Source organism: Aplidium turbinatum, chromosome 4 (genome assembly GCF_918807975.1).
Source record: "Aplidium turbinatum chromosome 4, kaAplTurb1.1, whole genome shotgun sequence".
Classification (NCBI taxonomy): domain Eukaryota; kingdom Metazoa; phylum Chordata; class Ascidiacea; order Aplousobranchia; family Polyclinidae; genus Aplidium; species Aplidium turbinatum.
In genome coordinates, this window is record NC_137475.1 from 6,168,547 (window position 1) to 6,307,457 (window position 138,911).

General features: G+C 36.5%; 8 protein-coding genes and 1 long non-coding RNA gene across 15 annotated transcripts; 7 read left to right on the plus strand and 2 right to left on the minus strand.

Moving 5' to 3' along the window:
• Positions 1–5,849: 5,849 nt before the first annotated feature.
• LOC145769595 (protein Dr1-like) lies at positions 5,850–6,383 on the plus strand. The gene has a single exon (XM_082581257.1). The coding sequence runs from the start codon at positions 5,885–5,887 to the stop codon at positions 6,374–6,376; it is 492 nt and encodes a 163-aa protein (XP_082437383.1). The 5' UTR covers positions 5,850–5,884; the 3' UTR covers positions 6,377–6,383.
• Positions 6,384–7,345: 962 nt separating this feature from the next.
• On the plus strand, positions 7,346–19,445 carry LOC145769590 (uncharacterized). Of its 2 annotated transcripts, XM_082581249.1 has the most exons (11): positions 7,346–7,487; positions 7,737–7,810; positions 9,781–9,858; positions 10,465–11,124; positions 11,358–11,948; positions 12,125–12,277; positions 13,686–13,835; positions 14,268–14,446; positions 15,205–15,401; positions 16,229–16,340; positions 16,557–19,445. In XM_082581249.1, exons 1-11 carry the CDS (start codon positions 7,423–7,425, stop codon positions 16,713–16,715), a joined length of 2,418 nt encoding a protein of 805 aa, XP_082437375.1. In that variant the 5' UTR covers positions 7,346–7,422; the 3' UTR covers positions 16,716–19,445. The 2 variants fall into 2 exon arrangements, with proteins under 2 accessions (XP_082437375.1, XP_082437376.1); XM_082581250.1 differs by lacking the exon at positions 12,125–12,277.
• LOC145769592 (solute carrier family 15 member 2-like) lies at positions 19,281–39,650 on the plus strand. Of its 3 annotated transcripts, XM_082581253.1 has the most exons (21): positions 19,281–19,445; positions 20,334–20,380; positions 25,320–25,395; positions 25,763–25,904; positions 26,722–26,814; positions 27,304–27,403; positions 28,008–28,098; positions 28,465–28,542; positions 28,847–28,929; positions 29,973–30,056; positions 30,250–30,390; positions 30,822–30,943; positions 31,620–31,701; positions 32,509–32,679; positions 33,390–33,554; positions 34,183–34,229; positions 34,629–34,721; positions 35,522–35,639; positions 36,153–36,293; positions 38,236–38,343; positions 38,920–39,650. In XM_082581253.1, the coding sequence occupies exons 1-21, from the start codon at positions 19,424–19,426 to the stop codon at positions 39,124–39,126; spliced, it is 2,211 nt and encodes a 736-aa protein (XP_082437379.1). In that variant the 5' UTR covers positions 19,281–19,423; the 3' UTR covers positions 39,127–39,650. The 3 variants fall into 3 exon arrangements, with proteins under 3 accessions (XP_082437379.1, XP_082437378.1, XP_082437380.1); XM_082581252.1 differs by lacking the exons at positions 19,281–19,445; positions 20,334–20,380 and adding an exon at positions 23,196–23,388; XM_082581254.1 differs by lacking the exons at positions 19,281–19,445; positions 20,334–20,380 and adding an exon at positions 23,335–23,436.
• Positions 39,651–43,225: 3,575 nt separating this feature from the next.
• LOC145768857 (protein CFDP2-like) lies at positions 43,226–43,720 on the plus strand. The gene has a single exon (XM_082580463.1). It carries the CDS (start codon positions 43,226–43,228, stop codon positions 43,718–43,720), a length of 495 nt encoding a protein of 164 aa, XP_082436589.1.
• Positions 43,721–49,749: 6,029 nt separating this feature from the next.
• Positions 49,750–68,169, plus strand: LOC145768858 (solute carrier family 15 member 2-like). The gene is made up of 19 exons (XM_082580464.1): positions 49,750–49,809; positions 50,765–50,840; positions 52,507–52,648; positions 53,048–53,140; positions 53,605–53,704; positions 55,836–55,926; positions 56,346–56,423; positions 57,010–57,092; positions 57,659–57,742; positions 58,380–58,514; positions 59,854–59,975; positions 60,550–60,631; positions 61,289–61,447; positions 61,933–62,097; positions 62,289–62,335; positions 62,702–62,794; positions 63,504–63,738; positions 64,459–64,566; positions 65,506–68,169. The coding sequence occupies exons 1-19, from the start codon at positions 49,750–49,752 to the stop codon at positions 65,659–65,661; spliced, it is 2,109 nt and encodes a 702-aa protein (XP_082436590.1). The 3' UTR covers positions 65,662–68,169.
• Positions 68,170–70,969: 2,800 nt separating this feature from the next.
• LOC145769591 (solute carrier family 15 member 2-like) lies at positions 70,970–81,696 on the plus strand. Its single transcript, XM_082581251.1, has 16 exons — positions 70,970–71,060; positions 73,862–73,932; positions 74,647–74,731; positions 74,816–75,050; positions 75,514–75,613; positions 75,943–76,132; positions 76,373–76,533; positions 76,786–76,920; positions 77,341–77,544; positions 77,721–77,840; positions 78,413–78,568; positions 78,961–79,142; positions 79,604–79,736; positions 80,102–80,218; positions 80,591–80,769; positions 81,191–81,696. The coding sequence occupies exons 1-16, from the start codon at positions 71,012–71,014 to the stop codon at positions 81,393–81,395; spliced, it is 2,322 nt and encodes a 773-aa protein (XP_082437377.1). The 5' UTR covers positions 70,970–71,011; the 3' UTR covers positions 81,396–81,696.
• Positions 74,830–101,945, minus strand: LOC145769594 (uncharacterized). 2 transcript variants are annotated; one of them, XR_014289024.1, is made up of 4 exons: positions 101,822–101,945; positions 90,618–90,743; positions 76,313–76,483; positions 74,830–74,942 (listed from the first exon to the last, which is right to left on the minus strand). It is a non-coding gene; the product is annotated as an uncharacterized LOC145769594 (long non-coding RNA). The 2 variants fall into 2 exon arrangements; XR_014289023.1 differs by lacking the exons at positions 74,830–74,942; positions 76,313–76,483; positions 90,618–90,743 and adding an exon at positions 79,042–79,408 and having other exon boundaries at positions 101,822–101,938.
• On the plus strand, positions 85,857–108,523 carry LOC145769593 (matrix metalloproteinase-19-like). Of its 2 annotated transcripts, none has more exons than XM_082581255.1 (14): positions 85,857–86,027; positions 88,240–88,337; positions 89,491–89,615; positions 94,951–95,064; positions 95,677–95,767; positions 96,233–96,360; positions 100,138–100,224; positions 101,099–101,257; positions 102,213–102,359; positions 103,382–103,555; positions 104,476–104,613; positions 106,150–106,278; positions 106,655–106,801; positions 107,535–108,523. In XM_082581255.1, the coding sequence occupies exons 1-14, from the start codon at positions 85,890–85,892 to the stop codon at positions 107,675–107,677; spliced, it is 1,818 nt and encodes a 605-aa protein (XP_082437381.1). In that variant the 5' UTR covers positions 85,857–85,889; the 3' UTR covers positions 107,678–108,523. The 2 variants fall into 2 exon arrangements, with proteins under 2 accessions (XP_082437381.1, XP_082437382.1); XM_082581256.1 differs by lacking the exon at positions 96,233–96,360 and adding an exon at positions 98,315–98,442.
• Positions 108,524–108,949: 426 nt separating this feature from the next.
• Positions 108,950–119,685, minus strand: LOC145768647 (glial fibrillary acidic protein-like). 2 transcript variants are annotated; one of them, XM_082580199.1, is made up of 10 exons: positions 119,052–119,170; positions 118,770–118,946; positions 118,437–118,550; positions 117,271–117,472; positions 115,499–115,655; positions 114,418–114,579; positions 112,794–112,919; positions 110,479–110,699; positions 110,008–110,094; positions 108,950–109,776 (listed from the first exon to the last, which is right to left on the minus strand). In XM_082580199.1, the coding sequence occupies exons 3-10, from the start codon at positions 118,543–118,545 to the stop codon at positions 109,686–109,688; spliced, it is 1,155 nt and encodes a 384-aa protein (XP_082436325.1). In that variant the 5' UTR covers positions 118,546–118,550; positions 118,770–118,946; positions 119,052–119,170; the 3' UTR covers positions 108,950–109,685. The 2 variants fall into 2 exon arrangements, with proteins under 2 accessions (XP_082436325.1, XP_082436324.1); XM_082580198.1 differs by lacking the exon at positions 118,770–118,946 and having other exon boundaries at positions 119,052–119,685.
• Between the last annotated feature and the right edge of the window lie 19,226 nt (positions 119,686–138,911).

A 138,911-nucleotide genomic window follows, 5' to 3' on the forward strand; every position in this document is an offset into this window, starting at 1 on the left:
TAGATTGTATCAAAGCAAAAGACTATCGTTTGGATTAACAAATGCTGTACCTTGGTTTCAAAGAATTGTTGACAATATCATCGAGAGCAATGATTGTAAAGGCACATTTGCTTATTTGGACAATATTACCGTGTGCGGTAAGACAAAGGAAGAACATGATGAAAACCTTCAGCATTTCCTAACAGTTGCAAACAAGTGCAATCTCACTTTCAATAATGACAAGTGCACCTACTCCACGGACAAGATCAACTTACTGGGGTATGAAATAAGTAATGGCAGTTTAAGCCCTGATCGCGAAAGAGTGAAGTCGTTATTAGAAATGCCGGTTCCAACCTCAGCCAAAGAGCTACGACGAATTATTGGTCTTATGGCATATTATGCTCGATGGATACCGCAATATTCGGACAAAATAAAACCGCTTGTTGATAGTAATAGGTTTCCCCTGAGTGATCAAGCTATCTCGTGTTTTAACGAACTTCGGCAAGTCTTGGCAGAAGCCACTTTGAAGGTAATAGATGAAAACTTGCCCTTTTCAGTCGAAACTGATGCCTCGGATATTGCGTTGTCCGCAATATTACATCAGGCGGGAAGGCCTGTGGCGTTTTTTTCTCGGACCCTGAATTCGAACGAAAAGCGATATTCCAGTATCGAAAAAGAAGCTACTGCCATAATAGAAGCGGTTCGAAAGTGGTCACATTTCCTTTTAGGCAGACATTTTACTTTGATCACTGATCAAAATTCAGTTGCTTTTATGTTCGACCACAGAAGAAGAGGAAAAGTAAAAAACGACAAGATAATGCGTTGGCGAGTCGAATTGGCACAGTATTCGTATGATATCGTGTATCGCGAAGGCAAACTTAACGTGGCATCTGATGCTTTATCTCGTGCGTATTGTGCCAGTACAACTGGGAACACACTGAAAGAAATTCATGAAAATTTGTGTCATCCGGGAGTTGTGAGAATGCAACATTTTGTAAGAACAATGAATTTGCCATACTCGATAGATGATGTGAAAAGATTGGTCACAAATTGCAAAGTTTGTTGTGAAGTGAAGCCAAGGTTTTACAAACCTCCAAAAGCTACATTGATTAAAGCAACGCAACCATTTGAACGCTTGAGTATTGACTTTAAAGGACCATTGCCGTCAAATACTAAAAATCATTTCTTTTTAACTGTTGTTGATGAATTTTCGCGTTTCCCCTTTGTTTTTCCTTGTAGTAACACTACTTCTCATACTGTAATTATTTGTTTGAAATCTTTGTTCAACATGTTTGGTATGCCAGCCGTAGTGCATAGTGATAATGCAAAATGCTTTATATCCAAAGATATAAAACAGTTCTTAAGTGAGAGAGGCATATCCACAACACATTCGTCAGTGTATAATCCGCGTGGCAATTCACAGTGTGAACGTTATAATGGTGTTGTTTGGAATGCAATTAAGTTAGCTCTTCGTACTAAAAATTTAGAAATTTCACAATGGGAATTAGTTGTTCCAGAAGTATTGCATTCACTTCGATCGTTATTGTGCACATCCACAAATGAAACGCCTCACGAAAGACTTTTTAATTTTCCACGACGTTCAACTTTTGGGTTATGTGTACCTTCGTGGTTGACTGAAGAAGACAAGGTACTGGTAAAACGTTTTGTACGTAACAAGTACGATCCACTAGTGGACGAGGTTCAACTTGTGAATGCAAATCCAAACTATGCTGTGGTAAAGTTCCCAAATGGAAGGGAAGCAACTGTATCTGCCAGAGACTTGGCAGCGCCAGGACGAGACTTTGCCGACCCCGTCAACCCTGCTGAAGTGGAGAAATCGAATGAAGTGAACTCCAGAATTAGAAATGTTTCTGATGACGTCGAACGTGAAATTACCTGTGAGAGGAGCTCTGCAGACGATGGTGCGGTTATTAACACGCAACCTATTGAACCTAATGTTGAATTGCAAACACAGAAAAACTGGCGTTCTGTTCGTATAAAAAAACCGCCAAAAAGGCTGAACTACAATTGAGCGTTTGTGTATTTATTGTACTGTAATTTTATGAAGGGGTGAATGTCGTGTAATTTACGTTGTATGCTACAGTAGAAACTCCTGCCGCGTTCCACGCATAATGCCTTTGGCCAACGCAACTGTTCAGTTGGCGCTCCCACTCTGTTTACTTGCTTGTTATGTTGAGGTGCGGTGCAGGTTGATAATCTTATTGTCTGAAGTACTAAGCTTAATTCATTTGTTTATATTTATTTAGATGTTCCATTTAGTTTGTTAAAGCTAATATAAGCTTGCGTAATAAAGTATGTATTAGTTCACGACACTGCTTAAACGTATCAATCGTTTATTTGAATCAAAACCTGAAATCCCAAACCAAATCCAATGTAATGTTAAGTAAAAACATCGATTAAACGTATACCGCTTAAAAGAATAAGTCGGATAAAAGCATCAGGATTTGCTTCACGTTTGCCTACTTCATTCATTTAATCGTATAATTGTACCCGTAAGCAAACAGAGAATGTCTCTTTTGGTCGGCAATTTTCAAAGGCGAAATGAAGCAAAGGTGTGACAGACACAAGCGATCAAAACAAAGACAAGTGTCCGTAATCCCAGGCCATAATCTTATGTGCTAGACATCGCACTGCAAACAACCAATTTTCGCACAGCTGGGTTTCATTAAAACAGAAGAGCAGACAAAAGGAATAATCACACTTCCTAATAAAGAAGTTTAAATGCTTTTGATGTCATCTGTCGGCGACTGGCCTTCCAAGGAATGGACACCGACGAATTATTTCGGCTTGAGAGGGAAACATGTCTAAAAGTTTAAACCAGAAAACTTTGGAGAATTTTTTTAAAATTGCTGAATAAAAGTAGCCTACTGTTGTGAAATGCAGTGCGTAATTTCATTTGTGCAGTTTCGTTCAGTTGAAGAACACTGCAAATTAATTATTTTACCAGACAGCGCAAAAAACTTGAAAAAAAAAACCTTTGTGATTTCAAAACAAACAATAAGTGTGAGCTGTGTTTTTCTACCATACCCTTATTTTTGTAGGCTACAATCCGTTCTCAAAACTGCACAGCTGGTAGGCTAAAAATAGCACGCTTGAATCAAAAACTTCAACGGCCAAAGTTCGCGTTGTGACGTCACAGAGATCGGTGAGATGAAAACAAGTCCGATTGCAGCAGTTTGCAGAAAAATGCTTTGATCGTACAAGCTCTTCCCAGTCAGCAAAGCGGGTCTTTTTTACATTGATTCAACGTCTGCAGACAATAAATCAATGTAAAAAGAACCAGTTTTGCTGGCTGGAACATATCGCATAGTGTTATGTAACAGAAAACTAGTAAACTCTTTAAAGTTTAACCAGAATTGTAAACAGTTGTAGGAAGTATCAGGTTGTAATGTGCGTTGCAGCCTAGTCAGCATAGACGTCTTCTCAACAATTACGCCATTCACCACAAACCTTTTTTTTAGCAAATCGGTTAAACGAATCAATCACATAATCGTATCAAAACGTCTGGCAAATAGGTGATGCGATTAACCAATTTCATCTGTAATCATTTTTTTTGCTGCTCGTTGTGACAGCCTTCCGTACAATTAAAACTGTAACACAGATGGCATCTGGAAGCAGTGAAAAAACTGTCATTAAAGTGCCCCTGACAGGTTGGACCCAAGTATAGTAACTTTTCTAAGCATTTTCTAGCGCAGAATTATGCTTAGCGAACTTTTTAATCTTAACCTCAAAGCTCGACTGGTTAGGGGGAAATTTATACAAACGACAATTCCGCAGCGCCACCACAGGCGAAACTCCATATTTCACTGCTCTGGGACGACTTTGGTGGTGTTACGTCATCCTGGGTGGGCGTCGTTAGCAACGGATGAAACAAATGCTTTCTAGATGTTATTGGTGAATCACAGTTTGGTCGGAGTTGGTACAAGCGGTTGCGTTTTTCAAAGATTTATATATTGTTTTTTGCAGTTTAGTAAAACTGTACTGGATACGTTCCTACAAAACGTTCCTACAAAAAAAAAATATATATATATATGTATACTTGAAGTGAAAAATGAAGAAATTGTACGAATCATCATTTATATTTAATTCATCATCATTTATCACTATTCATAAATGCATAAAAGTTTTCTCTCTCTCTCTCTCATAATGTGCCTTCAGTTGGCCATTGAAATCCGGTGTAACGACCATCTGGACTTGAAAATTGTTTCGGATTCGCCAAACAATGCATGACGGCAGCACAATCCGATTGTTGCTTTCGAGAGCACCACCTTGTAGTATCCACTCCAATACATGCCTGTAAGCGACTAATTAGTACAATAGCCTACTGCCTGCAAGGAAATAAAATCACTTCGTTTAGTGTGCATTTTATAGCGTTTAGGTTTTTTTTAGCCTAATGTAGCATCCTTGCTTTTTTGATAGGTCTCCGTTTTCTCCTTCGGTTTATTGTTTTTTCTCCAGTTCTTCCTGCTTCTCATAAAAAAAGTCCTCAGAACTGCAGGATGTAAGTGTGCCTCAAAATTGGTCAAATTGGTAACACAGCTAGATGCGTCTTTCTTCAAAAGTTCTTTTGTCTGTGGCACTCCATGGCAACATACACATTCATTGGGCTGGAACATAGACTCACACTTGTGGCAAACGCACCACCTACAGTTCCCAGCATGCAACACGTTGCTGAGAAGATCCAAATCGGGTTGGTGGTGTTAACAAAATCATCTCCAGTGAAGTGAAGAGAACATATATATACGACTAGTTTTGTATAGTCCATCTCACTTTCAAACACTTGAAGAAAACTTTTACTATTTTCTTCTCAGCACCTTGTATTGTTTGAAAGCATGAAAAGATAGCACACGTCTTTGTCACTGACTCTGTCACATAAACTGCAATTTCCAGGCATTAGGCTACCTCAACCATAAATTAAGGGTACTGTCTGTGAGATACTGCTGTTACGCTGCAAATGGCTATAGCCAGATTAGGACAAATAAAAAATTATTCAAATTGTAGCTCTACAAGAGTTTAGAAAAACTGCAATTTCAATTGAATTGAGATGTTGTTTGATAAAAATAAACTCAATCTATTTGATCTAAACCTGATAGTAATAATAAGTTGACTTTTTCATTTCAGTACTTCTCATTTTGCACATGCTTTAGACCAATAGAGCCCCACACATTGACGTTTTGGAGTAGTCGTACCATACCTTACCAACTCACCCAGAGAAAGAATGTATCCTTCCCACCCATGGTGACGTCACAGCGAGGTTGCTGTTTTTATTTTCGCAATTGAATGAGTGACAGATTCCTCAAAAGTGAACGAAAGTTCGCAAGCGTGTAACTTAGTAGCCTGTTGATATTTTTTACGATTTGCTGGTCAGGGAAGTTTGTTAGTGTCATCTCTTTGGTATCTTAGGTAAATTTAGCAAATTTATTTTCGTGTCAGAGGCACTTTAAGCGAGTCACTTTAAATTTGAACTTTACCACAAAACGTGCTTCCGAACAGTGTTGAACCCAGATGCTACTGTAGGATGTAGGTACAACTTCTATAGTTCTGTATATAGTATAGAACTTTGCACACAATTGTTTTGTTCATATGCAATATTATATGCATCATACTCAATCAAGAAAATGATGAAGTTACAAAAGGATTGAAACCCTTGGGAATACCTTAGCTTTTTCTCCAATCTTCATTTCAGCAGTTGGGTTTATATACCTATTTCTGATAGGTCTACCTACAAGGCAGTTAATAAAATGTTGTAGCCTAACAGAAGACATAAATTTTGTTTTGTTTCAGATCAGGTTAAGCGTACCGTACTACTTTTTGTCTTATCAAATAGATTAGAATATCAATTTGATTTATTGATTTGAGGTGCATTTCATCACATACCGTAGTTATGGCAGATGAGGATGACTTGAATCTGCCTCGAGCTGCCATAAACAAATTAATTAAAGAAACATTGCCCCAAGTTCGAGTGTCAAATGAAGCAAGAGAACTTATTGTGACGTGTTGTAATGAATTTATTCACTTAGTTTCTTCGGAAGCAAATGAAATCTGCAATAAAAACACGAAAAAAACTATCATGCCAGAACATGTTTTGCAAGCTCTATCCAGTCTTGGATTTGATACATATGTAGAAGAGTGTAAAGAAGTTGTTGCAGAATGTAAACATGTTGCATTGAAAAAACGACGCGGAAGCAGCAGACTAGAAAATCTTGGCATTCCAGAAGAAGAGCTGCTTAGACAGCAGCAAGAATTATTTGCACAAGCTCGACAGCAACAACTTGAGCAGGAGCAGCAAGAATGGTTTCAACATCAAATAGAATTGGCCAAAGAAGGTTCTGCTCCAAATCAAGATATTCCACAAGACGGCTCGACTGAGCAGTGACACTCCCCACTAGAAAGTAAAACAGTGCCAGTAACAGCTTCAAAGAGATTTTACGGAGTTTTGGAATCTTGTAATAGAGTGACAATTTTTGATCATTGCCATTGATAACTTACCACTACTGCAAAATATGAAAATAAAAATTTGAGATATTTTTAAAGCTCATGTTATAGGAATGTTTTTCCAATGCATTAGAAAAGAAAATGCACTCCTTTTATAAGCTTTTTCTGGAATAATGTGGAATTTCAGAATCAATTATAAACCTGCCAGTTTGGTTTATGCCTATTATTTAGTTAACAAAAAGTTGTTGTCATGGTCGGTGAACAAGTGCAACATGAAGACAGTGTGTGACCCAATGGTTTAACTTAATCATTGTCTTACTGTGTAATACTTTTGGTAAACAATGCAGCTATGCTTCTGAAGTACTTTTTGTGAACCATAGTCGTTAGGAAGATAAGATTTGACAACAATTATTGCTGTTAAACCAACTATCCAGGTCGAAAGACAAATTTCTCTTTAGCAAAAAATGGATGTGTAATGTGTATTGTGTATGTTAATTAAATAGGCTACTAATATGAAAATACTTGGTGATGTATGACACAACAAACGAGCTGTGTGCTTATTATTAGATTACACAAAATATATACATGTTTCCGACATAATGCACAATTGCACACTATTTTGATTTGATTTTTATAAGTATCATTGTATGCAGCATTCAAGTTTTGTGACTATCAGTCACTTACTGTGTTTGAAAATAGACTTCATTGCATTGCCTGTGAATTGCTGGTTAGGTTACATGAAGGTTCTATGAGTGAAAACAACTGACTACTGTACTACAAAACTAAGGAAAGCTAAAAGACTGGACATAGCTCACTTTGATTTTTGGGCAATGATAAATAGGCTTGCTAGTCATGACCTTGTCACCATTTGTTTATTGTTTTATTTTTTATTTTAAACTGTAGAATTATCGTTTGATGTGTGGCTTACTTTGACACTGTTTTAATTTCTGTTGCAATTTGTGATTGATGCAGTAACACAGTTCAGAAATGAGTTCTGGGTTTAATTTCGGTAGCAATGGCAACAAACCTGCATCTACAGGAGGTGGATTTAGGTGGGTTGTTTAAAACATTTGCTTTGTGCCAAGAATAGCTATTTTTGTTTATATATTTATCATTAATTTATGAGTTTGTGGTGTGTTTTATTGTATTCTTTTAAGTAACACCATACAGTCATTTACAGTTTTTCCAAGTTCAATATACGTGACACCTGGTAAACATGCTGTTATGTAATAAACTGAACATTTATATATATATTTAACCATTTTTCGAAGCAAATTACTCATACTACATTGTCGTTTCAGTTTCGGAGGTTCTTCGGGTTTTTCTTTTGCCCCCAAGACTACAGCTCAGTCTACCACATCAGGATTTTCATTTGGTAAGGATCATTATTGCTATTGCGGCAACTGCGCTCATATTTAATAATTTGTTTTTATATTATCAGACTTTATATTGAATATATGTTGTAAAGTTTCGATTTTCATCAAAATTGCAGACTTTAAACAATACAAGATCATTAACAGATAATTTACAGCTTTCTACAAATATATTACATTGCTTTTAAATGTTATTTATCGTGAACAGTTTTTATTAAACTTTTCCTTTGCAGCTTTCATTGTGATTTTTGCTCCTCGTATACTGAACATAACTATTTTTAGCTTTTAATGGGCTACCAAGCAGAGGTGAACACTGTACACACAGGAGCCAGAGTCTTGGTTTTTGATAAAAGTGGAGCCAGAGGCTGAAATTCTTGGCAAAAACAGGAGCTGGATTGAAGACGGAGTCTGATTTTTTTGCCTGTTAACACTTTTAACCAGGGCTGTAGAGTTAGAACGTTTTGGCATGCAGGCCTTAAAACTCGTGTTTTTTTCTGGCAGCCATCGTGGCCTACCGAGAGCTCCTTCTCGGCGGCCAAATCTGCGTGCTTGGAGGCCAAAATACAATAACGATAGCACAAGTAAATAGCATTAAACTTGCAACGATGTTAAAATGATCAGTTAGCGTTGTTGAAGTCTGGACGACATCCTGCAATAGAATCGTTGTACCACGCATTAAATGCTTTATCGGGATTGCAATCCGGTATTGCGGGACCATCTAACGACCCTAAATTGTTTTCACTGCTCGCAGCTCAGTAAACTGCTTCAACTGCATACCGCCTTTCATAAAACCTGACCATTTATTCCGTTATGATATCACCACTGACGGTGTGAAGTCACTAACCCACAGCGTTCTCAACTATGAAGACATGTGTTTTACTCACGGATGTCAACTAACCTAGTTCTCCTTTTTAACAACGATTCAATGTCCGACAACATTGAATCGATATAAAAACGACAATATTGCCAGCCGATGTAAATTCGTTGGGAATTGCAAACAAGACTTACAGCGCTGGTGATCGCAGATGGATATATTCAATACAACAGTAGTGACTATGATGCGCTGACCTAATTCTGCGTCACTCTTTGATACTACATATTTTCGACGTTTAATCCACGATCATTCTATTGTGAAATTAAATAATTGGCTAGAAGAAACCGGCGGCCAAACTTGGCCGACGGAGGAGGTAGCACAGGCGGTCATTCAAGCACTACTTAGCGGCCATGGCCGCCGGCTGCTTTAAGGCTTGGCATGTCTGGAGTTGGAGTCTATAAAAAAGGCCGATTCCCACTTTGGCTGGATACAAACCAATAAACAATAAAATTTTGTTGTATTGCTTATTCAAAATAGTATTTCTTGTTTTCTGTACTGAGTTCTACAACTTTACCAAAAAATAAAAGTGTTTCTTTTTGTTAATTATTATGAAAGTTCCTCTTTTTACTTCGATGACAACTTGAAGTGAAACTAATTTTTTCAAATATAAAGAAAGAGAAACATTTAAAAAATCTGGCAACACTGAAGCCGGAGTGGGCCAGTTATAAACCAAGGAGTCGGAGTTATACATTATTCACCTGACTTTACATCTCTGCTTTTAACATGCACATATTTACACTGTATATTTGGCACAGTTGTTATTTTTGTGTACAGTACTTCTATGGTTTTATATTCCAAGCAGTAATTTTTTATTTAAAATATGTTTTCTTTTCATGACAGAGAAGGCAGCCTATATAAGTGTTATACGTCGATGGCTATAAAAATATGGATTGTGGTTTATGTTTTGCATTTGGAGTCAATATTTCCAAAATATTTGAAGCAGTAGTGGATTGGGATTTGGGAGTCACTGACTTCAGAGTGGAGTAGGAGACCAGAAAACCTGACTCTGTGCACCTCTGCTACCAAGCTCTATGCTTAATTGATTTGCTGCATCATGCTTTATTTGTCCTTGCATTATGATTACCCTTTGTATCACAGGTGGTGGATTTGGAGCTTCTACAACATCAACAGCTAGTACGGCTGCTCCTGTAGGTATATTTGGCGGACAGAGTGCAGGTACTTAAACTTGCAGAAAGTTACATTGAATTTTTTTACTGAAATGTTGTGGTCGAAAGCATCACTCTTCAAATTAGCTCACCAACTACTAGTTAATGGGTATACCTAGTCTGGAAGTAAAATCAACTGAATAGTATGGAGTTTTTAAGCTTGGTTTGAGATGTGGAATTTACCTACAATAATACACCACTTTAATTGCTGATGAATTCTAATTGCTAATGTAACCTTTTGTTGTTATACCTTTTCATGGAAATTACATGTATTGTTTGGTCATTACTTCTGAATTGTTTCCCCAGTAAGGTAAGCTGCTGATTGATCTGTCCTGATAATTCTATTTTAGTTTAGATTCCTCTCTTTTTTTCTTTAATTAACTGGTAACAATACAATTGTTGGAAGGCAGTACTGCTGTACCATGTTTGAGACTTGTTTTGAAATTCAGAAAGATTAAAGGTTTTGAAATGCTGCGTCATCACTTCATTTGTGATAACATTCTTGATTATGCATCCTAGACTTTTGCATTAAAAGATATGTTAATGTTAAGAATGTTTATGCCCGTAAGTAGACTTTATGCATTGTAGATTCTGATTTTCTTTTTTTCTTAATTAGGTTCTCAGCCATCTCCGTTTGGAGCGGCGAATACACAGGCAACTGCCCCTGCTTCAGGGTTCTCGTTTAGCAAACCGCCCACTCAAGGGCAAACAGGCTTTGGTTTTGGTGCAACAAAACCTGCCAGTGATTCAGGGAACGCACCCACGACTGCTTCTACTTTAGCCTTTGGCACAAGTACACCCATGACCGCGGGTGAGGGATTTAGTTTTAAAAAACAGACTTCTGCCCAAAGCGTTGGATTTGGCAATGCTTTGGTTTCTAATACTGGATCTAGTGGATTTGGAGGAATGTTAGCTTCGACAGGATCCGCTTCAACAAATGTATCTGCATTCTCCGCTGCTTCCCGACCTGCCAGCTCAGCTGCAGCAAAGCCATTTGGTGCAGTACCTCAATACAGCACAAGTTTTGGGATGTCAAGCGTGTCGTCTTCCCCTGCTCCAACCGTGACCAGCAGTAGTAACAGCTTTGGCAGTCAATTGTTTCCAATGACAAACTCAGCTCCAAGCGCCACTTCCAACCCCAGCAGCTTAACCATGTCAACATCACTGTTTCCTAACGCCCAGTCTGCGCCAAGTTTCGCATCATCTGTTTCTGGTCTGACGGCGCAGAAACCTAAACCGGCATTTTCTTTGATGTCTTCACTTCAAAGTACACAACGTGCGTATTGTCAAGATGTATTTTAAGAAATTGTATCTTAGTAAATATATCTTTATTTTCATGTTTTCCCTGTATTACGGTAATACTGATTGTTACTAGTGTTTCCAACCTCTATTTGAACATTTTACTCCACCTTCTACAAACCATTTGTTCAATCAGAAGTCAATACTGTTGCTGTATACGACTTGTAAGTCTTATAGGCAACTGTCTTCAAGAATACGTTTTCATTTCAGCAACTGTTCTTGGTCCCAGCAGTGGAGTTGGCGGTGAGAAAAATTCGCTGGGGAGTGGATTTGGTTCGACATCCAGTGCATCTGCCACGGGATCAGGTGTTGGTGCTGAACAAGGATCTGGAGCAAAATTGGGTTCCGGAACTGCACCTTGGTCTGCCACAGGTTTTGGCTCTGGTACTGGAATAGGCTCTGGGACAGGGTTGAGTTCTGGTACCGGACCAGGGTCTGGAACAGGTCTGGGTTCTGGTACCGGACTGGGTTCTGGCATCGGACTAGGCTCTGGAACAGGATTGGGTTCTGGTACCGGACTTGGTTCTGGAACTGGTTTTGGGACTTCTAAAGGACTTTCTAGTGGTGGTGGTTTAGGTACTGAAGCTGTGTCCACTTCTGGCACCTCTGCTAATTCGGCCGCTGCCTTTGGATCCTGTAGTGGCCTAACATTTGGAAAGAATCTTGGCCCTAGTTCTACCCAAGGTAGTGCTTTCCAGCTTGGGGGTGCCAAAGTATCAAGTGGAACAGTAGCTTCAACCGGATCTGGATTTCAGCTTCCCAGTTTCATGACTTCCGGTGCAGTAACAGGTTCAAGCAGTGGTAAGCATGAATAAAACTTATAACTGCACTGTTGTCAACTTGATTTAAATTAAAAAATTATTCAAAATCACATTTAGAAATTTAGTACTCACGTGGTGCTGCTTATGTTTACACGTTATTTTCAATTTATGTCGCTAAAAGATTTCTTTTCTATGTTTTTGAATTTTTGTTCGTAGGTACAGGATCATCAGCTACATCGCAGGCGAATTCAAGTGCAACGGCACCTGGAACATTTTCTCTCCATAAACCCGGAGTTGCACCGACTGCCACTTCGACTTCTGCTTTTTCAACAACTCAGTTTAACATACCTAGCTCCAATCCTTTACCTGGTAAGATTACTTGCTTCCAACTGCATTTAATAATCACATAATTTATAACTTATAGCGCCACATATGCTCCTGGGCGCTGTACATGACGATAGTTATGAAATAATACGGTACAGTTTACTTGTCAAGAACAACTACCTAGAAATTCCCACCCACTGTGTTTAATGTTTAAACCGCGAGTATATACGGAAATCGTCTGGGCCCGTCTCTCTACATGTCTGCGTACTGCATTGCAATGTGAACTATGTTTTATTGCTTAGTCCTTTGAATAAGTATTAAGTAACTCTTTATTTTCACGTTTTTAAACGAATCGTTTTAGTGGACGTTCATTCTCAATAGAATTGTAACCCTTTGACCACCAGCACTCATATCTGGGTACAAGTATAAAAAGTACAACATCTCGCAAACGTTGGCTTCATTGATGCTCGTTGACCTTTCAAGTATCCTGCCAAGGACACGGTCGCGTGCTCTTGAGCGGTGTCGAACCGGCGCCCTTTCGAGTGTCGTTCCAAGGCTCTCACCACTTGGCTGTGTACTGTGTAGTTGAAGAACAAGAACTTTTGGCGCTCTTGGCCACTAACGTTTCGATTTCATACTAACACTGCTTTTAAATTTTATAATTTTATAAATTTTATATGTTATTAAATTTTATATTAGTATGTTATGTTTTCTAACATAATGCGGCAATTACATAATTATGGTCGTCTTATCCTGACACGGGCAAAAGCTGCGGTTTGTAGAAGGTCCATTGGTGGCAGTCTTTGCATCTGTTCAATGGTTTTGATTGAGGCAGAGCCAAGATAATTTTTGTTATTGTTTTACTCTGCTCACTGTTATCGGCTTTTCTTCTTCATATTTTTTAACACTTCGAAGATCCTACTTAACGTGAGAAACTTAACGCTTATATGTTAAATTTTATAATTTTATAAATTTTATATGTTACTTAGTTTTACAATCAAACTGATGGGTTATTTTTCTTTGCCATATTATGTCCCCAAACTAACAATTATCTCAGACTTTGTATTTTACTAAACTTTGCAACCAGTTTGTTGAGTTGTGTTTGCCTTTGTCATTTGTGTGCATGCATAGCCTAGCCATAGTCGGCTGCATAGCCGAGTGGTAAGAACACTGGAACGGCAATCGAGAGGGCGCCGGTTCGACACCGCTCAAGAGCATGCGGCTGTGTCTGTGGCAGGACACTTTAAGCCATGCCTGAAGGTGGACACGAAGATTGGCTTCCTTGCCTTCCCGTCTACTTAATCTAAATCTTCAACCACCAGGTGAAAGCCTGGATACGACAAACAAAAAAAAAGTTGTGTGCATGCCGTTCTGGAGCGTACTGCTTTTTCATTAATCGAGCAATATATCAGCCGAGTGCTTGCTTCTCTGTTTAACATCAATTTCCTTTCAGCATCGTCTGCGCAAACACAAACTAGCGGATTCAAGTTGACCTCTTCCCTTTCCATCGGAGCTTCTTCTGCATCATCCACTAGCAAACCATCTGCTCTTTCACTTTCAACCAAGCTTCCATCATCAACTGCCGTGTCTTCTCAAGGTCAAGGTGAGCACGAAATGGTTTGAGCGACACAATTTTTTTTTCGTAATTTTGTATTTTAGCCTCTGATTTCAAGAGTGTCGTCGTTTGTTATTTTTTAGCTTGTGTACGATTATGTCATGCCACTTTAGCAACTAAACATAGCATTGCAAGTAGTGCGCTTATGTTGGTTGTACAAGTAAAAAAAATGCAAATGTATAATAACGTCCAAGAACTTAAAAAGTGTGCGGTCGAAGATACGAAAACTTAATTTCTAGTAAATATGATAAAGTTTAAATTGCGTTTCATAATGGTGAATTATATCACGCCGTCCGTCGTAGACTAAACTTTGCTCGAGTTATTTGTCTGAAAAAAATGTTGTTGATTTGCTTTGATGCTGGAACAAACTATTTCTATTACTCATAAATGCCTTTATCCTTTTTCGGCAAATTCATACAGCTTCCACTTCTGGTTTGCCAACTACAACTGTCAGTGCACCAACTTCCATTAAATACAAGGACCTTGAGACCAAGATAAACAAATGGACAGGAGAGCTGGAGCAACAAGAGCATTTGTTCCTTTCCCAAGCCACTCAAGTTAACGCATGGAACAAATTATTGATTGAAAATTCTGAAAAGGTAAATTGTCGTATCCAGGCTTACACCTGGTGGTTGAAGATTTAGATTAAGTGGACGGGAAGGCAAGGAAGCCAATCTTCGTGTCCACCTTCAGGCATGCCTTTAAGTGTCCTGCCAGAGACACAGCCGCATGCTCTTGAGCGGTGTCGAACCGGCGCTCTTTCGATTGCCGTTCCAAGGCTCTCACCACTCGACTATGCAGCCGACAAAAGGTAAATGAAGTTTTAGTGTGTATGCCCTTTTATTCCGTCGACGTTCTGAAGGTTCTTAGTTCAATTCCCATCATGGGCATGCGTTCTTATTTCGCAAGACATGTAATGACTTACTAAGTTGGAAGCAATTGTCAATGAGTGTACAGATTTTCAAGTCTTTCGACAATCTGGGGTGTAATTTAACTGTACTGTGCATTGCCACAATGTTGACTGCATAGCCGAGTAGTGAGAGCCCTTGGTTCGACGTTCGAAAGGGCGCCGGTTTGATACCGCTCAAGAGTATGTGGCTGTGTTTTTGGCAAGACACTTTAAGGCATGACGTCGATTGCGTAGAGATGCCCCTTCGACTATAGACCTTGATTTATTTCATGACCATGAGCACTAGCAGTACGCTGCTTTAAAGAGAAATGCCTACGGCCCTTAAGGCTAAGACCAAGTAATACAAGTAAACTTCGATAAAAGTAAACTTCGGTAGCTTAGCTTCCAACGTGTTTGCCACAAAGGTTAGGTGACGTCTAGAAAACAATGTACGTCTCGTGCTTTCAGATCACCAGCTTAAACAACGATTTCGAGAAAGTCACGTGCGACCAGGAACGTCTCAATCAAGAGTTGGACTTCATCAAGACGCAGCAGGAGGAGCTGGAAAGCCTTCTTGGACCTCTGGAAGAGTCGGCTCGGCAACAGGTGACGTCGCTTGCGTCATCCGTACACACGCATCACGCTGACGTCGAAAGAGAAAGAACGTAAGTTTGAAAAGTGATTTAGAAACTAGTTTTCTAGATGCATACCACACCCAGAGACGTTTTAATGCATCACACGTTTATAGCCACATAGCCATTGACCAAACTATGTATGTTATCTGTTCCACTAGATCGCCATGGTTCTATATTTTGGACGTTTGCAAGTCAAAAGGTTTATGTGCTTGGCTAATTTTATGCATCTGCAATGACACGTGCATTTTTCTCATTTTCTACTTCTACAAAGGTTTGTCAATGACAAAATTAACCTGTATAAGAAGTAATACAGTAACTATGTAACGGTAATACATGTAACAGTAATAACGTAACTATGTAACAGTAACTACAATAACTTCACTGAAAAAAATAGAAAGTAGAAACAGAAAGAATGCTAAAGCAGTCAATATCTTTATGAAAAATTCTTGGTCGTAGAGATGAAACTTGCATGTCTTCATTAGCTATAGATAAAGACAAGCAAAACAAAGTAACCTTAGCGGGTTTAACATAATGTATTACATACAAAACAAAATATATAACATAATGACTCAAACGTTTTCGACACGTAAGTGTGTACTCATCAGGAATTAAATCTGCAATATACATAAATTGTAACGTAAACTTGACTTTGCACTATAACTATAATTATAAATATAACTATAATATAATATATACTATAATATAAGTTAATATAACTATAATATAACTATATACTATAATATAAGTTACTTCAGTGTCACTCTGATCGCTAGAAAAGTACTGAAGTAACTTCTTTGTTTTCAATGAAATTGAGTGTTTTTTTACACCGTTTAGCCAAGTATTGTTTATTTACAAAGATACAATCTTGCTGAGAACATAGACGGCCAGCTGAAGAGGATGGTGCAGGATTTAAGGGAGGTTATAGACCATGTCAATGCCAGCAACTCGCCGCTAGATGGTTCTAACCCTGTAAGTTAGACTTTTTAAGACTACTAGACAGTGATAAAATATAAACAATCTGTTAAAAGGTATAACATGGTTCTAGGAGAATTTGGTCTCTTCCTAGATACTAGGAAGAAATGTTAGAAACTGTTTTTTATCTTTCAGCTGAGGAATGTTCAAAACAATTGTGTATAAATTGCATCTGATTGTTCCATTTAGTTTTTTCTTTATTTTGTCAAACAGGTCAATCAGATTTCCAAGATTCTATCTGCGCACATGGATTCACTTCAATGGTTGGACACCAACTCTGGTGCACTCCAACACAAGCTGGATCAGTTAACCAAGGAAGTAAACGACCGCAAGATGGAACAAGAGAGTCGATTCCGATTGGCTTTCGACTGAATATCTGAAACAATGCAATTTGCACGGACTATGCTAAAGTGCGCAATCACGTTGTTCAGTCCAACACAGCCGAACAAAGAAGAAACACAAAATTTGTCATGCACAAGCCGTTTTTACTTGATGTTTGCTTGACGCCTTAAACTCTTTGAACTTATTGTTTAACAGGATTGTTTAAAATTCACTAAAGTGCTCCTGCTTTTACTGCTGCAGACTCACTTCAGGCCGGAAAATTCACTACCGATACCATAATTACTTGATTGTAAACCGCTACTTATATATTTTTTGTTAACCTTTGTGCGGTCGACAACATGTAGCGACTTGCAATCGGGAGCGCCTAATATTTTTTTATCAGTAAACAATGTTACAAACATAAGCAATCATATCGTAATATGTTTTGGCAGCTTTGATATTAGCTTACTCTATTGCTGTCTGATAAAATGATAAAGGTCAACGGATGTCCGAGATTCGAATCAAGGCATGAGCAAGTTGAGCATGCTGTAATTATATGACTAAAAGGCAGCTGTGAATAGCAAGTTTAGACATTGCAAGAAAATTGGAATATACTTGAACTCTTTGAATAGACAGTCTTTCCCTTTGCTATTTATCTCCGCTTTGTGCTCTCATGTGCCTATTTGTGAAGTTAACTGCACCAAGGTCTTGCACAGAGAAGTAGGAATTAAGTTTTGAAGCCGTTTTTATAATTAGATATCCAGTAAGCGAAGGCCAGTACTTCCGTTGGACGTGCTGTAATAAACAGTTGTAACTTTACAACACGCAGCTGTCATATGGTGCAGTAATCAGATCAATAATGCGCCTGATCCGCTTTGAACTCGAAAGTTTCATTGGAAACTGTCAATAATTGTTGCCACTAAGACATTATGACGTCGGTAGCGCGTCATGTTTTTATGGCTCAAAATAGACTATACTCACTGCCTCGTTAATTTTGCGGAAGTTTATCTTCTGAACTTGTGATACTTTGGCATTGTATCGCCGTAAAAGGTTTGCAAAACCTGAACTAGTAATAAACGTTTCCTCAAATAACCTTGTTTCAAATCTCGTACACCGTGTTGTGTTATGTTTCCTGTAGCTTCTGCAGCTAAAGCTCCAGTTTTATTTGTTAGTTCTTTCAATGCTTAATTAAACCATATGATTTAGTTTCTGTGAGAAATGGCGCATTGCTTTTTTTTGTGTCAGAGTGTCAGAAACACAAATTCCAGAAGATGACATGTCTCAACGACGTGTAGCCTACACAGCAGTGTTGCCAGATATCTGCGTGTTTATTTCCCCAGCAACACTCCAAACCCAGGTGTCCACCTATTTTAAGCGGTGCATTCTCGTGAGGTTCATTGGCTTCGAAACCCGCTGAGCTTTCTTCAAAACTACTAAATTTCTCTAATCATAGTTAATTTTCCATGGTCCTTGAAAATTTTGCGGATTGAAAAGTTATCTCATCTGGCAGCACTGGCGTGGATTAACAAAATCAATACTGATATTTCACAACTGTTGTACGTCACCATGAAAAAAAATAAACGTTACGTGAATACGACTAACATGCTTCGTCATGAGCCCTCTGTTGACTATTCTTTATTCGTTATGCCAAGTGATTTTAAAGCTGTAGCCTAATTTCTCTGGTCATACCTGCCATATGGACTAAAGTTGAACTGGCAAAAAGATTTGTTTTAAATAATTTTCATCTTTGTGTTCTCGAATTTAAGGGATTTTACAAGAACCTTTTCTGTAGTAAATATCGGTGATGCTTTGGTCTGTTTTGTTTTGAAGCGAGATCTTTTATAACTTGTAAAAATAAGGATTAAAAACAATTTTGTTATTGGTCAAATTTAAAAGCAATGTCTAAGCTTGTACGAGGATCGTACTCGCTTTGCCGTGTTGATCCAGTATATATTCCGAACAAATAGGCCTACTACTTTTATTCTAACATGGTTGTTGGGCCCCGCGGCTCAATGTTGAAAGTTTTGTAAAACAAAGACGTGGTAACAAGCAATAAATTTAAATTCCTGGTTTAAATGCTTTCAGTCAGTACTTCATGAGATGAAGAAAGATTGTAGCCTACTGTAAATAGTTGCATAAATTTGTCCAGTAGCCCAATAATGAAACTTCTCCCTTTTCTTGCAACATGTTGAAGCCTGGATTTATATTTGGTAATTTTTAGTAGGCTAATTGGCTTGCGTTTAATTGATTCAATACGACGAGCAGATATTAAAATTATTTGTCGCAACATTTTCAACTGTAAAACCATTCGATGAATCACTGCAAAATTGGGGTGACAAAGCTTTTGGCGTTAGGCTATAGCCCATGATCCTCTGTTGACTTTTGGTAAACATTCTTACCCAATGGAAAGAGATGCTGCATCGTGGGGTTGCGATTAATACAAGTATTTGGAGATTGCTGCGTCAAGATAAATTTGAACTTTTTCCCAAGTTATTAATTAATGAATATCTTTATGCAAACGCACACCACTCTTGTTATTGAAGTGATGAATTTTTGTTTGCATAATCATTGCCATGTATCTTTTAGACAACTGCAAAAAGCGTCAGTGTCATTTGTAGTTGACGACGTGTAGCCTACACAGCTCCGTCTATTTGAAAGAATCTTTTGCGAAGCTTATATTTCTGACTTTGGATTATTATTAGCAAACCTTCGAAAAAATACACTGTATTTTCGTTTGAGTTTTCTGCATTGTAATCAATATGGGAAAACCGGAAGAAAATGGTAAACCATCTTAAATTTTGCGTTATTAAATACTAATGATAGGCTATAGCCTACAAGCTTTGTAGTATAGCAATTCTTCCAAATTCAAACACTCGTGTGTTTGTGAAATTTGAAAATAAAAAAATCGAAAAAAAACGTCATAATGATTTTGTACATAGTAGCCTGGAATTTAAAATTTCATTATTTCTAAATAAAATATATACTATTATATAGGCTCTGTAACCAGTAGCTTTGACAGGGGGGTAGCTCCTTTTGGACCCGGACCCGTGATAATTATAAGGGCCTGGAAACATGAAGAAACCACAGCATAGTCCATGGATATAGTGCTTTTTCTTATAAGCTTAAATGCGTTGATTTGTGGCCCAAAATTTCATTGGTAGCCTACCGGGCCCAAAGTATCCTCTCAACAGCCTTGTCTGTAGCAAAAGTTCGTAATAGAAAAACCCGTGTTTTTCTTAAAATTAAATTATAAAACCAAAAAATTGTTATAACGAACTAGCGATAATTCTGTTTTAAGCTTGGTTTGGACAGATTCTAGAGCTCTTGACTTTTCCATAGCAGAACAATTATGAAATAAAACTGGTTTTGAACAGTTGCAAATGTGATTATTGAATACGGTACCGTACTGAATGTGGGTTAGCTACTGCTTACTTAAAAATTCAGAAAATCTAACCATAGGCCTGCAACAACGCTTGTCTTCTATTTTGAACGTTGTATTCGATTGTTTTTTAGTTCAGTTTATTATAAGCAGTCAAAACGTTTTAGATTTTAGTTTGAAACTGCTACTTCTCATATGCTATTGTTTGCAACATTGAAACTAATCTTGGAAGCTCAGTTGGATTAAATAAAATTTTAAATTGCTGTTATGAATAACTTTATTTATTTTAGAAAAGAAAGATGGAAACTATTCCGAAATGGAAGAGCTGAAACCGAAGGTAAATTTCTTTATTATTCCGCCCATTTAATGTAGCCCACATCATCAAAAATTATCATAAAGATATGGCGTGCAAAGAAAAACAACAGATGAGATAAAGATAACAAATCAGAGGCGTTGACAAGGGAGCAGCCTACCTTTGGGCCCTGACTCAGTATAATTTTGGGACCTGGGGTGTAGCATAGGCTATTTTCCGTGAATGCAAGACATCCAGTGCATGTCTAAACTCGATAAAAGTTTTTAATTTATAGGCCATTATCCCCGGCTATTATAAAAAAATTATCTTCCCGAAAAGTTAATAAATGAGTTTTTTTTATGTGAAATCAAGTTTTCCTCTTGAGTAGGCTATTTTCCCGCTTTTGTATGAGTTGAGGTTTCATGTCCTTTTTGAAGAAGTGGGTTTAGAAGGAAAACTGTATTTCTGAAAAGGATTTTTTTGTCGGTTTTGATCAGGTTCAGGGTTTTTAAATTTCAATGGTGAAATTGAAACTAGTGTTATTTTTACAATATGTTTGTTATTTACGGAATTCTATGAACAGGGTTTCGTTTTAAAATCCTAAATTTTAACATCTGACGTTTTTTGGGGAACCCCCCGAAAAAAAATCGATCTAGTGGCAATTTTCCCCCCAGCTCAGGCTTGCCAGATTGGCTTTTTTACGGCCAAATTTCACAAATTTGGCCTTTTTTGAAGTCGTTTGGCCACAAAATTTGGGTTTGGCTTTATTTTGGCTTTTTTTCATATTGGTTTGGCCTCAAATTAGTTGTTTGGCTTTTTTTACATTTACTGTATTTTGTAAGATTGAAACAACAATGGCAACACTAGTTTTTTATTCTTTCACTGTGGATTGTAGAATTGCTATTTGTTAATGCGCATGTGCACTGTGCAGAGACTGCAGGGTAGGGTGGCTCGTTTTTGATCTTTTTTTTTTAATTCTCTCGGGGTAGTGGGGAAATGGTGCCAATGAGTGAAAAAACGCTCATGACAAAATTTGAGATTCGTAAAAAATTGTCTTCAGCCTCCTCATGGGGCCCAAAAATCGAAAAATGGGGTCAAAAACGCAATTTTTTTTAAAAATTTTTTTATTTGTGCAGATACAGTATTGTTTAGATATATCTAATTAACCTAAGAAAAAAAATTGGAGTCATTTGAACTATTCCTTCAGCTTCCTCACAGCTTCTGAAAATTTCGCACTTTTGTGGGTGGTTACATGATACACAATTGCGTTAGACATTTTGCCAGCTATAAAACGTCATTGTATTTCTCTTTATAGACCTGCCCTAAGCTGTTGCATCATTTTTTAATGAAATTGGGTTAATTTGGTAGGAAAAAGTGACGTCTTTTATTTGAATTTACGTCACTGACGAAGTTTGTAGTTATGTAACCACAAACAAAAAATGCGAAATTTTCAGCAAAATGAAAATTTTCAGAAGCTGTGAGGAAGCTGAAGGAATATTTCAAATGACTTCAATTTTTTTGTTAGGTTATTTAGATATATCTAAACCATGTTGTATCTACCCAAACTAAAAATGTTTTTGAAAAAAATTGCGTTTTTGACCCCATTTTTCGATTTTTGGGCCCCATGAGGAGGCTGAAGACAATTTTTTACAAATCTCAAATTTTGTCATGATTGTTTTCTCACTCATTGGCACCATTTCCCCACTACCCCGAAAGAATTTTAAAAAAAGTTCAAAAACGAGCCACCCTACTGCAGGGCCAGGGCAGACTGACAGCGTGTGCAAGGATGAAGTCTTGCTCTTTTGGCGATGCTTGTTAATTTTTATAAAGTGACTATTTTGACAGGCTATTATTTAAAGTACCGTATTAATTATTATTATCTGTTCAAAAGTATTGTAGCTGTTGATAATGTCAAAACGAAAGTGGAAGGCAATGTAAGATAGCAGCAGAAAATATCTACCTGAATGGGAAAAGGTGTTTTCTTGGCTTAAAAACGATGAACGCACAGGTGATGCTTTTTGCAAGTTATGCCAAGCAACCATTATCCCAAAGAAAAGTAATTTTAATAACCATGAAATGACAACGAAGCATAAAAGTAAACTTCCAATACAAGGTCAAAATTCTTAATTATTTGATACTCTTGCAGCTAAAATGTAGTAAATGTAAGAAAAATGTAGTACAAGCTGACATGAACGGATGCAACCTAGTTTGTACCTTGAACCATTCGTACAGTCAGTTCGTACCCTAAAAAGATCAAGAAAAAAAATTAAAAAAAGCCAAAAAAATTAAAAATTGCTGATCGCAGTTTAATAGCACAAAGCCGAAGTCGCTGATTGGAGTTTCCCTAAACAATTTGAAACAAACTCGAGGGTTAGGGTTAGCAGAAACTGCAGTTAGCGGAAACTGCGGTAAAATGTTTGCGGAAACTGCGATCAGCAAGAGTTAGGGTTAGAGATTACTCTATGGTTAGAGTAAGGGTAAGGGGAAACTGCGGTTAGCGGAAAAATGTTTAATGAATTACAAACTGTTAGAACGCAGCGTGAGTATATATTACCTATCAAACTTGGTTTTTACAAGTGACTTATTTGGCTAGTTTTTGGCCATTTTTAGTTTAATGTTTGGCTTTTTTTTACAGTTTTATTGGCCTTTTTTGGCTTTTTTTTATGAAGGTTTGGCTTTTTTTCAATTTAAAATCTGGCAACCCTTCCCCAGCTCTGCAGCAATGGCAAGTTGAGATTTCAGATTAGTTTAGTCTAGCATTTCTAATCCTAGTATTTGAAGGTAGATAGTCCACAAAATATTGTTTGGTCTTGTTTAGAAAATTCGGTTTTGATGTAAACCTAGTCAGCTTGTAGTAAAAATGCTTCACCAATGACAAAAAGTGCTATAAAAGGCTTAAAGTTGTTATGGGAGGAAGAAAAAGAGATGTGTCCAATGACGATGTAGAATTAGATCCGCTTCTATCCACTTTAAATAATGATGAAGATATTCATTATACTCTTCAAATTACTCACCATCAAGTGAAAAGGCAAAAGCGTAAAAGGAATGCAAGGGTATGATTGGTGGTCTCACAAGCAACGGTGGTGGCTTTCTGTGCTTGGGTTGGTTTTGTTATATATAGCTTTGATATCTTATATTTTGCTTTGCATTTTGAGATATAATTTGAAAAGCACATCATGTCCTATTTATCAGCTGTTACCGTAACTTCAGTAATAATGCATGAACACCTCTTTAAACGGCATGTTGGTTTTCAACTTGTATTTGATGATAGTGTGATGTCAATGCATATACTTTTTTAACCATTTATATATGCATGACTAACTTTTCCAGCTCTTAGCAATAACTTTACATGTCATTTATCTTTAAGTTTTTTCATCGTACCATGTAAAATTTTAGTGCAATAAATATTTCTTACTATATTATTGCTAAACATGCTTCAGTTAGTTTTAACTTGTGAGTGGTGAGTGTACAAATACATTTTTCAGTGTAATCCCTATATCTGATACATTACATTAATATTAAATGGTTGTATATTATCTCCACTGCAACATTTTAATGCGGATTGACTTTTGCATATTTTTATATAGCCTATCTTATTTGGTTCAAGACGGTTATAAATCTCACTGTTTTAACTTTTTATTATATATATTAATTTTTTCATTTAGAATGTTTTTGTTTTGATACAATTTATATTTTAAGCTGATTTTTATTTGGGAGGAATATAAACTACCGTACTAGGCTTCCGGTAGACCTATTTATTGATTTTTGAAAACACAACGTAAAAGCGTACTTGTTTAAACTTTATTTAAGTTTATAGAACATAAAACTTATGACTGTTTTACGTGAAGCTCTCCATTATCATTTTTTTGTTATCATTCATTCATTCTTTAAAGGCAGTGGCTATTTGACCGGCTCCGGTCTTTGAATCTGAAACACTATTTGACCGGTCATGACGTCACTACATAAGCGCTTTTTTCTTTTTCTCTTTCAAAGCAACAGACGAGAAGCGCCGATATAAGTTCTAACTTCAACACGTATTCTTCAACGCACTCCGTGGTGCGTGCGATACGTCTCCGGCTGCCAATCTAGAGGGGATGAGTTCGATACTATCCGGAAGTATTCTTTTTTTTTTATCTAAATTTTGACCCGAAGCGCATTTTTGTGGTCAATTTTTAATTTGAGTAGCCTACAGCCCATTTTTTATGTCTTTTCAAATGTGAGTAATAATGTTAGAGTTTTTTTAATTTGCTGGAATTTGAGAATTTCTCTTGGTAATTTTCCGATCGTCATAAGTGAACGTGTGTTGCCGAACGACCCTACATTTTTCTCTCAAGTTAGTTATATACAATACTTCTTTAAAAAATGGTTTTACCATTATCATTTCTTTTAAAAGAAGTATTGTATATAACTAACTTGAGAACTATACTTGAGAACTATTTACTAACTTGGACTGTAGGCTACTCAAATTAAAAATTGACCACATAAATGCGCTTCGGGTCAAAATTTAGATAAAAAAAAAAAGGAAAAAAGAATGCTTCCGGATAGTATCGAACTCATCCCCTCTAGATTGGCAGCCGGAGACGTATCGCACGCGCCACGGACTGAGTTGAAGAATACGTGTTGAAGTTAGAACTTATATCGGCGCTTCTCGTCTGTTGCTTTGAAAGAGAAAAAGAAAAAAGCGCTTATGTAGTGACGTCATGACCGGTCAAATAGTGTTTCAGATTCAAAGACCGGAGCCGGTCAAATAGCCACTGCCTTCTTTAAACTGTTTCTTCATGAATTTATATTCATCTAAATATCTTTTTAACATTTTCTTTATATATGTACCTTATTCCTATAGTTGATTGTTCAATGCATGGCCATTTTAAGTCATATTTTTTCTACGTTCAGTCTAATTATTAAAAAGTAATTTTTTGAACTGATTAAAGTGACTTATATTTCAGTTTCTAACTATGTATACTCAAGTAAATGTGCTTTTCAGAAACCATTCCCATTTTGTATTTTCTTTATTCTGGGAAATGAATTTTGTGAGAGGTACTCATACTATGGAATGCGAAGTGAGTGCATGTTTTAAATTTTGACTATTCTTTTAAGGACATTGCTCTCTACTGTGGCAAAGTCTATTATCTTGTCTTTATAGCTACAATAGTGCTGTTGTATTGCAATTTTAAATTATTCTTTATATTGCCAATAACAGATGTTAAAAGTGCAAAATAATGTTATTATATTCACCTAAGTAATTTATTGCTTTTTTGCGTTGTTAATTTTCCTCAATACAAACCCTCTTTTCCTTAAAGAAGTGAGGTTTAATTGCATTTTTATACTTGCTTTTTTGTGACAAAATTTCCGATGTTTTCATGTATTGGCACTTGTTAAAAAAAACTATTTGCTATCAATAAATTAAGCTTTTTATTTAAATTCCAGCCATCTTGGTACTTTATTTAAAGTACTACCTGCTTTGGGATGCCAACACAGCAACCGCCGTCTACCACGCCTTCACTGTGCTTGCGTACTTGTTCCCTTTACTTGGTGCCATGATAGCAGACAGTTGGTGGGGAAAATACAAGTAAGTGTTCACAATCACTTTATTTTGGGTTTGTTTGATGAGGTTCTGTGGCATAGGTTTGGTTTTGTTTTGAATCTTTATCCTTGGACTGACAAAGCCTTGATAGGTTATTCCTGGTAGTTTCACATACTTGTTGTAGAGGTTTTTGATGCAGGGCCGATTACTGAGATTGGCAGAGTGAAGTTAAGTAAGTAAGCAAGTACCGGTATATATTGAATTAAATGCTGAGTGTAGTCTATGTAGTCATATGGGAGGCCACAGCTGATCAAATATGATTAATCTGTTGAAGAAGAAGAAGCCTATAAGATTATTTGTTGGTGTTTTTCATGAACCATTGTACACTTTTTCAAAATTTTATCACTAAGATTTTATCATGCTTTGTTAAAGCAGCAGTCCACCTATCATAACAACTCGTATTTACCTTAAATACTATTCAACTATCGGCTTATGAAAGTGCTAGAAATTTAGCACTGTGTCATGACTTTAACGCTTTTTGTGTATTGTTCAGCTACTGCATAGGACAATAGTTACACTTGCAGGCTGCTAGCTCTAGCAACACGTGCCTTAATTATTATGTAAAAATTGCCTTTGAATAGCTTTGCAACAACATTTGACAATCTGTTTTTATATTGAAATATAATATCTAGTCTATTCTACAAAGCTTCTAGAAGTAGTTTGAAATTATCTTAATTGTGCACAGCACTCACATAAGCAGCACACAACCCACACATGCAACAATATGTAGCGAATAAGTAATAAAAATGCACTGCCATTCCTGCTTAGCAGCTGTATATTTCTATAATCATGCTTTTTGCAGCACAATTCTATGGCTTTCCATTGTGTATGCCATTGGAATGGTCATCAACACTCTGGGTGCCATTGGAGACCTTGGAGATCTGACTGTTCACGCGTGAGTTGTTTTAGTGTTTATTAACTAGTTGAGCAGTAAATCAACGTTTTTAGGCGTTAACTTATTGAAAACATTGAATTTATTTATTTTAAATTCAATAAATAATCGCTTTATATCAGACCTGATGTCATCTGATTGTTTTTATCGTTCTGAATACTTTCAACTCTTCCAACGCTCATTGTATGTAAATTTGTAACAGTAGATATTTAGTGAACTCTTAAACTGACGACATCCAAAGTGGCTCTCTGTTTGTGTATTATTTTGTTGTTTTGTTTTGGATATGGACAGCTTTGTCTCACGTAAATAAATAATAATAATAATCCTCTTATATACCAAGTCATAAAGCACTTCGTCAATCGTCATCTTTCAATCGCTAGATGGCGCTCGTGCATTGTTAAGAGTTCGAAAAGAGTCGAACAACATTTTAAATTAATGAAAAAGTTTTTGTATCACTATTTATGAGATATTAACTTACTCTCCTTTTTGCAGGGTGTTGTCTTCCATCGGCCTGTTGGTAATCGCGTTTGGAACTGGAGGCATCAAGCCGTGTGTGTCGGCTTTTGGAGGGGACCAGTTTGATGTTGATCAGGTGGGTTAGTAACTTTACGTTTACCCTTTTCCAGGTTAATTATTGACTCCGCTGTGCCTGGCGCTTTGTCTGTTGGTCGCGGACGACAGCCAGATTTTCCAAGAACTGTGTATTTATTCATCATCCAATGACGTGCAAAGAGCCCAAGCATAACCCGAATCAAAGCATCAAAATGTCTATCAATAAAATCTGTGTCAGAGGAGAATTGGCTGTTCAATCATCCAATTGAATTGGATTATGGAATTAAGAAAACCCATAAAAGGAATGTTGCGTTTATGTTCGGTGGCTGTGGCTTCCATTAATAGCCAAGTGTGGCTAACAGTTATAATATAACATTTCTTTCGACCCAACTGTAACTCACCTCCTTTTTAAACCCTCAAAAGTGTGGTTAAAGGACGTGTAATATCGTGACTGGTGATTGACGCTTTTTTTTTTATCAATCTTCGGACTGGAATATGCTTTTTGAAGGTGAACGACGCTATTTTAAACTTGGACCGAGAGTCCGAGACATGTCTACTTTTTACATCAATAGCGTTATTATGCAGTACCCTTGCAAACGACAGATCTTGCCGTTATGATTAAACTAACTCTCGTTTCTTTCAAGGATGACTATCGTCGTAGCTTCTTCTCCCTCTTCTATTTCGCGATCAATGCCGGAAGCCTGATATCCACTTTTGTGTCTCCCATCATTCGAGGTAAAGATGGCCATTTGCTTTTGTTCAGGTGTTGTCTTTGCCCAAGTGTGACTTTTGTTTTAGTTTGCATGGCAGCCAGTTTGATTGTGCCAATTAATTAATTTATAACTGATTAGGGATGTTATTGGCCCCAGAATTCATAATGTTTTTGATGAGTGGAGTAATTGAAATAAATTTATCCCTTCATTAAACTAGATATTTTTATACTGATCAAAGATCACATTAGTATACTTTAAGCTTTAGATTCAATGTTTTACTGCGATAACTTACCATTTTTTACTTATTCAACAAATTACGAGCTAAACGCTGTGAATGCTATTCTGGCATCAGTGATCAAGTGTAGTCTGGTGTTATACGTTTTTTTAGAGGACGTTCAGTGCTTCGGTGGAGATTGCTATGCATTGGCTTTTGGTATTCCTGCTGTTCTTATGGTCGTAGCCATCAGTGAGTAACTTTGTTTTCTGTTTACATGCGCATAGCTTCGCAATAGAAAACTCTCCATTCAAAGACTGGTCATTAGGTACTCGAAAAGTAGTGTGAGATTCTGCACTTCAAAATTGCTTTTAACAATTTTTTTTCTGGATTTTCTGATGCAGTTATACATGTTCAACTTACAATAAAAGTCGGTCCCAGCCCAAACAGTAAAATCTGTCTGGGAGCTATGCAAATAACGGTATTAATTTTATGAAGACGTTTTATTAGATGGTTTAAATTTTTTTTAAATTGAACTGTATATTTTGCGTTTCAGTTTCGTTCTTCATCGGAACCCGTTGGTACGTGAAGGTGCCTCCAGCTGGAAACATCTTCATGAAAGTGTCTAAAACTATTTACGTAAGTACCGCTTCTTGATCTGCCCTGCTGAGATCAGTGAACATGATATTCTGTATCATTTATTCTCGTGGCTTCGATTCTTGCGTGCGGAAAATTTATATTTAATGGCATTTGGATTAACAGGCGTCCGATAACTACATAGCGATTGATAATAATAGATTTTCCGTGGGGGCTTTTTGAAACTATTTTTCAACAACCACTTTATTCACACAATGCAACGTCTACAGACGTTGAATCATTGGGAAAAGAATTCATTGCAGCTGGATTCAAATCCGTCGTAAAGTATACAAATTCAGTACAAGCGGTGCTACGTTGCAAGTGTGTCAAACCGTCACCACCGAGATAGCAAGGCCAATTGCGCTATTGTGACGTAAATGTCTACGTCACAGCTAGTACTTAGCATATACTTCAGCAACCTGTATCGACAGTGCATGGCGTCACAATCGGACAATTGACCTTGTTATCTCGGTGGTGACGGTCAAACCGTAGACATTTTTAAAGTTTTGTACCAATCAACTTGTTTATCGATTAATAATTACAACTTTTGATACCTGATTATTTAGGTATATCATGGCGACTTGTATGCACAGGCCATGCCAACACGCAAGTTTTAAATTGGACTAGAGACCTGTTATGCTTCGTAATAGTCAAAATCGCTTGTATAAATTACTCGGCCGAGTAAGAGTTGATTAATATAGTTATCATGCAAATTTTCGACCAACTTTTGCTGAAACTTCAAAGAGGATCTGGCAACATTGGTAACAGGAAAAGAGTTGTCAGTTTTTAAAGTGAAACAAGGAGTGTTGCAGTGATTTGAGATTCAATGATCACACTTTGGTAATTTGGTTTCTAAAAATTAATGTTTCATTTATATATAAAGTAAATTTAGCGTTTAATTCAAAATCCAAATTGCATTAGCTTCCGGTCATTGGCATTTTAGGTTTGCTTGCGCGTTGGTAAGGCTTGTGTAATAATGTGTATATAGTAGATTGCTATGATGTACATTTTTGTTAATCAGATTGCTTCTTTATTTTCTTTCATAGATTGCTGTCAAGACCCGGTGGAACACCCCCTCAAAGAAAAGGACAAAAGATCATTTCATGGAGTACGCCAGTGATGGCACCAGCGTGAGTAGAACTTCATTTAGTAATGAAATGGAATAAAAAAATTAGAGTTGAAAAAAAACCTGCGAGTTTTGCTACGTTTTGGATGCACTCGTTGAAACAAAATATAAGTAAAACTAAAGTAATTTTGAAAATTAACGCTAAAATGCTTTGACAAGCTAAAAAGGCTTTTCATTTTTATTGCTTTCTCTTTAAGGAAATGGACACATTGATTAGAGACATCAAATACGTTTTAAATGTTTTGATTCTCTTCATTCCTCTGCCTTTGTTCTGGGCCTTGTTTGACCAGCAAGGGTCAAGATGGACCTTGCAAGCTGTAAGAATGGACGGTTATGTGGTAAGTAGGGGTAGTACAAGATTTATATGTTGTTAAAGTGGTCTAATCGGTACAACTTTGACTTTACTAAAATATGTTGAATGATCAAGTGAGCTTTGTGGATAGCATAGACTCCCACATGATTTCGTTGTCCATAAGACGTGTTTATTCCGTCCTTTGACATAATGGTATGTTAGTTATTAAAAATAGCACTTTTTTACACTAGGTTATGGCGGAATATTAAGTAGTCATTAAAGTTTGCTGTTTGTATCACACTTGACAGTGGTAAGCATGCACGGGTGACACTGCAGGTTATAAACGGATCAATACTCTTGACCTGGTCCTAGAAAAAAGCAGGAACCTTTCTAGAGTAAAATCTCAATCTGTAGACACAAGTAAAAATGCACTAAAAATACGTGACAGTCATTTTTGTCAACCTTCTCTCCATCCAGGGAACTCTTCATGTCCTCCCGGATCAGATGCAGATTTGCAATCCCCTTATCATCGTCACCTTGATTCCTCTGTTTGAAGTTACTCTCTATCCTCTTCTACGTAATTTCAACATTAATTTCAGGTATTGCAAGACTTAATTAAGTTTTGAACTTCTCAAGAAGGGGTTTTGAAATTTTGTCAAAACTCAAGCCAGACAGCAAAATCTGTCATTTTTCTGCCTGGGTCCAGTTCGTTTATTCCTTCAACTACATAATTTTGCTTTTAATGAAACTTCATGAAATAACTTCATGGTCAATTGGTCGTCGTCAGACCATCAAGTGTGAGGTGATGTAGAAGTAGATGTTATGGCAATTTAAGTTTGATATACACTGTTTTGTACACTTGTGGCGTTTTGACCTGCATTAGGTGAACGCTGTAAATCATTTTGGCTTTACTACTAATTTATTTGAACGTTTCATGTTTGTACCGTATGTTTCTCAATAGGTAGTATTTTTGCTTCTATGCCAGCATTGAAAAAGTGATTGAACAGACTGCATTTCAGTTTTATTACGATGTGAATTCACAGAAATGACACAAAAGCTAAAACAAACTAAAAGTAACTCGTTTGCAGTGCTCGAAACGGCACGCCTAAAGTAAATATATTATTTATAGAACAAAGTCTTGCATGTTGTGGATACACTTTCTCAGTTCATCAACACGCGATGAACGACGTTGCGTAGACGTTCCTTGACGTAGGCCTAGTGTTGGTACTTTTTTAACTTGTCAATTTTCTTTTTTAAATATTTGATCATTTTCAGCCCACTTCGACGCATGACAGCAGGCATGTTGCTGGCATGCCTGTCCTTTATTGTTGCTGCTCTTGTGCAAATGATGATTGACGTAAGTATTTGCTTTCCTCTCAGAACCATTCCATGTCAATCAACAAAAAAAACAACTTAATAACTTTAAAAAAATGGTGTTAATTGAGCACCCTCCCACACAGCAAAATCCGTTATTTTTACATTGATTTAATGTCTGCAGATATTGAATCATTGTAAAAATGAAGGATTTGCTGTCTGAGGATGGGATCTCATTCATCAAATCACTCTTTTTTCAACCACTAATTATTTATAACTTGGAACAAATGCAGATGTGGTTGTTTTATGTTGTCATCTCAACGTTATCATGATGTAGTTTCAATTGAAAATGAGCAAAGCACTAATCGGATTTTTGATTTCACGTTGATAAACAGATTTTTAAATTTTGTAAGTGGGACTCTGTTAGAAACGTCTAATACAGCAAATTGGTCGATTTTTACATTGATTCAACGTCTGCAGGCGTTGAATCAATGCAAGAAACGACTTATTTTCTGCCTTGGCTTGATGTTTTGGGATGAAGACCAGGCTTCTTTGAAGCAAAATGAAGAGTGAGATTCTGTTAGAAATCACAGAACATTTGCTAGTGCAAACCCAACAATAACAATTGTTCAAACTAGAGTGTTCAAATTTAGTTTAAAACTCCTTTTCTTCATAGATTAAATCTGTTTACTTGCTTCTAATTTTAATAACTATCAGTTTTGATAGGTTTGTAATTTTATTTGATGAATTTTGATAAAAAGAACGTAAAAAATTAACGGTGAATTAGCTTATTAAATTTGATATGTTTCTGATTAAGTTTTTAACTTTGAGTTTGGTTTGTTTTGCAAAGGAAAACTTGACTCTCGTACCAGTGAATATGAAGCAAACAAGCTTGCGAGTTATCGACTCCGCTGACTGCCCCCTCGAGATCGATTCCAACATTTACTCCCAGTGGGAATCAAGCCCACAGCCACAGGGGTACAGTGGGGATGGGTCTGGAACAGTCATAACACCGACCAACGTAAGTAGTAAGCCTCTGTTATATTGTTGTCATCTGCTTCGTTTAGTGGAATCACCAAAGAAGCAAAAACAGTAAAATCACCAAGTTAACCAAAAAAAAAGGTTGATGTGCTGTCTGGAATATCACTGATTAGCCGGATCCTTACCATAAATTGCTGTGAGAATTTTTTCATGTTTTACATGCTGCAAGAACGATTGCTGTGAAGAATTTACCGAATATTTTTAATGACACCTTCTTTGTCGAGCTTTGCAACAACATTTTGTCTGAAGCTAAAAACCAAAGTGTTTTTTTTTTCTTAAATTTGCATAAGTTTATTCTTATTCACTTTATTGTAGCTTTGTAGTCGTTGTGTGTTTGCCAAAAGTACGTACTCTTCCTGCAGTCAACGTGTAACCAGCCAATGGCGTGTATAGAAAGCAACTATACACAATTACACATGGTTAAATTTATTTACAAGTTTTGTTCCTTATAAGGAGATAACAAGGCCATTCGACCTTCTCGTTAGTTAGTTTTTATTTGAAAATTTTCTGATCTGCTACGAGCTGGTTTGGTCGATTCTTCTGGTAACAAAACCTCCTTAAAGTCAGAATCGGATAGGGAACCCTGTTTTGCAGAAAAAACTTTAAGGCAAAACATCGCAGTTCATGTTTGACAATATTACCTGGGTCTTTGTATGAAAATAGTCGGTGACCACTTTTTTCAATTTCTAGTCTACCGACACTTTGGAACAATTTATAACTCCTGGCTTCTATTCGATAAGTTACCGTTGTGAAGGTACCAATGCAGGACCTAATGTTCAGGAGTTTACGCTTAACGGAGAACAAGTTTATGATTTCATAATCAGTAATAATGACATTGGGCTGAAAAGTCTTTTGGTGAGTACAAGTTTCTATATTTACTTACTACTCAGCTAGCTAACTTTTTTTTTGTTTTACATTGATCCAACGTCTACAAGTGGATTTCTTCATTTTTCTGATTCAACGTCTGCAGACGTTGAATCGATGTAAAAAACGACAGATTTTGCTGTCTGGGTATTATTTCATTGAGTGTTTTGTTTGGACTGATATAGTTTTCCACAATCTTGTGAGTGGCTCACCCCCAGTATTCACCAGCATCACGATTAACAGCTTATTGGTTGGTGTTGCCTGAGTAGGCCTTGTGGGGTCATTTGAAAGCTGTTTTTTGCTGAAAATTCCTTACTGGGATTAGGAAGTTTTAACTTGATATTTTTGTCAAAAGAGAGCGGGGTAAGAACTTGTTAAACTACTATCCGTCGAAATCAACTTTTGCTGTTGTTTTGCTGCATCTACCTCCCAAGCGGTTTTTCAAGTAATGTCACAAATCACAATCTCAAAGTAACGTTAAATAACGTTGGCAATCGTTGCAGCGATACAAAAGGCACAACTTTTATTACTTGTACGTCGCTTTCTTGGTCTTAAAATTGTTGCTGTGCAACTTGAGTCTTAAAAAAACTGTAACTTAGCAACAGTTATGTATTTGCAGACGACTCATCCGATAGAAAAGTCCGACAGCGGGCGTGCATATTACTCGTAAGTGATTAATTACCTAATTGTAAAGATTCATTCTCTGGTTGTTGAGCCTCTCCGGGCACATTATCCTCCCAGTACTACTTAATATTTATACACAGTATTTTAATCAAATATAGTTATTGCTCTCTAAACCCTAAATGGAGGATCATCAGAAGGTCCGTATTTTAAATTTATATATGCTATCATTATTGTCATATATTTATAATTCTACATTTGATTTATAATAATAACAACTTTAATCGCAGATAGGTGTTGCTCACAGCGAATTACAAAGCAGACTGTGTTTGTTGCTTCAGCTTTTGCCTGCCCTTTCAACATCGATTTTAACGTTTGTAATAGTTAAATCAGTACAAAAAGGGCCGATTTTGTTGGCCAAGTACCAGAGTATTAATTTTTCAGGGTGGTCAACACACTAAACCAGAACATCACAGCAAATGGACAAGTTATTGTTCCAAACACCAAGTATCAATTTCCTGAAGAAAAGAAAGGAAAGTAAGTTAAAAACAAAATATTTTTGTCTCTTTTTGATCAAATATGTATCCACTATCTATACAAATAGTTTTCTGCTTTTTGATCACTGACTTACTTTCTTAATGCTTCTATAACGTCAAGTTATGCCTAACTGACAGAAATTTTTGACTCAGCAAACTTCAAGTTTTTAGTTATGCAAGAAAAACATTGTAAGCTGAAATGATGGAGCTGCAACCACCAGGGCTGTGGAGTTGGGCAAAAATTATACGACTACGACTCCCTGGTTTACAACTGGCCGGCTCCGGCCTCAGTGTTGCCAGATTTAATTTTATTTTAATGTTTTTAAACTTAATATCCCGTAAGTTGCGATCGAAATTGAAACGGCAACTTTCACAATAATTAACAAGGACACACACTCTAGTTTCTGGTAAAGTTTTAGAACGCAATGCGGAAAACAAGAAAGAAAATTTTGAAAAAAGATTACAAACAAAAATTTTATTGTTTATCGTTTTTTATCAAACAGGAGTCGGCCTTTTTTTAACGACTCCGACTCCGGACACGCCAAAATTTCCCTGACTCCGCAGCCCTAGCAATTGCGTGTCTGGTGAGCACGAGTGTTGAGTTCGATTCCTCTGCAAATCAACTGTTTATTTTTCATTAATAAACCTGACAAAATAAGGCCATGCATTAGTTACCCTTAACTCAAGCTATGCAGGAAGAATTTTCTACATTTGATTTTAGAATGTTTCTAGCCTTGGTATTAGACTGGAGCGAAAATCAGTTTAGAAGTTGGCATGTTTCAAACTTGATTGTGCTTTCAGTTACATGCTTGAGATCGAAGTGGATGGTAGCACATACGAACGATCTTACTACCTGAAGACAGGCGGGATTTACACTCTGGTTGTCCGGGATACAGACTCAAGCAATGGTGGGGTTGATGTGAGTAATAAAAGTGTAAACACTGGGCTGTCATTGCCCAGACAGTAAATTAATCGTTTTTACGTCTAAATGTCTGCAGACGTTGAATCGATGTAAAAAAAACGTTGATTTGTTGTCTGGGTATAGGTGCAACAGAGCTCTTCGAAACAACGTTCATGTAATTCTTCTAATATGTTTTATTTTTTTATTTTTTATGGCAGCAAGTTAGATTTAGCCCATTTTGGTTAGGTTGCATTTAGCTGTGCCAACAGGTTTGCATACACTTGTTTATGTCTTTGAAGGCGAAAGATTACACTTTTTTTTTTAAAAACAGTTTTCGTACTATTTTTTCAAAGTTAAATGCAACATGTTTGATAACTTTCCAGTTAGCAAAATCCGTCATTTTTACATTGAATGTAAAAATGACGGATTTTGCTAACTGGGTTTAACTGTTACGTTAATACGATTGCACAAGACGTTGTATCGATGAAAAAGACCATCAGCGGTTTTAATTTTCCAACATGTGCTGTCCAGGAGAGCGACTTGGCGTTGGATCAATACACGGATGTCTACCACAATGATGTCAACATCTTCTGGATGATCCCCCAATACTTCATCATTACACTTGGAGAGGTGTTCCTCTCTGTCACTGGTCTTGAGTTTGCTTACTCCCAGGTGACTTGCTTTTTTTTGTTCCTTTACAACATTGTTTTTCACTAGACAATTGGAAATTTCAATTGAATAGTCTTCATTTTCTTTTGTTGTTTTTTAAATTATTAATATTTTTCAGCTGTAAAAAAATCTTTAAATTGCTACAGTTTGTACTTGTGGAAAATAATTGAAGAAAGGTTAAGGCATGTAAAGAATGATAACTGCCGTCATAGCTTTCTTTCAACCATTTGTCTTGACTGTGAAGTGATAATCCTGCACCGAATACACTCAATGGAAGACTGAGCGTATTCATTAAGAAATGGAAAAAAAGATAATTGATAAATCTGTTTGATAGAATTAAAATTCAAGGTTGAAAAAACGCGAGAAGTCTATTTCGGTTTTCATATAAATTAGTAAATTTTTTTGTTAAATTTAAAATTAGATCGGATAGCTTTCAATCTAAAATAAAATTTCATGCTGTGCTTAGGTGGCCTGCAGTGTTTTATAAGAAGTTGTACGGAAGTTAATATCAGGAGTCAGGGCAAAGTGGTTGTGTAATAACTATCCTTTATTTGAGTTTTTTCTGCCGAAATAGAAGCTTGGTATCTTGACGTCACGACTATTGTGGAATAATATGAGGTTTTTTTTGATTGCACTTATTTTCAATGTTGCCAAAATAAACTTTGCGTCGTTTGTTAAGTTTATTTACAGTATCTTTCGCACTTCATTTTTCTTGTAAACTTTGTCCCTTTAGTTTCAAGGCACGTTTATACATGCGTTCAAGCGGAAACTTGAGCAGTTGTTTTATTAAAGACTATTAATTACGGTTACACAAACAAACATGACATTCTCTTGGTGTAAATCTGTTTTTGTCCGTCGTTAAATGTTTTTTAGGTGATTTATACCTTCGATGCGTCAATGCATTGTAAACTAACTTGGTTAAACATTGACTGAGCATTCAGGAAAATGTCTTTCACATTATTTTCTGCACCTTTGGCATGTTTGCGTTATGCTGTCGTAATATTTGTTGCATTTTCCCTCGTCATCCATCACCATGTGGGAGTTTATTCTTTTCAGCTGGGTTTTGTATGTCAAGATAATCCAGTCAAAAATCAGCTCTTTTTGCACAGATTCAAACATTCAACGTCAGTAGACGTTGAATCATTGAAAAAGGAACTGGTTTGCTAGCTGGGTAACTCGTGATGACTTGACTAAATATTAGCTTTATTCTGAAGTACCTTCGTTATCATTGCATTTAAAAATGTTCATCTTTAACTATAATTTTAACACATTGTGCTGCGGTTCGAAGCTGCTTCATCAGAACGGCGTGGCGTAATACGGACACTGCCATTTCCCGTAAAAACTCGTGATCAATGCAGTTGAGAGCATAACTTTGGCCCGGTACCAATGAGATGCTCGTACCCCAAAGGAAACCAGTTTTAAGAAAAATGCACTATATCCAAAGTATATGGGGTAATTTCGTAGATCCCGGACTCTTTGGAAAGGTTGTGGCCACTTGAAATCACCCTGGGTCCGGGCTTAAAAGTACCCCTGGACCCCCTGACAACACTTCTGTTCATGATTTTAAATTCAAAATGAGTTGAAATCCCTCGATGGGACTGCTACATGCAATAAATCGTTTCTTGCAGCCAAACTAGCATTAATTTAAAAACCGGCACTGGCTTAGAAGTTCCTAAACGGATTTCAACACTTATGATATTAGTTCCGATCACAAAATCGAAAGTGCTGGACCTAGCTGAGGCTGATTCCGCCTAAGACACATTTGGTCCAATGTGTTCTTGCAAACGAAATGTTTACATTGATTCAATGTAACAATAACGGATTTTGATTTCTGGAATTGCCTTAAAACTAAAAACGACACCTTTCTATCAGAGGCTTTTTCGAAAGTAATGGGACCTCGACGTTTATACGAAAACATCGATTAAAACGTTGATTCTGTTTCCAGGCTCCTCCAAGCATGAAGTCTGTCCTCCAATCTTTCTGGTTATTCACGGTGTCAATTGGGAACATTATCGTTTTGATCGTCGCCGAAGCTCGTCTTATTCCATCCCAGGTCGGTTCAATTGTCATAACGTTTGTGCTAAATACAACGTACTAACGTTACATACAATTATGCCTGGTGAAATAGTTTTTCATTGAGTGGACGATGATGCTAGGAAGCCAATCTTAGTGTCCACAATTACGCATGACAGTGTCTTTCTAAGACACAACCGCGTGCTCTTGGGCGGTATCGAACCGATAACCTTTCACGCGTCTCAGTCCATTTTAGTACTTGACCGAACAGCCGTAAGCTACACATGGTTCAAGTGTTGGGCTCATTATTATGGATGTTAAGTTGTTAACTCGTAATATACATGTACGTAATATCACGAATTGAAGTTTTAATGTCACTTTTTGTAATTTAGGCTAAAATAATATCAAGTGATATAATTAGTTTTGGTGATGGTTCTTCCTAGTTTGTTTAATGCTTGGTACTCCAATTATGATAAAGAAGCTGCTTTGTTGAATCATAAGCAGACGAGCTAAACAACACCACGATATTTATCATGATACAAGAAAATACCAACCGTTGGTTTGGTATTGTCGAAATATCTTATTTTTGCCTTCAACTTAAAAATGCTTCTTTTAGGCGGATGAATATTTTCTTTTTGCTGGATTGATTGGTGTTGCTGCGCTGTTGTTCATTGTTCTCGCTATGCGGTACGAATACGTCGATGAGTCTCTTTTCGACGAGTCTGAAGAACAAGAAACCTCTGAAGATGAAGATGAATCATCACTTACCAAAGAAGATTTGGGAAAATCCAATCCCGCCTATGACCACAACACTGCGTTATAATTATGTTTTTGCTCTCCATAAAGTGTTAACTTTTGTCATTTTATTTCGCCTCATAACGTTATAAAATATCATTTTTAGCTTTAATAAGTTACGTTTTACGACGACAAGACGATAAACGGAATCATGTTTCGTTCACCGTGTCAGCCTCAACGAACTTCGAACACGTCATAAATTAGAAGTTTCTCTCGCATTGAATGTCACATGGAAACATTGATTGACGTGCGAAAGGAGTGTGGAAAGATCTGTTTGAAGTCCAATCTCGCTTCAATTCGACAACACATTTCTGTAAACAAATGACTTTATCATTATCTTGATGATGCTTTATGTAAATGGTTATAACTAGTCAAATGGCATATTTCTAAAAACAAAAGCAGTTCGGTTCCTCATTCAGTCTTAGGTCCTCGCATCAGTTTCGCTATGCACAGCTGTTGTGTGTTTAATTTTTACTGCGTTGTAAAGTTGCGTCGTATTATCAAAAACAAACTACTTTTCTAAGCAATTAAAATCCATAATTTTACAAAAAATTGTGTTCTTGTGTTGTTTGATGTGCTTGAACTACCAGGGTTGATTAAAGCAATATTAATCCCTGGAGTTGCAAAGTATCTGTTGTAGCCATGATTTGGTGTAGCCATGAAACTTAAAACTCGACTGTGCAAAATAAATAATCACACTACAAAACAAGTCAAAGTTAACACTAACCCAGCTAAACCAACATCTTCACTATACAACCTGCACAAACTGTAACTGCGAACAGAAACGTGGTTTGACCAGCAGTGAATCGACACGTCGGTTTCAGGCACTGGTTTTCGGCATCAGAGCGCTTGTTCAATTACAGCTCAGTATCTTTTGAAGCTTCGTACAACCACTGTCACCTCACTGGGGTTAGCAGATTGACGTTTTCTGTTGTTGAATTTGCTTTCGACCTATTCCATCCACTTGGTGCCATTAAACGGAGCAAAGTGCATTGCTCAAGCGCACACCCTGAAAGTTGGATCATCATCTTTTCGTTTCGAAATCCTGCTGTTTATTGTTGAAAGTAGTTTAGAATTTTATTAATTAGTTTCGGAGTGATTATTGTCAATATATGAACGGACCGAGTACCCATGAAAGTGTTTAGAAGTCATGGCAATCGAAAAGAGTAGGCTATTGGCAGCAGCAGAGCGCGCGAAGAAAGGAAGTCTTGTTTTTTCTTCCGCTAAGCTTTTGCGTATGCATTACTTTAGCAAAAACACTTTGAATAACTGAAATAAGATTAAAGTGTTTGATTCATTCGTTGTATCAAGAAAGTAAACTGATGGGTGTATGCTGAAATGCATCGTCACATGTTTTGTCAATATTGACAAACGGAAGTTCATGAAGTAGGCTATGCCTGATGCAGTTATCTACATAGAGCAATGAGCGATTTTTTCGCTCATTAAACTCTCAATATTGATCCACACTTGGGGTCTGTTCATTTAACATAAAATAATCTGGGGATGCCACAACCCTCATATTGCACTGCAAACCTAGCCTACATGTTTGGGAAAGGCGTCATGTTTAGGGGAAGGCGAAGAAAAATTGGATACTGTGATATGTAAGGATTCCTCTTTAAAAAAAGCCTATTTGAACACAACCTCGCTGGGAAGCAAAGATTCATACCAGGTGACTATAAATGTGGTATGGTTGTGACTTGGCAATGTTACATATACAACGTACAAGAAAGTTACTACTGTAACGCTTCTGGGTTGAGGGGTAGACGTTGCTGGTTGGATTGACTTGAAAGCAACACTAGACTTGGGAAATCATCTTGTATTGCGTCAGTTGTTGCAGCAGCGATCAGAGCGAATTCAGAAAGCGTCACGTCTTGCCATAAGAAACGTGTTGATCGAAAAAGGAAGATTCATCAGGGTTGCCAGATACTCAAGCTATAGTAAGGCCAAATCCATTATAAAATAAGGCCAAAAAAGGCCAATTTTTTTATTTACTTCTAAGGCTAAATAAACGCTAACAACTTAACTGAAATAATTTTTTGAAAATGCCATTTTACGATCAAATATGACAGATAATAATTTAGCACTGTCAGAGCATAATGACCGGTTCGTTTGCATAATTTGATTAATGAAAAATTACTGTAGTAGCAGATAAACTAGAAACCATTATTACTTCAATTCATGAACAGTGCTATTCGGAACGTCTAGCTAAGCAATGAGCATGAATTTGTCTTGAGTATATGTACCAGGGATGTCTACAACTACAGAATTGGAAACTATTTTCAGTGCTATACATGACTACAGAAGAATTATTAAAATAAAACACTGTTTGTATCAACTAAACAATGTATAAAATTCAATTTTGCAATAACAATATAAAATATAGCCTTCACTCACATCAAAACTTATTTGATGTATAGAAGTTTAAAACCACGAATTTAAAAAATCAAAAATATACAAATGCAAAGGTTCCCTGTCGTTCTGTAGCATTTTGCGTATTGTAAACCGGATCAGAAGTAAACGTGGAGTGTTCAACAATCAGTGAAATGTGTTGTCGTAGGCTTTGATAATAAACTTATTCACAGACCAACCCAGTACGAAATCAATACGTTTAAGATGTCATAAGAACTAAAACTAATACTCGGTTTTGAAATTATTTAGCAGCAAACAAAATACGACAAGATTGCACAAATGGAATGCAAACACATCACATTAACAAACAAGACAAGTGTATACTTTACGGTTTACGGCGGGTGCAACTTAATAGAACCACCGTGTCCACCGCTAACACATTCTCTACTCTCTACCTATGTCTCTACTCACTAATTAAAATTAAAACGAATATAGGTCAGGCTCTAAGTGATGATAAGTGATACTTTTATATCACAATTGAAATTGAATTTCCTTAAAATAATACTTTCTAAACCGGTCAAAACTTGCAGCCATAAAAAGGGCCAAATAAGGCCAGATTTTCTGGCCTTATTTGCATCAATTTTTTTAGGCCAACTGCAATTTAAAAAGGCCAGTTTTCTGGAATTTGGCCTAAAAAAAGGCCATCTGGCAACCCTGAGATTCATACCTAGTCTCTTAATTTATATGCGAAACAATATTCATCCGCGGGTTGCAAGGCGCAAAGCTAATTAAATAATAATTGAAACTTGAAAGGGCTAAACAATTGAATTATGAGAGCGTTGGACTGCACTGCAGAATGATGGCTGGTGACGAATATAAGACAGCAGTCGGTACACTACTACCGTACGTCACTTACTTGCTGCTTGTTGTTTTTCCAGCGTGTGAACAATTCGTTTCGTTTATTGTCCCTGATTCCACCACTATCCTTCTCAGGCAGAAAAATCCTTTATTTTTATATTGATTCAACGTCTGTAGACGTTAAATCAATGCAAAAATGATGAAATTTGCTGTAGTCAAACTAGGGATTTCACAAGCCAAATTCTTCTTTCAAGACTGGTGACAGGAAACTTGGTTCAAGGTCGCAGCATGTGGCTTGTAAACTTACGTTAAAGAACGTGAAGATGGCGTTTAAAATTATCTTGGCAGAACAGCTAGTTTTTTGGAGTAACATATGCATACGGCGCTGCTGCAACTCTCACCTATGCCTCCTCGTATTTGGTAGCGTACGCCAACGCGTCATACCCTGGAAACTAGTGTCGACTGACTTGCTAAACTAGGTGAAGGGTGCGGTTCTCTCATAAATTTGGGAAGCCGTTGAGAGAGAAGTAACCTCTCAGTACATGAAGACTAGAGCGGCGTGAGGAAGCGGACGAACTCTGTGTCAACGGTTTCTCTGGCGCGTATAGCACCACGACTAGCGGTAAATCTAGTGTCGGGTTGTCAGCGACCAATCTGTCAACAATCTCGTTGAATGGTAACGCACGCCATATTCATATAAGAGTGTTTTTTGACCGTTTACAAACTGGCTGTCACAAGGAACGTCTCCCTTGTTTCGGTGTGCGTAAAATCTAGAAGGTTATTTACACTTTCTAGTAGAGCTATAGCAGCTTGGCTCTAAAGGCGGGACTCGAGGCGCTAAGACAACCGACCAGCTGCAAACCTCAAGACGGAAAGTAACGGAAGCCTACCGTCTTTACTACTCTTCCAAAAAAACTATGATGACACACAACAAAAGATTGAACACTAAAGCTGTGCAGATACTTCAGGTGTCAAATGCTGGAGGTGTCTCAGCCGGTGGGGACCGACGTGCGCGGAGCAAGGCGTCACCCGATCGTCATTCAGTGACTGCCCGCACCGACCAAACAATCAAAATAGCAACGTGGAATGTCAGAACCCTCGCAAAACCTGGACGATTAGAAAACCTACTCCAAGAACAGAAGCGTATGGGTATTTCCATTATGGGAATAAGTGAAATGCGTTGGAAAGGAGCTGGTAAGAGCATTTGGGATGGATACACCATCATTCATTCCGGCGGTAACAAGGCCATGTACGGAGTTGGTATGATCATTGACCAAGCAATAGCAAAGTGCATCGAAGGATACTGGGCACTTTCTAATCGTGTCTTACTCGTTAAATTAAATGCAAAGCCTTTCAGTTTGTCAATTATACAGGTGCATGCACCAACATCATCAGCGGAACCTATCCTTCACTAAAGTATGTCTAGCTCACGCAAACAATGCATTCACTAGTTTTATTGCATGCTGTCACAAAGTGCAGAGAATTTCACAACTTTAATTCAATTGTACTTTACTGCGCTAAACCTCCATTAACTTTTGAAGTTTGTTTCTTTTGCGCAAATGCTTCAATTGTTCAAAGCAAACGGGTTGTCAGCTTGTTAGAAGTGACAAACTGACAACAACTTTCTAGTTAACAGCCACGACTTGTCAAACCTACAAATAACTTCTATGGCAATTCGCCCTGCACGTTTATCGAAGCTACATAACTTGTGGAACTGCAATTTTGATTGATTGCATGTGCTAATGGAGATTGCGTTGATACAAGAGGAAGAACAGGCAAGTACTATTAGTCTATGCTTTCAACCTTTTTAGCTTTTTCTTCTTCACCGGGTCTAATTTTAACCTTGGCATTAATTAAAAGTTTTATGTTAAAGTGGGGAAGAAGGCAAAGCAGCCAATCTATGTCTCCACACTTTTGCTAGGCATGATAGTGTAAAGCAAGCACTACATTTAGTATTGTAGACTTTTTTAACCTCAAATAAGGCAACCGACCACCTGTTGTTTCGTTTTAAAAGCAAGCTTGACAGCCTTATTATTGTCAAGTCAGAGTTGTCCCACAAGCTCGCAATCAAACAGCATGAAATCGATTGGTTTGGTTGGCTTTGAATCTTTATCCTCGGACTGACAAAGCCTTGATAGGTTATTCCTGGTAGTTTTCGCATACTTGTAGAGCAGTGGTTCTCAACCGGGGGTCCGCGGACCCCAAGGGGTCCGTGAAGCAATTTCCGGGGGTCCGCGAAAGTTTCCGAGTTTTCAACATGACGGATAAATTAAGAAATTTAAAAATTGTTTGTGCTTTGTTTATGTATTAGCCTACAGTGATTCTTAAACTGTAAGTCGCAACGCACTGGTGCGTCGTTTGAAATTGCAAAGGACATTGCACAAAGGTTTGGTTTCTTAACTAAAATATCATATAAATTACTTAAACCTTTTAATAAGGCTATGTTGGCTATGTTCAACTAAATTCTTTTAAGACAACAGATTGTTGATCAATGATTAACTTGGAAATGCAAACGTTGGTCAGCAGTCTATCACCACTCACAGTTTTGCAATGACTGCGATTATAACGAATTAATATTGATTTCAAATGAAAAAAGGGATAAATTCTTTGTAACAGTCGCAAGTATTCTATTAACTTTTGATAAAAGTTATAGAAAAACATCAAATGAGCATATAGCTTACCGATGTTTGATCCTGTGTGCCAACATATACCTCATAAGTCATAACATAATTTCGTCAATCACATCAATCTTCAAGTGCGTTGCAAATTCAGCAAATTCTTTTAAGTGTGTTGCTTTGAAACTTATGTAACATATGACTCCATAAGGAAACGCGATATACCAAAATTTCAAATTGGAATTTTTAGGGGTCCGCGACCGCTTCGAAGACACCAAAAGGGGTCCACCAAGACAATAAGGTTGAGAACCACTGTTGTAGAGGCTTTTGACGCAGGGGCGGTTACCGAGATTGACAGAGTGAAGTTTCTGAATGTTGAAGTGTTGTTGCCAGAGAATTATTCCATTCACCAGGTGCCGCTGAATGGAGAGCAGTCCTGAAATACTTTGCTCAAGCGCACACCCCGAGAGTCGAACCAGTGCCGCGTGATCTTGAGCCTTGAGCAATTGATGAAATGGGTTTAGATTTTAACCCAATATAGTGCATCGTGGATAAAATGCCATCTATTTGCATTTACATAAGCTGTAGGCCATGATGAGTATCAATGCTACGGTTTATTTTGCTCTAAGTTAGGTGTTATAGGCTATAGATGCAAATTGTACTTTTAGACATTCTTATTCATTCGTTTATATAAATATTCAGCATTATATAAATAAGCCTTTTCCAACAAATGGATCAATTATTTATCCAATCATTTTGGTTATTAAGTGTTAGAGATTCTCCATAGTACTGCACAAACTTTTTGGCAAACTGTTCCAGGTGTGTAATTATCGCTTGCTTGATATCAACTTCTTTGCCACAGATAGCCTATATTGCGTTAGCTGAGGAAATATATCGTACTCATCTCTGGTGATATAACTTTTCCAGAGTATGAGTTTTTTGTGGTAAGCAGAAACTTTTGCGGCGCGATCAATCACCGTAAAACCGTTAATTACCTTGCATATATAAATTTAGAGAATTCAGAGAGTCAAATATATCGGCAAGGTAAGCAACTTTTGCCTTGAAATCTTCTTGCAAAAACTTCTCGGCTAATCTCACACAGTTCTATTGCCTCAGGAAGATAGCAATCTCCTCTCGCAAATTACAAGCTCGCTTCAGGACACGACCTCGTGACAACTATCGCACTTCTGTGTGCAACAGCAATGCTTGATAATAATCAGAATCCACAAAGACGAAAACAAATGGCGATTTAGTGGACTTGTTTTGATGAAGTTTATAAACACTTCACATCATTCAACATTTCGTGTAGCTCTTGAGACAGCTTTTTTTGCAGCAAAGGCCTCTCTGTGGAGAAAGCAATTAGTCCATACCGCACTTGGGGCTTTGTCTTTGATGCGTTTTACCACACCAGACTATGCGTGGTCCAACGTGTGGAAAACTTTGTCATAGTTTGTCCGACATAGCGTTCGTGACATATAGTGCACGTTACAATATATATCCCGTAACTTTGTCAAGTTAATTTATGTTTGAGACTGAAATTTTTGTTGGGTTTACATTTAAAAATAATAATAGCAATAATAAAAGCGAAAATTGTTAAAACTTCTTGCACTACGATCATGCTGCTACAAAGCTTTCCGATGTCTCGACATGAAACGCTTCATGACTTGTGTTTATATTTTTCAGTTTTGTGATCGATCTCATCTCGTTTTAAATTTTTTTTATTGTTATTTTTTTTGCCCAAGATACAATATGCCTGAAAAACAAGCGACCCCAAAAAATTATCAGGCGACCCAACTTTGGGTCGCGACCCATGAGTTGGGAACCACTGTTATAGGCTATAGATGCAAATTGCACTTTTAGACATTCTTATTCATTCGTTTCAATCATGCCAAACTCTTGCTGGAGTTGGTAATCATGCCAAACTCTTGTTGGAGTTGGTAATCATACCAAGCTCGAGTTGGTAATCAGCAACGTTTACAAACTTTGCATCAATGTAAAACATCCCAGACAACCACTTTATATGGTCCATCTGACAGCTCAGGGCCAGGTTAAGTGGCTGTCTGGGATATTTGGGTAAATTAAAATTGCTTTTGTAAAAGTGTGAGGACCATAGGCTAGAATATAAATAAAATAAACTCTTTTGGAATTTGATGTGTTTAGGTTATATTTTCAATGTCTTATTTCTTCGTGAATTACTCATTTTTTGAATACCATAGACAGATAATAACTTAACTGATAGCTACTTGATAGGATTGAATTGCATAATTCAAAAACAATACATAAAATAAACAGATAACTACACAAATTCGAACATTTTCAGCAAAACTTTCTGCTCTTGTCAGGAAAATAATTTCTGCCGTCGCGGCAGCATTTTTTGATTTCTCAATTTTTCTAATTTCATCACAAATTTCCGCTTTTGTGCATTTGTTAATCAGATTTCCTCAAATGAAGAAGTTTTCTTGCAAGGGCACTCGCAGCTCTGCTCGCATTCGATCTCCACTGACCGCCATTACTTATGATAACTGCAACTAATGGCGTGCAATACGTTACAATGAACGATTGAACGTCTGAGGTTGTTTACAATACCAGTTCAACAAGGCGCACCAATTTCTTGTAGGCTGCCTACAATCTGAATCAGCATGTTACATTAGAACAGAAAATTTTGGAAACCAAGTAGCCTACAAGCCGTCGCCGAAAAGTCATCAAACAATAATATCCTGTTAAAAATATGACCAAGAAAACTCAAAATGCCAAAAAAGAGGACATTTGAGCATTTTTGGGTGTCCTTGGAGGACCTGCTTCTTTTCTTAAAAAAAAGGACAAATCTTCTTAGTAGATGACATATGGCTGCCCTGCTCCTATGTCAAAGTGGCTACCCATGTGCAAAGTGGTCAGAACCTAAAGAAACGTCATCCGTGCCCTCTGACCGGAAGCGTATTTGTAATCCGTTGGTCGATGCAGCAGATATAACCAGCTCAGTTGCCAAGTGGTTATCGCCTTCGGCTCTAGTGCTGCTTGATCTCAGATCGATTCCAGGACGGGTTATATCGGAGACTTTAAAAACGGAAAACTGTACTGATTGTGTTCTTTCTTGCATAACGTAGTGAGAGTAAGTCGGTAATAATGTGATGACAACATAAATCTAATTAAAAATGAGTCCTGTCGCTAAAAGACCTCAGCAGTTGTAGAGCGACAATAAATAAGCCAGCATTATATAAAAGTTGAAATATAAAAAGGAATATGAAAGGTGCATAGAAGTCTTCTAGTTTAGACAATTGATTAATTTCACATTATTCAAACGTTTTAGGGTGGAGAATTTTTTCCATTTTTTGTTTCTTTTGTTGAAAAAGTCACGAGACGTTCAGAAAGCTCTTCACTAAAAAAACAAAATTGTCTTTTACAAGTTTCTGTTCCCCTCAATTTGATGGCACAAGATCAAAACATTCCGAGAAACCAAATTACAAATTCATGCAACTATAACGTTGCAACACAGCAAGCTAATGTAAAAACGCAAAAAAGTATGATGCAATTTTTTGAACTTTCATAAATGCTTTGTTATTTCCTTGTAGCGTTCATTCCAATAGCCCATACACTGAGTAGCTTATATGTTTCTGTAGACAGTTGTGGTCTAATATCTTAAAGTCATTTTTTAGTTTTTACTTATCATGTGTTGGGATTAATCTAAGAAACTATGTCATTAAAGAAAGGGAGAAAGAATTTTGTTCACATAATGTTTTATTTTTCATTTTTTTTATTTTATTCTTGGACAAAGTAAAGGTTTTGCATTACAAGACTTGCAGCCGAGTCGTCTCTTTGTAGCATTGTTGTGCGTTTGATCTCTGTCAGAAGATTATATTTCCCCATATTTGTTAAACAATACTGGTTTTAAGCATCATTTTGATTTAACGTATAGTACAGAATGAAAGTCGGCTGCATAGCCGAGTGGTGAGAACCCTGGAACGGCAACCGAAAGGGCGCCGGTTCGACACCGCTCAAGAGCATGCGGCTGTGTCTGTGGCAGGACACTTAAAAGGCATGCCTGAAGGTGGACACGAAGATTGGCTTCCTTGCCTTCCCGTCTACTTAATCTAAATCTTCAACCACCGGGTGAAAGCCTGGATACGACAAACAGACAAAACAGAATGAAGGGGAAGTACAATATATGATGTATTTATGCATATTGGAAGACGGTGATGGAAGAAATTAAATGACCTTCCTTTGTAATTCTTAAGAGATTTATTTTCCATTACTTTTGGCTTTAAATAAATATTATCATAAATCAGTAGGCTACCAAACCAAGCTATGGCGGTAGGAATGACGCAGCGGATAAGGCGCTCGGTTTTCAATCATGCAATCCTGGTTCGACTCCCGGCTTAAGCTGGTTGTTGACACACACACACCGCTCACCTCTACTCAAGGTGGAATAAATTGGATGGGCGTAGTTGCTGAAGTAAAGGCGGCCGAGAGAAAAGAACTGGCCACCCTACTCTCCTTAGTGCCGAAGGCTTAGTATAATGAGGACCTTATCTTTTCATCCCCCGATGCTTAGATCAAGTATGGGACTCACCTTACCAAGCTATGTATAAGCTTGCCAATTCAATCGTAGTGAAGCTTAGTATCAAATCTATAGCTCTTGTTGTGATTGTCTGGGTGAGGAAGGAAGTAGGCGTCAATCAATTGTCGCTTATAAAGCAGCTTAACTGCATGATTGAAGCAGTTTCTTGTTCAAAGGGTTGATTTCACGTGCACGCGAGCTACGAGCATTCAATAGAATGAGCATTTTTACAGTGTTTGAGATAAGGCCAGGTTAACACTTTCCTTTAGCTATCATGTCTGACCGACAAGACAGCACTTCAGAGAACCAAGCGTTGTTGCCAGACCGCAGAGAGGTCAGTGATCGCTTTTGATGATTGTAGCTAAAGCATTTACGTAAATCTTGTGTTATTTGAATGCACTCTGTGTAAGTAGGTGTACTGTTGATTAGGTGATTCCAGATGCTGCCTGTCGGCTGCACAGCCGAGTGATGAGAGCCCTGGTACGGCGCTCGAAAAGGCGCTGGTTCGACACCGCTCAAGAGCATGCGGCGGTGCGGCCATGTCACACATCCAGTGCAGAACACACAAAGATTGGCTTCCTTACCTTTTCGCCCACTTAATCTAAATCTTCAACCAATCGGGCGTAAGCCTGGATACGACAAAAAACGATGCTGCTGTATGATTTGATATGGTCTTTTGAACAATAAAGTAGGCTATCTGATGTTTCTTTTTGTCATACTGTACGCTGCGCAAGAATTGAGTGAACAACGGATATTGAGCCTTGTGACGGCGATAACGTGCCTGTGTATTTAAATATGGTTGCAAACTTCAGCGGTTTTTATTCAAGTTTGAGATTTTGTTTTAAGTCTCTGCAACTTCAGAGTTAGTAATTTACGATTAATTTCAGCTTCCTGCCTCCAAAACGTAAAGTTTGCAAAATGATAACTTTGAATATGAAATCAACGAAGACCTTTGTGGAATTAAATTCTAGCCTTTGTTTTTCTTCTTGCCAATATTAGCACCGCAGTAGTAGGCCTATTTCTTTTGCAGCAAACAGCTCATTGGTATGATAGTCACCAAGAATGAGATTATCGGCCTACTTACATTTAAGTGACTACGTCATAAGCATGTGGTTACGCATCACGCATTGACGCAATGGTTCTTTCCATGTTAATGATAGGTCATGTGACCTAAGTTCGAAAGGCAGTGTGACATCCTTCAAAAAATAATGATTCATCTTAGGATCTATAATAATTTAATATTTGCTTATTTTCTAAAATTTGAAGAATACAATATTTGTTTGTTTCAGAGGCGTTTTCCTTTCAGCGTCTTCTTCATCTTGGGAAATGAATTCTGTGAAAGATATTCCTTTTATGGCCTACGAAGTAAGCAGACTATTTTGACTGTAATTACTAATTAGTAATTGAACAGAAATTCTCTTAAAAAAACTGAGAAATATGCCACTTTATTAAATTAAAATCGCCCTGCTTTAGCTTTTGCAAATCATTTGTTTTGTTGTGTATTTCATTTGGAAAACTATTGACAAACAGAGTTTTGGTTTTGTGAGACAATAAGAAGCACAATTTGATAGCTAGAAGCTTGAGTTTATTTCAAGTTACTTTTTATTGTAAGTAGAACTAAACAGCAGCAAATACTTTCACTATCTAGAGTCTGGAGACTATGAAGGAACCTGACGTCTGCACGGGGCTGAGCACTCACTATAGTACAGTGAGCATTGCGTTTTGCTAACCACACCATTGTATAATGAATAGCAGGGCTACTCAACTGGCAGACCGCGGTCCGAATCCGGACCTTCTTGTTGAAGATGGACCTCGGGCTTTTGGAAGAATAACTTCACTGCCACGTTTTAGGGCCTCTTTAAACAGATTTCCATTAGTGAAAAGCAAATTTTTGTGATTATCCAAGGAGCTGGGGGCGAAGCCCCCAGACCCCCCAATGCTTTGCCGTCTTCTCTGATGTGCGATCCTGAGAAGACGGCAAAGCTGTACGTGTACGAATTTTGTGTAGATGTAGATGTACGAATTTTGTGTCTTTTGTTTAAATGTTTGGGTGGTAGCTGACTTTGGTGACCTTTTGGTCTTTCGCTGCCATCCTTGTTGTGCGAATTATTTGTGTTTATTATGTTTTTGCTTTTTGTGTCTTTCTTTTTCGCCAACAAAACAAAAAATAAACTGAACTGATCCACACAGCTACACTACAAAGAAATACAATACATTTTTTCCTTTTTTTATTTATTTGTTTGTGTCAGACTGTCATAATGAAGCTTTTACGCTTCCGCATTGCGACATCAGCAAATGCTGGTGCATTGCATAATTATGACAAGATAAGCTTACTTCCTTTATTTTTGACACTCGTTTCTCGTTCTAAATTTTCTGAATTGACATTCTCTACTCAAATCGTAAAAGGCTGGATTCTATTAATTAGACCAGGGGTCACCAAACTAAGGCCCGCGAACTGATTTCATTCGGCCCGCCACGTGCTGTGGAAATAACAGCTGCACTACAACTGTTAAGGAAAAAAGTTACCAAACTTTTTGTAAAGGACTGACGTTGCTGTTGAGCTACACGCAACCTGTTAATGATTTTTTTGGAGACAGCCTAGGCCAAATTTGGAAAGATGTAATTTTTTTTCAAGAGTACGATGCCATGTAGTGTATCACAGTAGGGAATAACTTTTCCAGCAACCTTTTGATTTTCATCACAACTTTGCTATTCCACCGCTGACTTTGTTATTTATTTGCTCAATTCAAGTCAATGAAGATTCTTAATAGTTGTACTGTATATCTTTTCGCAATTTGCATCTGGCCCGCAGCTGTTAATCTCGTAGCAATCCGGCCCTCAGAGAAAAAAGTTTGGTGACCCCTGAATTAGACGAACATTTACTGAAAAGACCATTATTCGTGTATTGCTGCACTGTGCTATTTTTGCTACAGACTAAAATCAGTTTTACTTCTTCATTATTTTTTAGACGTTTTTATTCAGTTGACGTCACAAATATCAATATAATTTTAATATGACGTATTTTTTGCAGCAATTCTAGTTTTGTATTTGAACTATTATCTTCTGTGGGATCGCGACACTTCCACGGCTGTGTATCATGCGTTCACCGTACTGGCATATCTGTTTCCTTTGCTTGGAGCCATCATCGCTGACAGTTGGTGGGGAAAATACAGGTAACGAAATATACAAGCGGCTGTAATGCATAATTTTCATTCACTTGCCTCTTAGCCTACTTTTGGGAAAACTTAGTTTAGTCTGAATTTATACCGAATAGTAAAGTCCTTTGTTTAAGTTTAATGCGTCATTTACGTCACTCTGTATTGTCTCTATCCCCAGATGGCAAAATCGGTCAGTTTTACATCGATATATTGACATCGATTTTGTATTTTTACGTCTGCAGACGTTGAATCAATGTGAACATGACGAATCTTGCCGTCTGGGTCGTTAATTGGTAATAAATGTAATGTAAGAACTACTGATTTTGATAGTTGGATACTATATCACTGGAACATCAACAAAATGTTTCTGCCAAAAGCAAACTGATCTATAATAATGCGGCACTTGTCTTGCAGGACAATATTATGGCTTTCCATAGTGTACGCCATTGGCATGGTGTTCAACACTCTCGGAGCTGTTGGCACCTTAGGGGGCTACACAGTACACGCGTAAGTAGTTGCAATCAATATAAAGTACAATACGTGACTACATCAAGTTCTGTAGATTCATATCTGCTTTGAACAAAGCTAAGTTTTACGTTAATTGTCAACATCTATAATTTCTGTAACTTCTTGATCACAACCATCGCTTTGCTCAAAGGCTGTGCCTGTTCCAGGCTTTAAGATCTCATGAATATTTGTTTTCATCTATCAGTCAATCAGTCATATCCCATTGTCCAGGCCAACTCTTGGCGATTTCATAAATCATTCTTCTCTTCCCCTCTCTTTCCATCGTACTTTCTTTCAGTCCAAATCTTTTTCTTAGATCACAAAATGTATAATGATTTTGTTACAATAACCCACTGTATGTTAAAGATTGCTACTTCATGACAACGGAAATGGCTTTTTTGGCTGATCGCTTTGTCGCAGTGTACTGCTTCGTACATTTTCAGCATTGATTCGTTTTTTTGCAGAGTCTTATCGTCCGTTGGATTATTGGTGATTGCTATAGGAACTGGAGGCATCAAGCCATGTGTTTCAGCATTTGGAGGAGACCAGTTCGAAGTTGACCAGGTATAATAATAATAATAATACCATTTAGATAACGTCACATCCACAATACAAATTAAGCTCTTGAGGGTTGTACATGGCGATGGTGATAAAATAATGTGGTATTTGCAATTATATTATTCAAAAAAATATAATATTTTCAAGCAAGTTTTGAACTCATTTAAGTTTACAGCTTTTTTTTTACAGTTTATACAAACAGGTAGATTTTGGCAACTGGCAGCAACAAAGGGAAGCTGCGAATTTCATATAGCGTCTTGAATGAACTGTTACATGAGAGCAATTGATTTTGAGAACGCAAAATGCTTGCAGGTTTATAATGTACAAGTAAAGTGATAATGATCAAGGCCTTCAACAGCAATTTTGCAAAGACATAAAGAGACTGATACCCTCCCACAAAAGACTGCTACTTTCCCATAAATGACTGCTACCCTCCCACAAAAGACTGCTACTCTCCCACAAAAGACTGCTACCCTCCCACAAAAGAGCAGAGCAAACTGCCAATGTTAGATCTAATTTCACTGCAGGTACAAAGAAACTTGGTGAATATATAAGTCAATATACTATCTTAGGTGTAAACGTGTAAACGTTCAGTTTTTTTGAAAAAGATTTAACTTAGATGTTGAAGCTAACAATGAGAAATTTTTGCTTGTTGTGAAGATCACAACAAACTTTTGTTTGAGTTTGATAATGGTTTGTGATTCACAAAAAACATGAAAATCACTCACTTTCAACCATGAAAGTCTTTCAAGAACGGTTGGTTGGTTTGACTAAGCTGTTTCAGCTGAAACAAGCTGAATTCAAAACTTTTGATTTTACGACTGAAAATTTTAATGTAAATACGATACTTATCACAAATGTTGTGATTAGAAACTTTATCCTCTGCCAAGCATTGAAAGTTTTTTGATTGTTTGATCACTGAAAATCCAACAAATAAATCGTGACTGACGTCTGCGATCTGACGAGTTGCCATCGATCGGCACTCCGGAAGCTTTTCATTGAAAGTTACCTACCACCCAACTAAAAACTCACTCTTTTTTACGTTGATTCAACGTCTGGAGATTTACTGATTTGTTGGCTGAACAGATACTTAGCTCCCTTTAGTTTATGATAAATCTGCTTGTGCTGAGGTAACGTTGTTTTTTGTTTAGAAAACGACCGTTATGCTATATAGAAAAGTTATAAGCAGTCATGATTTGCAGCAAGGGCTGCCTTTTGCAGAAGCTGTTGACTTCATTTCAAGTTTGTTAGTATCAGATAATTAGCTGGTCATTGGAAGTTCGTTTTTGAAAGTTTAAAACTTTGTTTCTAATCAACTGTTTTTTTTTGTAACAGTGTGTAGTGCAGTCCATTTTATAGCACGTCGATGGCTTTTGTATCTCACCAGTTGTAACAAATATATTCATGGAATATGTTGAAGGCAAAGCCATCATCACATTTTCTACACCTCCACAATTGTCGTTCACGCATGTTGTTGACATGTTTTGCGTCATCAAGAAAACTGAAAACTGGTCAACGCTATACTTAATGTTCAGATGATAAGTGTTTCATAATTTCACAAAAACTGTTGGCAACGTTATTACACTTTTAACTATCATCTGCAAAAAAACAACACTTAGACAAACACCTGCAATTCAACTCACACCTTCCCAAATGCCAAAAACTAACAGTAGGCTGGTCAAAACATTGCATAACAGACTGGACAGTCACACGCAGTCACACGCACACACATCGGATGATCGGCAGCAGTGGCCGAGTGGTTAGCGCGTTGCGCTCGCAGTCGAGAGCCTGCATGTTCGACTCCAGCCACCCGCACTTGCTGTTGTTTCTCTGGGCAAGAAACTTTACGATAATTGCCTCTACCCAGTGATCGATTTCGAGTAATGGGTAGTACCAAATTTAAGTCATAAGTAGAGTAGACAACCGGAAACAGACATTACCGTCGGCTGCAGCGTGGGTCAGGTGTACGTCGGAAGGCGTACACCGATTCATAGCGCTCAAGTCCGCTTTCCCACAATGCAGGGTAAAGATATGAAAAACAAAAAAACAAATTCTGAATTCTCACAACAGTAGCAATTTTAGCAGAAAAAGTACAAGACCTTGTTGTAAATGCATACATTGTATGGTACTTTTACAGCCTGAAGATCGTGGTCGTTTTTTCTCGCTGTTCTACTTTGTCATCAACGCTGGAAGTCTGCTTTCTACGTTTATATCTCCACTTATTCGAGGTTAGTAGGCTACAAACATAATAAGTTTGTGATCACATTGTCAAGAAAATGTAAGAATGCATATTGTTTTCCCTAACCAGACAATCAAAGGGGTTTTCTACCAGTTCATCTATTTTGATTACATTTAATCAAGTCAGAAGATTCCTGAAGGTAGGAAGCAATTTAAGCTTACCATGGCAACACACAAAAATTAAGTACAAGTCGATGCCTAATATAGATCTGCTACAAATTCCTACATACTTCTCTATCGTTGGAAGGTTATTCGACTTTGCGACCTGCTACATTTATTCAGCGTATGCAGACGTTGAAGCATTGCAAAAAAAGACCAAATTATAAAGCTGGAATGCGACTAATTAAGACATATATGGATTTATCAAGTGGATTAAACCTTACCTTACAAATGTTTTTTGTTTGTGTAGAAAACGTCAAGTGTTTTGGAGACGATTGCTATGCCCTTGCTTTTGGGATTCCAGCTATATTGATGGCTGTTGCGTTGTGTAAGTTAATCGCCACAGCAAGCTTAGATAGTTTGGAATAGATAGTTTTAAAAGAGATAGTTTTAACAGTGGAAAAGAGCTTTTATAGCAAACTGAGAATAATAAGTGGATAAAAATAACCTCTCAAGTACATGTAGCTCCACACAAAGTGAAATTTGCATTTGCATAATATTTGACTCTTTATTTCTTTAGAAATAAAGCATATCTGAAGACAAAATTCCTAAAAAGACATTATTATAAGTAACTACGGACAGTGACCAGCGTTTCGATCTTCCGATCTCTTCAGCGTAGTAAACACCTTTATTGACATGTATTGTACACTCCTTCATTTTCTTTGAATAAGAATAACAATGTTGCATTTTTTGGGCCGAAAGTTGCTTCAGTTCCTTTGCCATTATTTCGCAAATAAGCCAATTTTTGTTTTTAAATTAAATCTTTGAGACAATTGTTTTTTTTTCAAACTTAGTAAGCTATATTTTGGGACTCTGGTACTTTTTAGCAACACTAAATAAAAAAATACATTAAAGACGCTAACACTTCCTAAACTTAGGGTTACTATTGAACCTTGATGTTTTGTAACATTCAGGTTTATTCGTGATGGGAACAAAGTGGTACAAACGAAACCCACCAGCAGGAAATATCTTTTTGGAAGTCTGTCAGGCCATTGGAGTAAGTAGCAAGCTTTGGGTAAAAAAAGATTTCAAATACACAAAACCAATGCAAATTCAAACGTTTTCAGGGAATAAATGTTCAAATTTACAGAAAAAAAATGACAACACTAAAACATAACAAAAATCAAAAAAAGAGTTAACAATTGACATGTGTACAACATTTTGACTAACCTGATCAAAAATTGTTAAAACCAGCACGAAAGCAGTCGGAATGGCCTGCTTGCGAGTATGTGCTGACAGATCTATGATTATCATAGAACAACTAAATTAAGCAATAACAATTTTTAAACCTTGTAAAAAAAGACGTTGTAAGACAACAAATAAACGTGATCGTACAAACTAATCTTGAGCAAACAAGAGGAAAAAAGTTTTGTCGTTTTTTCCGACTTTTAAATCATTCTCTAAAACGATTCATATGATACCAAACAAAATTTGGTTTAACAAATCATACACTGTGAAGAATACACTGCGAATCATACACTCTGAGGCAAAAGTACTCTGATCGTTGTATGGTTATGGAGGTGATGCCGAAGACTTCTTGATGAGTTACCAACATACTTTCAGGCTGCCATTCGGAACCGATGGAACACACCAAAGTACGAGCGGATGAAAAAGCATTGGCTCGACTATGCGTTAACGCCAAACAACGTAAGGCTTGCTGCTGAGAGTATTGTGTTCATTTGTTAACTTTAGTAAAGGAAGTAAAGTATTTCGATGGTCAAAATTCTTACTTATTTTTCAACTTGTTCATTTTGAGATGCAAAGTGTATAACCAATAACATGGCACTGGGTTTACTCTACTCACGTTTCACATACAGTGTCAACATGCATCTTCAAAAAATAAAGTTAGTCTATTTCTATGCAATGCTGAAATAAAGGAAAACTTGTTTTCTTACTTTAACACTTTAATTTTTCTACGTAATTTAACGTAATATTTAAATTCCCAAGCACAGCTTTTTTTGTGATATTTAGTATGAATTTATTTTTCTTGATTTTATGCTATATTACAATTTGGGTGGAGAGGTAATTTTTTTAAACCATAAACAGACATAACCCAGCAACAACACTACATTTAACATTACAGAAACAAAAAACAAAAACAATAACTTTTTTTAAATATTTTTCTTATAGGCGTGAAAAGGGCTGTATGACTAGCCGAAAACGTTAGCTTATTATTTTTGTTTTTTGTTTTTATAATGTTTAATGTAGTGTTGTTGCTGGGTTATGTCTGTTTACGCTGTATTTGTTACGAATTTTTTACTTCATCTTTCTTTTTCATTTTTAGGCAATTCTAATTCGTGACATCAAGTATGTCCTCAATATTCTTGTTCTGTTTATTCCTCTTCCTCTTTTCTGGACTTTATTTGACCAGCAGGGATCCAGATGGACATTACAAGCAGTCCAAATGAATGGCTATGTGGTAAGAAACATCTTTTTAAAACGTTTATTAAAAATCAAGTTCCAAATGTGTTTACTGCTGACTAAAAAAACATTTGCAACTTGTTGGAAACTTGCTCACAGGCCCAAAAATTTTTTCTTCACCTTTTCTCTGTTGCTGGGAATTGATTTTATACAGATCAGGTTCAATCACTGAAATTATCAGAATGAAGCAGCTTTGTAGTTTCTTTGTAGTCGTCAAATTCGGATTATTTAATTTTTTGGGGAAATATTACATGCAGTATTTCGTACTACTTTGTCAGCGAAACACCAGGCAAAATACAAGCATCACAAAGATACAATTTGCACAACAAGAATGGCAGCGAAAGGCCAGAGGTCACCTACGTCAGCCGTTTTTGAACGAAAGATTGTATTGTACTTTAATCATTTTCCGTAAATGCGGCTACATAGCCGAATGGTGAGAGATTTGTTATGGCACTTCAAAGAGCGTCGATTCGATGCTGCTCAGTAGCATGCAGCTATATCTTTGGCAAGACACTTAAAAGCATAAAGGTGGTCACGAATATTGGCTTCCTTGTCTTCTCGTCCATTTAAGTTAAATTTTCAACCACCGGGCGTAAGCCGGGATACAACAAACATTTTCAAAAAGTTTGAAAACAAAACATATTAACTTCTTTGTATTTTGTTGCTGCGCATTAATGTAAAGTCAAACTCTATAATTTTGCAATAGACTAAGTTTCGCTTTTAGCAGCATGATCGTTGCTTACTTCACAATGTAGATACTAACGACCTGTTTTAGCCTGATGCTGCGAGTTCGCTCGAATTGCATTAGCTTTCGGAACACAGGAACACGGTTTCCTGATCATGTGTTACGATCAGTCATAGTCATGAGAGTTGAAGCTTTGAAAACTTACTTTACAATGTAGATATTAACGACCTGTTTTAGCGTGATGCTGCGAGTTCGCTATGGTAATAACGTATTGCACTAGCTTTCGGAACACAGTTTCTTTGAACATGAACTTTGAACATGCGCTTTGAACATGACAAGGGAACTGTCATGACTCATGAACCGTGTTTCGAAAACTAGTTTCGTACGTGGTAAGGGTTTATGACAAAGAAAGCTTCTGTCAAACCTTATGCTTTACCAACTTGTCGAAGATAAATATTTCCATTTTGCAAAAAAATTTCAAAATATTTTAATTCTACAGCTTGGTTGTTATGTTGAGTGACTGTATTTAATTTCTCAAAAAGATAAAAATAACGCGAAAACTTTGTCTATTGCATTGACTGCTTCTCATTTTAGTTCTTTGATTTGAGCAATTTTTGAAATACAGCTGAATTATTTTATTTTTATGTTGCAGGGGTCTATTCAAGTTCTGCCTGATCAAATGCAGATTTGCAATCCCATCTTCATAATTCTCTTAATCCCATTGAGCGAAAGTTTATTCTATCCCTGCCTTCGCAAACTCAACATTGACTTTAAGTAAGCTCTGTTCGACTAAAGATGCAAACTTAGTCTGTTGAGACATGATGTAGTTTTTGAAAGTGTCAAATACTGTAGTACAGTAGAAACACCCTTTGCTCTTTCTGTCTTTCAAGAAAACTGTTCCATCAGTTTGTCAACTGTTGGTAGTTGATGTTTCTATATTTAATAATGATAATTAACAATTAGTGCTTTTGTATGCTTTAAGTTTGGCGTTTTCTGACTTTATTTGATTTATTACTTACTTTTTTGATAACCAAACAAAGACACCTTAGTTTGAGTTCATGTCGTCATCGTGTGAGCCTCTGGAGCCGAGGGTCTATCTTTTTACCATCCCTGATTCACGATGCTCTCGGACTACACTGGAAGGCTACTAGAGAGGAGCCAGTCTTTGGTTTCATCATCCATGACGCGCAGACCTTCCACTCCGTTAGGTGGCTTGAAGATGGTTGGCCTACAGTCATTGATGCTGTGGTCTGCGGTCTGTTCCTCGGCACCACATTCACAGGAGGAGGCAGAGGCCATTCCCCAGTTCATGTATTAATACTTTTGTAACAAAGTTTACTTATTGCAGACCTCTGCAACGTATGGCCGTCGGCATGATTTTGGCAGCTTCATCTTTCATTGTGGCAGCAATAATTCAAGAGAAAATTGAAGTAAGTGAGTGTAGTCGATGAAGCAAGGGTAGCATATGTAAGGGTGTCCCAATAAAACAACTTTTTGATCGGAAATGTAATTTGAAAACGGGAGCATTTTCGAGAGTTACTTATCATTTTTCTGGTAAAGGTTTGCCTTGCCACCCTCTCTCTCCCTCTATCTCTCTGCAAGGACTTTAAAAATTGAAAATATGCTAAACGCAAGTGATGACATTGGCCAACTTTGTCATTAGGCAAAAAGTAATTTTAATATAGGCTTTCATTTATTTGCATTCAATATTTTTACGTATTTCATTTGTATCTTTCGGTTCATTTTTGTTTCAATGCTAACATTGTGCAGTAAAAATGAATTTATTAAATTGATTAAAACTGGACTTGGTTGGTCTTGAATTTTTATCCTAGGGCTGACAAAGCCTTGATAGGTTATCCTGGTAGTTTCGCATTGTTGTAGGGGCTTTTGACGCAGGGCCGGGTACCGAGATTGATAGAGTGAAGTTTTCCAATTGTTGAAGTGTTGTTGCCGGGAAATTATTCCGTTCATTAAGTCCATTCCATCCACTTCTTCATAGCGATTGGTATTTTACTTTATTCGAATGAAATCTTATTAAATCTTCATCATAGTGACAAACCAAAAATTGAACTTGATCTTTTATTTAGCTTAATATGACTCCAACACCTCAGTCGATGACCCAGGCTAGTTTGCGCGTAATAAATGCAGCGGATTGCCCTCTAGTGATCAATTCCACGGTCTATCCTGAGTGGATTATGAAAAATCAGAGCCTTAGTTCTGGAGGACTTTTCTTGAACCCCGGAGAAGTAAGAAAACAGGAAGATTTTAAGGAATTCAATTGTTTTTCATAATTTTGTTGTCCCGACGTTATCTGATGATACTTTAAAGCGAAATTCTAAAGAAATATTTTTGTTTTTCAATAACAAACATCGCTTAAACCGGCAATTGTCACAAACGATGCACAAAAGATGCAAAACTAAGTTGGTTCATTCATGCGTTTTTTTGTTTTCTTTTTATCTCATTTACTAAAACATTCTATTTGAATAAGGTCCTTCTGATGATCCTTATTTAAGTGAAACAGGCTGTTAAGGTTTGAAATATTAATAACTATATTTGATTTAACTTTAAAACGTTGTATTCTTTATTAAATTCAAACTACTGCTATCTAAAAGCAAATGCAAATTAAATTATCAATTTGTAGCCTACCGTTCTAAAATCAAATATGGTGGAACGGGTATTCGATTTGGGGCCCTTTAATTTTATTTAAACTAACACTGCTATTGTTCTATAGGTTTCAAATACGGCTAGTAAGTTCAGAACACCCGGGATATTTTGGATCGCCTTTTCCTGCCGAAACGCAAGTTTCTCCGAGCAGACATTTGTGATTTTGCATGGAAAACAAGCTTTTGACCTTATCTTTAGTAAAGATACTGGAAGCGGACTAAAAACTCTTTTTGTATGTAGGAATATATATTTTTTCTTACAATTTTAAACGTTGGTCAAGTAAGCGGGATCTTTCGTTAACTTTAATCCAGCGTTGTACATATTGGCATTTAATTGCACTATGAACAAACGTTAATAGCCTGATAGAAGTCGTTTTGTTGTTCCATGCCAATAGATGTAATAAGTTGCTTATTTCTTGTTCAGATTGCTCACACAACGAAGAAATCAGATGATGGAAAAGCCGTAGTTGGGTACGAGTTTTAGAACTTGCCATATCTAAGCTTGCTTATAAATATTTTTTGCTCACACAAAACATATGTCATTATGTTTACAGTTGATTACATATTGTGCAAAAAGTATTTACATTTTTGAGTGGCTTGCATTTGAAAGTAAATTAAAATAGTTTACTATATCTTTTCCCTCTCTCTCGCATATTAGATTAATTGTTAGAGTATTAAAATATGTTTATGTGTGTACTGTGGCATAACCATTTTATATGAAGCGCTTTGCGAAACAATTTTGGGGAAAATCGTTTTGATTTAATTTTTTTTACAGATCAGCAAATCTTTTCAATTTTGTAGTACGAGCATGCGATTGTTTTATTTCTTGTTGTTTAGAATTATCAACACTTTAAACAACGAAATTCATATCAATGGAAACACATTGAAATCAAACGGAAATATGACCCTCCCAGAATTACAGAAGGGAACGTGAGTGGGATTCCAGACAGCAAAATCCGTTATTTTTACATTGATTCAACGTCTGCAGACGTTGGATCAATATAAACATGATGAATTTTGTAATCTAAAAAATTGTATCTTTTTAACTTGATTTATTTACTTATAGAAAAAGTCGTCGTCATTACCAAGCAGAGAGCAAATTTTTGGGGGTAGCCCTAAAAGGGTCAAGTGCTACCACATTATTTTTATTGTTTAAATAAACAATAAGTTGCAAGCTAGGTGGAAACGGCAGATACTGCGAAAAAATTAAGGTTATTTTTCGGACTCCATGGCAAGAAAAACCAGCAGGAACACCAACAAATTTAAAAACGATGCATTCGTTGCCGAGTGTTATACCAAGGTTTAAGCAAACATTTGGTTTTCTTGATCAAATTTTTCACTGTATTGTTTTGATGCAGTTGGATGAAAAATAAACTTTAATTAATTATTGACCTGCCAAAATCGCCATGAAATGCATAAAAAATACTTTATAATGCATAGAAAATACATTACAATGCATAAAAGATACATTACGTAGATTACAATGAATCATGTTCTCGGTTGCGGCTGTATACGTCTGTGCTGGCACTGTTTGCGTGTCTGAGAACGGCGCACATTTACCTTGGTAGGCTACGACGCTATTGAAAAAACACCTCATCATTATTATTATTATTAACAAAGCATTTTGGTTTCACTGCAGTTACCAACTCAACGTTACTTCAGAAAGGATGCACTACACTAGCAACTACACGGTCGACACTGGTGGTGTTTATACACTTGTGGCAAGGCAGACTGCTGGTAGTGTGGCCGTCACTTCCTACACTGATATTCACCCAAATGACGTCAATATCTTTTGGATGATCCCACAATATTTTTTGATTACGCTTGGAGAGATCTTTCTTTCTATCACCGGACTGGCTTTTTCTTACAGTCAAGTATGATTTTACAAGTTATTCGCTATTGGCAATATTGTTAAAAGATCTGATGAAACTTCGAAGGTCTATTTTTGGACGTTTTCATTAAATTAAAACTGTTATTTGCTTTCCAATCAGAGATAATGTAGCAAAAGTAGTTATTTATTGGCTGTCGTGTTGAATTTTGCTGAAGTTTAAACTTATGTAATTTAAAATTTTGGGAAAGCAAGAAACGGGTGTATGAAAAAAATGCTATTAAAATGCAGGTTTTTCGTTAAATGTTTTCACAAACTAAAACAGCTATATTATGCTATAAAGAGCTAATGTAGCAGAAAAAAAGCCTATACCTTTTAAACCTCTTAGCTGCTCGTGTGACATTTATAAAGGCAATAGGAAATGAAACAGGCACAACTATTGCTATTTTATGCAGTAAGCTACTTAGCCTAATGTCTGCACAAGTGCACAACTTCCTTCTATTTTAGCCTTGTTTAAATTGTCGGATTCAAAATGTTTTTCCTTTCAAAAATGTAGTTAAATTAAATAGCTGCCACTAAGTAGCTTCCATAGTAGCCTAATATTTCTGGAACAATCACAGCACCTAAAGTGATTTCAAATATAAACCTAAAATTTCAATCGCAAATTTTGTAGTTTGCAATTGAGACTAGTCGTGCTTCTATGGATTCCAAATCTTGGTTTTTGTAGTTTCTCTGATCTGTTATTTAGTCACACTTTTTGTTTCAGGCCCCGGAAAGCATGAAGTCTATTTTGACATCTTTCTGGCTTCTTACCATTTCAATCGGAAATGTTATTGTTTTGATTGTGGCGGAATCCAGATATATCTCCAAACAGGTAATGTACGAAAGAATTACTTTCATGCGATTTCAGTTAAATGTAAAGTGAAGATATCGTACATTCAGAACACGACACGTGCTATTAACCAAGAAACGAAATACCACCTTGCGTGCTTTCTCCGTTTTTTTTTTCTTTTGAAAATTGAGTAAATAATGTAAATACTGCATTTGAACACTCCTTTTTATTGTTGAAAACAAGCACAGATTCAAAGCACTTTATTTTGGTCTCAGAAAAACAGACCGCACGAACACTGAACAATCATCAGCATACCTCGTGCTTTCTCCGTTATCCAGGCCATTGATTGAATTTTTATACGCTGTCATCTAGCGGATTGAAAATATTTGCTTTAGTTTACCACAAAGCAACTTTCGTCATGGATGATTCATTTACTCGATTCGTCAGACCATAAATTAAGTAGCTCATCGTTACGCTTCACTCCAATGAAAATTTAAACTACATCTGTTTATTATTCCCTTTAACGAGTGGATATTTGTACAAAATAAGTTTTGTTTGTCAAAGTGAAAAGAAAAAGAAAATAGCTCAGTGTGCCAAAGTGCTCAATTCTTGGCATGTTGTTTAAAAAAATGATGACAGATCAAATTATAGCTTTGAAGCTGTTTATTGCTTTGTTTAACAATGTTTGCTTTTTGTATTGTGAAGTTGTACCTGATGTAAGTCGGTATTAAACGTTTCAGCTTTCGTGCAAAGGTGATGTGTTACATAGGCTACAACTGATACAAGCCATATAGGCCTAAAGTATTATTGACTATTAATGCATACTATAGATTATATATTCATATACCGGCCACATTATTTTCTACCCTCAATCCATTCAAACATTGTAAGCGAACCGTGTTAGTGAACTTATCCTTCATCGCATTCAAAAATGCTTTTAAACATCGTTTAAATGTAAAAATAACCTTTTTTATGTTTCAGTCAAATGAGTATTTTCTCTTTGCCGGCTTAATTGGGATTGCTGTCATCATATTCATCATGCTTGCTGTGCGCTATGAATATGTTGATGAACATGAGTTTGATGAACCACCAGCTGTAGAAGAAGAAGAAGAAGACTACAACGAAAGCACTTCTTAGGTTATCTTGCGATGTCCAATCGCTAAGAACAAAACCTTAGCTAAAGATGGGACCGTTTGGTCTGAATATCGTTGTCCTAACAAAAAAAAAAAAAAAATCGATGTAAATACTACTTAACACCTAGGCCGATGGTTAGCAAAACGAATTAATTGAATCAGCTTGTGTTAGCTAAATCAGCAGCTGCGGTACAAATAAAAAAATATATACCTCCGACATACATACCCTACTAGGTCTTTTTTTAAATTTGTTTGGAACAATTGACAATTGTAATGATGTTTCCAATAAGATACTGCTATGAAGAAAGTGCAAAGATGAAATGTACACTTTCAAAATTGTGAAGCAATTCTACAAACAACTATTTTAAAGTTAACACTTTCCTGTTCAAATTCTAAGGAAAAATTGATACAAAACGCTTAGATAATCCCACTGATATTTGGATAACCCGAATGAAAAGAGTAAATTCCGATTTGCAAAAGCTAAACTCCAATTGCTGCAAACGTTTTGTAAACTTGTCAGCTTTCATCTTCTATGCGAAACTACAAGCAAGTGAAAAAGGGCTTCAACGTTAATTTGCATTAAAACTGAAGAGGAGTAGGCCCGAGCTTTTTATAGCTTACTGAATGATAGTTTCTGCGTTTTAGTGCTGATCTGTAACTTTTTATCTCAAGCGCAAAGAATCAAAGATATTTTTTGTTTTAGTTTTGAGTTGTTTTTGAAATGCTTATAAACCGTGATCTTTTGAAAGACTTAGTATTGATATCATACTGTAGTAATATAATTTGTAACAAAGCCCATATATAAGTCTTTAGATTGTGTTTGTTATGTCATGTTGTGCCACATTTGCAAAGTTCAGCAGTTACACTTTCTGCGGTTGTAGTAGGCTATAAAGTGACGACAAACTTTAGCCAAACGCAAACAAGATCCTCCTGAAAAAACTCCAAAACGAAGTTTGAATAATTGTGACTACAGTGATAAATTTTTGAATCTGTAGAAATGAATTGCATGATTTGTATTCCCGCTGAATTGAAAGCAAAGAGGAAGTAGGCTACGGGTATTTGGTATTGTGCTTGCTTTGTTGGTAAAGCTTATATCCTACGGTTAAAGTTTATACGGTTGGTTGGTTTGGTTGGTTGGTTGTTTTGGTTGGTGGGTTGTTTTGGTTACGGTTGGTTTGCCATAATGCTGGATATTCAACAGTATGATTGTATAGGTCTACCTATAAGCTGTGTAGGCCACGTTTTACCAATTCCTCAAAAGTAGATACGGTGCTGCTTGCTGTCACCACTGCAGGTTGTTCGTTTATCACTCCATGCAGTTGCATCACTTTTCTCTCGTATCCAGGATTATGCCGGACGGTTGAAGATTCAGATTGAGTGAAGGGAACACAAAAAAGTTAAATTTCTTGCTCAATGTTGCGGATGAATATTGTGTAAGCTTACTTTTGTATTTGTACACAATTGCAAAAGATAGTTGAGTTAAGTTAATGTTTATTTCTTTTGTTTGTGATTAGTTTCATGTGCGTTTACATGGCCTACCCTGCGCTGATAAGCATAGGTTCCCAACTTGGATTTTGCTGAAATGTTAAGGTTGAAAAAATTACTAACATTTCATCAATTAAAATCATTTGCTTAAGAGTAAATGAAAAAGAAATGTTTACCCCAGCTCACAATTAGAAGTTTAGGGGTCCGTTAGGGGTCTGTTAGGTTGGTAGCCTAACTTTTGAAAGGGGCCTTTGACTGAAAAGGTTGAAGATCACTGTGGTACTGTAAAGCGACGCATATGATTTCTGATTGTATTAAACAAATTCTATTTATTATTAACTTATCATTCATGTAAGCACTTCGTTGTTGGAATTTATTAGATTTTCCTTTTGTCAAGCAACAGTTAAAATTTGAATATCGTTTTGCGTTTGATGAATTAGTTTAAGCGTACGATCACAATGAGCTAAATATAGCCTACTTCAAACGGCATTTACAAACGTCTGATTCCACATTGTTTTACGTCTTTGTTTTGTGATATGATCATTAGCTATTGTTCAAAGCGTCGCATGAATTATATTTATGTGTATTGTTTTTTTTTACTGGCCACATATTAATATTGTGTAGCTGCAAATAAATTCGTGATATTCAAGTCTTCAATTTTCTTTGTTTGTGCGTGGTTTAATTTGCTAAAAGAAAATACAGTCATAAATTCTTAATATAATATCGCTAGTCGTAAAAATTAAGGGCTAATTGAACGTTAAACACTGAACTCTGAACTTTAGGCTTTCATTGCTACGTCTCCCCTTTTTCTTTTTTTTTTAAATTTGTCAATAAATCAAATTTGACTTTTGTAACTCAAGCCGCTTGCAGAGGTCTCAGCAAACATTGCAAAATGTTGTCTCTGTGCAACCTTGTGGCATGCCCGGGCAATTGATTGGAACGTGGTTCACTTATTAACTTTCACCTTTCTTGCAGTATGGCAGCAATAAATATTGCTTCCGGTAAGAAATCTCCACTTTGAGCTACAAGTACCATGCTCTTTCAATATTACATGTGTTTTACAGTAGATAGATGCGAACACAACGTTGTCAGTTGCCAAAAAGTTCAATATATCTGTTTTGTTCTAGGTTTCTAGAATTGCTTTGTTAACAATGTTTGACTTTTCCATCGTTACTTTTAATAGTTTTTCTTTCTCAATGAATAAAGTTCGTCTTTCGTCATTGAGTTTAAAAAATACTTATTTTGTGCTGCATAAACACTCATTGCCTCCAACCCTCGACGAGAGGAAGGAACTTAATGATGATGATGAACACTAGAAGTTTAAGCTGGTATTGAAGTAACATTGTTCGAGAACACACTATGTAAAATAATGATAAAGGTACGCCACTTTTCACAAAAAACAAAAACAAGAATTGCATAAAAATTTTACACTTTTCTATATAAAGTTGAATAAATTTTCAGATGGACATCACCGCAGAAAAATTTTTTTTCGGGTATAAAAAACATTTGCCCATATTTTGTCTTTGCAAATACTTTTAAAAGCGCAGCAATTCGCCTTGACACTTTTCCCCTTAAATTCGTAATGTTATTTTTTGTAGCGGAGGAGCGACCGCCCCCTACCCCTACACCTCTACGTCCTACGGCTATGTAAATGGACAACTTGCGGTACCCTTAGAGGTGTAAAATTTGTCACTTCTTCCTCTGTGGCGTCATTTCAAAGTTGTTTTTTTTTGTATCTTTTAAATCGTGATGTTATCATGTTGTGAGAGCGGTATGTCAGCATCAACCACTTTTGTCTCAATTTTTTTACTTGTTAATAAACTACACATTTGTTCCATCATGAGTCAGCATTTTTGAAGCTCACGCTGCAAAAAACCGCTGGCTATAGCATTGCTAGGTCTAATCACACCAAACTTTACAGCATTCAACTTTCATAACCTAGTTCAATGAGCAGCCGTTTAATGGTCTGTAGAAACTTGAATATTGCAAACAGTGTGAACAACTAAATGTATACCGAATTTAATAGATTATTTGTTTAATTTTCATCTATGTTGTTACACACACACACGCAACACACACACACACACACACACACACACACACACACACACACACACACACACACACAGGCGCGAATCTAAGAGTTTTTTTCTGGGGGGGGCCAGAAAATTTGAAAATCAATTAAAAAGAAAGAAAAAGCTAAACAGATATGAACAATGATACTACGACATATACGATATGCTAGAAAATAGACATTGGTTACAGGGTCGGTTACCGAGATTGGCAGAGTGAAGTTTCCGATTGTTGAAGTGTTGTTGTTGGGGAATTATTCCATCCATTAGATGCTGCTGAATAGAGAGCATTCCTTAATAATGCGTTGCTCAAGCGCACACCCCGAGAGTCGAACCAGCGTCGCTTGATCTTGAAGCTTCTTCGTTCACGGAGTCACGCACTAACCAACTGAGCTAACGGGGCGGACAAGGCGGCGGCGGGCTTCTTACACTGTAGGTAGAAGTTTGGGATCCAAGTCTGTCAAACAAGTAGATGGCCTTCAAATGCCAAAAAAAGTGACCTACGAATATAATTTCTTTTAATCATTTTGAGGAACGTCGTAGGCTATTGTCGACTTTCTTTATCCAATTTATTTGCTCGTTCTAAAGAAATCTATTAACCTATTCATGAAAACAAGTTCTTTGTGCAATTCTTTGTTCGACATGCATCAGCAAGAAAGTAAACATTTTATGTCATTGTCCGGACCCACAGTTTGCCGTTTATGACAAGTGCGTCATCTTCTAAAAGCTCACAAAAATATTTTATGTCCTAAAAACGACTATTTTATTCCTGATGTCAAACATTATAACACGTCAACACTGCTGTAGATGGCACTTGCAAAGCAGGGAGCTTTCTGTTCATTGCTCAAGGTTAGAACCATACTTTCATTCTTCCTGACATTTCATTTTCAATTGTTATGGCTTTAGTCTACAATTTTTACAAACAGATTGCTTTATTAAGCTTAGACTTGAAGGGAGATATCAGTAAATTGCATAAACAATTTCGTTTTGAAAACAGTTAGGAATTAAGACATTTTTTACAGCATTGTATATGGAAGAATAGTCTATTTGCAAAGAAAGTGGAATAAAACAAAAAGAGATTTAGGCACGTAGGCAGTAAGCTACATAACAATTGATATTAATTCCATGCAGTATAATTTTTATATTCGTCATTATAAACTTTAGTCAAGCCAGCAAAGTTTAATCGAGAAAACATCAATTTTTGAACGGAGGGAGACTTTTCTAAATTTCTTCGGTATGCTGTCCATATTGTATAAACTTTAAGTTGAACTGTTCGAAATATTTCGCTTCCACACAACCATCTTTGTTTTAATTTCTTTGGTTTCGAATATTATTATTTTTTGTGAAAATGTTTAATTCGTTTCAATAAAAAAAAACAACCGTTTCGAATAAAAAAATATCTTTGAGTGCTGGAGAGAAGTCTGGTGTGGTGATCAAGATCAATGATTGCGAATTCTTTTTTGTACGGTAGTGTAGGTGTTTCCGCAAAAAAAATTCAAAGTGCCAGACTTCTGCATATTATTCAACTGAACTTTATCTTACAGATTGTTGCTTGGTTGCAGAGTTGAACAGCCGTTGTTTGATCAACTCCATTTTATTGTTAGCTAAGTCAGTTGGATTTTCAAGGAGAGAGGAATAGATTTTTGAACACATAGGTCTAGGCCTATGACTCTTCGAACAAACTATAAAATTTCACTCGTTTCACTTAAGTCACATTTGAGATCGACAATCAATTTAATATCCAACATCATTTTCAGTGGTTTTTAAGAACAAGTTTTTAAGCAGAATCTTGTCACGATGGGTAGCATGAAGAAAAAAAGGATTAGTGAATCATCTTCAGAGAGTGGTGAGTTGACAATTGATGCTTCTTTTAGTTTCAAAACTTTTTCATAGTTGCCTTTGACAAAACCGGAAATTATAATTTTGATACTCTTTCAAAAGAATATTTTGTATGTTGTAATAAAATGCATTTTGTAGAGAGGTTACTTTTTTAAACCATAAACAAACATAACTGAGCAACAACGTTACAAAAGCAAGAGCAAAATAAGCAGTTTCTAAAATGTTTAGATTAGACCATGTTTTGGTTATACCGCGTGTATCTCTTGTATTTCTTACACAATTGTTTTGAGGCTTGATAAAGATAAAGGCCATATTATACATAACCGAAAACGTTTGCTATTTGGTTCTTGTTTTTTAGAATGTTAAATGGTTGGTTGGTTTTGAATCTTTATCCTCGGACTGAAAAAGCCTTGATTGGTTATTCCTGGTAGTTTCGCAAATTGTAGAGGCTTTTGACGCAGGGCCGGTTGCCGAGGTTGGTATAGTGAAGTTTTCCGATTATTGAAGTGTTGTTGCCGGAGAATTATTCCATTCACCAGGTGCCGTCGAATGGAGAGCAGTCCTAAAATGCGTAGCTTAAGCGCACACCCCGAGAGTCGAACCAGCGCCCCGTGATCTTGAACTGTGTTGTTGTTCAGTTATGTCTGTTTGTGCAATAAAATGATTAGTAAAATTTGGCAAATGAACCACGATTATTGGACAATGTTTTTTTTTTTCCTTAATCAAAGTGATATGACGAAGATTTAAACGAGTGCTTGTTGATTCAGAACTGTTGCTTTGTGTGATGAGAATCGAAATATGAACGTTCAAAATAGATATGTAGCGACACCCAGCGACTGACAATAAATAGCTGACCACAAACTGAAATTTTCTTCAACCCAGAGCAAACTTCGACACCTCCAATTTCAAAAGTCGTGGGTTTATTCCTTTACCACGCCAGAACAATAACTCTAATAAATAAATAAATAAATATTTTGCGTTCGTCTGGTGACTGCAAACTAGGCTACCACAAGATGTAGAGAAAGGTACTGACATGTTTCTAGCTTTGTTTGATTGATTGAAACTTTATCCCCGGACTGGAAAAGCTTCTTGCAGAGCTTAATCCTGGCTGTTTCGCATACTTGTAGAGGCTTTTCAATCACTGACGCAGGCCCAATCACTTAGATTGACAGAGTGAAGTTTCCGGTTGTTGAAGTCTTGTTGCCCGAGAATTATTCCATCCATTAAATGCAGCTGAAAGGACAGTAGTCCTTAACGTGCGTTGCTCAAGCGCACACCCCGAGAGTCGAACCAGCGTCACTTAATCTTGAATCTTCTTCGTTCTAAAAACCACGCCCTAACCAACTGAGCTATCGGGGCGGGCATTGGTTTTATTCCCGTAAACTGTTGATAACTTGCTGTTGTTTTCCGATAACGAAAAATAAATTGAATTGAAATTGAATTTCCGACGTTTTTCCGACGTTAATGTCGAGAATAAAGCTGGTTGCCATTTTCAACATCGTGTGGTAGCCTAGTTTGCCGTCACCAGAAGAACGTAACACAAGTAATTTTTAATTAAACGCCTGGTGAACAGTTTTACTCTGTTTTCACTTTGATGCAGCACATACATAAAACTAAAGATAAAGTTTAAGCGTCTTCAAAGGTAGTATTTACTTTTAGTATTATTTTTGCCAGAAAGCTTCAATAAGCGTTATAACTAACAGTACAAGACGTAATTTAAAACTAAATGGCTTATGTAGCTTTGTTAATGTAATTAAATCTTCTTACCAAAGCGTTAATAGATTTGCTGTTACATATCTACAATGCTACGCTGATGCTACGCTGATGCCACGCTGATGCTTACATGCATTATCCTGCTGCATTCAGACAGAGAATTCGTGTGTGCAAACGGAGTTAGATCTCTGGAGGGTAGCGACAGACAACAAATCAGTATTTTTTTACATTGATTCAAGGTCTGCAGACGTTGAATCAATGTAAAAAATGCCGATTTGCTGTCTGGCACAGCCGCAGCCATTTTAACCGAGCAAGCGATTAAGGGTTTGCACTGTTATAACAATGCCAGGTTCCCTGCAGCCAACCAATCAATTAAAACGAGAAAGTGTAGTCTTCTGTTTAGATTAGATAGAATACTTTCAGCTGAACTTTTATGAAGGGTCTTGCTGGTAATGGACATAAGTTTACCACCGTGTCTAGTTATGTCTTGCTTTTGTATGTTTTACATATTTGCAAATAGTTTCAACAATTTTTTCAACAACAATTTAGTTTCCAATAGTTTCGGTTTAATCTAAGTCCTCATTAGGATTCTTAAAATTGATATTGTGACGCATGAGAGAAAGATTTTATTAGTTTTTTTTTAAATACTAAAAGCTTACAGAGGGCAAGCAACTTCGAATAACGCTATGGTTCTCTATTGCAATCTAGGTGCAAAAAATAAAAACTGTAGGGAGTTTTTTTTTTGTCAATGGTGACAACATACCAAACAGCGTGGTTGTAGTTGCAGCAAGAAGACAATTGAAAGCAGGGAAAGATTATGGGTTTACCGGTCAGCTGCTCCCATTTTGTGATGTCATTGAGTGCCATACCAAGACGCAGCAGCGTGTTCTTGAGCATTGTAGGCTACACATCGATCACACAGCTAGCAATAAGTTAAGTTACAATAATTCATGAATAAATACACAAAACAAAGTCTTTATATTTTGAGTAGAATCTATTTTCGAATAGTATCTATCATTTTAACATAAAAAAATCAACAAAAATCTTCAATTTTCTGCTTAATTATGAAGAAGCGTAAAAATGATTTGCATTCAGATACTTCAAGAGGGTCCGACAACATACCTGCCATTGTTGATGAAAAGTCTGAGGAAGACCTGTCATGCTCGGTAAGTTCAACCAAAAATCACTTATCAATGTATATTTTGTAAGTGAGAGATATGAAAGTCATTTTCGGAGTTGACAATTCTTTGCGTATTCTTTTTTTGACATGTATATGAATTATTAGCTGCAGTACACGGAGCTTCATTTCGCTATGCTGTAACGTTTAATTACGGTACGCAAAGTCATAGAAACTACGGAAACCAGATTTAGTTCTCTGAATCATTGAATGCACTCATGTCAAAGCATAAAACAATTTTATATGAATGTGAATATGCGCTCTACACTTTACAGTATATCAATAGCAAGTGGTGTGCCAAAGCAGTTTGGGTGATAAACTGTTTAAACTTTAGAAATACTAGTAATTGAATGACAGTGATGAAATACCTAGTGCCTCATGATAACACTGTTATTACGATAATGTTTAATTATAGCGTAACTCTTGCCATAAATCTATCAGGATTAATGATTCAAATATTATCCTGATATCCCTTTGAGATTAGGTCTAAGTTTAATCAAATAGATAAAAGTGACATCCCAATAACGAATACCAAGTAGATTAATCGTTGATTTCATCACAGTCTCATTTAGGCCCTACTCTGTATTGAAGGCTTCCGTTTTATTCTATGGGCGCAATGCATTGAAAAGCTTTTGTGTCTAAAAGTGTTTTTTAATGGCTGCAGTTTACTTTCAAAGTGACAAGCTATTTTTTTTTATTCAAGGAAATGTGGCAGTCATATCCGAAGCATGTCACTTTCATAGTTGGGAACGAATTCTGTGAAAGATTTTCCTACTATGGAATGCGATGTAAGTGATATCAAAAAGTTTCGACAAGTTAATTTAGAATCTGTAATGCAATTTTAAGTAAACGTGCTTATTCCTTAATTTTAGCGGTTTTGCTGCTGTACCTGCGAAACTATCTCCACTGGGAAGACGACACCGCCACGGCTGTGTACCACGCCTTCACAGTGCTGGCTTATCTTTTCCCATTGCTTGGAGCAGTTATTGCAGATTCTTACTGGGGAAAGTACAAAACCATCATTATTCTCTCGGTCGTCTATGTGTTTGGGCATATCGTCAAGACCATTGGATCTATCCCATATGTCCCAACACAAACTGCGCACGCGTAAGTAGACTAAGCTTGTAAATGAAGTAAATAAGTTTAACAGTAAAAAATTCATTCGATATTCTACACCGAACAAACGTAGACTAAAATTCCGTAAAACCATCGAGCCTCTATACGACTCTTTTATATTTGTTTTTCTTGCATTAAACTTCTGATATTCGTGATGTCATTTATACAAATCCATGATGCTTTGACTTTTTAGTGATTTCTTTGACTTTTCCAAGCGCTAGCAATGGAACGGAACTAACAAGTCAAAACACAAATCTAAATGTGATTTGAAGAAAATGCATTAGAAATCAACTACAAGCATTTGCAATTATAAAAAATAAGCGGTGACAAAGCGTTAGTTTAAAGAGAACTTCATCTCATTTCCCGAGACGCAGTGTTCTAGCTGAGTGTGTGGGGCCTTTGTCTTATATGTATTAAATGATCAAAACTTAGTGAATACAAATTTATTCAACAGAATTCTATCCATGGTTGGTCTGTTCTTCATCGCCATGGGAACAGGAGGAATCAAGCCATGTGTCTCCTCCTTTGGAGGTGACCAGTTTACCGTTGAACAGGTGAGATGCTGCTCTAATGATTTCGTTCGAAAAGCCGAAACGTAAAAGCACTTTTTACATTAAATTGTTGAGTGAGAATAATTAAACACAATCTTAAGCGAGTTTTATATGAGGTTTTGCTGATTAAAAAGCAATGCAATAGACCTACTATAGACAGTTACGTAATTATGAAAATGTGTGAAGAAAGTGCTCTATCGGAGCATGAAAACTTTGCTAAGTGAAGTAAAATGAAGTGTCATTCGATGGTGCTTGAAGTGTATATGAAACTTTTCACTCCAATGGTTCAAGCGCATTTAACAGTACTCAAGTTTTTTATAATTTTCTTTCAGAAGTACACACGGAAGCAATTTTTCTCTTTATTCTACTTTGCCATCAACGCGGGAAGTTTAATTTCGACCTTTGTAACTCCCATATTTCGGGCCGATGTTGATTGCTACCCGAATGAAACTGCCCCAGAATTTGACGAATGCTACGCGCTTGCTTTTGGCGTTCCAGCGGCCTTAATGGTTGTTGCATTGAGTGAGTGAAGTCCAACTTTTACGTTTTATGAGCTCGGCCTAATGTGAGTTTTCCCCATTTGGTAGCAGAGTTGTATACTAAGCATTAAGCTAATTAGGTCCGTTTTGTTTGTTACACGTCTTTAGTCTACTATATTTGTCTAACGCATGTTGCGTTTGTAAAATTAAATTTCGATATTACCGTGAGATAATGTGGGTTAGTTATCTACTTCGTGTTTAACACTATTTTCCTTTGATGCAGTTTTCTTCGTTGCTGGAACGAAGTGGTACACTATATATCCACCAGAGGGTAGTATATTCACACGAGTGTGTAAATGCATCTACTCAGCTTGTAAGAACAGATGGAACACACCTAAAAAGCAAAGAAACAAGGAACACTGGTTGGAATACGCAAATGCTGAAGTAACAACTAACTTACATTACTGCATTATACTTTTAACGGATCTGCTGGTATTTATTCACAGGGACACATTGATTTAAAAACTGAGGTGAACACAAATTTCAAAAACAAGGCCTGTCGATAAATACTGTACTCTGATTCTGCAGATTTAGGCTCACGCCTACAAAAATCTGCAAAAAAGCGAGCTTTGGCTGCGTAACTGTATGAATATGAAATTAGTTTGTTGTTCGCTAATCACTTATTTTTCATTTCAGACCAAGTTGATTCGTGATACTAAGTATGTGTTGCGTGTTTTGGTCTTGTATATTCCTCTACCGTTCTTTTGGGCTTTGTTTGATCAACAAGGATCTCGATGGACTCTTCAGGCTATCCAGACTAATGGATATTTAGTAAGATCTTCCATGTTACTTATTAATTTATATTAATCTATAAAACTATCTTTGTTAAGACACTCAGGCATGGCTGAAGGGAGACAAGAAGATTGACATCTTTTCTTTTCCGCTCTCCTAACCTAAATCTTCAATCACAAGGCGTAAAACTTGAATGCTACGAAAAACCTACAAAACTGTAAAAGTTACATAATGTTTATATTTCTTTTTCTACTATGCTGAGCGTCTGACGGTGATTTGTAAAATTGCTATTATTAATATAGTATAATATTAATTATCTTATTATATTATATAATATTAACATTAGAAATTATTAAACTTCATCTCAAAGCAAACTCTTGATCTGAAAACACTTAACCACCAGCTGCAATATGAAAGTATTATAAAACACCTTGACATACTCTTCAACATTTTGTTCAGGGCTCTTTGCTTATCAAACCGGATCAAGTGGAAGTTTTAAATCCATTACTTATAGTAACCTTGATCCCCCTATTTGAAGCCACCTTATATCCTTGCCTTCGCTACTTCAAAATTCCCTTCCCTCCTCTTCGTCGGATGACCGTTGGACTTATATTGGCTGGAGTCTCCTTCATTGTGGCTGCCATCTTGCAAATAGAAATTGACGTAAGAATTTTCACCTTTTTAGAATCAGAATAATTGCTCGTCTTGTCCTATGTGGTCGCACTGTCGTCATGCTTGATTAAACATTCCACTGATTCCAGCTAGCAAAATCCCGTTTTTTTACTCATGTAGTGCAAGAAAAATGGCTGAAATAATCATTTGGCTTCATTTCGGTTTAGAAAACTTTGACTCCATTGCCAAAAAGCAACGAATACGGAGTCAGATTCATCAACACAGCTCCTTGCAATACAACCATAACAGCAGAAGGTTATCCAAGTGTAGTCATCCATCCAGACGAGGTATTTTCAACTATTAATTTTTTATTGTTGAGCTTACTGCTTACTTTGTAGCGTAAACATAGCTTATTTATTAAGCAGTAAAAACTCAAATATTAGGAGCTTATTTGAGTTGACATACAGTTATCATATATAAGGATTGTGATATAGGCTGATGTGTAAAAAGTTTTCGATTATCTACTGTTTGTTGATGTGTTAAGTTTAATTGTATAGGAAGCGTAACAATAATTGTCAATTAACCATTTAAAGATAGTTGTCTATAAATGTAAAATCTAACTCATTAAGCATTTAAGAAAAAAAAAAATCTATAAGAGCGTCCATAACTGCAGACAGTGCACACCGTTTCGACCTTCCGGTCTCTTCAGTGCAGTAGGTACACTTACAAATCACCAGTATTGGATTCAGATTCTGCGAACAGATCTTTTGGTAAAAGCTCACGACATGTTGAAATGTACTCTTCAATTTCTTTCCCAGTCGTCTTAACTTTGTTGAAAACTCTATGTGATGCTAGTGCCTTCATTTACAATGATTTGATTTAATCTCTAAATAATTGAATTTGTTTGTAATAAATACAGGCCAGCGATATATTTTTCTACAAATCTGGAAGCGATTCGAGTTACACTTTTACTGCTTGCGATGGAACCGAAATCCCATTGCCACAATCCTCACTTGGGAAAGAAGAAGTGAAGGATATCATCATTAACGGAATGAACGGTGCAACTACAGCGGAGGTACAGAACACAAAACTTAGGAGTAAGACCGGTGTTTAATTCTTAATCACATAATTTTCACTATTACTGGTCAATTGCAAATCTGGCAAAGTTAAGTTCCGTTCTGTAAGTTTTGTTTGTTGGATTGATAATTTTTCTTGTCAAAGCTATAAATTGAATAAAACAGCTTTTGTTGAATTAAAAATTATGAGACAATTGCAACGCGTGTGTCCCCTACTATCCTACCACAACGAAACCATCAGTTCCGGATGAAAAAATAGTACCGGGTAGAGGTTCAGCATGTTTGAGCAGAAATTATTTCATGTGTAAGATGCTGGTCAAATTTCCTATTATTTTTATTTGAGCAAAAACGTCTTGAGACATTATTGCACAAATCTTCCTTTTCTTTTCAGGTGAGTATGATCACAGAAAAAACTGAAGATGGGGGAGGAAGATTTAGTGTTGTCAACCTTGACTCTGCTCAGCGCAGTTTGTGGATTTACGTGACTCCTTTGGATCGAGGAAAACTTCCTGACCGTCCTACTTTGGTTACAAGTGGCAAACGATCCGATCCTATAGATGTAGCATATGGAAGGTAACTTTTTAGTGTTGAATAATAATCTCCACCGTGTTGACACCACCAGGCTTCTTCTTCTTCTTCTTCTTTTTCTTCTTCTTCTTCTTCTTCTTCTTCATCTTCTTCTTCTTCTTCTTCTTCTTCTTCTTCTTCTTCTTCTTCTTCTTCTTCTTCTTCTTCTTCTTCTTCTTCTTCTTCTTCTTCTTCTTCTTCTTCTTCTTCTTCTTCTTCTTCTTCTTCTTCTTCTTCTTCATCTTCCTCTTCTTCTTCATCTTCCTGGTAACCTACTCAATAACTCGGTAACTTACCCAGACAGCAAAATCCGTCATTTGTACATTGATTCAACGTATGCAGATGTTGAATTAATGTGAAAATAACAGATTTTGCTGTCTGGGATATTACCTTTTGTCGCCATTAGAGGACAAAAATATGATCTATGGTCGGTAAACAATCTGGCTTTATACGAGTATGTTGTTCAGATGGATTGTAAGAATGTACGACAACGCAACGTTCAATTCTTCTGCCTTCAACACTCCAATATACAATGACACACTTTTCCTTGATGTTGGAGGAGCATACTCAATTATTGTGGAAGATGAAGAAGTGTTTCACGTAAATTACTAAGGGTTGTTGCAAATACGTTTTCACTTGTGTGTGTTTTTTATACGATGCAAGAATTGGATTGAAGTATGGATTCCGGTTTATGGTCCATTATGTTTTATGGTATCTTAGGTCCATAGACCCTATTCAATCCGTAAAACAATTAATATCAATTTAGAGTCTCTGAATTCCAAATAAAGCTAAAAGTTTATTCACAAAAGAGTAAGGCAAGCTCGTCGTTAAGCAACTCCTTTGGACCATTAGACAAAATTCCCAAAATAGCATAAAGTTTTAACAATAAATAGACTAGATTGCAAGTTGTCTTACGAAATAAATACTGAAACAAAATACTAAATGTTTTCTCTGTTATTTTGCAGATACAAGATTTAAACCCAAACACAATCAACGTTGCTTGGATGATCCCACAATTTATTATCATAACGGTTGGAGAAGTTTTCTTATCAATCACTGGGTTAGAATTTTCTTACAGTCAGGTATGGAAAGATTTATGCCTACAGAAAAAATGAACTTAGATGAACAGAAAATTATTCATCCACAATGCTGTTTTAACGTACCACAACTAAAAAAGGTTGTAGACCTACCTCCAACAGGCTATATTGACGATGGCGATTAAGTAGGCCTAAAGCAAGTAGATTATAACAAACTAATATACTGTTTTCCTAAAACAATAAATATCATCAATATTACAGTTCAAAGAAGTGCTCAATGTCAAGCAAAAAGCCAAGGAGAGCAAATTATGTGATAGTTACTATTCACCGTAAACCTTAACAGCCTATTTCATCCTAATTGGCATCATCAGAAGGTTCTTCATCATATTGTTGATCATCGTCTCAATGTATTGTCAGGCTCCACCGAGCATGAAGTCGGTTTTGACAAGCATATGGTTGTTCACCGTGTCACTTGGAAATATCATTGTGATCATAATTGCTGAAGCTAAAGGAATCGAAAAGCAATCAGACGAGTTCTTCCTATTTGCAGGCCTCATTTTTGCAGCGGCTTTGATTTTTATGTTTCTGGCTTACAGGTAGGCTGACCGATTTACAGCTGCATGGCCTGGTCTCGTTATTAACATCACTGTAATCATTGAGCAACAACTGTTGAGTATAAAGCAGGACATGAAATTTTGACTCATTTTTTTACATTTTTTTCGTGGTGTGAGACATTTTTCTTTATATATTTCAGTCTTAAATCGTGTTAAAACTTTGGATAAAGTGGGTTTAGGAAAGAAAACAATTTGCATTAATAACAATATCAACATTACCAATCTAACAATATAGTTCAAACGTTCGGAGGCTGCGTTGGTAAAGTATTAGTAATACGTTGGAATGCAGTTTGTGCCACAGTAGTAAACTGGCGTTAAATATTTGTTTTTGCTTCTGATCAGTAAACGTGTAGGGGAACTTTCGTATTTTGGTTTTTCCTTTTATTTATATTTTTTAACACAGATACGTGCCAGTTGACGAGAACGAGTTTGCCCAAGAGCTTGCAGATGAAGACATAAGACTCAAGCAGAAGATGAGGGACAACCAGCTAAAGATACATCCGGAAGCTTACGACAATGAAGCTATAAAAATGCCTGACCATCCACCGGCATGGGAAAGTGTTGCCAAAGAAAAATCGGACTTATACGAAGCTCAGACTGCTTTGTAGTTTAAGTCCTTTTTCTCGAATGCAACATATTGACAAATTTATTGATATTGATATTTTCTTCTCTTTTTGCTGCACTGGCGTTTAGCATAGACATCAATCTGTTCCTTTCGATTCACCTTGCATGTGTTAATTTAACAAGTCCATTTAGTTTATTGTGCATTATGTTTTCACAAATTAAACAACAATCTCTCCTCTTTTAAAGTTTTTGTGATATTCAGCTACAAGGTTGGTTGGTTGGTTTTGAATGTTTATCCTCGGACTGACAAAGCCTTGATAGGTTATTCCTGGTAGTTTCGCGTACTTGTAGAGGCTTTTGACGCAGGGTTGGTTACCGAGATTGACAGAGTGAAGTTTTTCTGTTGCAGTGTTGTTTCCGGGGAATTATTCCATTAACTAGGTGCCGCTAAATGGAGAGCAGTCCTGAAATGCGTTGCTCAAGCGCACACCCCAAGAGTTGAACCAGCGCCGCTTGATTTTGAGGCGGGCGCGTAACCACTGAGATAACGGGGCGGACAAACTGGGAAATTCGAAATTGGAAAGAAGTTTAAAGACAATGAACCCAATCCTAGTGGCCATGTTTGAACTAGACAGAATCGCATACTTTTGAATAATATTGAACCGATGACTGTTTGAGAATTATTAAATGGTTCTCGCCACTCAACCACACTTTCAAAAATCAATCATCGGTATTATTTTTGTAATTTTATTATTTATTACATGCAGGGCTCGATACAATAGTAGGCTTATATAGTTCTGAATCACGTATGACAAAATATCTCTTGAGTTTTATGTCAGTAGACCCCATGTTCACCTGAGGCAGGTTATCTATTTATGGTCAGACAAGCATGAATCTTCTAGCAGTTGTTGGGGTTTGAATGCTTTATGATTTTGAAAAGATGTCAATAAATGATTTTTTCTCCAAACAAGAAACAGTTATAAGCCAGGTCAAAACATCAGTTTTGTGAGTGCAGGTTCACCTGAGGCAAGTTATCTATTTACGGTCAGACAAGCATGAATCTTCTAGCAGTTGTTGGGGTTTGACTGCTTTATGATTTTGAAAAGATGTCAATAAATGATTTTTCCCCAAACAAGAAACACTTATAAACCAGGTCAAAACATCAGTTTTGTGAGTGATAGCAAGACAGTCAAGGCCAAGAAGCTGAGTGAAAGACAAGCAACAAAAATACGAGTTATTCTGAAAGTAACCAGGTATATAATCAAGAGGATGGGGATTTGCAGTGGTGGGGGTCTGAATTTATGCAAATCTGTTTTTGCTAGATTATCCTTAGAATCTATTCTTCTACTATCAAGTGCAACCTATTCCGCTGTAAAACCTGTTTCTATTTTCATGCATTTTTAAGACCATTTTTTTTGCTCTCAAGTGTAAGCCGGTGCTAACCAGTTAGGTGCAGTTACTAAAACCGGAGATACTTTATGTTTTGAAAAGTTGTCCATTTATTTGGTCAGATAGCTGTATTATTATCCTATGTTTACAGATATTATTTACAGCTGTTTCATGAAAATGTAGCTGATACCACGTAGATACCAGGTAGAAGAAGAAACCACGGGAGGGAAGCTTGAGAAAGCAATCGTCCCCCTAACATTTTATCTTATGCCAAAAAGATATGTTTCAATATTATAACAATGTCTTAATACCATTGTAATTCATGTTGAATGACGTTTCCTCCCAAAAGTTGCTGTTGCTTCTGTAAAATTTCCTTACCAACTACATCACTGGCTGATACGCGCAGAAGGGCGTTTGTAGCTTTGTGATCAACTCACGAGGTTGATTTCGTACGACGTGAAAGTTAACAGCCATAAATTTTCTTAAAAATATATAACTTGCAGTTTTTTACAACTTTAGTCGAGCAACTTTAAGGCAGCTATCACTGCGTATATAAGTTAGGCCTATGCAACTATGAATTAATTATTTTTCTAGCATTCCGGTTGTCACCCAGTCATTGCGAATTTTTTATAAGCTTTATTTTAAATTTGTTGAAATAATTTCAACTTTGAAGTGTTGTGTTGGATTACCACATTAAGCTAACAAGAAAAAAGGAAAAGTTTTTCTTTGTGTGTCCATTATGGCAATGTTTGCTTCCTTGGCACAAACACACTAGGTCTACTACCACTGCGAAATTATGATAATGTGATTCGTTCAATGACATTACAGTCATGTATCAAACGAGAAAACGCCATTGATAAACATAGTTTTATTTGCGCCTTCAAGATCATTTCAGATCTGCAGTAAGTGGTTTTTCTCGTTTGACAGAGAGCGACAAGTAGGCCTAACAGCTTTTTAAAATTAAACTGTGTTTGCACATAACGTAACCAAGGGTCCAACGTTGGAGTTTCTGATTGTTTTGATTCCATTTAAACATGCAAAAATGAGGTAATTTTCGATATGTTACAGTCTACGCATTGTAAAAATGACAAATAAATTTGATTCAATGCAGAGGAACGAGCACATGTCAGTTAGTTACTAGAAACTGCGCTGACAGGAAAAATTCTGACTACCTAGCTACTTATTTTGCAACATATCTTCACCAGATCGGTGCCAATCAAGTCAGTGAGAGTCAGTGAAAAACAATTTCAGAAGCGAAGGGTAAAAATACTGTTGGAGGGAAATTTTAAATTGAAATAAAGTTCTGTTGAAAAAATAACTACTGAATGCAGTCAAACATTTACAAAACGTCGTTCAACATGTCATACAATGCCATCAAAATGTTATAATAATGTTAAAAACATCTTTTTTTTGGAGGGGTAGAAATACAATTTATTTGAAGGAGGATTGCTTTCCTAAGCCCTTTGTGGCTATGTCCCTGAATCAAGTAAAATTTGTACCAGATCAAGTGTGACCGTTTGGGCAAGACCACTGTTTGCAAAAGAGATAAAGTGAGGTGTGTTTTATCGTTGGTTATGTTTGGGTCAATAACTTGGCGCTGCAAAGATTCAGTTTTTAAAGAACAAGGCTAGTCAAATCATACAAAAGTTATTGACAATGTCAAGCATGCTGCATGGAGCAAAGTAATAAACTAATCTTTATGTGAGTATAAATAGTTTTTATGCAATTGCTATACAGTTTTCAGGAAGAATTAAAGAGTTAATCGAAAACAGTCATGAATCTTTTTAAGAACAGACTTGAGCGTGATAAATAAAATCAGCTAAACATCGGCGTAATTAGGCTACCCGTGGTATAAAATCTATACACAAACTGTACAAACTAACAACTAGTCTGCCATACCAATAATTATATGAATAAAGGTTATTTTTAGCTGATTTTTGTTTTGCAATTAAAAAGTGAGAGCAAAAAAATATTTAAAATTTTTTTAATTTGAAACTGAAAATATTCAGGTGAATATAAAAATATTCGTAATGTAAAAATTATAAACAGATTGATAAAATCTTTTTATTTAAAATTTAAGGATATGTAATATTGAAATTTTTGGATGTTTCAAAACCGTTATTTTTGTTACTTCACAGCTTAGTGAAAAAAACTTTATGTAGGATACAAAAATGCCAAACAACGAGTTGCTTCATAAACAGTTCAAAGGGTCGGCATAAAGCTGGAATGTTAAATGTTACACTACCTGACTTTAACAAAAAACGATTACATACAAACTGTACAAAATAAGCGAAAGGTTTAAAAAAAAACACACCATAAAACACAGCAGCAAAAACGAACCGTAGGCATGTGCAAGTCAATAGCTTATTCAGCGAATGAGTTTTGCAATCAGTTTCTAAGGTTTGCAATGATTTCACACTTAGCTTTTCAATTGATGTAATTCTGAAACTTTGAACCCCTTTCAATCATTGAATCGTTTTCAAATACTTATTATAACAACAGCTTTCTCATTAGCGTTCTGTTGTCGTGCATCTATGGTTTGTCGAAGCTGTAAGAAAGGGTGAGCAAGTGAGCGATGAAAAATGTTAATAAAATGATTCATGATTTGCTGATGGAGAACGTATGTTATATTGCTTTACTGGTACGACCTCCAATAGTCGTCTGTGACTTTATGGTTCTTGTTGCAAGAAGATTACAGCTTTGAATGTCCAGCTAAAACAGCTGTTGCTGAGTTACTGCAGGCGTAGCTGAAGAGAGGCGTTTTAAAAGTGCTGTAAGTCGTGTTGTGGTAGTTTTAAATCGGTGGGAAGGATTTCATGGCAAAATAAAAGTGATCTGCAAAAATTCACTAAAAACGTGCAAACAAACTTTTATTTTGCATTGGTACACGTGTTAAAAAAAGCCTATTTTTTAAAGATAATGGATTTTTAAAGCTTTTTTGCAAACAGGCATATGTTTTCAAAGCCACTTTTGAAACTTCGATACACTGCAATTGCAATGTTTTAATAGAAGTAGGTTAAGCCTAGGCTGGGACCTACATCTAATAACAGCAAGAAAAAAATACCCTATCATTGGTATAAAACAAAAAAATTAGTTTCAGATGAAATATTTTTTTTTAGAGTTGCCATAGTAAATTTGAAAGTAAGACTATGAGATTTTTCATCTTTCTTTGTTTACTGACATTGTCCTATTCTTTTCCTCCCCCTGACCCTAACTTCCGGCAAACGAGATCAGCAAGAAGAAAAGATTTTAGAAATATGGAAAAGTATGATCCGGTAGCGGCTGCAGTAAGTAATACAACGAATAAGCTTTTTTTTTGAAAAGTAATACATTTATAAATAGATTTGGTGTGCATCCAAGCTAAAATTTGAGATAAGGAGTTAGCCTATCTCGCTTGTTCTGTGTTACACATTAAGATTTAGTCTTGTGCTTTGATATATAAAATAGGAAATCCTTTGGAGAAGCAATGAGATGAAAGTAGGCTACCGCTTGTCTTTCCTGGCTGAGTTTCACGTGAACTTTTCAGCGATGCAGTTCTCCAAAAATGCATTGGACAAAATTTCTTGAGGGGGGAAAACATGGGCTTAAACTCCCATTTAAAGTTTATTTACAAATGGTTGACCATGGTACATCATTTCAACGTTGTCAGACATTGAAAATAAATAATGTTTAGGATTTCTAGCCTGTGATGTTGATGTTGACAGCGGTATATACTGTAATATTATGATTTAATCTTGTGTATATGTATGTGATATTGCCCGACGTTTCTCCATTTCACAATTAGGCTATGTGTGTGATGATGAACAACCGCAAACATACAGTTTGTTTTACAATTTGTTTTGTTTGTTGAAACCCTGTCAAAATTTATATTAAATCAACGTATAAAATACAATAGAGGTCAAAGAGTCACTTTAAAATCGAAGATAGAAGAAACATTTAGTAAAAAAATGTTGTTTTTACTCTAATGCATTGTCCTTTATTTGTTTTAAACCTAACATTTTATGGCCTGCAAAGTGCAAGTATGGAATAAATTGACAGTAATTGCATGACTCAAGTCATCCATCATTTCAATGAAATATGACTGACTGGAGGTACAAGCTTAAGTTAGATTGCTTCGGTTGTACGCTCGGTTAAACTTACAACCCTATAATTCGCGTGCAAAGGTGAAATTATTCGCCTCTTTTCACAACAATCGGACCATAAAGATGGTTGGTGAAAGTATGCTTGTGCTATACTTGGAAAATATGTAACAAGGCGTGATGGATGGCTTTGAAATGATCTTGATGACTTACTGCCAACTCTCCGTGTCATGACATTGACAGACTCACATCTGATCACCCAGCAAATAGCCAACTATAGCCTACAGGCACATTGGGTAGGCCTACCACACATGACTGTGGAATAGAAAGGAATTTGGCGTGTCCAACGTTGATGTTGAGAATTTGAGGTCCATTTCCATTGCTTTGTTGCTAAGATCACATTTCACAATCATGTATATTTGTAATACTTCGTGTTTAAACTGAAGAAACTATAAATGAACACTTTAGTGAGCTTAAAACATGACATTATTCTGGCCACTCTTTTTAATGGCTAAGCATGGACGCTCTTGAACAAGAGCAATTTGTTTAAAGTGATTGGATAGGTAAATGCTCAACTGACAGTGGGCTATTTTTAGCAAGAAACTTGGTCGTTATTTCCACTGTATAATATTTACATAAGTAGAGGTTGAATGATTCGTTCGAATACTACATTACTTAACATACAAACACTGGCTTTAGTCAAAACTTTGCCTCAAAAGTGGGATGAACGGGTAGATCAAACAGGGTCTTTTTGCCAAATTTTGATGCAGATACCGCAATTTTGTATTGCAAAATATACGTGGAAAGGGAGATTCGATTTTTATAATTAGCTTTCAAATACAGTAGGTTCACCTTTTTGTTAGTTAAGCCATCGGTTACTTCAAATGAAGCTTCAAATACATTCCTAGTTGGCAAAGTTCATCATTTTCTATTGCAAACATTACATCAATGCAAAAATATTTATTTTTTTAGCTGGGGTAAGATCAAGTGGAATGTTTCTTTTCATACATGCCTTGAAAAAAATATTTACTTTTTGCATTGCTTTTTGCTTATTGTTGTAGTTTATTTATGTTTTATTGAAGTCGTGGTTTTATAATTATGGTCTTGCAGTTGCGCTAGTTACAGGCATGTAGCTAACCAACAAAACAAAAGAATGAAGCACTTGGGTAACTCACTATTCCTGTTTCAGCAGCCCGTTGGCGGTTAATATATTGCACTAAAACTTTCATTTCCAGCAATAATTATAACGTTCTTTTGATGAATGCAAAAGTACAAGCAGAAAAATATGCGTTGTTTTGTTTTTTCTGACGTTTCACGTACCATGGTAATGCGCATCCTCAGAGCTAATAATCTCAAAATAAAGTTAAAAAACACCTAATTAACAATATCAACAACTTTGTGACCACCTTCTACATTTCAGGATTACTTAGCGAAGTTTGGCTACATATCAAAGAATCGTCAAAAGAGTGCAAAAGTTGGTGGTCTGATTGATGTTAAAAGCTTTTCAAAGGCTATCAAGTAAGCTCCTTTCAAATAGTTTTTATCATTATTTTCATTGGTAAAAAAAGCTCTACTTAAACATAGCCTACCGTACTTACTATGTCATTTGTTGTAGGTGATATCGACCCTTGTGATAACTTGTACCAGATAGACATTGTGTTGTTTGTTTGCAAAAACCAACGCCGTCTTTGTAGTAAAGGTAAAGGTGAGTTCCATACTTGTACAAGCATTGAGGGATGAGAAGATAAGGTTCTCATTATACTAAGCCATTGGCACTAGCGAGAGTAGGGTGGCCAGTTCCTTTCTTTCCGCCGATTTTTGATCAGCAACTACGCCCACCCAATTTATTACACCCTGGGTAGAGGTGAGCGGTGTTTGTCAACAACCAGCTTAAGCCGGGAGTCGAACCAGGGTTGCATGATTGGAAAGCGAGAGCCTTAACAGTAGGCTATGTAAAGAAATAAGAGATTATAGCTATTTGCCATGTTTTGCCGAAAAGTTGGTTAGTTTATTGTTTTTTTTTAAACATAAATTGAACAAGTTAGGCTATGATTGTTTTAAATTGAGATGTATGAGAAATAATGAATGCTGTAACTAGAACTTGTTGAGAATAAAAAAGTTTTTGCACATTTCTATGGTGTAGGCCGTAAAGGGTTTGACACCAGTTTCTGGAAAAAACTGGCATATTTGAAAAAGATACAGAAGAAGTCGCCTTTACGGTGGCGAAAGCTTCATCAATAAATTATACAAGTTTCCAAACCGGACTGATTTTGTTTATTTATTATATTCATGGAAAATTAAAGTTTGATCTTTAGTCTTGTTTTCTTGCAAAACTATGCGTGACTTAACCTGTGTTGGTTGGCAAAAAGACAGCACAAGCCTAAACAGATTGTACATTACACAAGATTCTAATTGATTTCAACGTAAAAACGGCTTTAAATGTGAATGCTGAAACAGTTTTCATCCCTCATGTTGAGTCATGGAATTGCTATGCAAAAACTACTGTATAACATCTAAAATATAAATTGCTACTTCGAGAAATCCAGGCGTTGCCTACATAGCCTAACAAAATAAGCAGAATAAAGAAAAACACGTGTAAAATTGTTTTAATTTTCACCTCTAAACCGATTTCTTGTGCCTTCAAAAATGACATTTGTTTATATTTTTATAGAGAATTGCAGCGGATGGCTGGACTGAAGCCTAACGGCCAACTGAACAGAGACACCATAAAGCTGATGTCAATGTCACGATGCGGTGTGGAAGACACTGTAGGAGCATTCATGATGGGGTCAAATGGTATTTCAATGTCAAAAATTTATTAAATCAAACAGTTTCGTTTTTCTATGATAGTAACCTCTGGCGTGCGCAGGGGCGGCATTACGCTATGACCCCCTATCTCTCTTAATTTTTTTGCTTGGATAACTTAATTTTAAACAAATCATTTGCCTGGTTTTTAGATAACAGCAATAAAAAAAGCCACAGTGTTGCCAGAAACATATCCAAAGCTAAAAACTTTGCTCAATATCCCTAACTTATCCATGCGAAGCTTGTGTCGCTTTATTAAATTGTATCAGAGCTGCCAGATTTGTTACGCTGCTGAGCAACTTGCCACTTCATTCATCATCATTTTCAGCCTGTGAGAGCCCACTGCAGAGCGTAAGCCTTCCCCTTTTCATGCCAATTTACATGATTATGTGCTAGTTGGTATCAATTGGTTGCACTGTATTGCATTGTTTGTCAATGTCGTCCCTCCATCTCACTTTTGGTTTTCCTTTCTTTTTTTGGTTTCTCGTGGTGTCCATGTTGTTAATTTTTCAGTCCATCTATTGTCCTGATATCTTGCTATATGACCTGCCCAGGATCATTTTAGTTTCTTGATTGTGCTTAATATATCTCGTAATTTCGTTTGATTTCTGATCCAAAACTGCCGAATGGATCAGAAATCAAACTTGCCAATTAGTTGGTTATAAAAACTAAGAGTTTTAAATTTGGCAAGTACGATCAATCGTCAAACTTGTGAGGCCATTTTTGCTAAATTAGGCCATAAAAGTCATTTTCAATTTTCTGCTAAAATATTTTTTACTTTGTTTTAATACTATTGCCATGTGCTGCAATAGTTTTGTGATAGTTTACTCAAGTTGATTTTACTCAAGAACTAGTTTCAATAAAATATATTTTTTTTCTTTTAGCAATAATTCAAAAGACGTTTTTGTATTGATTTTGAAGGTAATGTATAAATCATTTGACGAGAAAGAGCTCATGAGATTTTATACAGTATTTAAAAAATATATATATTACCGTGTCCATATTACTGCCATCGCACTTGTCTGGTTCAACTATCCAATTGATCCTTCTCGCGACTGACGACACCCGTTTGCGCTGAGATCCAACTACTCAACTCAGGCACTAAGCCTTGCTCTAGTGCTGCACAATAAACGAAAACATTAAATAAAAACTGAAAACGCGCATTGATCTACAAGTGACAGCAGTGGCGCCGCCAGACCTTCAACATTGGGGGGGGACAAAATATTGACAGTGCAATAGAGATGCAGCGAACCCAAAATTTTTATCCGCACACCGCACCGCAACTGACTCATCTATCCGCGCACCGCACCGCACACCGCAATTTATCTGGAACTTTGACACTGCACCGCACCGCACACCGCAAATTACAAAATTAAAAAAAAATATTTTAACGAGTTATTGTTTAGAAAGTCAATTGTAGGAAAAAGCATCCATGGCATATAACTGGTAACCTAGTACCAATACAGTTGTGCACTAATTGGCCAGGCTAACCAGATCATATTCTCTTATCAGCAATGCATCTAAGTTCTAAGACATAATACAAACTAAGACAAATAGAATGTTCCTGGATCCAGTATCAGGACTTTTGAACACTTTTTGTAAGCAATAATGCAATTATAATGCCAGTGGCTATATGAACTACACACACAAAAGTAAAACTTATAGCCTGAACTCACTGGGCTAACTGATATAGTAAATAATGCGGTAGTTGCGCTAGGCCTATAGCCTGGTAACTGAGCTTATCAGCTAGGCTACTAACCAAAAACATTCGTACAGCTTCCCTGACAAGCAAGCCCAAAAACCCTGTCAACTGCAAGCCATTTGCAATTTGCATTTGCATAGCTTTCCATCTTAGGGTTTCCGAAGGGAAAAATAACTGATCCCTGTTTCCAATTTAAATTTGAAGTTTCATAGCTGATTCTTGAAAAGTTGAAAGTTTACGTTTACGAAAAATTAATTTCTTGAAAGTTTACGCGGCAAGCGGCGCGGCGCGGCTTTGTCATTTCAACCTTCCACGCGGCGCGGCGCGGCGCGGCTTGCATCACTACAGTGCAAGACAGTAGCATAGTCAAAAATTTTGAAAGGGGGGCCGGCGGGCGAAGCCCGATGGCGTGTTCGCTGAAGGCGACACCTAGCGGCGGGGGGTCTGGGGGTCCTCCCCCAGAAAATTTTGAAAAACTACTTTTAGTTTGGTGTATTCTGAGAGCATTTTCAACAAAATTGTGGGTATGAATATTTCTGTAAAATGGTGCTGTCTGGTGGCATAGCAAAAGGATAAGATCATGTTTTCTTCGGCATTTTTCGAAAATAAAGCTAAGTCTTTATGTTTTCTTGTTGCTAATTCCTGGCTGAGATATTTGAATGTTTGGTATTGGCAAAACTCGCTCTTTTAATGCAGTTTCGTTTAAAATTAGGCAAACTTTGTTTTAGAGACATAGGTTGATTGCTTTTTTTTTTGCGAGATTATTACAGTTTTATTATTTATCAATTTTCTCCTTGGTTGATTCAAAAACGATCTTATTCCGGTAAGTCACTAACTTTTATACTCTGAAGTCAACCCAAAGTTTAGAAAATGTAACGTCATAGAGGTCATACATCTTGATGAGTGTCAAACAAAAAGCTTTGAGACAATGAAGTTACTTTATGCTATTTCTGATATATTCAAGTTTTGTATAACGAATAGCTGTTTAGATGTTAATCTACTGTAGATCGAACAAGCGATCTCAGCAGTTGCAGATGGCTTGCATCCTTGCACAGTTTGACGAGAAACTACATCATAGGCTACAACTTTTCTTGTAAACAATGTATTAACATCCGTAAATTCAATTTGAAAGGTTGAAACTCCCGAACCCCCCTCCCTTGGCTACGCCACTGGTGCAAGACATGCAACACAATGGTATATTATTTAATTTCTCTTGTTTTCTACCAGGGCTGGAAAAAATGTTTAGCTTTCCGGGAATCTGTTTTTTAGAGAAAAAATTTCCCGCGGCTTACAATCACGATAATGAGAACCTTATATTTTAATGATCTCCGGAGCTGACGTAAACCTTAAAAGTCATGTCGACATATTCTTGATGCCCCCCTTATCGAAAATTGTTCTTTGTAATACCGCTTTGAAGGAGGATTACGACTATGAACAAAAGAATAAATTTTAAACTTCATTTTGAATTGAAAAGACATGACGTAATGTCTTCCAACCTTAGTTATATATTTTTTCATTACGTAACGTCTTGTAGGAATAAATTGAAAATCAGTATGATCACTCAAAATGAAAGCAATGGGACTACAAATCCTCACTAAACCAATCAATCAATGATCTTGTTGCACTGAAGATGACAACCTTATATTTCACTGATCTCCGGAGCTGACGTAAACCATGCATAGATCTGTTGACTCAATGCAAACCCTTTGAAGGTTGGGGGGGGGGGCTGTCAATTCAACTTTTTTGTATCAACAGTTGTATCTCTAAAACCACTGAGGCTGCGACTACGAGATTTCTTGACTTTCCTAACTTTTATTCACCTCTATTGAGCTGAAATTTTGAGCGAATAAAGGTTATAAATTGAAAGATATAAGGCATTTCTCAGCACATCCTCTGAAATATTTCATATTCTATTGTGAAACATTTTCCCACCAGCTGGATGAAAGTAGCTTAATTAATTTGGCCCATGTCTCGTTAATCCTAACTGTTTCACAGCGTGAAGGGCATTGGCTGTATGTAAACTAATGTAAAAAAAATTAATCACAACATTACTATGCACGTTCTTCATTACTCTACCAAAAAATAATGTGTAAACTCACGATACAAATTACACTCATAAGTGACCTCAACATTTCAACGTATATGAGCAGTTCTAAAATTCACATAGTTTTAATTTTCGGATATGCTCATCGTGAATAATTTTACAAAGTGAATCCCAAATTTTGAAACCGTGCCAACATAACAGAAATATCACTCCTAAAGCATAAGAAGAATTGACAGCCCCCCCAAACTGAGCAAGACTCCAGGAGCCCAACCTTCTAAGGGTTAAAAGTCATGTCGACGTATTCTTGATGCCCCCCTTATCGAAAATTGTTCTTTGTAGTACCGCTTTGAAGGTGGATTACGACTATGAACAAAAGAATAAATTTTAAACTTCATATTTGTATTGAAAATACATGACGTAATGTCTTCCAACCTTATCACATTTTTTTCATTACGTAATATTTACCACCACCAAACCACTTTTGACGATCGAATTTGTTAATTTATTATTCGGTAAAATGTTTAGATGATGTCACGTCATTAGGCTGATTTGAGATATAATTTCATTCATGACGTCGTATGGATGAAAAACTTTTACAAGTTTTATACTCTGCTGAGATTAAAGAAGAAACATAAATGATAAATATTGGAGAAATTGAGTCTCCTTTACAACTTAAGAATCGAACAACTCAAAACTGCTGAAACAAAACGTTTTATTTAAGTGAAAGAATCACTGCAAGCAACCAATGCCAAAATGCGCGCGAAAGAAGTCATGGGAGTGTGAGGTGTCAAAATTTTAACAGGTTGTTATTTTTCTACATCAATGTGACGTTAATTAAAACTTTAAAAAGTTTATATCTTTGCTTCTGTAGAAAATCTTTTAATCTACTGTACAATTTAGTCATCAAGGTTTTCCATACTTTTTTTTAAAAAGAGAGCTTTTACCTCTCCTCTCCCCCCCCCCCCCCCCCCCCCCCCCCTTGCAACTTGAGTTGACTTACTTACTTACTTAGGTTGGGATCCAAATATTAAAAAAAAAATTAATATGTATTAATAAAAAAAAAATAAAAAAAAGATGTTGCCCAAAACATTGGGGGGGCAGCTGCCCCGCCTGCCCCCCCCTGCCGGCGCCACTGAGTGACAGCACAGTTAGCGGCTTTATTTTCTTTCTGCTATCCTGTTATTTTAATTTTGTTTATTGGGCTAAATCAATTCGAAGTAGTTTAGCTCTTTCATATTGGCAAATTTTTATCGTTTAATCTATACTGGTATAGCACTCCTGCGCTGGGTTGTAGGCTACATTTTTCTTCAAAAAGATTACTTTGAAAATGATCTCCATTTCCCAAACAATCCTACGTAAGCCACTGCCGGTGACTTTTTCATATGAAATTATCCATCAATACCAAGCCTAGATATGAAGTTAACAATATTTTGTATGAAAACAAACTGACATTGCACGTATCGCAGTAGACTTAATCTTGTATTACACCAGTGTAAACACAATAATAGGAAACGTTATCAGATTATTATCATTATTGTCATCAGATAGACTCAACATTTCGTCATCGTTTTGTGTTTTAGGAAATATAGCAAATTCGAAATTCCGAAACAAAAACCAGCGAAGAAATGCAATGCGAATGAAAAAAAGAAAGAAAAAGAAAGGAAAAAGAAGAACTAAGAGATACAATTTAGAAGGTTGAAATTCAATCTTTCAGTTTTTCTCGCAAGGTTTGCGTCATTTTAGGCTGCAAAGCGTAAAGACGTAAAGCTCATCCATGAAGTGTTTTGTGTTGGTTGATTGAATCTTTCTCCTCGGACTGGGAAAGCTTCTTGCAGAGCTTACAGTTTCGCATACTCGTAGAGGCTTTGAATGACTGACGTAGGCCCGGTCATCGAGATTGACAGAGTGAAGTTTCCGATTGTTGAGATGCTGTTGTTTGTAAGCTATTCCATCCATCAGATGTGCTGAATGGAGAGCAGTTCTTAACGTGCGTTACTCAAATGCACACTCGGCGAGTCGAACCAGCGCCACTTGATCTTGAAGCTTCTTCTTTCCACAAGCCACGCGCTAACCAACTGAGCTATCGGGGCGGACAAGCGTTGTGTTGGAAAGCAAAACATGATTTCTTGAAGACATTGTTTATTATAAAATTTAGCCACTGGCATAGGCTAATATTCAGACCATTTACAACAAATGTTTAAAATTTTACTCTTAGTTTGAAGTAAAGTTTGGTTGACATTGAAACAAATGTATCACCAATGTACTCTACTGCAAAAAGATTTCTCATAAGTTAAAACATTTGTTAGGTGGTCGTTGGGACAAGACTCGATTGAAATACTATATTTCGAACTACACCCCAGACATGACGAAATCTCAAGTAAAAAAATCTATCAAAAAGTAAGTCGCCGTACAATCAATCATTAGTGGTTCTGTATTTATTGACATCTAAGAAAGAACTAACTAAGCAACTTTACATGAAAAAATAGAGCAGTTTTCATCTAGACTTTTCTATTGCACTGGTTATTTCGGCTTTAGCCTAATACTTCAAATCAACTCCAACTTCTGCAAGTATTGTAAAATTAATTCTTCGCATTAATTCAGCGTGAGCAACAGTGGCGTAGCTAGGGGGGTGGGGGCGGCACTTTCAGACTACGGTTTTTGATTTTGATTGTAATCTGATAAAAAACGCATTTCATTTTCACATGCTTTTTTTTGAAGGGGCGGCAAAATCTAAATCCGCCCCGGGCGGCACATTCCGGCACATTCCCTAGCTACGCCACTGGTGAGTAACACGGCTGGTAATTACTTGCTTCTGCTTGTGTATTATGCAATCACAATCGCTTTACATTGCAATTGTTTTAGCGCCTTAAACATCTGGGCTAATTATACCACTTTGCGCTTTGCTTACACAAACAATGAGAAAGAAGCAGATCTAAAGGTATCATTCGGAATGGACGACCATGGGGATTTGTATCCCTTTGATGGAGAAGGTAAAGCACATGCATTTGATCATACATTGCTAGTTATCTGCAGATTGGAGTACAGACACTTTATCACGCGAAGCCACACAAATGATTTTTAGCTTTTACATATGACACAAAAAGCCTGTATTGCAATTTTTTGATTGGTAGGTGTGGTTAACGTGCTCACTTCTGCCTTTGTAGACGTAGGTTTAGTAGTAGGCCAAGTCAACATCGGGACTATTGATAATTTGATACCAGCAGACTTCCCTCTTAGCGCTGTAAAAACGGGGTAAACTGTAAACACTAAACACATAACTTCACCAGAAGTAGCCCGCTGTGACGTATAATTTAGCTGTGTGGCGTAAAAGATTGTGTACCATAGATTGACACAGCTTATGCCAAACCATGCACAAAACAAGGTTACTTTACTGTTTGTTTTTTTTATTCGTGTCAGTAAAAGGTTGTTTAGTAGCCTACAGTAAACTATGCGCAAATAAAACTCCAATTTTTGTGGTGATCTTTAGTCTTAAGATTAAATATCGCCCAAGTATGTTGCATGAAAATTTTTCAAGTCTGGATGTTTTGTAAAAATCATAAGTAAAGCTGTCTCGGCGCTCTAGAACAGGAGTCACCAAACTTTTTTCTCTGAGGGCCGGATTGTTGCGAGATTAACAACTGCGGGCCGGATGCAAATTGCCAAAAGATATAAAACTATTTAGAATCTCCTAGACTTGAATTGAGCACAATAAATAACAAAGTCAGCGGTGGAATAGCAAAGTTGAGATGAAAATCGAAAGGTTGCTGGAAAAGTTATCTCCTGCTGTGATACACTCAGGGCCGGATTTAGATGATTGGGGGCCCGGGGCACTTTTAGATCGGGGGCCCCGTGCAAAAACTTTTTTTCCGCCTACTGCGCGAAAAACCACTTCTACATCTAGTAGTAGTATGTAGTAGTCCAGTTTTAATCTGGTGATGTCCCCGTTACCGAGGGTGGCCGGATTCACCTCCAAATGCCGCAATCGCCTTCACACCCTGCCTCCACATCGATCTGTCTAACGCGTCCTCTCTTGTTAAGCCCACCTACAGTAGCATTAATCCAGCACTGAACAGCATTTTGCAAAAACTTCAAAGGCTGATAGAAAAAAAAATAACACAGAATCACATTTTTCCTTTAAAGGCCGGGGACCCGGGGCACCTGCACCCTTTGCCCCCCCTAAATCCGGGCCTGGATACACTACAGAGCATCGTGCTCTTGAAAAAACATTACATCCTTCCAAATTTGGCCTAGGCTGTTCCCATCTGTGGAGGCCTAGTGATAAAAACAGAACACCAACATGTAGGTGGCCTGATGGAAAAATGTACAAATTCAACATACAACAGCGAACTACAAGAACGAACAATTTTAACAAAGAAGTCTCTATTACACAAAAAGGCAAAGTGCGGCTGTTATTTCCGCAGCACGTGGCGGGCCGGATGAAAACAGTTTGCGGGCCGGTTCCGGCCCGAGGGCCGTAGTTTGGTGACCCCTGCTGTGGATGAAAGTTAGCTTGCTGTATCGCAAACACGTGAAGAGCTAACCTAACATTATTGTTAATTGATTTATGATGTTGCTTGGTTTTGTATATGCCTAGAATCTATAATTTTGAGTTCTTGTATTTCTAAGCACTGCATGGCATAGGCTACTGAATCAACTAACTATTTTTACATATTATTGTATAAACGTTTGATGTTAAAAATTATCAGCAAAGCATGCATTCTCAAATGGGATTTTAAAATACAGTAATGACTTTAAAAAAAACTCTATTTACAAACCGAAAGTAATTTTTATACTACAGTAAAATCAATTTCCAGCCAAACATCAATAGTTTGTTTTGTGTTCACTTTATTTACTTTGTTCTTCAAAAGTGCTAACATAATAGTGTTTCTGCTGAAATTTTTCTCTTATCAAACCATTCTTTAATAACATATTCATACCCAATAGTGCGTTTGAAATATGGGTGAACGCTTCCCAACTGCAGATCGATGAAACAGACATAGAAATCGAAGCCGATATTTTTATTTCTTTTGTGAAGGGGAGTCACGGGGATCATGACCCATTTGACGGCAAAGGTATTTGGGAATGCAAAAGCAAAAAATCATAAAAAACGATTAATTTCTCAACACTGGTTCAACACAGTAATTCACTTTGTTTGGCAATCAATAATTACAACAGTAGATGCGAGTTGCAGTGTGTGTAGTGTGTGTGGTGTGTGTATGTGTGTGTATGTATGTGTGTGTGTGTGTGTGTGTGTGTGTGTGTGTGTGTGTGTGTGTGTGTGTGTGTATGCGTGTGCTTAAACACGTGTATTAACGATGACAGTTCTGTGACCATCATCAGAGAAGAGTTAATTTTACACTTTTTGTAACGCTGCTTGTTTGATTGATAGGTGGTAGACCTTGCCTTGCAAAAATGTTTAGCTAGTTATCAATTATTGTACATGATAAATCACATAAATAGCAATAAACATGCGGTCATTGCAATTGCATGTGTCCAATGTCCAGTATTGAGTCTGCGGTAAAAGCGTATTTTTGTAACTATTGTTCTTATTTTCCGCAGATAGGTGTATTCATCTATATAAAGGAGTGCTCCTCTGCCCTCAACAGTAAATCAAACTTCTAATATCGCATAATTTTGCGTTATTTTAACGTTTCCAGGCATTAAAATTATAAAAAATATGAGATCATAATCCTTCAATTTTTCTTGTTTAGAAAGAAAACAGAAAAAATTACACACGGGCTTATATTATTTAAATTGCCACAAAATCGCAAACAAAAAAATAGACAAGAAAATAATGGGATTTAATACAGTAGCATTATACAAAAAATACAAAAAAAAAACACTAATAAACATAGAAAATTCAAAAAGCTTTTTTGAAAAAAACTCTATGCCTTCATCAGATATCTCTATCGAACTCCATGCGTTTTCAAGAGAGCGTATAAAGTTTGACCAAACGTTTGTAACTATTTTGTCTGTCAATATTTTTTATATTGTTTAAATAATCTTATTTAATCCCATGGATTTGTTATCTAATATTTGCTTGTGGTTTTGTAATATTATTTCCCTTCTAAAGATCAACATAAAATGTTTATCACTTTTAGCAGTAAAAGAACGTTGAAACTTCATATTTCTTTTCAGTGTGCCGTTTGTGCCGATTTGAAACGTTGCAGCATCAATGTTGCTCTTGTGTTTGACTTATTTACACATTAAAAAAATTTAAGTTCATGCTTGGCGCTTTTTTCGCGTTACTTTACAACAAGGGCTGATTATCCCTGAAGACAAACATTTTGACATTACCTGGCCACCAAAGCAAAAAACTCAAGCAAATCCTTTTGTCCAGTCCTTACCATCAAACATGTCACTATGTACCTTACTAGAGCACACACTACACAGTATTAGTATTACACAACCGTATGCTCTTAGTTATTGTTCTATTAGATATCCCTCAGCCATGCAGGCAATAGTTCAATGTACAGTATATTACCTTTGTGTTGCTAGTTTTGTTCAATCCTTCTTCAACAGATTGATCATGTTTGATCAGCTGTGATCTCCCTTATGAACTACCTCCATTTTTTTCTGTCTTTTGTTTTTATTAGTGCTTCCGACATGCTTTTTATTCCCGTAATTTGCTTGATATTGTCAAAATATTTCATTTTTTGTCGTCCTTTTGTTCGTTTGCTTTGCACCATCCAAGTCAACATTGAAAATACAACTTTTAACCTTTTTTTTGTTCAATACCAAGTTTTAACTTGCTTTATTTTCTCCAGGTGGAACCTTGGCTCATGCTTTCTTCCCCAGCGACGGAAGAGCTCACTTTGATGAAGCTGAGACGTTTTCTTTTAAAAGTGGGAAAGGTATCATGTGATAGCAAAATAGAATGTTTAACTTTGTATGATGTAACCTTAGCGAGTTTAAAATAAAGTATTACACACAAAACAAAATATATAACATAATAAGTCAAACGTTTTCGACACCTACGTGTGTCCTCATCAGGAATTAACACTAGAAGCCCTGAAATATTTCCCTACATAGTCTACCTATAAGAACGATTGCGGTCATTTTTGACCGGTTGTATGAAACGGGTTTTTTACCGTTTTTTTTTTAATTTTAGTTCAAACATTGATGAGCTTACAAAGATATGCAAAGATGTACAAACAAACATTGTTCGAACATTAGAAATCTTCTTATCACGCACCGGTCATTTTTGACTGGTCAGGGCTTATAGGTAGATGTGTGAAGTGCTCTGTTTGCGAAAGTTCTAGTGAAAAATTATGACAGCTACTAAAACTTTATCAAAAGTTAGGAAAACTCAAGAAGTATCACCAAGCAAATCGCAAGAACGCCAAAAATATGAAGCGCCAAAACTCAAAACCGGTCAAAAATGACCGGACAGGGCTTCTAGTGTTAAATCTCCGATATACATCAAATGAAAAATTGTAAGATAAATTTGACTTTGCACAGATAAATTAATCTTACATTTTTTTTTCATTTTATGTATATTGCAGATTTAATTCCTGATGAGGACATACGTACGTGTGGAAAACGTTTGAGTTATTATGTTATATACTTTGTTTTGTATGTAATACATTATGTTCAACCCGCTAAGGTTACTTTGTTTTGCTTGTCTACGGTTCAAAAAAGAAAACTCTATACCAAAGCGTTTTGTGTAATGTGTAGCCTAGCGGCCCTAGCACACCTTTCTTCAAGTTACTTTGTTTTATTTCCTAGGAATTGACCTTTTTACCGTTGCTGCCCATGAATTTGGTCATAGTCTTGGTCTGGCGCACTCTAGTGTTCCGAATTCACTGATGGCTCCTTTCTATCAAGGGTACAATCCGAATTTCAAACTTCATGATGATGATATTGCTGCTATTCAACAGCTTTATGGTAAAAATTGTTTTTTACTTTTTTGTACTCTTTTTAATAATAATAATCAATTTATGCAGCATCATGTGTCGGGTTTTAGCAGAAATATTTGACCTCAAGAAAATGAAATATCTTCTGACAGGTGTCAAACCCACAACAATGCTTGATATGAACGATTCGGTTACATGTCTTGTAATACAAACAAATTTATTTTCACACGAGTCAGTTCAATCATAAACAGCAAAAAATCGATTTCGATCAGCTAGCAGCTAGATCATCTTCAGTTAAGCTGAAAGCTCAAAAAATCAAATGATGAAGATCCAAAGAATGAAAAACGTTTCACTCTTGCTACGTTAAAGGAATTTTTATTATTTTGAAATGTTTGGCCTCAATGATCCACACAAGTTTCTTTAAAACATTGTTTCTTCGTTAAAGCTTAAAGAAAAAAATCTGATCAAGCGTTTTTTAAGTTGATTTCTTTACGTTATCCCTTTGTGTATGAAGCCTATATAATAATTTCTAAAAGTGTAAATTATTGCCAGCAAAGGAACGTAAATTAAGACTTGTGTACTGTGTAGTACTCACGGTTTATCCTTGTTAATGTTTAATTGTCTCGATATGTAGCTAACTGCTCTAGGCTGCTGCTGAGCTGAGTCGGAGTCTGCCTCACTTTCTGACCTAGTCTTGTTCTGATTACTTTACTGCCGGCTTGGTTTAGTTTTCATTCAGCATTTTTTCAATATTTACGCTTATGCTTTTTCAATTTTTACGCTCATGTTTTGACATTATTGCGTCACTGTAATGTTATTTAAAACATAACTTGTAGGCTTTAACTGCTCTTTATCAGAACTGACGATGCACTAGCAAGTGCGAAATATATTTTCTGTTACATCTACTGACTACTGATCCCTGTTACCTTAGCAATTGAGGTTTTAGCTTGTCTCGATATGATTTTAATCTTTTCTATTATTCTTAGGAAAAAAAGTAGTCAAAGACAAAAATAAAAACCGGCCTGTCCCAACAACAACTTTGAGACCAACAACAATCAAGCCAACAAAGAAGCCACGAGTGGGCGCCATGAACGTTTGTGGAAAGCAAGTGTCTTTTGATTCAATGCACTTTAGTAAGTTTCAACCCGATCATATTTATGACGTGACGCTTGGCTAGTGCTAATTGAAATAAACTACCAATTTAAGTTTTTCCAAGATGACGTTGACATTAGTCCATAAAAATTTGGTTAACAAAGGCAAGTAGCCTACACAACTAGGCAACTTGTTATCTGATGATACTTAGCTGATTTGGATTAAGATTAATAACAAGTTTTTGTTCATTTGGGGTAGTTTGGGTTACCGTTTGGGTTACCGACCGATTCCATTCCGTATCAATAAATCATTAACATAGTCGACACTAAAGCATTGTTACTGTAGAATGTTGCTTTCTTGATACGGTTGGATATTGTTGAAATGTAGTTCTGTAAAAAAGAAATTGATATAGACTAGGCTTAGAGTAGAGACAATTTTGAAATATGAAAACGGGAGCTTAATACATTGATAGTCGGTTTGGCTTTAGCTCCACAGCTAAGTGTGGCAAGAATTGATAGCGATGGATATGTGTTTTGCCCATGGCTAGCCTAAAAGCTACACCAGTCTAATTTGTGAAGCGCAATGCTTTCTGCTCTACTGTAGGCTATAGTGAATGCACAGCTTTGTGTTAAAATTCAGGCAGATCGCGTCATCACCGTTTTAAGATTTACAATTTTGGTAGAGAGGTTACTTTCTTCAACCATAGACAAGTAAAACCAAGCAACCACTCGGCATTTAACATCATACATTAGAGTGAATAATAAACTATGAATTACGAACGTTTTCGGCCATACTCAAGTTAGCCCTTCTCAAGTAACGAATTTCGTTATTTTCATTACTTGTTTTTAATACTTGAGAAGGGCTAACTTGAGTATGGCCGAAAACGTTCGTAATTTATAGTTTAGGTTCACTCTAATGTATGAGGTTAAATGCAGTGTGGTTGCTTGATTTTATTTGTCTGTGGTTTTAAGATTTGGATAACAAATGCAACTATCAACTACGCAAGCATATAAAGTACATCTGTGTTAACAAGCATTAACAAGGAACATTTCTTTCTTTTAAGATCATCGATCGGGTATGCTCTATGCTTTCAAAGGCGTTTACTACTGGAAAATAAATGACAATGGAGTTTTAGGAGGATATCCGAAAAGAATTAATCGATACTGGGAAGGGCTACCGGGGAATATTAACGCTGCCGTGTATTCAAGAACTACAAGAAGAACTTACTTTTTCAAAGGTGATTTGCAAGGTTGTTGCTGTCACATTTTGTTTTCTTATTCCGACTTAGGCCCGGTAGTTAAAGATTTGGATTAAGTGCACGTGAAGGCAAGAAAGCAAATTTTCGTGTCCGCATTCAAGCGTTTTTTTAACTGTCCTGCCAAAGACACAGCCACATCCTCGAGTGGTGTCAAACTGGTGTTCTTTCTAATGCTTTACCAAAGCTCTCGCCACTCGGGTATGCAGCCGACAGTGTTGTCAGTAGTACACTGTAAAAATACCCTTGGTCCATTCAGATGTCTTCATTGGAATTGCATTCAACGACCGTCAATACTGCAGTGACTTGGCCCTGAACGAACATACAACTTTAATGAGAAAATATTTTTATTAAACAAGAACAAGAAATATTGTAATAGTGACTAGAACATTATTTTAAAACATGATAATTTGTCTGAAAATAATTATTTTCTTCAACGTGGCTGCCCCTGTGCCCGGTCAACTTACTGGAGTACATATATGTAATAATCGAATAAACTGAATTGATCAGAAACCTGTAAAGGGATTTTACACATTGTACATCAGTAACTGTAATATACTCAGCCGATAACAACATGAAAATGAAAGCAAAATAGATAACTTTAACTTGGAGTACCCTATATATAAGATATAGGCTAAATTAAATCAAATATAGTTATTACTATCTGAAGCCTTTACACTATTATTCAATTACTTTATTTAATTAATTCTTTATATTACTTTATTTAATTCGCTCTGCTTTGCCTTTTTGCTTGGCATTGAGCACTTTTTGTAGTATTAATAGTTTTCATTGTTTTAAGATATAGACTACGTATTTCTGAATCCAATTGTTCATTTGTTACTGCATAATTTAATCGTTTGTTCATCCCTATTTATGTATCTAATCCATACATCTAATCGCAGGAACTCGAGTATGGAGGTACGACGAAAATAGAAATTTAGAGAGGGGGTTTCCTCGAAATTCTTCGTCCATCGGTCTTCCTTCGAATCCTAATGCTGCCATGCAATGGGGAAGAGATGGAATGATATATGTCTTCAAAAGTAAACGTCCTACATGCAATTGGAACAAATTTTATTAAACATTTGAAATTATTTTTGATAGCTGTACAAAACCTAATTAGAACAATGGGCAATCGATCGTTGTGGAGACTCACGGTAGCCGACTCCTTATTCAGACATGGCCGATGATGATAATGATGAGCTGTACAGCCTACCCTACATACTTAGACTAATATTTATAAAAAGAAAAGATTAATAAGATTTCGAGATCCTAAAATAATTCCGAGGTCTGGCCCAAATGTAGCTAAATATTTCGACCTCTGATAAAGCTACTATAAATGCTACAGAGCTTGATCGTTTGACTAGACAATAAAATAATATGCGATATTTTCTTCCAGTTTTCAGGCTACCTGAATTAATTATGGGTCCATAAATTATCCCTTTCCCAAATGTACCCCTAAAAGCTTGTGCCTCATGTTAACGCTACTGTACAAGATTAAGATGCATGCAAGCATTCTCCTCGCACTAAAAGATGAGGATGTTGATATTGAGCGGCTGGGCATGAATCACGGAATTGCAAGGATTGGAGTGTTTAAAAACGGATTTACCAAACTAGTCCAAATTTTACCTTCAAAACCAGTTGTTAAAAATCATGCAAAATTCTAATTTACTTTATAGTCAAATCCAAGGTAACCGAAATTCAAACTTTTTAAAGTCTAACGTCACGTTATAAAGAATGTATTGCTATGTGACGTCACAAATCATGGTTAAGGTTTATGCAATCTCAAAAATATCATAAAAAGTCGTTTCAATTTGTGTTCATTTTTATTTCATCTTAGGTAAATAGACGAAAAGAGACTAAACAATGACTGTCTCATCATATGTCAACCGAGTCACGAAAACAAAGAAACAGCAAAATATGACACTTGAAAGCAACACTGAACATTTGAACAATAACAATATGTTATGATACTATTATACAACTAACATTAACTTTTAAACGTATACAAGTGCCAAAGCAGCAACTTAGCAATCAGCAAATAGAAACTGAATAATTCATTTACAAACAAGCACCTGATGTCAAGTCTTGTCATATATTGCAAGAACCTGCTTGTATTCATTTGTTTACACAATTAAAAGCAAAACATAGAATTTACTTTTGTGGTTTTGAAGCAATTTTATTTGTTTCCTTGTGTCGAATGAGTTGAAGTCAATGGTTGACATGTCAGAACCAAGGTTTCTTGATAATAAACAGTTGAAAAAACGAGCAATTAAATTGATGAATTAGCCGTGCTTCATGGACAAGATTCAAAATAAAATTGATTATTTTGTTTTTTCGGTTATGCTACATGCTGCATGCACATAATTATGTGATAGCCTACGTGCTCAGTGTCATAATGATTACATGTTTTACACAATAATCTGCCCAATAAGCCATCATGAGTGAAGGAACATATTTTAACAATGTCATAATGTTATACAACCACATGAAGCAAGAATCTTTAATATTTCGTATTCTTTCTGTTAATTTCAAAAAGCTTGTGCTACTCACGGTTATTGTAATTTTTGTTTTCACAGAAAATTATTTCTATCAATTCTCTGAGTATCAAAGCTACGACGGCTCTCAAAGGCATCCCCGGAAAAAAATGGACTTATACTGGGATGGCGTGCCTTCTAATATCGATGCGACCATCCAATGGAAGAATGGTGAATAAAAATAAGTGTTTGTTAGAAAACTACTGTGTATTTTTGCTACACATGCAATAATACAATAATATGTCTTGCAAAAGTGTACTATACATGTCTATCTGTACAGTAGTAATAGCCTTCAGGCCTATGTAATTTTATCCAATCTTACGTGTTACTGGACAATTAACTTACCGTACCAGAAAGGATTATTTTATGTAAAACAATAAGATTGTGGTCTTATATTGTAAGCAAAAGAAGTGGTGTAAAGTCTGCCTGTAAACATCTACCGAATTGGTCCTACAGCTACATAATCTGATACAATCCCGTTCTACGTACAATCTGTTCCTCGCCAGGTTAAGGGACTATATCTGGGTTTAATTGTGTTCTTTTTCAGGCAAAACATTTTTCTTCAAGGGTGACAAATACTGGAGATTCTCTGGCTTAGGGAAACCAATGGATAGCCATTATCCTAAAAGCGTTAAGAAGTTTTGGATCGGATGTACTGAAAAAATTGACAAGTCTCAAAGATTGCAAACTTCCAGTAATGGCAATTAAATTTTACAAAAGTGACAACAATGTTTTTGAACTTGTTATAGAACCCGCTTATGTTTTGATAGATTGTTAATAAAATCAATCACTTTTCAGTGAAGTACTGTGATGTGCTTGATGTTGTCTAAATATTTCATTTTTTTTCTTTTCTTCGTTCTTTTGCTTCGATTGGTTGTGGAATCTTTATCCTCGAACTGAGAAAGCTTCTTGAAGAGCTAAATCTTATCACTTTATTTTTCTTGGAATGTTTGCCTTACATAAATATAGCAACAGTTTAACATGAAAAGAACCATCAGTCTGCTCTGATAGTCCAGAGACTAAACACTCTGCTATGTTAATGCCAAAATGGCAAAGCCATGAACGATTCGATATCGGCGTATGCACTTTAGCAACGCGCTTCAAGGACAGCTCCTCATTTAACCAGGGCAGTAGATGAAGTAATGTAGGCCACCCATAACCTCTGTAGCGCCCTGCATTTTCACTTTAGGTCTTTTCAATCTTCCTTAACGCTTGTCCGTCGCGTCGCGTACGCGTCCGCTACAACCACCTTTAACAAGCAGAACCTTACTCTGCCATCCTGAATGACCACGGGTCCGTCAGTGGGTTTGATCTATAATCTGCTTTTTAATAGGATTTCTCAGTGCAGGATCCTACAAGTATCTGTCAACTTTTACCTTTTGTGAGCTACAATCATTGCTTTAAATTTATATTGATTTTTTCTACAGGATCGAAAGGGAAACAAACACGAAGACATGGCCATAAAAAGTCAAAGAGGCCGAAAAAGCAAAAAAAGCAAAAGAAACCAAACAATCAAAAAAAGAGAAACAGAAAACCTACACTTAGCAGATTGCGGCTCCCTAATACATAAACACACTTTCTAAACAATTTTTTGTCATTGTCTAAGGATGCAACAGGCCACAGTAGATGATCATATTCTTACCTTCCCGGTTTGGAAGATTTGCACTGTCCTGATGTGGTGCACTTAACAAAAAGATTCTTATATTTTACTTTTTAACGTTTTCAAAAACCATCCTATCTTGGCCGTTTTAATTGTAGATAGATTTACAGTAGGTACTATATGTTTATACGTATATTTTCTTATATTGTATAAATGTAGTGGAACTAAAAAAAGTTGTGCGATTTCTTGTCAGGTCCATTCATATTTTGTTCTAGACCAAGTGGTTTTTGGAGGTCTATGTGGCCTACTGCATTTAATGTGCTTTATTGTGAGCACTAGCTTTATTGTGAGCACTAGCAAAAAAAATTAACAAAAAAACAACACAACAAAACAAAAACAACATTAACAGCATAACAAAAACTGTGAACAATAAAAAAATAAACTAAAACCGTTCGTTTGCTACTTATCCAAAGAAATGGTTCGTTAAACAAATTTTTACAATCTTATCATGTTCTAATTTAGTTTCATGAATCAGTGTGTAGGCAATCAGCAATAGCTTACTTCATATTACAACGCAAAGCGTTTTGGACGACGTTGTTGGCATCCGCTAAACATTTTTATAAAAGTTTTGTAAAATATCTTATTGTTTTGGCTGAGTTAAAACATTTGCAGAATTAGCTCAGTGGTGAAATAAGTTGCAGGTTTCAGTTTTCTCATCTAGTAGGCTATAATCACTTTTTTGAAGAGCGTTTGTTAATTTGTAATACCTTGGTTTATGTTTGTACATTTTTAAACTTTTGCATATTAAATGGAGCTATCCAATATTGTGTTAGATTTATGCATGAAAAACAATGTTAGCTTTTAATGGTAGATAGGTTAATACAACTCAACAACGAACGTTAGGTTTTTCCCCATAGGCGTAGTCGCCTTGTTGGTGTGTGGATTTTGAGTCTTTGAAGCTGAAAGTTTAATATTTTGTCCGCTCCGTTAGCTCAGTGGTTACGCGCCCGGCTCAAGATCACGCTGCGCTTGTTCAGCTCTCGGGGTGTGCGCTTGAGCAACGCATTTCAGGGCTGCTCTCCATTCAGTGGCACCTAAATCTCATTTGCTAACTTGGCAGTAGCTGAATTGAACTTGCTGAGTTGAAGCATTTGCTGAGTTGTCGCATGACGAGTGGTCCGACGACGGCAAAATCATTCTCTATCATGTCTCATTGCTCAAACAAAAGAAAACATACGGTGGTTTGCACATTTTATTTCTTGTGTTAACTTCTCAGTTGTCAAGATTATGCCAATTTTTAAAGCAACACAACAAAATCTTTGACAAGTTTTTTTGCTGCATCATAAGCGAATACACATTGCTACAAAAGACTATTTACAAACATGTACAGTGATACATATAAGTATATAACAAAGATTGCTATATATTGCTACAGTACATTATTTTCAATTATGTACAGTGATACCCGCAAGGAAAATACTTTTGACGCATTCTGTAAGCCACATCGAATGTGCTGCCAAAGTCCATAAATTAAAAGTTATTGAGGAAAGCATTTGACGTGCAAGCTACAACTATGTATGTTTTTGAACATACAAGTTTTCAAAACTGATGCTTATTTATACAAAATGTTGGTTTAACTAATTAATGCAGTAGTTACATTTTTATACGTCATAGCTTGACCATAAAAGTTTACTATAATATTTCCTGTTGTGGCTTATTGGTAAACGATTCAAAAGGTTTGGTTCTAAGAAGTAAACAAGTTAATTGGAGGTCTGAAACTTTTAACAAATGTTATTTCATTTTGACTTCAATCGTCAAAGCTAGATTTCCATAACAGTTGATGTTAAAACTTTTGGTCCAACAATAAAGAAAAATTTAAAATCATTTGTTAATGACACATTACAAGTTAATTGATAGATTATAAGTATTACAGAGTTTTAAATGTGCAATTTTCAATCTCCCATGAGAATACTGAAGTTTATTCCTCATCAGAAGAATCGCTTAAACTCCCAGATTTATCTTGAACAAGATCTTTTTCTGATAAAGAAGAAGACACAATCTTTCCATCTCTGCAACAGTTTTTTTCTTTGTCAGTAAGAATAAAAAAGAAATGTTCAAAAAGGTAAATAGCAAGTTTTATGTGAAAATCTTAAGCAGTAATGCACAGTAGAATGCAATTAATGAATCCACTTAGACTACTGCAAATTAAATCTACTTTCAGTTAAACTATAACCTAGCCTACTTTTCACTTGCCAGTTTCTGGTAGTAGGCTTGCATTTCACACTTTAGTCTAACCATACCTTGTTTCGATAGTTTTGACGATAACCCGTTTTGTAGTTTTAGTCTCATACTCCCCTTCACTGTCGCTGTTGCCACTGCAAGAAGCCCTGCAATAACCTTTTATTTAAATAAACGTAAGAAAACATTTAGCTTCATATCAACACACTTGCACACAGTGCAGTTAAAGTAACTGAATTACAAATGAGGACGTTTACTTCAATTATATTAGATATAAAAATATTCTTGTCATTCTTTAACCTTGTTGAAAGTAACAAAAAAACCTGCAAGTATTTTGCTTAGACGTAGTAACTTTGAAATTATATGTTACTAGCATTGCAAAAAAAAGAAAGATAAAGATGTGAAGCAGAAAGAAAAAAGAAGATCTATTTAGAGAAAAATAGCTAACCAGCACAAAATTATCACCAAAGCCTTGATTATTTTCTTTGTTATGTTTTGCTAATTTCAAACCAGGAACAAAAATATAGCTCTACTTTTTCTCTTCTCCTTCGAGTAGTCTTCGATAAGTTTGAATTTCTTTTTCCAACGACAGTTTGACGCTCATCAATCTCTTGTATTCCGCCAAGTGACGTTTCATTTCCGTTGTAGCGAAATCTAGCTCGTTTCCAAGGCCAGCAATGCGCTGTTGATATCGGGCTCCTTCAATCTCATAACGTTTTTCAACGTCCGCAAGGTTGCGCTCGAGATAATCATTCTAAGAAAGCAAAACATAAACCTGATGTCAATTAACTGAGCCTTTTTTGTTCTTTTTGGTTTTGATTAATTAAACTGTACTTTCAAAGTTAAACATTAGCTTCCATGCAGCTATGCTGCTAAACGCGAATTTCAATAAAGTTAAATGTTAGTTTTCGTGCAAATGTAGGAAATAAACGTTTGTTTAGCATTTTATATTTGATTATGTTATGCTTTTATTCATTTTCCATCAGGCTATGCATGGCTACATGAAGATGCGGCCTGATTTGTTACATTATGCAGATTTTCACGGCCGTTACTGTTTGACCAAAATTTTCTAAAAATTAGATTTTTAAATTTTTTCTGACTTATAATGTTATAAAATCTTTTTGTTGCCTAAGAAAAGCAGTAAAAAAGAGAAGTTGACGAAGTCCTGAAAACTTTGCAGAATGTGACAAATCAGGCCGGATCTTTAGTTGGCCATGGGCTATATCAAAAAAGTTCTTCAGGAGTTTAAGTGACATTATTTGCGTCAAAGCGGTTTACGTTAGATTCTAAGTGACGCCGTGACTGGGCGAACTAGTATTCATTCCAAATGTGAAATGCTAAGGTAACATCCAGATAAGCCGTTGTCCGGGCAACAAAAGGGCAATCGATATTTTGGTGTACACTGTTTAATAAACACCCAAAAAGACTTGGTTGTTGTAGATCCTAGCTTACAAACGTGAAGGATATATGATGATATAATGGACCTTCCAAACGCCCAGGGCGTGTGACAACAATATATAGCCTACTGATGTTATTTTATTGACGCGAATTTACGTAAGCGGGTAACACCTTATATGGTAATAAACACCGGCTTTTGTAACTTTGACGTAAATTGTAAGCAATTTGCTTCCAAGATATGATAGCATAAGAAATTTAAATATAAATGAATACATTATGCAGCTGAAAATAAGTTATATTTTCACATTTTAACTTGTTCAGACATTCAAGGAAAGTTAAGACATATTTCATGTCAAATTTGATAGACCTAACTAGATATATTGAAAAAATTGAAAAACATTGTTTTTTAAATGGTTTTGACGGTTTGAACATTTCTGACGTCATATCATGCAACCAATAACTCATAATATTGATTGTTAAAAAAAGATTTAATAAATCTTTAGCATTCAAAATATAATTCAAATTTCAAAACCACTTTAACTTTGTAATTTATTAAAAATGTTTTATTTAGAATTGGTCTAAGGTACCCCGTTGTCATTTAGTAAACGTTGTAACTTGACCAACGCGCAAACGAAGGATTATATCTTCATATTTACAGTATTGATAGTGCTTCAACCAAAATAACGACGTTATTAATATTGTTAACTTTACAACGGATTACCGCGCAAAATTATCAAACATGTGAAACCAGGGCTATGGAGTCGGAGTCGTGGAGTGGGAGTCGTTGAGATTTTGGCGTGTCCGGAGTCGAAGTCGTAAAAAAAGTGGCCGACTCCGGTTTGATAAAAAAACGATAAACAATGAAATTTTTGTTTGCAATACACTTTTTCAAAATATTGTTTTTTATTCACTGTATTGCGCTCTAAACTTTATCAAAAAATGAAAGTGTTCGTTCTTGTCAGTTTTGTGAAAGTTGCCGTTTCAAATCTGGTCACAAATTTAATGAAATTAATTTTTGAACAAATGAAAAAGGACAAAATTTTAGAAAAATCTGGCAACCCTCTAAAATCTGGCAACACTGAATCCGGAGTCGAAGTCGGCCAGTTATAATCTAAAGATTTGGAGTCGGAGTCGTATATTTTTCGCCGATTCCACAGCTCTGTGTGAAACCGTACGCAAAGCTTTCTTTAAAATTTTTTTTATGAAATTTTGATGATCTAATTCTACTACATAATAATGTATGATAGAGAATTGTATCAGTACTGTATAGCGCATTAGACTATGTGAATTTTATTATCGTTATAGCAATTATAATTGAAAATCATTGAAAAGGTTCTTCGATATAATGAAGATGTTTCTAATATCAAAGAATTGAAGAATCTTTAAATATTTTCAGAAAATCTTCAGCAAGTGTGGAAAACCTCTTGGAAATAACTGAACAATAACATACCGATCCTCTTATGGATTCGAGTTCCATCTCGAGCTGAGTAACTTGCTTCCTGTAATCATTCATTTCTCCCTGGACTTTTTCCAGTTCTCCAACATTGATCTTCGCTCGTTCTTCCAAGTCATCGAACTGAAATGATAATTAAATACGTTAATTTACTTTCAATAAAAACAGCCAGTCTTGAAAAGACAAGATTTGTTGTGGAAAAATAAAAACAGTCTCTTATTCGATCACTGTTATAACTTAACTTTAATTCAACAGCATTGATTTGTCTTGGCCTGTATTGCAGAAGACATAGTGGGACGTTGATCTAAACTCATTTAAACTTAGTTAATTATGTTTAGACTTAATCAAGTCAATTTAGTTTGTTTCAACAACGCCATATATTAACAAACAAGCAGAGTAAATGTAATTGTGACAAAGGTTCGTAACCATATTGCACGTTACTTAAATTACATCAAATATGTGATTCTGCGCTCTGTGCTGGAGGTGTATGAAATGCATGGACCAACACGTCACAAGAGTATGCTACTGCAAAAACGACTTTGGCTAGTGATTAAAGCATACATTGCATTTATAATCATTGTTTTTACATGTTAAATGGTTAATGTCACTGTAAAACTGGCATCATTAAACTCTTAAATGCGTTTTTACTGGCCAAAACTGATATACATTTTTTTGACAAAAAACACAATTAGATTCAAAACTCATAAAAAAATACTTCGGCTGCTCTAGTGGTGAAATATGTTTTATTTTCTATAACTGTGTTTTATACTTCTTATTTTTGGTTGTTGTTAAAATCGGATATAAATTTAGCCATTGATACATTTAAAATCTGCGTGCAAAAAATGTGTGCAGCTATTCAGCCAAGACGATTAAAACAGTGAAAGCGACAAATGCAAAATAAGTTTGAAATCATTGTCTTCAGTAGCTATTGTAGGCAACAAGTAAGTTTCATGTCTATCACAAAACAGTAATCTTGCAGCATGTACTGTACTTAAGAGACCATATGCGTAATTGTGTATGCGAAAGAGTAGTTATGTTCTTGGTAAACTAATCTGCAGTTAAGATCACAAGATTTAGTCTTCTGGATCAGAAATGATTTGAAAAACATCATAAGAAAAATTTTTATCTCGTTTTATTACTCACATACATTCAAGGGCAGCCCTTTGATTTATAAACTTTTGACGGGTTTCTGACACTTAATTTTATCTCAGCTGTCAAAGAGAACGACGCTTATAAGAAGAGTTAGTTTATTATGTTGAAATATGAGGTCAACGCTATAAATAACTACTGAGAATGTTTTTATAATGGACGTACGTATCGAGACATCGCACATTTTATATAGTAGTAGTACTAACAAAAATTGTAATCGAAACTTAACCATAGAGACAAACATCTTTGAATTTTTGACACATATCATTAAAAAAAATGTTAGAAGCAAGAAAATTAATTTATAATTGCAAACTGTTAACTATTGTACATTAGTGACAGATAGCCGACTTACAATCCCGTTATCTTGATGACGTCAGTAAACCAAATACAATTCTGGTATCTTTTTCTTTCCTTTCATTATCACCACTAAGAAAATTTCGGTTACTATCAATTGAAAAATTTAGAATATTACCTTTGTTTTGTACCACTGCTCTGCCTCGTCTTTGTTTTTGAGGACCATCTGCTCGTACTGAGCTCTGATTTGTCTCAGAAGTTCACTAATATCAGGAGCTATGCCATCAACTTCCACACTGGAACCTTGATTCTTAATCTGTTCCTTCAAGTCTTCAATTTCCTGTCAGAAAAGCAAAGTAAAAATTGAATTTTGTTAAAGATTGAAAGATGATTGTTTTCTGCAGTGTACTATCGGTATTGTCAAGTAAGTTAGATCAAAATTCCTGTCGACGACAAGGTCATCTTTTTATTTATTGAAACCGTCAATTTTAATGAAGTAACATAAAATCAAATTAACACCAAGATGGTATGGTTTATTTATAGTCGTTCTAAAATTGCTAAGGTCTTGAATTATGTTTACGATGTAATTATTTCTCCAAGTCATCTTCACTGCTTTAAACAAAAAGCGCAATCGGCGCTTTTATTAGAGTCTTTGGAATGACTCGACCTGGAATCGAACCCAAACTTGAAATAGAGGCATTACCTTCTCTAGCACTGAGTTGGTTCATTTAGTTTAGGCATGCATTATGATTCGTTTGCTTGGTCAAGTATTTTTATTAGTGCAATCATCTTTTTCTAAAGTGTGATGTATCTCTTTAGAACTAATTTGTGTTTTTAGTTTAATTATGATCAAAGTAATTGTTGCGTTGAAACCAAACGATTTTCAAATCGACAGTGCCAACTCAATACCGGTCAGCAGATTTGCCAAATGATAATTGTTTTCTACCATCTTACTAAACCAGTAATGAATGCTTTAGGTAGGTGACGTTTTTTAGCGTAAAATCGTTGCAGAAACTTCAACAACAGTGCTAGTATATGGTCTTTCTTGTGTGACACATTCAGAATAAAAAAATAGTTTAATATCACAACGTAGAAATATAGGCTACACAACTTCAAGCAAGCATCCCAGACAACCATTATATCTTGTCCATATCAAATTCGTACCCTATCTGATGAAGATATGTACCAGATAAAGTGCTTGTCTGGGAAGCTTAATCAACGGTAAAGGAAATTATTGCAAAGGCAATCATGCAACCCACCTCGCTATGCAGTTTTTTGCCATAGTCAAGTTCTTCTTTTAAAGTCTCGATCTTTCTTTCAAGATCAACTCGAACCATGGTGGCGTCATCAACATCCTTACGTAATCTTCCCAATTCGTCATCGAGTTCGGTTCTGAGTCGACCTTCGTGATCGAGTCTGGAATGTCAAGGGATCAAATCAGACAAAGACCAAAAGTCAAGTCAATTTATTTTGTTTCAACAGCGCCATATATAGATCGATCATATATAGAAAAGATCGATCAACAGGGTTTCAAACTTTGAATTAGTTAGCAAAAACCTTATATTTTGTATTATTTGGTCAGTGGCTTCGAATAAAAATGCTCTTGAATAAAAATCGCTCGAGTTTGTAGCTTACTGCAACCAATATTCAGTCAGCTTGTAATGTTTGGGCTTCTTATTCCTCCTACTACGTGCATGTTCAATCAAAGACGTGCCACATCCTCCTCAAAATAATATTGCTCTCAGGTACTTTGGCAGGGGAATGCATTACATGCCTACATGCAGTACCCGGTTGTGCCATTAAAATCTACATTTTCAGAAAAATGTGGAATATGTTTGTATCGCTGCAAAGAGGATTTTAGTGACCAGTCCCTTTTTGCATGCAAGAGCTGTGTGTGAGTTGAAATTAATTCTAAAACATAAAATTATTTAGATCACAAAAACGTGAAACAACCTAAGTACTTGAGCAACACTAGATAAAAATGGCTCTTGCGTTTCTATTAATTTCGATTCCCACAGGTAAAACTAATCATTTGTTGGCAACACCGCAGTTGAGATATTGAATCAGTTATGGAAGATTAACTGACTTTTTACGATATTAAACATAGAAATTTTGGGTTATTTTGTTACAAAGGAAGATTTGCTTTTCCCAGCTTTCTACCATTGGTCCTTGCAATTCCATTCAAAGCAAATGAAGAGGATGGTTAATAGTTTCAGCCCAACAAGTAATTTTCTGTGGTTCCAAACGGTTTGATTTCTTTTACTGAAGTGTAAAGCTGATTACTGTAATGAAGACCACACTATAGAAACATTTAATGAGCTCAGCAGTCTCTTGCAAAAGGTCGAAAAGCTTAAATGCGTATGTTATTCTAATAGCTTTCTATCCCTAGGGCAAAGCATCATACCGAGAAGTACAGCAATGACCTTTCTTAAAATCTGTGTAAGTATGTTTTGGTTCAACGAAAACGATGATATTTGAGACAAAAAGAACATGAGTTGTCTTATCCATATCTACAGTACAATGCATCAAATCGCTAAAGTGCCTTTGCCGTAAACAATCTGATGTGAAATGTTAAAAAAAATGCCAGAAAAGGTTTGTTCAGGGATCTAATTAAGAGAAAGAGTTTTTGACGTCCTTGTATTACCACGCTAGTGTAACCTATAGAATAAGCTTCACTCACTTTAATTCCACATTTGATGAATTTTATTCAGTGCCTGCTGTAGCCTACAGTGTACAGCTAAACTTGTCAAAAAGCTTAACAGAAATCTACGTTCATGTAGCCCAGTTTTATTTCTCAAATTTTTTAACTAAAGTGGAATATTCCATTTTGCATTGAATGAATACCTACGTGTTCTGCAAAGCTGTTGAGTTTTCTTTTTTCCTTTCAAATTGTAACTCTTGTTAAACCCAATAATAAAAAGTTGTAACACAGTTTTCGTGCAGTATAGCATAGTATTTACTTTTACCAAACACAGAATACACAACAAAACTTTTTTATTTATTTATCTTTGACTTTGCTTGCGTTTCTTACTTCCATTTAAGTTCGGATGCTTCGCCTCGTAAGTTGTCCCTTAAAATCTCCGACCGGACTTTGGCCAATGTCGCATCATCCACCTGGGCCCGCAATCTCCTCAACTTCTCCAACTTGTCTTCTCCAAGTTCCGTTTGTTTCTTCGTACTTGCTTCTCGAATCAACTTTTCTAACTTTGAGTTTTGTTCTTCCAAATATCGAACTGAAATATAAGTTTGCCATGGTTTATATTTGTCGCACTGCAAAATTCGCTTTTTTAGTGAATGAATGTTTTTATGACATCATATTATATGTCTGATGTGAGCTCATCAATTTGCAATCTCAAAATTATCCTAATTGATACAACGACAAAAAAAAGATCAATATTATATTTTAAAGCATTTAGTGTAACCCGACTTGGAATCGAACCCAAGCCTATACGAAACAGTGACAAAGACACTAACCAGTCGAACTCCAATATTACTTGAAATAAAATTGAAGCGCAGTTGTTAGCATTTTTAAATCATAAATTGCATTTCGCTTTGAGTTTTGCTGCAAGTCAAAAACAATTGCGTTGTTTGCAAAAACCACAAATCGCAGATTTTAGACATGGAATAACGCAGCAGCATTGCCTAAAAACTTTTTAACCTTGAATCCCTTTTAAGTGTTTCTTTAAAATAATTGAGATATATAATTTCGCATAAGTAACATCAATAAACAATGCAGTTTTATAAAAAACCACGCACATCAAAATTGTTTATATTGCAAAATAAAACAAATATGAGCACAACCAGTTGTAGTAAATATCAAAGAGGAGAATCGGTTTTAATTTAGACTTGAGAGTGATATAGCCCAAACAGCCACTTTATCTGGTCTAGATCTGGTAATGATGTGGTTAGATCCTTACCCGATCTGGTAAAGAACTGGACAAGATAAAGTGGTTGTCTGGGAGCCTACTGTTAGAGGATGAATTCAACAAGTTGATGAGTTGTTCTGGTCGATTAGTGGTTATTAATATTTTCATTGTGGTCGCTACTTTCTACATCTCTTGCATTGTTGCCAATAAATCTTTAATTATCTGTTCAACGACTGGGTGAACCAAAAAGTATCTAATTATCACGGGAGTCGAGCTTGGCCCTTCTAAACGGCAAGCGAGCTAACACCAGATTACTTTTGGCACAATGTACCTTTTTCAATGTAGTTTGCAAAGCGGTTGTTGATGCCGCTCAAAGTCTCTTTTTCATTTAACTTCAAATTTAGCATATCTTGCTCCATCATTCCAGCTGAAGATGACATCGATGCTAAAAATTAACGAAAGTTTAGTTACATTTACTTGGTGCTGAACATATACATGCTTTCAAGAGCAACAAATTAACGACAAAGTTTTATTGATATTTGGTGATGATAGAGTCTGTGCAAAAAGAACAAAAGTAACTAACTATACGGGCCCAACTCCAATCATCATTTTTTACCGTTAATGTGCTATGATTTTAAGACTAATTTTAAGCAAAAATGATTACGTTATTTTTTTCGTATGGCTTTCTGTGCATCCACGATCATTGACGTAATCCTCCATTAATGTCAATTGTCTCCATAGCCAAGTGGTAAGAGCTTTGGTAGAGCATTTGAAAGGACGACGGATCAACACTGCTCAAAAGTATGTGGCTGTGTCGTTTGCAAGACACTTGAAGCCATGCCTGAAAGTGGACACGAAGATTGGCGTCCTTGAAATTCCGCCCACGTAGTTTTAAATCTTTAACCACCGTGGGTAAGCTTGGATACACCAATGTCATACAACTTACGTATTCCTCCTATTCCTCCAGCTCCTCCTGATGAAGACGAAGCTGAGTAGGAGTAGGAGACTCTTTTAGTTACAGGCTCCTCAACTGCAAAACTCTTGCTGTATGCTTTCGATCCTGCTGTGGAGTAGGCGGTTTGATTGCCGAAAGTCTTTCGATAACTCGATCTTCCTGATTTTGTCGACATGTTGTTGATATTTATCTTATTTACAGTTTAGTGTTGGAAACCAGAAATGTACAAAAATATTAAAAATACGTGACCAATAAAATTTCCGAATTGCCAAAATATATATCGGCGTAGGATACAGCTTAGCTTTATTTTGCGTGTCTACTGTCTGCGGCTGTCTATGTATTCAGTATGTAAATTTCAAATCGATTTAGCGTTTTCAATATATTTGTTTATTGCTGTAAGTAAAAAATTACATTTTATAATACCACAACACGTTTTTACCAAAATTTAAGTTGCAAGCTGTTTTTGCCTTTTCAAACTTTTTCTCTGTTTATTGTGAAGCATGTTTCCTTCGTAGGATGTTAGTGTATTTTGATTTAAAAAGCATACAAATTCATCTTCTTGATAAATAAAAGATTAAATAATATATAATATAAATAACATATAATACAGACTACTAAACCGAACTAAAAACTGACGATGAACATTCTATTCTTATGGACTCTGGTACGAGTTTATATGAATAAGCTTGTTGCCATCCCTTTCTTTTTAATAAATTTTCTTTTTTTCTTGCTTCAACCTGACAGTAAACTTTGCCGTTAGTTAACGTTACATTTGCACCTAGTTGTGACAAAGCTTGTTAACTTTTACCGCAAGTCGGCGACGCAAATGTCACAACATATCGTTTGTAGATTACTGATAACAGAATACCAAGACATCATTCTGAAGAGTGAATGAGAACCTGAGTCACAAATTTAGATGTTTTGCTATTAGTTTTGACATTTTGAAACTTATGACATTATACGTTTTAAAGTTCATAGTGGATTTTGTGTGACGCAGGTAATTGGCTATGTCATATCAGTTTATAACTTAGTCTTTATTGAAATGTAACAAATAATTCTTTGCTTGGAATTACTTTTGCACAAATGCCAGTGGTATAATAAAGTTTTGATTTATCATTTCTTGTCTTTTACATTTTTAGCAAATAAATTCTTTCAATGCTGTAATAGAAATTATTGTGGCAATCTTACTCTGCTGAAAATTAATAATCTTTGGAAGTTGCTCGACAAATCCAACTTTCTTCATCCATAGAATTGCGTGTGTTTTTCAAAGTCCTTTAGATTTCATCTTAGGATATATTGTATTACTAAACAGCTGGAATTTTTAAAAGTTGAAAAATTATCTTGTAGGCCTACTTGTCCTGAATTCTCCTTTCAACGTCAAAAGTTTTTAGATTGAACTATCAAACAAGTGTTGCCATTGTGTCGAACGTTATTGTAAGGTTGTAGGCTACTCAGGCTTACGTCCTGTGGTGAAGATTTGGACTAAGTGAACGGAAAGGCAAGAAAGTCAATCGTCGTGCCCACTTTCAGGCACGCCTTTATGTTGGAGTTACTATACGTTCTCTTTTAGGAAGATGAAACAAAATAAAAATAAATTGTATTCTGAAGATAGCCTACTCAAAACCGCTCAAATATCTTCCTTTTGCATTTTCTCGTTAAATTTTCAGCATGATTTTTATTTAGCCTATGTAACTTTTCGGCAAAAGCTAAATTAGGCTAAGAAGTAGCGTTGACAGGGGGCTCAAAGGGTACTTTTAAACCCTGGCCCGGGGATAATTTTAGGGAACCGTATCCTTTCCAAGGGGCCCAGGAACTTGAAGAAACTACTTCGTATTTGTTAGATATGGTGCGTTTTTCTTAGAAGTGTCTTAATTTGTGGCCTGAGGATCTCATTGGTACCGGGCCCAAGTTATCCTCTCAACGGCCCTGAGGCTAAGCAATAATGAAAAAACATCTGTTTTCTGTGAGCTGCGTTGGTACTGATGGTAGGACTACATTTATTTCTTATTGATTTTTTTTTTTTTTTTTTTTTAGGAGAAGTCGTGTAATACTGTGGTGACATAGTAACTCTGATACAAAATTACACATGAGCCTTGTCGCTAAAATACCTTAGCAGTTGTCAAGCGACGATAAATAAACCATGATATTATTATAGATTGTATGAAGTTTGCTGAGCAGTGGCCACGTTTTGTTGAAGGTGAGTGTTCCAATACGACGCACAAAAGGGCACTGGCGTAACTCCGTTCAAGGTCATGCGGTTTTTACTTTGGTGGCACCTTTATGTCAATGACATGCTGAAAGGTGGTCTCGAGAATGATGTTTTTGGCTTCCTCTGCTCTGAAAAATGTTCCGTGGCCTGCAGAAAAAACACACATTTCATATTTTAATATTTGATTTTGTAAACATTTTGTATGCTATTGGTTCCTGAAACAGTGTCCCGGAAGCATCGTTCGTTTTTTTGCTTTATATGTAGTTGTTTATAACATACATGTCAAGACGAAGAATGAGATTTCAAATTCAATCTGTATCGTGATTTATTGAAATTCTGAGTTGAAGTTTTGCTTTCCCGTGGTGGGCAGCAAAGAGCAAAAAAGAAACTTTAATTTTCTGACCAGAGATGCTACATTTTGCCTCAAGTCAACTCAACATGGTTGGTTTGGTTTTGAATTTTTATCCTCGGACTGACAAAGCCTTGATAGATTGTTCCTGGTAGTTTCGCATACTTGTGGAGGCTCTTGACGCAGGGCCAGTTACCAAAATTGGCAGAGTGAAATTTTCCGATTGTTCAAGTCGTGTTGCCTGGGAATTATTCCATTCACTAGGTGCCGCTAAATGGAGAGCAGTCCTGAAATGCGTTGCTCAAGCGCACACCCCGAGAGTCGAACCAGCGCCGCGTGATCTTGAGCCAGGCCCGTAACCACTCAGTAACCACGTAACTAATCGGGGCGAGGGCGAACATAAAAATTTTCAACTGGTTCTCAATGCAATCAATTCTTTTATTTCTGACCTTCATAACGAAAAAAAAAACAATTTATGACAAACATTGAACATAGCAGAGGTCCAGAAAAAGGTAGAAGCGACAAAACGCGGACGTTATAGCGTGCATGATACCAAAGCAGGACAATCAGTTTAAAATATGGCACGGTCGAAACACCTTAATAAAATTTTTATAAATTTAGAAAAAAGAGAAAAAAAATAGACTAGTGAATCTTTTTTTTTTAAACAATTTATATGAGTAAAAAAATAAACAAAAAAAAAACAAGACAAAAAGACAGTTGCCATGTTGATCGCCCTTGGTGGGTTATCAAAAGTGTTGATGGTCTTGAGGGGAACACTCTTGATGCGTTAGCTCATCACGTAAAGCAAGGTAGGCAAAGAAAACACCTGAAAGAAATCCTACCACGGGCAAAGCCATTTTAGAACACAACGCACCAGGTCTTGCAAGAGTAACAAAAAACGATACAGTAGGTATTATTAAAACAGCATATAAATATAAACAATTTGTTGATGACTTTTTTCTTTTCAAGTCATGTAGATAATAGCCTACTGGTAGTCAGTTAATTGCGCTCCGATTAGTGACAACAGTAACAGATGTAAAACAATTAATCAATCAATGGCCGAGACCGATGGCCTTTCCTTTTACAACCCCCCCAGGATTGTGATGATGCTTTTCGGGCCACATTGAAATGACACCAGAGAGTTGCTCAGTCCAGTTTCACCATCTGAGACATGTAGCCTAAGCTATATTCTACACTTGGTCTTGGTGTAAAGAATGTAACATTATTATTTGGCCGTCAAGGAACAGTCACTATAGGCTGCATTTTTTCTTTCTTTACTTGAACACTGTTTGCTGTTTATCTGCTGTTTGAGTTGAACAACATACAAAAATAACTTTTCAACTTGATTTCGCCCCAGGCTAGCTGGATTGCATTTGCTACCAAACCTTCCTGTATAGAAAAATCATTGAAGCATGACCAGCAGTACAACAGCATTTAATCAAAAAGTAACGCATGAATGATATCCCTATGCATACGAAGTAGCAAATTTCGTTCTGTTTATATTAATTTAACGCATGCAGGCGCTGCTGGGATTGAAACACAACACTTTGAACAAAGATCAACCATGACATTTTTGCCAGTGGTAAAACTATGTCTAAATCGAAATGCAATCATTGATACCGAATTTGCCCACTCGATTGAAATCAACTCCCGAGTTTCAACTGAAATACAACTTTAAATATTCAAAATGCAAAGATAACTCGATAATGTTCACATTTCACTTCGTTGAAGCTGATTAAACATAGCTAAATAATAATAATAATGTATGCGTTTACATAGCACTCCCACGAAAATTTTGCCATATTGCTACCTCAAAAGATGAGCACAGACAGATTGTTAATACTAACTCTGCTCAGTGCCGGTCTTAGGGTATTTCGGGCCCTGTGCGGAATATGCTTTGCGGGCCCCAATGCCAATGATCCAATTCAGTAGCGTAGTTAGGTATTTTGAAATGGGAGGAGAGGTGGTTTGACGGTCAGCGAGCGAAGCCTGACGGCGTGAACACCCAGCGGCGGGGGGGTCTGGGGGGCTTCCCCCAGAAAATTAAAAAAAAATACTTTGAATTTGGAGCATTCTGAGAGCACGTTCAACAAAAATTTGGGTGTGAATATTATTGTAAAATGGTGCTATCCGGTGGCATAGCAAAAGGATAAGATCATGCTTTTTTTGGCATTTTTCGGAAATAAAGCTATGTCTTTATGTTGAGTCTGGATGTAACCTATTTCGTCCCTTGAAAATACGTACCCCGCATTCGTACCCTGAAATCGTGTAACAAAATCAAATTTCGACTTAATTCGTTCCCTGAAAAGATCGAGAGAAATTTTGAAATGTTTGCGGCAACTCCGATGAGCGACTTCGGCTCTGTTGTTTTTTTTTTTCGATCTTTTCAGGGTACAAAATGTTCAGGGGACGAAATAGGTTTCTCCCATTGAGTCCTTATGTTTTCTTGTTGCTAATTTCTTTGTTGAATTCACTTGTTGAATTTTTCCATTGGAAATCACAAAATTACTGCATTTTCTGAGTAAATTGCGGGCCCTGTGCGATCGCACGGTTTGCACACCCCAAAGACCGGCACTGCTCTGCTATCCAGTCTCCATAAAAACAGAACTTCGCAAAACCTGGAACAAAGAAGACATTTTGTAACATTTGAAGAAAAAAACTTGTGACTTTGTTTATAAATCACAAATGGCTAATGAAGTGTGGCTACATTGAGAAGGCTTGCTATACATTTAAACCAATTCTTTATTTCAAGCATTACCTACTTGCTCTATTAGCTACTAGCTACTTACCTACTAGCATTACCTACCTTTAAACCAGTGGTTCCCAACCTTTTTTTGGCTGTTACCCTAATCTCCACCCTGAAGTGAGCCAATTACCCCCACGATCAATTTTCAAAAACAAAAATGTTTATTGCTATGTATTTCAAAGGGCTAACTATGACAATCAAAATGCAATACAATACTGAATACAAGATAACAATGCGTGGTAAACATTCAATGCGAAGGTCAGGCCTGGACTTCAGGCGCCAGCTTTGTGATCCTGGGCTTTGTGATAGGCTACTGAGGACAATTCTTGTGTCGCTTTCGACATCCTGGCGATTGCGCTTCTTTGTGTTCCTTCCCAAGACAGTTAAAAATCCTTGTTCACAGCGATACGTTGTTGAAAAAGATGTCAGGATATTTAATGCCCGTGTCGCTAATGTTGGTGCGTCCTGAAGTCTGCTAAACCAGAAGGTTTCTAAGCCTTTCCCATTGAAATCAAGTTTCAACGCTTTGTTAATTCGGAGAGTGATAAATTCTTCTTTGGCCGAAAAGGCGTCATCATCCACCTGGCTGTCATCACATGTGAAGGGCTCAGTGCACCATTGAAAACTAGCCGTGTTCAAATTCGGAAGGTAGTTGTCCATCTTCTTGGCTAGCTGGCCTAAGTGGTCAGCTATGTCCTTCTTCAACGCAGCTGTCAACTCAAGTCCATTGCCTCCGAGATACATGTCAAACGTCTAAAACTGTGCTTCTTCCAACTCGCTTGTTCCACAATTTAACCTTTGCGATAAATGCTGCTCTGGCTACTTTGGTGTCGATCACAGTTACATTCTTGCCTTGAATTAAAAGATTGCCTTTGTTCGATTCACCAAAGATATCAGCCAGATAGCACAGCTGGGAAATCCACTGTTGGTTAGAGAAGTATTCAGTCAAGTCGGACTTCTTTTCTATCAGAAAAACATGGACAGCCTCACGAAGTTCGACCAGGCGGGTTATCCTTTGCCATGAGACAGCCATCGTACTTCTGTGTGGTACAGTAATACTTCGTATATTTCTCCCATCTTCTTGCACAGTTCCTTGTAAAGACGACTGTTCCATTCCTTCGCTTTTATAAAGTTTACAACCTCCGGTCTCGTTACCCGCCGAAAACAGGCAAATTACCCCCCGGGGGTAATTTACCCCCAGGTTGGGAAACACTGCTTTAAACCTTGGTAAGGATTCATTGCAAAGTTCAAGCATTGCACAAAGCATTTAGGGCAGGCTATGTAACAATACTACGACACAGAGAATTTTAGTTTTGAAAAAGCAATTGCACGTTTTTCGGAAGAACCACAGTATAATAAGTTTAGTCTAAATTTAGTTTAGCCTTCCTAGCCTACTTCATTCAGTGGCGTAGCCAGAAAAAAAATTTGGGGGGGGGGGCAAATATTTAATGAATTGAAGAGAACGGCAAAGTGTTTAAGCCATCGCCACCTGATGTGCAGTGGCGTATCCTGGTGGGTTGAACAAGGGAAGCAACAAAAGTGGTGGGGGTGGAGGTGGAGAGTGCCGAAGGCACGCATATTCTAGGGGGGTCGGGGAGCATGCTCCCCCGGAATATTTTTTGTAAAATCACACTTAAATAATGGATTATAGCGTTTTCTGGAAACACTTTTAGGGTAATATTTGTATGAAATTTATTAGCAGATAAACAGCTATTAACGTATTTAAGGTAGCTCTTACGCACGAACGGGCAAAAACTGCAGCTAAAATTAGAGAACACCAAAAACTCAGCTACACAAAAACTCATTAACTACACGAAAACCCAACAGAGTAAGCCATTCTGAAATTGCTTCCACAAATTAGTTAAAAGAAACGTAAATCGCGTATATTTGGCCGATTTACGATTTGCAAAATTTATTGGTGTCTTTCTGTGTGTCTAAAACAAGTCCTTGGGGGTGTTAATAGCCAGATGTCTTGGAAAACGTTATAAATTTCTACAAATTGTATTATATTTTCAACAAAGGGCTCAACTTCGGAATCAAAAGTTTAAAAATTTGGGGGAGCCATGGTCCCTTTCGCCCCCCTGGCTACGCCTGTGACTTCATTGCAGCGATACTGCTGTGTTTCTGATCTTTTCCATCATGAATTGTCAACCCTAGGCTACTAAGACTAGGAAATTCAAACGCTTCTTATAGGCTATTGTTTTCACGAAATTAATGATTTTGCAACTTCTCAAAACCAGGTCAATCAGGTTTTGTACCTTTTTCAAAATAGTGGAATAGCTTATAACTGGTAATATAACTGGTAGGCTAACTGGAAAGTTTTCAATTTTTGCAGATAAATTTGTTGCAGCAAAAAACGTCTCTTCTAGGTTGCTAAAGTCAGGTTGTTTTTGTAGGCTTCATCCCGGGCAAGAAAATCCGACATGTTACGTGTGTAGACGTTGAATTATTGTAAAAATGACGGATTTTGGTTGACCTACAGTAAGCTAGGCCTAGCCAGGGGCGCCGGAACGATTTTTGACTGGGGGGGCAAGATTACAAAAAAAGGCACTTTTGTTTACTAAAGGGCCAATTTTTTTCAAGTTTTAAGTTAAGATATAGCGATAATGCTAATCCTTCAGCTCACTATGTCGGCTATTGAGTAATGATAGCCTACAAGCGTCCGGTACACAAAGAAGGGCATCATGTTATGTTATAATGATGTAACCTACTGTTAAGCCTTAAAGCAGCCGGCGGCCATGGCCGCTAAGTAGTGCTTGAATGACCGCCGGTGCTACTTCCTCAGTCGGCCAAGTTTTGCCGCCGGTCTAGCCAATTATTTAATTTCGCAATAGAATGATTGTGGATTAAATGTCAAAAATATGTAGTATCAAAGAGTGACGCAAAATTAGGTCAGCGCGTCATAATCGCCACTGTTGCATTGTGCGGGAATATTTGTTATTGATGGAATATATCCATCTGCGATCAACAGCGCTGTAAGTCTTGTTTGTAATTCCCGACGCTTATTTTAACAAAGTCTTAATCCGAAGTGCTAATTTACATCGGCTGGCAATACTGTCGTTTTTATGTCGATTCGATGTTGTCAGACATTGAATCGTTGTTAAAAAGGAGAACTAGGTTAGTTGACATCTAAGGGGAAAACATTTTTTGATCATAAGTTATTTTGCAAAAATTATGCTTCTTTTAGTAATGTCCTTCACATCATTGAAATACTTATTTTATTACCTTATTGCCGTCATCGTCAACACAATATGTCGAACGTTGTTTTTCGTTGCTAATAAGAATTCTAGGGGAGTGGCGAACTTCTTTAAAATAAGCCCCACTGGAGACACTCGTGCGAGTGTCGTTAGATGATTCTGCAGTACTGGATTACAATCCCGATAAAGCAGTTACTGCGTGGTGCAACGATTCTATTGTAGGACGTCGCCCAGGCCTAGACTTCAACAACGCTAAGTGATCATTTTAGCATTGTTGCAAGTTTAATTTTATTTACTTGTGCTATCGTTATTTTTATTTTGTATTTTGGCCTCCAAGCACGCAGATTTGGCCGCCGAGAAGGAGCTCCCGGTAGGCCACGATGGCTGCCGAAAAAAAAACGAGTTTTAAGGCCTGTACTGTGTTGCAGTTGCAAAATTTTGTGCTGTAAATATTATTTTGAGGCAAAAATGAAAGATTATAAATAGGCTAAAAGCGAATAGCAGAAATTATTATATTGCAAAATGTGCAGTAGCTTACATAACTTTAAAAAGGCACCATTGCTCCCTCTGCCCCTCCATCTGCAGAGAAATTGCCCCTCCATCTGCCCCCCGCTTCCGGCGCCCCTGGGCCTAGCTTATATTGCAGCATCCAGAAAATGTAATTTCGCAGTGGGTAGAGTTAGCCGACTGTTTTCAGACTTTCGGTACCGGTAACATAAGCAACACCAACCTTTTTCTTAGGGAGAAAAGGTTTGATAGCTGAACTATTCAACTCAATTTATTTTCTATTTATCAAAACAGGTCCAATGTTGTTATAAAATATAATAAACAAACAAAACCAACAAAAGAAAAACGTAGCAAAATCAAGATGGTTTAATGTAGGCTAGATTTTGCATTTGCTCTCTCCGTTGTTGGTTTACAAAACCATATGCGTGAGCTCAGGGCCGGATTAAGGGTAGCCTACTGTAGGCTTAAGGCTGTTTTCTAGAGAAGGGCCTACATTTGCAAATCAAGCTATAAGAAGTAATAAAAATAGGCCTACATATATGAAAAATTGAAATTATTTGCTACAAAATAACATAAAAAAGTAAAGGTGGTCCCATAGCCTACTTGATTCAAGTGTTGGGTATGAGAAGATAAGGTTCTCATTGTACTAAGCCGTAGGGTGGCCAGTTTCTTTCTCACTGTCGCCTTTCTTGCAGCAATTATACCTACACAATGTATTACACCCTAGGTAAAGGCGAGCGGTGCTTTCAACAACCAGCTGAAGCCGGAAGTCGAACCAGGTTTGCATAATTGGAAAGCCAACGCCTTATCCGTTGCGCCATCCCACCGCATAAACATAACAGAAAAATGGCTATTGATGCCGCATGATTGGTTTTGGAAACAAACACAATTTTTATTGTCAAATTTGAAGCAGATGGAAAAGATTTTGGAAAGAAAGAGATGGATAGTAGGGAGCCTACCTATGGTAATACTTTACCTAATGACACTCTAAACCAGGGGTTTTCAACCTTCTTTCCACCGCGACCTCCTCAGAGCAATCAATGTAGGCCTAGTCTCGCGCCCTCCCATAACAGTATTCAACAAAAGCATATTTAATGCAAAATTTAATCAAATTTGATTCATGCCGACATTCAATTATGTTTAGTTTTGCTGTTCCAACGTAGACTTTCGAAACGAAAAACGTTTTTTTGCGATGTTATCACCGCTTTTATTGCATTTCCTCCGATTGTTATTTCCATTTTCTATCAAGCTTAGATAGATAATAGGAGAAAAAATAATGAGAATAATCTACGTTTTCGCACTTTCACCGGTTGAATTTATTGCAATCTTTTATGGATTTATTTAAATCGATTTCAGTGAGATGGTTGATGCTGTATATTTTTAACTATTAGGTTTGTCAATGCGTAGGCTACACCTGTTGCTGAACGAACTTTCAAACAAAATATAGCCGACAGTAAATTTTTTCAATGCCATTGAAAACAATACTGAGAAATCTATAATAATTTTGCATAGGATTCTACATAATTTTGCTTTTTTACCATAGCGTTGTTACTGGTTAACTTTAGTCTGCACAAAACAACGTACAAGAATTTGGTGAAAAATATCGAATGCTTTCCTATAGCTTTGCAACGTCTGAAAGCTTAAACGATATAATAACCTCAAGTAGAAGATGGGCGATTGTGAAAAAAACACAGTTTTTAATCTTTTCTGGCAAGAAAGAATTGAAAACAATACACTGGAACTTCAAGCGCCTCGCGAACCTCTGAAAAGCGGCTTGCGACCCCCAGGTTGAAAAGCCTTGCTCTAAACTCAATTTTGGTAAAAGTGGCGCTTACGTGGTTTTGGAAATGGGCTCTTCATACGTATTGACTCAACTCAGTCATTTGTTTTTAAGCAAAAACTGTACTGGTATTGGATCTGTATCACCATCAGCCTTACAAAATTGAAGGCCGAATTTTTCCAGGTTTAACATTTGGCTCAATAGCCTAAGGCTGTAGCCTTATTAGCCTAATGGTTAATCCGGCCCTGCGTGAGCTAAGCCTATGCAAATGTCTACTTCACCGAGATGCATTAATATTATATACAGTGCTGTGTCAAGGGGGGGGCCAAGGGGGGCCCGGCCCCCGGGCCCACCATCTCAGGGGGCCCACAAGTAATAGACTTTTGCGCGTTAGTGGCATGTTTTTTAGCTGCTAAAGTTTACTGCGTGTACTTCCATTGAGAAGATAATTTAGGTCCGGTACCAATGAGATGCCGGGCCTGGGCCCTTATACCAAAATATCTCAAAATCACCATATTATCTTGAATCAAAGTTAAAATAGGCTGCGACAACATTATTAAAATCATTTGTATTTGAAACAAAACAGGTTGGTTGCAATTGAATACTTGAAATCAAGAAGGGCCCAATTCCCACAAAGGTGCGTTTAAAATAAATGTGTTGTACCATAGTTATTTTGTGATGGAATCTCAGGGGGCCCACAGGTAATAGACTTTTGCGTTTCAGTAACAATGTGTTTTTTTAGTTGTTAAAGTTTACTGCGTGTAGCCTACTTGTCCATTAAGAAGATAATTTAGGCCCGGTACCAACGAGATGCTGGGCCCTTATACCAAAACATCTCTAAAAACACCACATTATCTTAAAGAAAAGTTAAAATACGACAACATTAGTAAAATTACCTGTATTTGAAATAAAACAGGTTGGTTGCAATTGAATACTTGAAGTCAAGACGGGCCCAATTCCCACAAAGGTGTGTTTAAGATAAATGTGTTTTAATTATTGTGGTTGTTTATTTTTTCGTATTTTGTGGTAGAACGTTGGAATTGGCAACTGTTGAACTGAAACCACTTTATACACTGGTAGGATCACCATACTTTGTAAGCTATACTGTTAAACCACGAAGTAGACAGCTCATTTTAAAATGATTGTCATAAATGGGCAAATTATATAAGACATTTGCATAACTTAATTGCAATGCCTTGTCTAAATTTTGCAAAAGCATAGATTGAAACCTTTCTTTAGCATACCGGGTAAGGTGAAAGCGTTCATGTTTTGTAGGTTAGCTTCTCTTTAGCATAAACTTTAAGAGTGAGGTACGATTGATTTTGAAGTCTGCCAATAACTAAACAAGTCACATAAAATACTTTTTGTAATACTGGACTAGCTGAAAGTTTGGTTGGTCTATTGATATCCCTTTTAACAATAAAGTATTTTTCTACATCTACTGGTATAACTTGCAAGGTAAAAGTCTTTTTGAAGTGTCATAAGCTGCATTAAGGCTGTTACACTTTTAGCTTAACGTTTTGGTTTTACAGGGTGTTTTGTTTTCTTAAGCTTAACTTCAAAGTGAATGTTACTGGTTTACAACTGGTACGGTAGTCTAGTTCTAGAATGGTGTAACCTTGCTATGTACCAAGATTTTATTCAGCATTTCATAAAGAAGATGTCTTGTTTGAACTAGCGACATTCTTGCTTTGAACATTTCAGATTTATAAACAAAACTCTCAAAGAGGAATTCTTTGAAATGGCTGACCATGGAGGTTTGTCAGAACCAAGCAAACTTTGCTTTGCCATTATTGCCATTGAAGCCTACATTCGTTTACTATGATTACCAATGGTGCAGACGTGCTGCAAAAGTTTTGCAGATGTTCCAAACAAGGGAATGTTTTTCTCAAAGCTCTTTGCATAGTTTTTTTTTAAAAGTTATGTTGAGCCAAATGTTAAACCTTGAATGTACCAGAAACCATGAAGCATTTAATGCGATCTTTACCCATGTCTTTAATTGCTGTGGTAAAAACCAGATAAAGTGACCAGCAGGCCACAAGCTGAAGAACGACCACCAAAAGTAAGGCAAACAATTCAAAAACTGACCTCAAAGGTCAGCAAGTAATAAGCGGACAGCGGACATTGAGTAGTGTAATAATCAATTCACCTGCCTTTAGATATAGGCCATAAAAATGTTTGTCTTATTTGTAGCCTATTCCATTTCTGCAGTCATATTTTGTTTACTGCTAAAAAATTGTAAACAGTAAACAAAATAGCATTTCTCATAGATTAATTAGCATTTCATTTTTAGCATTTACAATCCCGTAATTATAAATATCCCTGACTTTACAGAGGTAGCTATCAGCAAGTGTAACCAGCATACATTTAGATACCAGTATAATAAGTATTTTATGACAGTTGCCAGGATTTGTTTGTGATTTCAAATCGTTCCTGCTTTATATTTCATTTCTTTCATTCCAAGCAAAGATGAAGCTATAACTTGATAGACCTGTGTTTACTATAAGTTATATTTTTGCTGTGTTATGTACACTGCTAGGTTGATGGTTGTTTATGAAGTTATAAAAGATCAACTAGGTAGTAGTTATTGTGCAGTAAGCATTACAACATTTCATTAAGCACCAGTAACCTATGAAGGCTTTCTGAGTACTGCAAAGTTGTCAGTGAGTAATGAAGCTGTTAGACCTTACCTAGAAACCTATTACCGGTAACTAGTGTTGCACTGTAAATATTGCTCCGTTTTGTTAAAGTTCATAGTAATTTTCTTATGTATATATGCTGTGATTCCTGTGAAGTAGTTGCAACATGTGATAAAGTTATTAAACTTCATCTACATAAGTCAGCATTCATGCCCATGCACCATTCCAATAACAGCTGTTTTTAGCATGACCAATGGTGTTTGTATATATGAAAAAAATAATTACATACGTAGTAAAGTTAATTCAACAGTTAGATTACAGCAACTGCTGCTCATAATAATAGTGCTTCTTAAATTCAACAACCACAATGTTCCAAAAATAAAGCAATTAATAAAAAAAATGTTTTAGTGAAATATAGCATGATTAACAACAGGTTTCTAATAATAGTGTATCTTGTGTGAGTAGGCCTAGTTAATAAACCATGTACGCCATTTTGTGCTGTTATAAATTAACACTGTTCTGTTGTGAATTGAAAGTATATCACTAGATTGGTAACTACTGTTTTTATCATACTAAAGTTCCTGATTATGCACATTTGAGTTTTGAGTACACTTGAGTTTTCATGTTAGCATTTTGAATGGGTGCTTGGGTAGCTTTTTGAAAGTATTGTAATGGTGAGTAGTTTAATCAATCAATCACTGGTTTATGTTTTTTCACAAAATATTACATCAAATGCACTGGTACATTACATAAAAGTGAGAGAGAAAGGAAGCGAAAGACCTTATGAGGTCACCAAGTCAGCCTCCACCCCGGCGATCCTACAAGGCAAAACATAATTACCACTTGGTGAAAGTGTTAAAATGTTGTTTGTTAAAGCATTTGTGAATTCACCTTTTTTTTGCACTTCTAAACTGTTTTGCAATGTTATGGCTATATTATACATTTAAAAATAATAGGTTAGTGAAATTTCAAATGCCAATTGTAATTTTTGGAAAAAATTGCTTTCAAATGTAACTAACCAATTTAAAATTCTCATAATTTTGTCAATTCTTGTTCGATGTAAAAAATTGTATGAACTCAATGTGATAAGCATACCAAATTTTTATGCTAACTTCTACTGTGTGATATAAGATCTAGGTTGAATGACCCCTATTCTTCATGACCGTTGCCAGTATGTTTAGAAATCGTTAACACTTTTGGCTTTCATTGCAAGCAAAGGTGTAGCTATGACTTGATAGACCTGTGTTTGCTCTTATTTACATTTGTATTGTTTTCTCAACTGGTGAGAAAGTCTAGTGAAGTGAACCACCTTTCCATATCAGTGCAGTTAACATACACACTATATTATCATAAGTCTGCTTGCCGATAAGGGGCCCAAAATTATTTCGGCCCCGGGGCCCACCAAGGGCTTAACACAGCACTGATTATATAGCCTTCAGGCCTAAGTTATATTCTATCCTAAGTTACATAAACGATAAGTATAATTGCAGTAGCTGACCTGTTGGAAAGCAAAAAAAAACAAAAAACGAACAACTAAAAAACACGGTGTTGTTTGTATGGTGCAATCACAATCACAAAAGTTATCAAGATTGTTTTTTTTTTCTTTTGATAGTTCTGGTAATTAGAGAACTTGTAATCAAAGGCACGAAACATCAATCAATGGTTTATTTGCCTGAAACAGGAACGGTAGGCTACAAGTTAACTATGAACCTGAATGTAGAAAAGTTAGACTATGAGACACATGCATTCTTAAGAATGTGTTTTGTACTTTATTTGAAACATCGATAATTAAGTCTAGCCTATTTGTATGTTTTCCTATATCTTAACACTTTGCTCCTCAAAGGGAGGCCAGATTTGGCCCCCCCCCTCAAATTTCCTTTAATTATTTGAAGCACAGTAACGCCATGCACTTGGTTTATCTTGACTTTTCTTAAAATTGCCAGGCGGATCTGATGATATTAAATTTGATGCTAAAAGTTGTGTAGTTTTCTTGTAAATTCAAGATTTTAGTGAATTTTTGCTATTTCTAGCTAACTTCCAGCAAAGCGTGAAATGGATTACATTGCGATAACAAGCCATAAGCCCATAATTGCTTCGTGCATCGATATGCGCGAGCAGAGAGAAGCATCCTCTTGCTTTCCTTTGTTTGGTTTGACCTCAATAATACAAAGCGCGTAATTTCTTATGCTACAAAGAAAAGCCAGTGATCGCAAAGCTGTTAATTAGAAACAATAATAGCAAACGTTTTTTGCGTTATCAGCTCTACAAAGAAGAATGGCAATCCACGATCAAAATAGTAGGCTATGGAGGCCACAAACTATTCAAAACAGTTGTTTCAAGCAGATAATATTCATTGACGAATAAAAAACGTTACAATAAGAAATCTTCTCTTGGGTAAAGACACGAAAACCTGGTTTCGAAATAAACGTTCTATGGAAATGCTCTCATTGACAAAACTTGCAATTGAGGAAATGTATCACTGCAAATGCTTTTGGGAGAAGCCGGAGAAATAGCGTTTTTGCAAACAGTAATTGTGAGATACACTCAAAATTGTGAGATAGGCTGCATTTACACGTAGCAGCTAACTCGATGGCGTCCCTTCCCTGCTTTATGTCGCCTACTTGTTGTTGTGTCCCAGTGACGTTCGGTGGCTTAAACCATTGGGAAAGCAACTTGGAAATATGTTGCAGCAAGGTAGTAGGCACGAGGGGCGTAACCGTCGGGCGAAGCCCGAAGGCGTGTTGCCGAAGGCAACACTTCCAGCGGGGGGTCTGGGGGGCCTCCCCCAGAAATTTTTGAAAAACACTTCCAATTTGGTGCGCTCTGAGAGCATTTCCAAAACAAAATCTTCGGACTTTCCCAGTCCGAGGATAAAGATTCAATCAATCAATCAAACTGGGACTAGTTTAGAATGTTGGCTGCTTTTTTAGACTGAGCACAAAAACTTATTGTCAATGTCATCTGTAAGCATTTACGACATGCATTGGACTGGTGCACTAGTAAAGAGCAAATAATTAGCCTATAAATTAAGCTAGTCCATTCTTGAAGAACACAAGTATGTTTGCTCTGAACTTGTGATGTCAGTCTATTGACCCAAAGAATTTAAAAAACACTTGTGCTGTTTCAGTACTGGTTGGTTAATGTACCCTTTGGAATTGCATGTCTTATTGTAGAATCTATGTTTTTTTTGGTAAGAGAACCAGCTTTATTTTCAGCGTACTCAGTAGCCTATAGTTACAAGCCCGAAAATCACTCATGCGTAGAGGCTGTATTCCTTTCGCCTGAAACCAAAAGCAGCCACTATGAGATACGCATGACGTCACTGGGAAAGCAACTTTAACCACAACACCAGATAACACATCTGATTGGCTAAGCAGCTGGTGTCGTTTTGCAAAACGATTGAGGATTGGATAAAACGAAGGCGTTTTTCAATGTAGGGTAAGCAACTTTGAAAGTTGATTTCCCTGGAGCTTCAGTGATGGTTTCTGACAAAAGCGTTTGCGTTAATTGGCATTTATAGGCAAGAAATGCGGTTTGATGAGGACTTAGACTATTCACAAGCGTTACGAGTAATTCTAGTCACGAACACAGTAATTTTCAAGTTAAAATAGACTTGATAAAAATAATAAGAAGTTAAACCTAGAATTCAGTCATTATATTTTGCATAGTTTTCGCTCAGGTAAGCACTGCTTTCCTTGCTTTCCCTCACCGATCGTCACTGTTATGTCCTGTATTTTTGTTTCACAGTGCACTGTGTTTTGTTTCAAAGAGCGCAAAATAAAGATGATAATGCCTCATCTACATCTCCAAAATATTTTGTAATGTACAAACAAAATGTACAATGTACACAATGTACATTACAAAATATTTTGTAATGTAGACGAGGCATAAAGTTAGGCGTCACATAAGACAAACAACAAATCAGCTTTCTTCTTCATTGATTCAACATCTGAATACGTTGCCCCAATGTATAAGAGGCCGGCTATTGTGAAGACCCGCCATTTATAAACGATCCGATTATACCAAAAGTGGGACTAACTAGTGGATCAAAGAATGAATAAACAATGCTGAGAAAACTAAATCTAAGTGACGAACAATACCGATGTCTTCATTTATCTTGGAAAAATGCTGCCTAAACTTATCAACAAAAAATACCGTAAATAACGGCAAGGATCCCGAAAGCAGAATTTGCTCGACTTTGGCATGAATTTATTCAGACATCTACAGTAATAATTCCACACATACAATAACGGGCTCTCAACGGCTGTAAGATACATGATAATCAACCTGGTTCTGGACGATTTGTGTAACAGTTTAGGGGAAGACACTACTTGAAATGATGCACCACACAAAAGATTTTCAATGAAGACTGAGTCTAAAAACCGATGTGGATTGTGCTGCACAATAACTTCAAGTTTAGGACAGAAGAGGCAGAAAATATCACGATAAAAATAAAGACCTTGTGGAAAATTTTCGAGAATCATAACACGATGCAATTACCATAAACGCTTAGTTTGCATGCTGCTCTAAGCTGGCCGGCAACCACAAAGGTAGACAACACAGGCAGTTTATAATTCGATAACAGCGCAATAAACATTATAAATACGTAAACCGACAATTTTCTTTTACAAACGTTTTACGTCTAATAGTAAATTTTCCCCCAACAATTTTTTGTGAAGCGCTTGCAAACCACGGTTTTGTAAAATAATTCATCATTATTATTTTTTACTTCTCGGATATTGTAAAACGTCATCAGCAAAATCACAAAAAACTTTTTCATTACTTCAATGTAGTAGGCCTAAGAATTTTTTATAGAATTGTAGCCACGTTGTTTCTACAAAGAAGCCATTTTTTGGCAATATAAAGTTATAGAAAATAATTTGCAATCATGCAAATGGTTGGAAAGAATCTAGGAAGTCTTCTCACAATCTGGCACAAAGTGATTATGTTTATTGTATCTCTGCAAAATGTTTTACGACAAACTTTGAAGCTTCGTTATAATCATTTTTATCTTTGAAGTCAAAAGTTAATTTTCTTTTGCCAGAAACTTAATCACTGCCTTGCTGATGTTGTCGCCTTTACGCGTATTTTTTGTGCTTCAAACAATAAGGACCCAGTCAGCAATCCAGTCTATTTACATTGATTCAACATTTGTAAACGTTAAATTTATGTAGATTTGCTGACTGTGGGTTATTTCACATTTCTTTTGTTTACGCATGTTCCTCAATTCGCTGTTGCATTGTTTCGACGCTGGCGGACTAAAATTGTATTTTCAAATTGATTGACGCAATCTTCAATAAAAAGTGGGCTTCGAACTTAGCTTTGTTGATGTAAATGCTGTATTTTTTGTGGATGTAATTTATGAGTCATGTTTATAAACACCCGTAAGCGAAATGACTTATGATGGAGCCTGCATGATATTTGTGCTGCGACTTGACACAAATCCACAATTTCAAAAGCACCTAATTTGAACTTAGAAATTTCAGATAATTTCAACAACTTGTTCAATTGTCTTCTCTCTACTAAAAATATTCATACTACAAACTCAATTGTAGACCTAAAATACACAAACGAAGATGTAAACAGCTATTCAAGCAGGCTAAGGTGTTACTTATGAGAAATTTGGTTCCATAAAACTAGAAGCTAGCCATGAGTTTCGGAATGCATTAGTTTAGGACAAAAATGTAAGACAACAAACGCAGTTTTGTTTTTTCAAATTCGTGTAACAATATTACTCTAATTGTAACTATTTTAGAATCAGTGAGTAGCTTACAATAAGATTTGCTCGCAAATCTTTATCAATGCAATGATTCGGCACACCGCACACACACTTCGTGCGTTCGATTGAGCTCTTTGTTATTCAGAACTTTGCATGAAATCGGATTAGCATGGTAATTAAATAGCGGCAAGATAAATCAAAATTGTCGTTTTTGGGTACCTTTGCAAAAATTGAAATATCAAGTTTAACATATAAAATTTCAAAATAATGACTTTTCAAACTTATAGACAAATGATTTGTTTTCACACCAGTGCAACTTCTGTTGAAATAGCACCAGCGGATAACACGTAACAGCTGATTGAATTTGATCCAAAAACGGCCCCCCCTTGAGCAGTTAACTTCCAAAAAAACGTTGAAAAGCAAAGGGTTAAATAGGTAAATGGTTTGTAGGTTGAACTGAAACTGATCTCTCGATGTGTGCGCTTGAGCCAAGGTTTCTAAGCAGGGCGGATTTAACTTATGGGAGGCCCGGGGCACTTTTAGATGGGGGGCCCCCGTGCAAAAATTTTTTCGGTAGCATTAATCAAGCACTGCACTGCACAGCATTTTGCAGAAACTTCAAAGGCTGAAAGAAAAAATAGTAATAACACAATATCACAATTTTTCCACGTGTGGGGGCCCTTCAAAAGTCGGGTGGCCCAGGGC

Coding starts and splice junctions, on each gene's coding strand:
- LOC145769595 (XM_082581257.1), top strand. CDS start 5,885: ATGGCAGATGAGGATGACTTGAATCTGCCTCGAGCTGCCATAAACAAA.
- LOC145769590 (XM_082581249.1), top strand. CDS start 7,423: ATGAGTTCTGGGTTTAATTTCGGTAGCAATGGCAACAAACCTGCATCT. Junction 11,125..11,357: donor TTCACTTCAAAGTACACAAC/GTGCGTATTGTC, acceptor TTTTCATTTCAG/CAACTGTTCTTGGTCCCAGC. Junction 11,949..12,124: donor AGTAACAGGTTCAAGCAGTG/GTAAGCATGAAT, acceptor TTTTGTTCGTAG/GTACAGGATCATCAGCTACA.
- LOC145769592 (XM_082581252.1), top strand. CDS start 23,242: ATGGGAGGAAGAAAAAGAGATGTGTCCAATGACGATGTAGAATTAGAT. Junction 35,640..36,152: donor CAAGCAATGGTGGGGTTGAT/GTGAGTAATAAA, acceptor TGTGCTGTCCAG/GAGAGCGACTTGGCGTTGGA. Junction 38,344..38,919: donor CTCGTCTTATTCCATCCCAG/GTCGGTTCAATT, acceptor TGCTTCTTTTAG/GCGGATGAATATTTTCTTTT.
- LOC145768857 (XM_082580463.1), top strand. CDS start 43,226: ATGACACACAACAAAAGATTGAACACTAAAGCTGTGCAGATACTTCAG.
- LOC145768858 (XM_082580464.1), top strand. CDS start 49,750: ATGTCTGACCGACAAGACAGCACTTCAGAGAACCAAGCGTTGTTGCCA. Junction 59,976..60,549: donor AAACTCAACATTGACTTTAA/GTAAGCTCTGTT, acceptor TACTTATTGCAG/ACCTCTGCAACGTATGGCCG. Junction 62,795..63,503: donor CCAGAATTACAGAAGGGAAC/GTGAGTGGGATT, acceptor GTTTCACTGCAG/TTACCAACTCAACGTTACTT.
- LOC145769591 (XM_082581251.1), top strand. CDS start 71,012: ATGGGTAGCATGAAGAAAAAAAGGATTAGTGAATCATCTTCAGAGAGT. Junction 75,614..75,942: donor ACCAGTTTACCGTTGAACAG/GTGAGATGCTGC, acceptor ATTTTCTTTCAG/AAGTACACACGGAAGCAATT. Junction 80,219..80,590: donor TAGAATTTTCTTACAGTCAG/GTATGGAAAGAT, acceptor ATGTATTGTCAG/GCTCCACCGAGCATGAAGTC.
- LOC145769593 (XM_082581255.1), top strand. CDS start 85,890: ATGAGATTTTTCATCTTTCTTTGTTTACTGACATTGTCCTATTCTTTT. Junction 95,065..95,676: donor TAAGAGATACAATTTAGAAG/GTTGAAATTCAA, acceptor AACATTTGTTAG/GTGGTCGTTGGGACAAGACT. Junction 96,361..100,137: donor GTATCCCTTTGATGGAGAAG/GTAAAGCACATG, acceptor TATTTTCTCCAG/GTGGAACCTTGGCTCATGCT.
- LOC145768647 (XM_082580198.1), bottom strand. CDS start 119,235: ATGTCGACAAAATCAGGAAGATCGAGTTATCGAAAGACTTTCGGCAAT. Junction 117,473..118,436: donor TGCAAACTACATTGAAAAAG/GTACATTGTGCC, acceptor CTTATATTTCAG/TTCGATATTTGGAAGAACAA. Junction 110,700..112,793: donor TCGAATCCATAAGAGGATCG/GTATGTTATTGT, acceptor TTGCTTTCTTAG/AATGATTATCTCGAGCGCAA.